Below are 137,988 nucleotides of genomic sequence, written 5' to 3'. Positions count from 1 at the left end.
TGAGGGATCGTGGAGACACCTGGCCTCTATCTTACCGAAGCCCCACACCCCAACTTTGAGTACTTGTACTTGTCGTTTTAAAATACAGAATGTCAGAACAGGTGATTGCGTGCACCTGTGCGCAGATGTCTGGAGTATTCATAAACCGGCGTGGGTGCCAGCGTCCCTAGCGTGCTTCCTCACAGGGCCTTTAGGACCTGAGCGCTGTCATCATCTCAGACGTTGGCCTTGGTCTGAGCAAAGAGACCAAGGAAACATAAAGGTGTGCCTTAGGTCCTGACGTTTACTCTTGTTCTGTGTGGACCAGTGTCTCGGGCCTGTTTTTCTTGAGGGCACCACTTCATCAAGCCCGTTCTAGAGAGGCTAGACACCACAACCATCAGAGTGTGAGGTCAGGCACAACGCAAGGACTTTGCTCATGGGCATACTCAGGTTCCCTCAGCCTGAGAAAGAAGCCAAGTTAGCTTTCCCCTCTCTGAGGCTAGGTCTCCTAGTCCGACCCCTGGGGCAGTCAGTCTCTCCTGTTGTGTATGTCTCTTCGGGTGGCCGTGTGAGGCCTTGTACACGAACGTTGGAAACGTGGAAGTGGCTGAACATGTACCGCCAGCCACCCCTGCCCATACCTTACCGTGTTCATGCCTTTATTCCCTGATAGACAGGACAATTCCTAGCCCTGGGCCAGCTTGACTATCAGCGTTTCGTGCAGGTGAAGGCGTTGTGTGACTTTTTATGGGGTGACATGAAGAGATGCCCGTTCACCCCAGATAGGGCCTAATCGCAGTCGGAAGAGGTGATCCCACCCAAATCTGGCTGGTGAGCCAATGGGTTCCTTGGGTTTATTTAGAGGAGCACGGCTCACACCCACCTCAGCACAGGTGATGGCTCAAGAAAGCTGTATCCCTGGAGCCCCTGTCACAACTTGCAGCGCCTCCTCCTCTCTAGCCATTGTTTACAGATTGCAAAACCTGGGGGAGGGGGCTTGTGAATTTGTAACTTTCTGAACTTCCTGCTTCTTATGACCCCCTTTCCTCCCTCCAAGGAGGGTTTTAAAAAAATATTTTTATGTGTTTGCTTGCATGTATGTGTGTGCAACATGTGTGTGTCTGGTACCCAAGGAGATCAGGAGAGGACAGATCCCCTAGAAGCTAAGTTACAGATGGTTGTGAACCCCTGTATGGATGCTGGAGGTCATCCTGGGTCCTCCGCAAGAGGTCGTAACCACTGAGCCAACTCTGCAGCCCCCATGAAGTGACATTATAGTTGGAAGGAAACAGTTAAAGAGGGGTTCTCTGCACCTCTTCTCCTGTGTCACGATTAGCTTTGCGTCATGTCACGAGTGCTAGTTGTACCCTCATCATTGTTGTGATGAGGTCCCAGAGAGGAACAGCTTGACGAGGGCCCTTTCAGCTCACCTGGCGGGGAAGGCATGGTGGCAGGAGCAGCCTGGTCTGGGAGAACAAGCACTTGAAGGTGCTGGCTTTCATGTCTGGGAAGCTTGGGGAACAGCTCAGACGGGACGTGGAGTAGTCATGTGCTCCTCAAAAGGCAGCTCTGGTGACCCACCTGCACCAACCATGCCTCCTTTCTTAAAAGTTTGAGAAATCCCAGAAAAGACATACGTACCATCTGAGTATTCACACGCACGAGCCTGCAGGGTATGAGGGGGAATTGCAGAAGCACCCTCTGGAGAGCCCAAAGCAGACATCATTATAGGCCCAGGAATGGGGGATGTGATCCTGACTGTCCTTATGTTTCTGCTAGTGCCCCTCCCTCAGCCATGACCCCTAAAATGTCACCTTTGGGTTCACTGATGGCCGGAGGAGCCATGCCTATTCTCTGCAGAACAGACCGTTCCGTCTGCCCCCTGCAGAGGCAACCCTCAATCTTAGCGAGTTCAAAGTCAGCCTGCTCTACACAGCATGTTCTAAGACACTCAGGGTTACATAGAGAAACCCTATCTCATCAAAACCCCAAGAGCAGTGCCCTGGAATCAAAAGACTTTGTATCAGGGATTGGAAAGATGGCTTGGTGGTTAAGAGCTCTGGCTGCTTTTCCAGAGGACCTGGGTTCAATTCCCAGGACAACCTCCTGTAACTCCAGTTCCCGGGAGATCCGGCCTCCACGGGCACTGCACACACATAGCACATACATACATACAGGCAACCCCTCTCCCCATACACATAAAATAAGAATTAAGAAGGCAGTGGTAGCTCACACCTTGAATCACAGTAGCTGGGAGGCAGAGGCAGGTAGATCTCTGTGAATTTCTGGACAGCCTTGGTGCACATAACTGCAGACAAAATATTCATACACACAAAATAAAATGAAGAGAAATAACATGGCGGCGGCGGCAAGAGAGGCTCCAAGAGGAAAGCATCGCTGAAGAGCCTCCAGAGGCCGTGGTGGGCGACAGGGCAGCTGCAGCTGGGGAAAGTCACTGTCCTTCCTCTGGGCTTCAGTACCTTGGTGATTAAGAACAAACAGCCGCAACACTTGATGCTCATGCTGTGGAACCAGCAGCAACGGAAGGAAATGTTGGCAGCTAAGACAAAAACTGAGAGAGAGAGAGAGAGAGAGAGAGAGAGAGAGAGAGAGAGAGAGAGAGAGAGAGAGAGGCTCGTGGGATAATCTCCATTAAGACCTTTAGCTAAGACCACCGTAGACACCAGTGGTGCAGAGGTGGTTTATGGTGAATCTCCAGATGACTTTGCTTCTTACTTCAACAGGCAGACATCTCCTTAGATTCTCACCACAACATCGGATAGGCCTCGTGGGACAACAGTAGGGCTCCGGGAACAGCTCCCAACACTTATACCAGATTCACATGAAAAAAGTTACCCCACAGTACATCACAAGACATTTCACAGACCTGATCGTTACTAATGGAGAGCGTGAAACACTGAATGGACTTATTTTGAGTCACTTGCCAAGTAGTCTGCCTGCTCATTTGAAAGTGAATAGTGTCCATCTTTATGGAGAAATTAAGAGACGAGGCAAAGACTCCACAGAACACGTCCTGGAGATAATTATGAATAACTTTACAACATGGCTGGCTAAGGAATGTGCCTGCTTCTTTCTTTCCTCACAATCCTAAGTTTATTGTAAGGCATTTTGCTACGGGTGACAGTTGGCAGGATTGCAGCTTCTTCAGGTCTCACAGATACATATTCAAGAGTGGCAAGAAAGTGGAAATTCAGGGACTGGGACCACATTTTACCTTAATGTCATGATCTCTTCAGAAGGGAACCTCTGACTCTAAGTATGGGAGTATGAATGGGTCCATAAGGCACAGAAAATGGATACAAGTACAAGAAAATTCCGTTATAAAATATTAGGGGAGCAGTATTAGATTTTGCTCGATAGGCTTGTTTTTAAAAGTTTATAATTTAATAAAACACCCTTTTCAAAATGGAATTTATCAATTTTACAAATCTTCTATTTGAACAAACGACCAAGTGCTATAAATTTCCCCTCCATATAATAAATATAAATAAATGTAATTTTGGTGAGGGTCTAAAAGTCCTAAGACTTGCTGTCATTTCAGATTAGCTGTGAATAATTTCATTGGAATGAAGACCCAAACAAACTTTCTAATTTGCACTCCCAAAGAACTTGTAGGCTAGAATAAATATTGTTGGTAGAGCGTGTAGCCCTGACGGTCTTGGAGGCCAGTTTACCAGGACTTGGAGCGAAGTTACCGGTCACTGAAGTTAACCTTTCATTCCTGTTCACCTGCTCTGTTCTGTCTAATTACCCTCAGCTGCCATATTCCACGCAGGCACTTGAGTTCTTGACTCTTCTAATGGAACTCTCACTTCCAGACTGGAGAAATTGCCTTCTTGGTACAACTAACTGCTAACACACTATGAATGTTTTTGTTGCAATCTTTTGTTGTTGACCACGTGAGCCCAGAGGGCAATGTTAGTGTCCTGTGTCTCTTGCCGCCTTATTTATTAAACAGGGTCTTTCATTAACATGGATCTCACCATTTTAACCCATACTGGTGGCCCACAAATGGTCTCCCCAAGTGCTGGGCATGCACAGCCATGCCCAGCTGTTTGCATAGGTGGCATGGGTCTGAACTCAGATCACAACTGCATAGCCGTCTCCCCATGCATACCTGGAATATTTAAAGTAAATCCTGTAAGTAACTACAGGATACACACTGCAAGTCTCCCAACCTTTGAACGAAGATTTGCAATTGTTCTGTAAATTCCTAGAAGCCTTGCCAGGATAAGGCATCGGGAGCCTTAAGAGTTGGTGTTGAAAAGATACTTCATTCATACCAACAACAAGGACAAAACTCTGTATGCCATTTTATTGCGTGCTACAGCCATGTGCATGTAATAGTTGAGCCTTGTGAAACAGAAATGCATGACAACTCGGTGAGGCAGATGTTAAGGACTGACAAGTGGAAGACTGTATGCTGCTATTGAGAAGCTTTTGTACAGACTTCAAATTTAATTCTCTTGACTATTCACTGGTTTGAGAAACCTGATCGGAAAGGGTGGGGGGGAAGATAAAGCATCAAACAGTTAACTTAAAAAACAAAGCAAACCGGGTGTGGTGTCACACGCCTTTAATCCCAGAACTCCGGAGGCAGAGATAGGCGGATTGCTATGAATTCAAGGCCAGCCTGGTCTACAAAAATAGTCCAGGCCAGCCAAGGCTACAGAGAGAAACCCTCTCTTGGAAAACAAACAAACAAACAAAACCAACCAACCGAACAAACAAAAAACAGGGAGTGAGCCTAAGACAAGACGATGCCCTACAGGGGCCATGTAGCCGTGGCGGGAGTAAGTCCAAGATGATCACCAGTTTGGCGCCACAGGCTGGGCAAGGAACGAGCCAGAAATGAACACTAGTTTGGAGCTGTGCAGACCCAAGTGGGGCAGACCACACCCAAGAGGACCCCTGCCTAATGCCATATTGCACAGGCACTCCTGAGTCGACCCCCAAAGACCCTGGGCACCACTAAGAGGAGCAAGGGAAAGGTGGAAGAATGGAGGGGAAAGAGAGGCAGAAGGACGTGTGCGCTCTGAAGGGAGCAGAACTGGAGACTGAGGGTAGCGAGGTGATGCGAGTAGCCGGCGACGCCACCTAGGACCATGGCAAGGTCCTGGTCCACTGCCACTGAGGGCCATGTCTGAGTCCGTGGCCCAGCAGCAGAGTGGGGCTGTTACTACCAAAAGCCAGGCAGACATCTCTGGTCTGGGCTACTGCCTGCAGCCATGTTGATCTCTGAGGCCTGTACAGAACTGGTTACCCCTTGCTTTGACAGTGTGGGCCCTGAGGGCTCTAGAGCAGGAGCCTCCTCACCAGCTGCAGTGCTCTGGAAAGAGGCCCCCACACATTACCTGGGAAGCACAGGAGGACTGGCCCTGGCTGTAGGAGTTATGGGTGAGCTGGCCCCAAGGGTGTGAGTGTGGGGGAGGTGGTCCTGCCACTCACTTTCCATGTGGTAACATGGATGAAGGACAGATGCCTTCTGTCTGCTCCCACTCCACTTCCACCCCTTGCCACCTGTGACAGGCAGGAGAGCCAGCCTCGGGGTCATGAAAGAACAGCACAGTGACCTAATGACCTGTGCTGACACACTGGTGAATGGCGGAAGCTCAAGGATTCCAAAGCTGGTGGTGATAACGCAGTGTTACAAGCCTTTGGTTAGGCCGCTGTGCTAACGGCAGAGGGTGCGGGCAAACGTCTGTGCCTGATTGATTCACAGCTGGAACACCGGTCCAGTGGGCTGTGCATGGCGGTCAGCAGCTCTCAGGGACAGCTATGGCTGCCTGGCAGCCTGTCCCAGAGATCCAAGGGCAAATCCTTCAGGGAGGAGGGGAGCCCTTCCATCTCTAGAATAAATGACGAGTCTCAGACAATCTTGGGTGAAATAGACGATGGAGGCCCCCTTTATGTCATGTAAAACTTATATACCTTGGGCAGTGGGAGGGGTTTGGGGGTGAATGTGCTTAATTTGCTGGGTCGAGGGGTGCCCAGGGATACTTCATTTACATACAGCAGCACAGCCCTATCATAAGAAGGGGAGCACAGCACTTAACTATCCTATGGCCATTGGGGCTGGGGCTGGGGGTGGGGAAGAACTCTAGGTATGGTTAGAGGTATGGGAAAAGGTCATTGGTTGAAAGCTAAGGTACCAAGACCTCACTAGCCTGGGGGAGGGTATTTCCAGTAATCCCTAGGTACACCTGAACTGGTTTCTTCTTTCTTTCTTTCTTTTCTTTCTTTCTTTCTTTCTTTTTCTTTCCTTTTTAATTGAATATCTATGATTTACATGTCATGCGCCAAAATCTCTCTCCTCTCCCCAGTAAAATAAAACAAAGAGACAAACAAAAAATCTTGTCACAGAAGCTGTAGCGTATCACGCAGTATAGCCTTTGTCCACATATGTTTACTCTCAAATGTTCATTGCTACGAGTCATGGGTGTGGTTGGAGGCCTGCACTATTGTTACCGGATCCTCCCTGGGACTGCTGTCGGATATCCCGTTGTTGCCGTGTGTCAAGGAGATTCTTGATCTTTGCATCTGCAGGTCTGGCCCTTTCATGTGTTCCAGCAGGTCATACATGGGGTAGATGTTGGGGTGAGGTCCACTCAGAGCCCTGGATCAGGGCCCACTCCCTTGTCCTCATGGCAGGGCCTGATTTCCCACTGCCGCTGAAAGAGTTTCTTACTGGGAAAGGGTTAGGCCAATAATCTCCCTGAGGGCTGTGTGACACTCCTTAGAGGATCTGGGGTTTCCCCAGATCAGACAGAGAGGAGAGAGAGCAGCTGAGGAAGGGAGTCTGTCATGTTAACACCAAGCTCAGGGGCTATCCAGAGATGCCAGACTTCGACCTTAACAGTAGGGTCCAACATCTCCCCCTAGTTTATTTTTTTGTTTTTTGTTTTGTTTGTTTGTTTGTTTTTTGACACAGGGTTTCTCTGTGTAGCCTTGGCTGTCCTGGACTCGCTTTGTAGACCAGGCTGGCCTCGAACTCACAGCGATCCGCCTGCCTCTGCCTCCCAAGTGCTGGGATTAAAGGCGTGTGCCACCATGCCTGGCTCCCTATTTTATTTTATAAAGGAGAGACATTATCACTTCAGCTTCTTTGCTGGAGACTTCTTTGTATTGAACCAGAGCCCAACTGGCAGTGACCTTGGCAATATTGCTCTTTTGCTGTTTTTAAGAATTGGATGAGGCAGGGTGCCAGGAGGAGCAGGCCTATGGGGCGGAGGAGGGAAGGAGTCAAGCTACCAAAGGGTTTGAGTACCATGGGGTAGGGGGACATGGCAAGCCCGGAGCTCTCGCTACAGATCTCTGAGCATTTCTTCATCTTGTTCCACCAGTGCAGATTCACTGACATAAAAACAGCATTCCTCCCCCAACAACATGCAGGTCTCTTCCTGTTCAGCCATCTTGTTGGTAAGTCCAGGGCTCTCTGGTTTAGGAAGGCAACCTCAGAGAGGTAATCTGGTGTTAAAGGGCCTGTCTTCAGAGTTTGCCCTGGAAGTCACTGGCCAGGAGATGTCTTTGCACAGGGGCTGCTTCCAAGTCTTCCACAGCACCCAGTGAGACAGCAGGACCTAGTCCCATGAGCACAGGGATGAAGAGCTCTCTTCGTTTTTTTTGTTTCCTCCCAATTGTAAAGCGAGTTCCTTAGGCTCCTAGAGATGAACCGGGGGAGCAATCATTACAAGAGGCGCCGAACCCTTGAAAGGAGGGATTAATGCAGGAACCTGTAGTGTCTTCACAGCGGAGAAGAGTAAAGGGGTTAGCACAAGTTGCCTTGGTAATGGTGATGTTTCTGGATGGTTTCTCAAGGAGGGCCCTACAAGGCAAAGGGGGAGGGAGGGGCAGATCAAAGAGAGGCACTGCTCTGTGGGTAAGCATCCCTGGGGCTCAGAAGGGAGATGCTAAGTGGACTGCTGCAGATAAAGCATTGGGAGAAGTTGGGGAGGGTGGTTAAGGGAAAGAGGCGAGCAGCACAGCGGATGATGTACTGCAGCCAGGGAAGGGTGGCCTGAAGCTCCTTCTGAGCTTGGTCCTCCTGTTGAAGAATATTAACGCGGGTTAAGGCATATTTGGAGGGAGGGACATGAAGGTCGGCGACAGGGGATTTGGCATAGCCATTAGGGCAGAGTTTACCCATAACTCCCAGGGACTGCTGATGGTAAGGTGAAAGTGAGTGTTAAGGTTGGTGAACGTGATGTCACTGCGACGGAAAGAGTCAATTCTGCCATGCCAGTACCTGCAGCCTCCATCTATGGAGGCTTCCCGAGGCAGTCACCCGTGTTTCAGTAACGAAAGCAGAGGAAGGGGCCAGGGACGGTGGAGGTGGACTCAGGGCGTGAGGGAATCTTAATCCCGGTCCGGCATCCTTCCAGTGGGCAGTCCTGGGGTCCGGCAATTTTGTTGCGTCCATTGTATGTCTCCCTAGCGAAGAACCTCCAGTGGTGGGTGCTGGGAGGGTTAGGGGGAGCCTGGGCAGCAGCGGAGGAGTCGGAACGAAGGATGACAAACACAGCCAGAGGAATAGAGGAAAGGGAGGTCTGTGGGCTCTGGGCTGTTGGATGGAGGGAAGAAGGGTGGTGGAGCCGGCGGCTTGTGTGGCATTTCCTCCAGGAGTCATGGGGGGGGGGGGTAAAGGTGACTAGATACTGGAGAACGCGCCAGATAGATTTTCAAAGTGGTTGTACTAGTTTGCACTCCCACCAGCAATGAAGGAGTGTTCTTTTCTCTCCACATCCTCACCAGCATGTGGTGTCACTTGAGTTTTTTGATCTTAGACATTCTGATAGGTGTAAGATGGAATCTCAAAGTCATTTTGATTTGCATTCCCTTGATGATTAAAGATGTTGAGCATTTCTTTAAGTGCTTCTCAGCCATTCGATATTCCTCTGTTGAGAATTCTCTCTTTAGTTCTGAGCCCCATTTCTCAATTGGGTTATTTGGTTTGGTGATGTTTAATTTCTTGAGTTTTTTTTTTATATATTTTGGAAATTAGACCTTTGTCACATGTAGGGTTGGTGAAGATCTTTTCCCAGTTTGTAGGCGGTCACTTTGCTTTGTTGACAGAGTCTCCTGCCTTACAGAAGCTTCTCAGCCTCATGAGGTCCCTTTTATTAATTGTTGACCTTAAGGCCTGGCTGTTGGAATTCTGTTCAGGAAGTTGTCTCCTGTGCCAATGTGTTCCAGGCTCTTCCCCACTTTTTCTTCTAACCGGTTTAGTGTCTCTGGTTTTATGTTGAGGTCTTTGATCCACTTGGACTTGAGTTTTGTGAATGCTAACAAATATGGGTCTAATTGCACTTTTTTACATGTAGACATCCAGTTAGACCAGCACCATTTGTTGAAGATGCTATCCTTTTTCCACTGAATAGATTTGGCTTCTTTGTCAAAAATCAAGTGACCATATGTATCTGGGTTCATTTCTGGGTCTTTGATTCGATTCCACCGATCAACCATCCTATTGTTGTGCCAGTACCATGCTGTTTTAATTGCTGTTGCTTTATAGTACAGCTTGAGACCAGGTATGGAGATTCCTCCAGAGGATCTCCAGCACACAAGGACATTTGCTCAACCATAGCAGCCTTATTCATAATAGCCAGAACATGGAAATAGCCTAAGTGTCCCTCAGTAGAAATATGGATAAAGAAACTGTGGTACATTTACACTGTGGAATACTACTCAGCTATTAAAAATAATTCCAGAAATTTGTGGACAAATGGATTGAACTAGAAATGATCATAATGAGTTAGTTAACCCAGAAACAGAAAGAGTCAAATGGTATATACTCATATCTGGACACTAGCCCAAGGGGCATGCCCCATGAAAGTCTTCACTTACCAGGAAAATGGGACAGAGGGGAAGACTTCCTATTGGGAGAAGCAAGGGAGAATGGGGAAATAGAAGGATCCAGAGGGTCCTAGAAACCTACAAGTAGAACATTATGATGGGTAGATCTGGGCCCAGCGGTCCTGCTCAAACTATGGCACCAGCCAAGGACAATAGGTGCAGTAAACTTCGAACCCCTACCCAGATCTAGCTAAGGGACAGGACATTCTCCACGATTGAGTGGAGAGTGGGGACTGACTTTCACATGAACTCGTGTGCCCCATATTTGACCACATCCCCTGGATGAGGAGGCCTGGTGGCACTCAGAGGAAGGATAGCAGTCTACCAAGAAAAGACTTGATACCCTATGAGCATATACAGGGGGAGGAGGTCCCCCTCAGACACAGTCATAGGGGAGGGGAGTAAGGGGAAAATGGGAGGGAGGGAGGAATGGGAGGATACAAGGGATGGGATAACACTTGAGATGTAATATGAATAAATTAATAAAATATATTAAAAAACATTAAAACATTCTACCAAAAGGGTGACTATATAGTTTTGATTTCCCATATTAATTCAGGGAGGGCTGTGAGGTCTGAGGTAGGGCCGGCTTTAAGGCCTTGATTCTCAGACTCGGCTGGCTAGGAAGAAGCAGCTTTTTCAGCAGGGCCTGTTTTAATCGGTCCTCAGCATTGGTGGACTGCTGCTACGATGGGCAGAAAATGGAGAGAGGTGTTTTCCTCCATGGCCATTTTTATTTGGGGTGAGAGAAGCGATTTGGGTCCATGAGTCAGGGTTGTAACTATTACTTGTGGCCATGCAAGGTGCTATCTGGAACACCTCCTCCCCTAAAATGAGGAGATTTAGTTTTTTGGTTGAGTTTGATGCCACGTCATTTTAAGAGGGTATGTATCTCCCTAACCAGAGGGTCTTTTCTATGTGATGAAGTTTTTTCCATCATAGATAAGGGTAGGAAGTGATGCTGGCGACAGGCAGCTTTCTTGAGGGATTGCCACGGCTCACCAGACACAAACTGCCCACAGATGTAAGAAGCTGGCAACCATCCTAATGATGTTTACATGAGCACCGAGGGTTACCAGGGCTTTTGTTTGCTTGTTTGTTTTCTGAGGGACTAAAAGGCCATTGCCCACACCCAAGTTGGGGCTATCAGGGTCCAGAAAGAGGGAAAGAGATCCTTGGCCAGCATCGGGGAGTGCCATGACTGAGGGGTGTTGGTTGCTCTGCGAACCATATCCAGTCCCAGATTGGGACTGCCTCCTTCAGAGTGTGGTCCACCACATGTGAAAGAGCTTGTGTGGCCAAGCCTGACAACCTAAACTAAGCCCTGGGACCCACATGGAGGAAGGAAGAAGTTGTCCTTTGGTCTCCTCACAGCGCATGTGCTGCATATCCCCACACACAAACTCACATAAAGCAAAATTAAATTTAAAAAATAGAACAACAGTGCCCGGCGGTGGTGGTGCACACCTTCAATCTCGGTGCTTGGGAGGCAGAGGCAGGCAGATCGCTGTGAGTTCAAGGCCAGCCTGGTCTACAAAGCGAGTCTAGGACAGCCAAGGCTACACAGAGAAACTCTGTCTCGAAAACAAACAAACAAACAAACAAAAAATGCGACAACAATTGGCTATTTCTTGCCGGGAAGATCACAGGTTCTTGGTCACCAACAAGGATTCTGGGATTGGTAAGCTGGTTGTTGAGAGATGCCCCCCCCCCCAATTAACGTGCAGAAAAACAATATAAAGACAGGAATGCTTTCTACGGAGATGTGCGTTTTGTGGGGGGTCAGAGGACATCGTCAGTTCTCTCCTCTCACCATGTGGGTCTTGGTATCAAGCTCGGGCCCTCATGCTGTTAGGCTTGGTGGCCAGCTCCCTCACCTACTGAGCCATCTCCTAAGACCCCCCGCCAAGGATCCTTGTTGGTGACCAAGTGACTGGGATCTAGCCAGCAAGAAAGATGGCTGATTCTGTTTTCCCAGGCATGCTTGCAGATAGCTCAGTGGTATACGTTGCCCCATTTTAGAAAGTAACGCGCTTGGGTGGTAAAGTGGTAGCATTCACTCACAGAGCAGTTTTGAAAGGTGAGGTGCATCTCTTGGCAGTTGTCTCTGTACTGTGGAGGAGGAGGTGGGCGGACTTTTATGGTTCTAGCTAGTTTCAATTCCTCAGTATAGACCTTTTTTTGGGAGGCATTTAGTGGTTAATGTCGCATATCCTGGCCCTGAATCCATCCGTGTTTCCTGAAAGGGTTTTCTGGTCCAAGGGCATCTTAGCAATGGGAACTAAGGAATACCACAAAGTCACTCCTTGCAACAAACCTCACACAAGAGATTTGTCGGGGAGAAACAGAATGGCGGCTGCCTCTCTGAGTGGGAACAGAGACAGCAGCAGGCTGGGCAGAGGGGGCAGACGGGCGTTGTAAGGCTTTGGAGCATGTGCAGTGAGCTAGTGGATACACGCAGAGGGGCTGGAGGCCTTGCTTGGCCATTAGCCTCGAGTCTTGGGGGTGGGGATTTCCAAGTCACAGGATCAGGGACAGGCCAGTGGCAGGGTGATTTTTTCATTGGCCAGTTACCCTACATTCCTCCCTTTTTAATTTATCTACTGTTGATAACCAATCTAGAGGTAGGAAAGGAGACAATGTCATTGTTAAACTACCTCTGGCTGTTTGGGGGTACTGAAGTCCTTGGGGGCAAGCTGGATCTTCAACATCAGGTCATAATGGGGGGGGGGCCTCCGGTTCTATAACCAGGGCCTGATAACCTTGTTATAAATACTGATTAAAGGTCTGGTTAGAAATCCTTTGAACTTGTTGTTGAAGAAAGCTAGACAAGGAGTTTATAAGTCATGCTGTAATTAGTGGGATTGAGAAAAGGGAAGAGAAAAGAAGGGTTAAGGAGGGCAATATTTGTTATATATATATATATATATATATATATATATATATATATATATATATATATATGTAAAGACAGATGATAGAATACAGGGTAGCAGGCAGATATTATGTTATACAGAGTTTAATAAGTGAGCATGGGGGGAGAAGGAAAGGGGAAGGGGTACCCCAGAGAGAGAGAGAGAGAGGAAGAGGGAGAGAAAGAGAGAGCGAGAAAGTGGAGAGAGGACGGGAGAGGGAGAGTGAGAGTAGAGAGAAAGGGGAGAGAGACAGCCACATGGAGGGTCTTTTATATGGCCCTGGGCAGGGCCACCCCCGACCCCCCCCACCCCCCCCGTGGCAGGTAGGCAGTTACACTCACTCTTCCTCTAACCTCCTCTCTCTACTTTCTCTCTCTCCCTCCCTCCCTCTCTCTCTCACCTCTTCCCCCTTTCCTTCTCCCTCCATACTTATTTAATAAACTCTGTATAACATAGTATCTGCCTGGTACCTTGTATTCTAACATTTGTCTTTACTTTTTATACATAACAAAACCTACTTTCATACTGGGCCGTCAACAATCTACTGGCCAGAGATTCCGAGCTGTTCATTATGCTGTGGGAGGTCTGTCTGGAGTTGTCAGACCCTGTCTTTTACGATAGGGTTTTCAGAAAGGGGTTTCAATAAGGAGAGAGGCGATGCACTGATGGATGAAGCCACAGTGGCGTTGGTTGTGACCGTGATATGGGAAGCAGCCAGGTAGAGTGTTACCTAGCAGCTAATGTGCAGAGGTTAAGGTCTGAAACAAGAGATGGAGAAGAGAACGCGGTGGGACCAGTGTCCTCCGAGAGGGGAGGCATTAGGAGGGGATGAGAGCTTATGATGAATGTTGGGTCACAGCTTCTATTTCTACATCTAGATGTTGGGAGAGCAGGATGTATACACCGCATCGTGCCCTCCCAGCACCTGCTCATCAGGTCACAATACAGTGTGCCAGGGACACCCTCCTCCCATCTGCTGTCCTACGGGCCTTGAAGGCAGAGGTGGAAGGAGCCTCTCGTGTGTAAAGATAAATAAGAGTGGGGAATTAGGGCGGCGCCCAGATCTGTCTCCTGGTATTTACAGTACAAACATGGGCCGCCTCTGTCCGTTTCTGGCCACTTCCTACAGTAACCTTCCTTTTGGTCACAGAGAAAACAGGCACGAGGGTAAACCGTTCACCGGGACAGTCTCCCCAGCTCATGCTTAACCTGAGTATTGCAGCCCACAGCCCGCTGCGTGGCTAGTTCTTTCCTTCTCTCTCCTGTTCCCATCTGTTCTCTTCTGCGGCTGCCTCTGTTCTGTTTTCTTCTCCCAGCATCTCTGTCTCTGTCTCTCTCTGTCTGTCTGTCTCTCTCTGTCTGTCCGTCTGTCTGTCTGTCTGTCTCTCTCTCTGTCTGTCTGTCTGTCTCTCTGTCTCTCTGTCTTTCTGTCTCTCTGTGTCTCTGTGTCTCTCTGTCTGTCTTTCTCTCTGTCTGTCTCTCTGTGTCTCTGTGTCTCTCTGTGTCTCTGTGTCTCTCTGTCTGTCTGTCTTTCTCTCTGTCTGTCTCTCTGTCTCTCTGTGTCTCTCTGTCTCTGTCTCTCTCTGTCTCTCTGTCTCTCTCTCTCTCTCTGAAGTTCTGCTCTCCTCTTCCTGTCCCAACTATTGGCCACCAGATCTTTATTATGACCAATCAGCAGGGCAACGCCTGACACATGTCTTTAGGCATAGAGGGCTGTCTGACCTTCAAGTATCTGAGCAGGTGAAGAAGGGCAAGTATTTACAAATATAAGGCAGTGATGGGCCATAGAAATGACATTACCAAGATCCTGCAGGCACTTAGCTCTCTGCCGGTACAACAGTCGACAACTGACAACACAGAGACACCCCTTCACACAACGGGAAGGAAAGTGACCCTCTTGATCACATTTGAAGTGGGAACCCAGGGGTCCTCAGGCTTTGGGAGGAAAGACCCCGGGGAAGATGCTGTGGCCAGCAGGAAGGCCTTAGCCAGCATTTGGTATTTTTGGTTTTGGACTCTTTCATCTCTCCCACGGATACATCTTGAGGGCAGCCCTATGACTGCTGCCGTGGGGTTGGGAGCCCCTCTTCTAGGCAGTAAAGTTTCACTCGAGTGTCTGGGAAACTCTGGGAGAAGAAGTTGGTCACGAGGAGCTGCTTTGTATCTGGGCTTTTAGGTCTAATTGGTATATTGTATGTTTTTGTTTTTTGTTATAGGCAGGGTGTCTCTGTGTATCCCTGACTGTCCTGGACTCATTTCTTAGACCAGGCTGACCTCAAACTCACAGTGATCTGCCTGCCTCTGCCTCCTGAGTGCTGGGATTAAAGGTGTGTGCCACCAGATTGGTATATTGTAAGGGCCTTTGTGAGGCAGTCTAGGAATTCAAGTAGGTTTTCACATTTGTCCCGGATCACCTCTTGGAGTTTTCCATTATTTACTGCTTTAGGGGTGGCCTTACAGAGACTGCCCAGGAGGCATGCTGTAAATTGAGTCCCTAGCTAGAATGCCTCCTGGAATACTGTAATCCCATTTGGGATTCCAATTGGGGACCACCTCAGCCCCACTGGGTGTTGGGTGGCACCTTTAGTTTGGTGGGTTTTGTCTGCCTGGTTCTCTACACTCCTCTGGGAAAAGGCTGTTGGTGAGAATCATATAAACGTCATGCAAGGGGGCTGGAGAGATGGCTCAGAGGTTAAGAGCACTGACTGCTCTTCCAGAGGTCCTGAGTTCAATTCCCAGCAACCGCATGGTGGCTCACAGCCATCTATAATGTGATCTGGTGCCCTCTTCTAGCATGTAGGTGTACATGCAGGCAGAGCATCATAAAAAAAAAACCAAAACAAGCAAACAACAACAACAAAAAACAAAAAACAAAACAAAACAAAAAAAGGTCATGCAAAGGGAGCTTGTAAGATTGGGTAATATATTGGAACGCTTTAATGAAGGTGGGGGAAGCTGTCTTTTCCAATAGAGAGAGTTTGCTCAATGAGAAGGGGACATGAACACTGGCCAGGCTATCCACCCCAGCAGCCTCCCATAAGGGGAGAACTGGGGCCAGGGTAGCCAGGTAGGAGGAAGCAGAGGGGGGTCTCATGACAGAGGCGGCCAGCAGCAGGAGGACCAAAGGCTGCCGGTGGGTTAAAAGTGGGCCCCAGGGAGGGGTAGTCGCATGCCCTGTCTGCTGGAGAGGGAGAAGGGAGACTGGAGGGGCCCCAAGGAAGAGAAGAAGCTGTGGGCTGAGGTGGTTAAGGGGGAGGCTCGTCAATGGGATCAAAAGCAGCGCATGAATCATCTGGTTTGGGTTACATAGCTGGGAGTTAGGTCTTAGGGTTCCTATTGCTGCAAATGAAACATCGTGACCAAAAAGCAATCTGGGTTGATTCAGCTCACACTTCCACGTTGCTGTTCATCACCAAAACAAAGTCAGGGCAGGAACCTGGAGGCAGGAGCCGAGGCAGAGGCCACGGAGGGCTGTTGCTTACTGGCTTGCTTCCCGTGGCTTGTTCAGCCTGCAGGAACCTGGAGGCAGGAGCCGAGGCAGAGGCCACGGAGGGCTGTTGCTTACTGGCTTGCTTCCCATGGCTTGTTCAGCCTGCTTTCTTATAGAATCAGGGACGGGCAGCCAGGGATGGGACCACCCACAGTGGGCTGGGCTTGCCCCTGTCAGTCACTAACTAAGGAAATGCCCTACAGCTGGAGCTTGTGGAAGCATTTTCTCAGTTAAGGTTCCCTCCTTTCAAATACCGTGTGTGTGTGTGTGTGTGTGTGTGTGTGTGTGTGTGTGTGTGTGTGTGTGTGAAATTGACATAAGACTTCCCTCCCAGCACAGGGGAGTTGGGTGAGTGTCTTAGTTATGGTTTTATTGCTGTGAGGAGACACCATGACCACAGCAACTCTTACAAAGAAAGACATTTAATTGGGGGCCTTACAGTTCCAGAGGCCACTATTATGATGGCAGGAAACATGGTGGCACTCAGGCAGACACGGTGCTGGAGAAGAAGCTGACAGTCCTACACCTTGACCAGAAATCCCAGACCTGAGACTGAGACACACTAGCCAACTTGAGCTTCTGAGACTTCAAAGTGCACCCCCAGTGACCCACTTCCTTCAATAGGCCACACCCACTCTAACAAAACCACATCTCCTAATAGTGTCACTTCCTATGGGCCTGTGGGGGCCATTTTTACTCAGGCAACCACAGCGGGGGAACAGGAAGAACAAAGAGAGGGCTTGAAGCAGAGATAGGGAAAGGCTTGTGTATAGGAAATCTCTTCCCATTTCCCCGATCACTCACAGTAATTGAAAAGATCCCTAATATTGTTGGGATTCAGAATGCTGTTAGGCAGCCATTTGGCCTGGCTATCCAAGGGATATTGAGGCCACACTTGATTGTAAAAGCCAATAAGGTCGGGTGCCAGGTGCAGGATGTGAAGTTTTTCTTTCTTTCTTTCTTTCTTTCTTTCTTTCTTTCTTTCTTTCAATATAAATGCTTTATTTAACAGTTGCAGGTCATTCCATGGGTTAAGTGGTGGATCTCCAGGACCCAGCAGCAGGGTCAGCACAACCTCCAAGCCACTCTTTCTGACTCCATAGGGTGAGCACATCACCCTCTCGAACAGGGCCTTTGACGTTTCGGATGATAGAGCGGCTGGTGTCATCCATAAATTCCACATGCACCTGGGTGCACTGTCCCTGAGAACCGGTCCTGCCCAGCACTTTGGTCACTCTAGCCAGCTTTATGGGCTACACGCGGCTCGTGTCCATGATGGCGGCGATCTGGTGGAGCGTGAAGTTTTTCTAAAAGGCGTCCCAAGGGGGAATGAGAGGCTCAGGATGATGACATCCTCATTGGAGAGAGAGGGGAGAGGGGAGGGAGAGAGAGGGAGGGAGAGAGACGGGAGATAGATACATACATACATACATACATACATACATACATACAGAGTCTTAGTTAGGGTTTCTATATCTGTGAAGAGACACTATTACTACAATTCTCTCTCTCTTTAAAAAATGTGCATTGTAGGCGCTATTTTTAAAACTCTACTTTATGGGGGTCTCTTAAAACTCTACCTCCCTTCTGACCGCTCCCAAGTCCAGGTAGGAGAGAAAGAAGGTTAGGAGAGAAAGTGGATGTAGACCTCTTAAGACTTAGTTCTGGCTGGTTCAGGTCATTGGGTTCTTTGGGGGCAACACCAATCTCAGTTGTCAGTCTATCCAGCAGTCCAGCAACAGCAAATGGCAAATGCAGAAGCAGGAAGAACCAGCAGCCTTCTGCCTCCTCCATGGTCTCCTTGAAGCCTCCTTCCTCTCTCTGGGCTCTCATACTTATACCCTCTCTGAGTCCTCAGAATTAAACTAGTTGTAGCTAGCAAAGACCACGCCCCTCTCTGAGCTGTACAAGGCAGTTATAATTGGTGGATAAACTAAAAGCAGTTCCACATCCCACACTTGGAATTAAAACAAAAACATTACATAGCATAACTGAGTTTTAAAGGAACCAAGACTTCCAGTATAGCGCATTAGTGTTTTGCCTGCACTCATGTCTGTGTGAAGGGGTCGGATCCCCCAGAACTGGAGTTACAGTTGTGAGCTGCCATGTGTGTTCTGGGAACTGAACCTGGGTCCTCTGCAGGTCAGCCAGTGCTCTTAACCACTGAGTCATCTCTCACTGGACCCAGAGTTTACTGACTGGCTAGGCTGGCTGACCAGTCAACCCCTAGATTGCTTCCACAGCACTGGGAGCACACGCCATCATCACACACGTCTTACATGGGAGTGTTTGAGATCCAGATGTCACGAGTCCTCATGCTTGGCTGGCAGGCTCTTTACTTACTGAACCCCTGGGCTCTGGTGCCTTCAGTGGGATCTGTCACAGGACTCTCCCTCATCAGTTGAGGGTGCAATCTGGGGTCGGCACCAGGTTTAGCAGCCTCCTTTACAGATCATGTCTCTTTGTTTCTTTTTCCATTTCCTTAAGACCAAGTCTCCCTACATAGCTGAGGCTGTCTGTAACTTTCTGTCTACCCAATCCGGTCTGTACCTTAACGTCCTCGGAAGTGGAAGGTTCTGGTTTCTCTGAAGACTGAGTTGCGTCACATGATGTTTCTTTAGAAGAGACCTTGTGAGAAGGCACATAATGTTCTGCTGGGAGCAGACACATGAGAGGGCACGTGATGTTTGGAAGGGTGTAAACAGAACCCCACAGACAGAGGCTACGCTTCCATGCTACATTTCCCTGGTCTTCACTTCGCTGAAGAAAACGTTCCAGAGAACGTCTCGTGGTACTCTGGCTGATTCTGGCTGCTTCCACGGACTTATGCAATTCAGCGGAACCTTGTGGTTTCTTCTGGATTGTGCCACCACTACGTATTCACGTGACGGTTTGGTGTTGGCTAACGGACAGGACTGCTGGTATCTTGACAATGCTGAGTGGAATCGGCCCAAGGAACTGCTTCTAAACAGATCCACGACCCCTTTTTCCTATTAACATTCTTTCCCCCCTTCCTCTGGTGGGTTAGAAGTGAGGTTGAAGTGTTTAAGAACCTTGGCTAAAGTAGGTGTAGACAACCGAAGCCTACAGGCCTCCTCCCGTGGCCCCTTCAGTGCTGGGGTGACAAGCATACACCACCACACCTTCTGCTTGGCCCCTTCAATCTGGGACGCCTCTATATTTGGGATATTGACATTTTGGGAAACTGGCCCCCTCCTCCTTTTAAAGTTAAAGTCTCTCCAGTCAGTCTAAGCTGCCTCTTGGCAAAGGCTTCATCATATTGTCTCTTGCAGGATGCGCAAGCGAGCTGTATTTCTCTGAACATGCCACATCTGGGCACGGCCAGTGTCCCAGCTCCTGCTGTGCACCGTTAGGTTGTGTGGGGTTGTTTGATTGCTTGTGTGAGGAAGGGAGATTTATTTTAGCTCTTGGCTTCATAGGCATTGGTCTGTGATCAGCTGACTCCATTCGTTTGGATCTGAGGTGATTCTGAACACTGTGGTCTGCGGTGGCTGGGGGTGCAGCAGAGTGTTTATCCAGCATGTATGAGGCCCTGTGTTCTGTTCTCACCACTGCATAAACAGGATGCTACGCTGCGTGCTTTTAATCCCAGCATGCCAGAGGAGGAGGCTAAAGGATCAAACTCATCCTTACAGACATAGTGAGTCTGAGGTCAACATAAGCGATGTGACCCTGTCTAAAGTATAAAAAAAGAAAAGAAAAAGAAGAGGCTGGGGAGATGGTTCAGCAGTTCAGAGAACTCACTGAGGACCGAGTTCAGATTCCAGGACCCATTGGTGGCCCAATCTCCACACACACACACACACACACACACACACACACACACACACACACTTAATCTTTTTTTATTTGTTTGTTGTGTTTTGCTGTTTTTTCAAGTTTCTCTGTGTAGCCTTGGCTGTCCGGGACTCATTTTGTAGACTAGGCTGTCCTCGAGCTCACAGAGATCTGCCTGCCTCCTCTTCCCCGAGTGCCGGGGTTACGGGCCACCGAGCCCACCTCCAAAATTAGTCTTAAAAGACAAAGGGGGCAGGGGGCGGCCAGGTGGAGCTCAGTGGAGGAGAAATACCTGGTGTGTGCCAGGTTCTGGACTGGGTTCCTACGGCCAAAGGCTAAAAGAGAACCAAGCAAGCTGGCATTATTTGAAGATGATATAATGACACGCTCATTGTCAATCGACCAGCACAAAAAGTAGGACAAATACACAGAGATCAGAGGGTCTCCAGGGACAGGAGCACCACGCAAAATCCTCATGAGGGGCAGGGACACAGCTCAGTGGGGAAGAGTGTCTGCTGCACACATGTGAGGCCTGGCTGTACACCCCAGCTGCACACATGTGAAGGCCTAACTGTACACCCCAGCTGCACACATGTGAAGGCCTAACTGTACACCCCAGCTGCACACATGTGAAGGCCTGGCTGTACACCCCAGCTGCACACATGTGAAGGCCTGACTGTACACTCCCATCTGCACACATGTGAGGCCTGGCTGTACACCCCAGCTGCACACATGTGAAGGCCTGACTGTCCACCCCCAGCTGCACACATGTGAGGCCTGGCTGTACACCCCCAGCTGCACACATGTGAAGGCCTGACTGTTTATTCCCAGCTGCACACATGTGAAGGCCTGACTGTACATCCCCAGCTGCACACATGTGAAGGCCTAACTGTACACCCCCAGCTGCACACATATGAAGGCCTGGCTGCACACCCCCAGCTGCACACATGTGAAGGCCTGAGTGTACACCCCAGCTGCACACATGTGAAGGCCTGACTGTACACACCAGCTGCACACATGTGAGGCCTGACTGTACACCCCCAGCTGCACACATGTGAGGCCTGGCTGTACACCCCCAGCTGCACACATGTGAGGCCTGGCTGTACACCCCCAGCTGCACACATGTGAGGCCTGGCTGTACACCCCCAGCTGCACACATGTGAGGCCTGGCTGTACACCCCCAGCTGCACACATGTGAGGCCTGGCTGTACACCCCCAGCTGCACACATGTGAGGCCTGGCTGTACATTCCCAGCTGCACACATGTGAGGCCTGGCTGTACACCCCAGCTGCACACATGTGAAGGCCTGACTGTACACCCCCAGCTGCACACATGTGAGGCCTGACTGTACACCCCCAGCTGCACACATGTGAAGGCCTGACTGTACATTCCCAGCTGCACACATGTGAAGGCCTGACTGTACATTCCCAGCTGCACACATGTGAGGCCTGACTGTACACCCCGAGCTGCACACATGTGAGGCCTGCCTGTACACCCCGAGCTGCACACATGTGAAGGCCTGGCTGTACACCCCGAGCTGCACACATGTGAAGGCCTGGCTGTACACCCCAGCTGCACACATGTGAAGGCCTGACTGTACATTCCCAGCTGCACACATGTGAAGGCCTGGCTGTACACCCCCAGCTGCACACATGTGAAGGCCTGACTGTACATTCCCAGCTGCACACGTGTGAAAGCCTGGCTGCACACCCCCAGCTGCACACATGTGAGGCCTGGCTGTACACCCCAGCTGCACACATGTGAGGCCTGACTGTACACCCCCAGCTGCACACATGTGAAGGCCTGACTGTACATTCCCAGCTGCACACATGTGAGGCCTGACTGTACACCCCGAGCTGCACACATGTGAAGGCCTGACTGTACATTCCCAGCTGCACACACGTGAGGCCTGGCTGTACACCCCCAGCTGCACACATGTGAGGCCTGGCTGTACACCCCAGCTGCACACATGTGAGGCCTGGCTGTACACCCCGAGCTGCACACATGTGAAGGCCTGGCTGTACACCCCCAGCTGCACACATATGAAGGCCTGACTGTACACCCCCAGCTGCACACATGTGAGGCCTGGCTGTACATTCCCAGCTGCACACATGTGAGGCCTGACTGTACACCCCCAGCTGCACACATGTGAAGGCCTGACTGTACATTCCCAGCTGCACACACGTGAGGCCTGGCTGTACACCCCCAGCTGCACACATGTGAGGCCTGGCTGTACACCCCAGCTGCACACATGTGAGGCCTGGCTGTACACCCCAGCTGCACACATGTGAGGCCTGGCTGTACACCCCGAGCTGCACACATGTGAAGGCCTGGCTGTACACCCCCAGCTGCACACATATGAAGGCCTGACTGTACACCCCCAGCTGCACACATGTGAGGCCTGGCTGTACATTCCCAGCTGCACACATGTGAGGCCTGGCTGTACACCCCCAGCATCCAATCCACATGAAAAGCTAGCATGTCGGGCACTGGAGAGATGGCTCAGAGGTTAAGAGCACTGACTGCTCTTCTGGAGGTCCTGAGTTCAATTCCCAGCCACCCACATGGTGGCTCACACCCACCTATAATGTGAACTGATGCCCTCTTCTGGCCTGCAGGTATACAGGTAGGCAGAGCACTGTACACATAATAAATAAATCTTTAAAAAAAAAAAAAAGAAAAAAAAAGAAAAGCTAGCATGTCCAGGCTGCCTGCGACCTCTGTGTTGAAGGAAGTAGAGACAAGAGGGGATCCAGGACTCACTGGCAGCCCTGAGCTAGCCCAGCCCAGAGCCAGACATCTCCAGTGACAATAAGAAATCCTGTCATGAAGGAATACAGGTGGACAGCATTACCTGTCATCTTCCTCTGGTCTCTGCATGCAGGCTCAGAAGCGCGCGCGCGCACACACACACACACACACACACACACACTTGCACATGTACGCGCACACACACAAGTTCATTAAGAAGATAGTAAAATCATTTCACTTCTTTAATTGCCAATAAGCAATTATTAAATGTTAAAGATGGCATTCGAAGTCCCAACAAGAGCAAGATTTAAAAAGGAAGAAAACACAAGATTCTTCTTAGCAAACTTGATCTGTCATAATGAACATCCTCTGCCCCACGTTGGCAGATTCTAGGAAGAGTCTCTCCCACCGAGCCTGGCCCAGCCCCTCACTGGGGGATTCTCGGTGGGAGCTCTCCCAGCAAGCCTGATTGCACACTGGGCACTTTTATCCTCTGTGGCGTCTCCCCGGTTTCCTCTTTTTGTTTTTGAGACATGGTCTCACCTTGAAGCCTGTGCGGGCTCTCAGCTTTGGTGCTTCAGAATCACCGCGCTGGATGTAAGCGTGTGCCACCCTTCCGGCTGCAGCAGATGCATTCTGAGAATGTTTTAGTTATATGGCATTCCCAGCCCCGAACCGGAACCCAGCGCTTTGTGAGCACTGGTGTCACACAGTGCAGAGGTCTTGCCCTGTCTTGAAGGGAAGGTCACAGTCTCGGCATCCTTATGAAAACTATGAAGTTACCATCAGGCTGCATGTAGAAGATGCATATGAAACATAAATGACTCTGTTCGTCTTGAGGGGACTTTTTAGGGTTTTTTGTTTTGTTTGAGACGGGGTTTCTCTGTGTAGCCCTGACTGTCCTGGAACTCATTCTGTGGACTGGGCTGGTCTCCAACTTAGAGATCCCCCTGCCTCTGCCTCCCAAGTGCTAAGATTAAAGGTGTGCGCCTCCACATCTGGCTGGTATGGGCCCTTTACTTTTAATTACGTGTATGTGTGTGGGTATGTGCACATGAGTGCGGTGTCCGATGAGGCCAGAAGACAGCATGGGAGCCCCCGGAGCTGGAGTTTCAGGTGCTTGTGAGCCACGTAACCCCCGTGCTAGGAGCTAAACCAGCTCCTTGGCAAGGAGAGCAAGCACTCTTAACAGAGGAGCCGACTCCAGCACCTCAGAGAGCCAGCTGTGTTTCAGTGCACACCTACTTTGTGCCAGGCACACATGTAGTGCTTTGCACATCTTATAGCCAGAGGAGAAGAGCCAAGACATGGCTGGAGGGTGGCTCTTCACACCCCAGAATCTAAGCTTCAGAGCCCAGCATTGAGTGTCCTACATTGAGTGTCATGTCCCTCAGTCCTGATACTGATCTTTGGGGTCACCATAACTCTTGCTCAAGTGTTTTCCTGGAACTTAATCTGCACCCAAGTTCATGAGCTGCTTCCTGCTCTATACCACCCCTGCCCTGAGCCTCAGCCTGGACTGATCAGACCGACATCAGAGATAGAGCCCCCAGCTTGATCCTGCCTCTCCAGTCCAGTGCATCATAAGGTGCGTGATGGGATCTGGGTGTGCGGGGGGGGGGGTGGGAGGGGGTGGGGGAGGGAGGATTGGAGACTCGGGGGATGAGGAGTAGGGAAGGGAAGGTAGATGTGGGTGAGGAAATCGCACAAGGTGCAGGTTTGTGACAAATGCTTATAATTCTAGTACTCAGGAAGTTGAGACAGGAGGATTGCCATCTTGAGTATGGAAGACATAGTCTAAAAAAACTCTGCATGGCCAGAGTCAGAAGGCGACACTGGCATCTTCCCTCAGATGCCTGGTTTTCACAAAGGTTCTCTTATTGTCCTGGGATTTGAGTCAGCTGGAGTGTCTGCCCAGTGAGTCCCCAGGATCCTCCTGACTCTGCCTCCCAACAATGGGATTAGAAGTATGCACCGCCAAGCCAAGGCTTTGTGTGGGCACTGAAGACTAAACTTAGGTCCCCATAACTGTGCAGCAAGCGCTTTGCCAGCCACTCCGGCTCTCCAGGCTTGGTCCCTCTTATAGCCTTCTCTCTTTCTCTCCACTTGGTGTGCTGCAGCCTGTAGTGACACAGGTAAAGACCCACCTGACCTGAAGGATAAATATGAGGCCAGGCCAGCCTTAAGTGTGCAAAGCTGTGCCACAGCTCTTTCAGACTGGAGTTGATACACATATCTGTAAATTCATGGCTTCAGATACACTACCACCATCCTGGCCCTGGGAAGTTAGCCTTAAAATACGATGTAGTCTGCACCCCCCTAAATGCTGGGATCGCAGGTGCACACCACACCTGGATGCATAAGCTTTTAAAGAAGACTCGCAGAGTTGCCCCCAATCCTCTTACTTTAGTATATTTGTTTATTTATGCTGTGCTGTCGTTGCTCTGGGGATGGAAACTCGGGCCTCACATAAGCCTCTATGGCTGAGCCACACCCAGCCCCCACTGGGGGATTCTAGGCAGGCAGTCTACCGCTGAGCCACGCCCCTGCCTTTCCGTGGGAGATCCTAGGCCCAGCAGCTCCTGACCTACGTCTCCTGCTTTGTTCTCACATCGTGCTTTGACATGGGTCCTAGGCTGGCCTGGCCTTACATTCACTCTCCTGGCCAGGTAGGTCTGTACCTGTGACTCTCCTGCCTCAGCCTCCCAAGCAGCTAGAATAACATGTCTGTGTCCTGAGACTCTACTCACTTTTCTTTCATGTTTTCTCTTCCTTTAGTTAGGTCATTTCTACTGATCTGTCTTCAAAGTCATTGATTTCATTCCCAATCTGTAAAATATAATCAATTCTAATTGTCTTTTGAGCTTTTTGAACTTTCACTTAGTTATTTTTCATCATTTCAGTATCCTACCATGATCTCTTGTGCCTTATTGCCTAGAATCTCCCAGTGAGGAGCTAGGAGTGTGGCTCAGTGGTGGAGCCCCTGCCTAGAATCCCCCAGTGAGGGGCTGGGGTGTGGCTCAGTGGTGGAGCCCCTGCCTAGAATCCCCCAGTGAGGGTCTATGGTGTGGCTCAGTGGTAGAACCCCTGCCTCAAATCCCCCAGTGAGGGGCTGGGGTATGGCTCAGTGGTGGAGCCCCTGCCTAGAATCCCCCAGTGAGGGGCTGGGGTGTGGCTCAGTGGTAGAGCCCCTGGCTAGAATCCCCCAGTGAGGGGCTGGGGTGTGACTCAGTGGTGGAGCCCCTGCCTAGAATCCCCCAGTGAGGGGATGGGATCTGGCTCAGTGGTGGAGCCCCTGCCTAGAATCCCCCAGTGAGGGTCTATGGTGGGGCTCAGTGGTAGAGCCCCTGCCTAGAATCCCCCAGTGAGGGGCTGGGGTCTGGCTCAGTGGTGGAGCCCCTGCCTAGAATCCCCCAGTGAGGGTCTATGGTGTGGCTCAGTGGTAGAGCCCCTGCCTAGAATCCCCCAGTGAGGAGCTGGAGTGTGGCTCAGTGGTAGAGCCCCTGCCTAGAATCCCCCAGTGAGGGGCTGGGGTGTGGCTCAGTGGTAGAGCACCTGCCTAGAATCCCCCAGTGAGGGGCTGGGGTGTGGCTCAGTGGTAGAGCCCACCATGCAGGCACCGCTCACCCCCACCACACACACACATACAATTTGAAGTTATTAATGATTTTTGTCTGAGGGAGTGGAGTATGGACTCTAGTGAGATGTCATAGGTGGCTTTGACATGTGATTCTTCCTCTTCTGCAAGATGGCTGACGTCAAATGCCAGCCTGTAGAGATGTGGTATCTCCGCCAGCTCACCGTCGGCGTCCTGATTGTGTCCTGTGTCGCTGGAGTCCTGGGTAATGGGCTGGTGCTGTGGATGGCCATATTCCGCATGGCCCGCACGGTCACTATGATATGGTTCATCAACCTGGCCCTGGCTGACTTTACTGTCCTCCTGTCTCTGCCCATTGCAATATATATCACGATGAATGGCTGGTGGCCATCTGCTAAGGTGGTCTGTAAACTCTACATGGCTTTTCTGGCCCTCAACTTCTTCGTCAGCATCTATCTTCTGGTCCTCATCTCTGTGGATCGCTGCATCTTGGTCTTGTACCCTGTGTGGGCCAGGAACCACAGAACGGTGCAGCGGGCTATATGGCTGTCCATCAGTGTGTGGCTCGTGGCAGCTGCTGCCTGTTCTCCATACTTAAAGTACCGAAACACCGAAAGACTAAAAGACTGTGAATATTGCTACTTCGACTTCAATTCAGAGGAAAAGACACGCCATGACTGGAGTGCCATGGTTGCTAACCGACAAATAGCAATGGCCATCACCCACTTCGTGCTTGGCTTCCTGGTACCTCTGACTATCATCAGCATCTGTACCCACTGCATCCGGGCCAAGCTCTGCAGGGAGGGCTGGGTGCACGCGAAGAGGCCCAAGAGGCTGCTTGTGGTGGTTGTAAGCGCCTTCTTCATCTTCTGGCTCCCCTTCAATGTGGTGCTCCTGGTGAAGTCTGTGCTGCTGACGTCTCTGGAGCAGCCCTTCTACCCCAAGATGCAGCTTATCTCATGGGCTGTCTTTGCTTTGGGCTGCCTCAACAGCTGCATCAACCCCTTCCTCTATGTCTTCATTGGCAGGGATTTCCAGGAACGGTTTTTCCAGTCTCTACCTTCTGCTCTGGCTAGAGTGTTTGGGGAAGAGGGTTTTATCAGTCATCCTGTCCCTGAGGCCAATACCCCAGCAGAGGGTGGAAACCTTCCAGTTCACAATGGAAGTCCACCTTCATAGTCTATGAACAAAAACATTAACTTCTGAGGCTTGTTTCTACTTCTAGGAAGTCCTTCCAGCAATCCACCATCATAAGCCTTTTAGTATAGACATCACCATCTGTATCCAACATGGTGGACTGTGAAAAAGAAAGACTGCATTACCTAGTGTCCTTTGCAACTATATATAGCCATGTGACTGAAAGCTGGCCAATAGGTTGTAAGTATGCACATTGTACATGTAGCTTCCTTCAATTGACCTTAAATGAAAGAGTTCTGTCCACCCCTCCTAAGTTTGACTAGAAATGGAATGTATCAGCCAGTTTTTGCTATTTGACAAACATCCCCTTTCAAGTTTAAAGACATTAAAAAACAAAAACAAAAACAAAAACAAAATCCATGTGGGACTGGAGAGATGGCTCAGCAGTTAAGAGTACTTGTTGCTTTTACATTTGGATCCAATTTAGATTCCCAGAACCCATATGATAATTTGCAGCTTTCCATAACTCCAGTTGCAGGGGATCTGACACCCTCTTCTGACCTCTGCCAGCACCAGGCTCAGTCATACACGCAAGCAAAAACACTCACACACGTAAAATAAGTAAATCTGAAAGCCAAAGAACCTTTTATAATTTCCGTAACTCAGCGATCTGGGCTGCGATCAGCTGAGTGCTTTTTCTCATTGCTGTTGGACTCTGCCCTGTTTTCGGTGGGTTCACCTTGTCATGTTCTGAGAGGTTGCTGGCTTTTGGGGGCGACGATCACGCCAACTAAACCATTCTTCCATATGTTCGCTTTGTGTATATGCCCCCCTCTGTGTGTGCATGTGCAAAATTACATCTGAGCTTTTTGTTTGTTTGTTTTTTGAGACAGGGTTTCTCTGTGTGGCCTTGGCTGTCCTAGACTTACTTTGTAGACTAGGCTGGCCTTGAACTCACAGCGATCCACCTGCCTCTGTCTCCCAAGTTCAGGTATTAAAGGTGTGCGCCATCACACCCGGCACATTTGAGCTTTTTAGCGTGGGCTCCAGGGATTGAACTTGGGTCTTCATGCTTTACCAGACAGCACTGCAGTGACTGAGCTCCTCCCAGGCCCAGTGGAGAGGAGTTTACAAGTGAGAGGCAAGGTGGGAGGTGGAAATTGGTGATCTGTGCTCCATGCTACTGGGTAAGGCAAGTCTCGAGATCATCCCAGAACCCTGGCAGGAGAGACAGGCCTTGCCTCTGCAAGGGAAGATCTGTAAAGTGACATTGCACAGAGGAAACAGAACAGCCAATTTGTACACTGCCACAGTAGCTGTGTAAGATGCTTCTGTGTCCCCAAGCAGCCCTGGTGATGGCCCTGAGATGCTGACACACAGGCCAAGGAAATGATTGCATACTCTAGCTTACAGATAACCCTGTCCATGCCTTAGATCAACCTCAGGAGTGTAATGTGTGTGTGTGTGTGTGTGTGTGTGTGTGTGTGTGTGTGTGTGTGTGTGTATGTGTATGTGTCTGTGTCTACATGTGTCTGTCTGCCTGTCTATCTCCCTCCCTCTCTCTCTCTTTGTGTCTATGTGTGTCTGTGTCTATGTGTCTGTCTGCCTGTCTCTCCCCCCCCTTCTCTCTGTGCGCGTGTACCCATGCACGCGTGCACACGCACATTTGCATGTACACACACTATGGCATGTATATACAAAGGTCAGAGAACAACTCCCTGGGCTGGCTCCCTCCTTCTATCATGTGGGTCTCGGGAATCTAACTCAAGGCAGCAAGCGCCTTTTCTTGGGCAGCCATCTCACTGGCCCAGGACTATGTGTAAATCGAGATATTACATGTTCCTACTGCCCGACTGGAATCAGGCTCTCCACCAACTGAAACCGAGAGCAGCCCATACATACTCCTTCCCTCTTTGTTATGGTGGCACAGCCCTGTAATTCCAGCACTAGGGAGGTTGAGGAGGGAAGGTTGTAAGTTCAAGGCCAGTCTTGAATGCCAGCTGAACCAGAGCACAGAAGGCCAAGTGAACAGAGGTGAGGGTATACCATAGACTCCTTTCCCAGGGCTCTTTCAGCCCGAAAGTCCAGACTGTCTTTGGTGGAGAATCCCAGGTCCAGTTTTCCTCATCACAGTCCTCAGCCTCCAGGGTAAGTTTCACCATGAAAACCTGTATTGAAACCTCCCGCTGCCTTGGGTCCTAAACTGGGGAACAATGGGACCCTGGTATGGGGGACTCACAGGCCAGCCTAGGGTTACATTGTAAGGACATCTCTGTCGAGAGAGAGAGAGAGAGAGAGAGAGAGAGAGAGAGAGAGAGAGCGCAAAAACTTGGGTGAGGCTCGTGAGGCCATGCCACTTCCTGAGGCCCTATAGGCAGTTAAGGATTGCTAGGGGAGATGTTTTCCTCAGTAGTATAGCCACTGCCAAGTTTCCCGTGCTGTGAGCAAGCCAAGTAAAACTCCTTGGGTCACACACAAATAGGCATGAAAGGTAGAAGGCTGTGGACCAGTCAGGGTTCCCTAGAGGAGCAGAACTGACAGAGGGAATACATGTTGGAAGGACTGATTGCATTGGTTTACACGATTGGGCTGGACCGTCCAGTGCTGGCTGTCTTCACAATGGAGAGACTTGAGAATTCGGGCCTGTTCTGTCCATGGGGCTGGGATCCCTCAAAAGAGCTTCCACCTGCTAAAGGCCTGGAGGATTCTGGGAGAGCCACTGGCCTTCAGTCTCCATGAGATCTGAGGTCAGGGAAGGATGACAGTGACCACAGAGCTGATGAACTTAACTTGCCAACAAGACACACAGGCAAGTGAACACAAAAAAGCAAGCGCTTTCCCCCAAGACCTCCTTTTATCTGGACCTCCACAAGGCACGGTGTACTTTAGGGTCGGTCTCACCGGTTCCCCTCCCAAGTATGCCTCCTAGTTGATTGCAGATGCGGTCAAATTGACAACCAAGATTAACCATAGAGGGCTGGTGTGTAGCAATTTCCTCTCAGATGAAAGACCTCCCATTTTGGAGACAAATCCCTCAATCTAGGAAGTAAACAACTCAAAGGCTTCAGAAACCTCCCGAAATTGACCTGATCCACCAGTTCCTCCCTCCTCCAGCATGCTTACTGAGAGCCACTCTCAAACTGCCTGGGAAAGACAACTTCTAAGCAGCTGAGCTGTTGGCAGGCTGTGCTGTGTGCTCTATGGGCTGGCTCATCTTTCGTGAGCTGTCACCTGGGCTGGGCTTTGGTCAAAGTCTTCCAAGTCGCGTCTGTTCCTGTATTTAACTCCTCACCTACACATACTCCTGTAAGTCACCACCCCCAATAAAACTCATTGGTTCACCAGGATGGGCTTTGGTGGCATCCGTCCCCGGGCCTGCCCTCAGTTACCTACTTATGGTGAGTGGTTGTTTATGCCGCACAACAGGGACCAGTTAGGAAAGGAAGAGGATTCAGCGGAAGTGAGGGGGGTTAAGAGAGAGAACAAAGGATGAACATGAGTAAGGATTCCATACGTGATAAGCATGAAAGAATGTGCCGTGATGAAGCCTGCTGTTGGATGCGATTAATATCTGCTGATTTAAAAACTTACACGAGGTGAGCAGTGGTGGTGCGCGCCTTTAATTCCAGCCCTAGGGAGGCAGAGGCGGGCAGATCTCTGTGAGCTCAAGGCCAGCCTGGCCTACAGAGGGATTGATTTCCAGGACAGCTAGGGCTACACAGAGAAACCCTATCTCAGAAAAAAAAAAAAAAAGAATGCAACAACAAAACAAAACAAAATCCCCAAACAAAACAAACTTTAAACAAAAAGCAAAATAATGAAGAATCGGATGAAACAATCACAAGATATTCAGTTGCAGGGAGCTTCCTGAGGTCCCAGACAGCCCGTCTAAGCGTGGGTTATGATACTTACCTGTAAGTTTTCCGGCCTCATCTTCTGAGAATAAGGGACATCTCACCTGAATAACCACAATATCACTTCCAGTGTCCACACAGGGAGGCTCACAGCTGCCTGCAACTCCGGCTTCAGGTGTTTCACCGATGTCCTCTTCTGACCTCTGTAGGCACTGTGCTCACGTGCTCACACACCTGGCACATAGATACACACCTCCTCACATAAATAAAAATCAAATAAAGGAGCTGGAGAGACAGTACAGTGGTTAAGAGTTACTGGCTGCTTTTCCATAGGACTCCAGCTCCCCAAATGGCAGCTTACAACCACCTGTAATCTAATTCCAGCGGGAGGGGGGGCCAACACCATCTTCTGGCTTCTGAGGGAACCATGAGCACACAGCGCGCAGACACGCATGCAGGCACTGTAAGTGTTAACAGCTCTGAGGGGAATGGTATCCTGGCAGTTGGGAGCCAAGGAGTACCACAAAGTCACATCGCACAACCTCCCACAGAGACTTGTTGGCAAAAACATAAAGGGGGGGCTGCCGCTGCTTGGGAGTGAAACAGCAAAGAGCTGGGCAGGAGGCAGGCTTTAGACAGGGCTTCTTAGGGATGCGCGGTTCCTGGGTGGCCTGGGATTTTATGGCCTGAACTTGGGCTTTTTACTCTGTAGGGCAAAGCGTGGCTGCCTGTATCTCCCAGGGGCTGGATCTGGCTGTTAGAGTATTTTGGGGGGCAGGGCCTGGTGGTTGGAGGCCCTACAGGTGTGGGTCCTGGCCACTTGCTCACCTTGAGAAGCTTAAAGGCAAAATACCATGCTAGCTTTTAATTTTACCCATGAACGCAAACTTATTCTGAAAGAAACAGAGAGAGAGAGAACTCTGACCTCCTTGGGCATTACAAAATGTCCTTTGAAGGAAGTCTTGTGCTCTAGGGACAGACGAACAGATGCCACACTTCACTGAGAAACAGCAGAGTCATACTGAGAAGATCTGTAGATTTAAATCTCAACTGGAAGGAGAAAACAAGGTTCAAAAGGAAATTAGCAAATAATTCAAGAAGAAGAAGAAGAATCACAGAACAAATGCAGGAAAAGTTGAAAGGAGACAGTGACAGAGGCCAAGGGCTTGTGGGAACAGAGTCCTGGTGAGGAGACGGGGCTATGGTAGGAGCAGGAACTTCTGTTCATGCTCACATGTCTTCTTCCCGCCTTCCTTAGGACAGGGTCTCCTGTAGTCCAGGCTGGCCCCTCTCACTATGTGGCTGTGGCTGGCCTTGAACCACCAATCCCCCCTCATTCTCTGAAGGGCTGGCACAGGTGGGCACCACCATGCCCCTCTGTCCCTCTTGTCTCTGTTTCTCAGTGCCTAAATCCATGCACCAAAGCTGAAAGGGAGCAGACAGAGGAGAATGTTGTTAGCTAGTGAGTCTGGGAGACCGGGGTGCTGTGGGGCAGCTCCTCAGTTCCCACTGTCCCCACTCAGTTCCCACTGTCCCCACTCAGTTCCCACTGTCCCCACTCAGTTCCCACTGTCCCCACTCAGTTCCCACTGTCCCCACTCAGTTCCCACTGTCCCCACTCAGTTCCCACTGTCCCCGCTCAGTTCCCACTGTCCCCACTCAGTTCCCACTGTCCCCACTCAGTTCCCACTGTCCCCACTCAGTTCCCACTGTCCCCACTCCCTCAGTTCCCACTGTCCCCACTCAGTTCCCACTGTCCCCACTCAGTTCCCACTGTCCCCACTCAGTTCCCACTGTCCCCACTCAGTTCCCACTGTCCCCGCTCCCTCAGTTCCCACTGTCCCCGCTCAGTTCCCACTGTCCCCACTCAGTTCCCACTGTCCCCGCTCCCTCAGTTCCCACTGTCCCCACTCAGTTCCCACTGTCCCCACTCAGTTCCCACTGTCCCCACTCAGTTCCCACTGTCCCCACTCCCTCAGTTCCCACTGTCCCCACTCAGTTCCCACTGTCCCCACTCAGTTCCCACTGTCCCCACTCAGTTCCCACTGTCCCCACTCAGTTCCCACTGTCCCCGCTCCCTCAGTTCCCACTGTCCCCGCTCAGTTCCCACTGTCCCCACTCAGTTCCCACTGTCCCCGCTCCCTCAGTTCCCACTGTCCCCGCTCAGTTCCCACTGTCCCCACTCAGTTCCCACTGTCCCCGCTCCCTCAGTTCCCACTGTCCCCACTCAGTTCCCACTGTCCCCACTCAGTTCCCACTGTCCCCACTCAGTTCCCACTGTCCCCGCTCCCTCAGTTCCCACTGTCCCCGCTCAGTTCCCACTGTCCCCACTCAGTTCCCACTGTCCCCGCTCCCTCAGTTCCCACTGTCCCCACTCAGTTCCCACTGTCCCCACTCAGTTCCCACTGTCCCCACTCAGTTCCCACTGTCCCCACTCCCTCAGTTCCCACTGTCCCCACTCAGTTCCCACTGTCCCCACTCAGTTCCCACTGTCCCCACTCAGTTCCCACTGTCCCCACTCAGTTCCCACTGTCCCCGCTCCCTCAGTTCCCACTGTCCCCGCTCAGTTCCCACTGTCCCCACTCAGTTCCCACTGTCCCCGCTCCCTCAGTTCCCACTGTCCCCACTCAGTTCCCACTGTCCCCACTCAGTTCCCACTGTCCCCACTCAGTTCCCACTGTCCCCGCTCAGTTCCCACTGTCCCCGCTCAGTTCCCACTGTCCCCACTCAGTTCCCACTGTCCCCACTCAGTTCCCACTGTCCCCACTCAGTTCCCTCTGTCCCCACTCAGTTCCCACTGTCCCCACTCAGTTCCCACTGTCCCCACTCAGTTCCCACTGTCCCCACTCAGTTCCCACTGTCCCCACTCAGTTCCCACTGTCCCCACTCAGTTCCCACTGTCCCCGCTCCCTCAGTTCCAAGGCCCTCACCCTGCCAAGTCACCTCAGTCTTGGATCTGCCTTCCTTGGGAAGGGAGAGTGGGGTCCCAAGCAGGCTTCCTGGTGATGCCTTAGCTGCTGTGGCTAAGTGCAGAAGTCACAGGGCCCTCCCTGGGCACAGCAGGCTGTCCTCTGCAGTGGGCCAGAACATCTCTAACTGCCCCCATGTCCCCATGTCCCCATGTCAGATGCTGCCGCTCACAGGAGCTCACATCATCCTAAGTCCCAGGTCCCAGACTGACATCTGTATGCGCGTGAGCTGCTGCAATGAGCCCTTGGCCTTGTCACAGATGAGGATGTGTAGCTCAGAGAAATTAAGTCGCACAGAAAGGAAGTGATGGGGTCAGGACGGACTGGACGAATGTGACTCTATTGATACATTGAATCAAGCCCATAGGGCACCTGTCAGATAAACGGGTGGACAATTAGGGGAGGGGCCAGTATCCTAGGGGTGGTACTAAAAATACCTGAGAGGGAGGGTCTGGCAACTAGACAAGGAGCTACTGTCTTAGGGAAAGGGTTAACACTGCAGGGGGCGGGGCTGGCTCACGCAGAGGGCTCAACTTTATGGAGGGTCTGTCACTGTCCTGAAGAGCCTGTGACTTCACACTTCACTGTTTCCCTTTTTGGCAAGCACTGACCTAGCACACAGTAGGTACACACGCCCACTCCCTCTGAGCTTGCGGCACAGGCACACCGCGGCTGGAAGGCAGCTCCTCACCGAGGGAGGCTTCTTCGCTCTTAATCACTCCCTGCGTGTGTCTCGGGAGGCAGAGCCCCCACTCTGGCCCGGTTTTCTCTTCCCTGCCGTAGGAGACAGTCTGTCACCCATGTTGGGAAATAGCTGTCAGAAGCTCTTCACCTCCTGACATCTCCCCGCCCAGCGTGGAACCCGCCCTGAGAACAACAGGTGCAGAGCCTGTTCTCGCGGCACCTGCGTTTTCTCCTCACGTAGGCTGTTCAGGTGGGCTGGCGGACCCACAGCCCAGGCGAGATTCAAAAGCGACACCCAGGGCGCCTGCTGCAAGTTGTCCTCCAACCCCAGGCACGGCTTCCGGTTCTTATTCTTTTTCTATTAGAAACAGTTGGAAAGAGGCTGGGACAGCTCTGGTTCCACCCGTTCAGTCATGCATTCAGGAGCTGTGTAGGGTTGATGACACAGGCCTTGAAAATGGGCTCTCTGGCTAGGACAGGGCTGTGGTTCCACTTACCTGAAAGCAGGAGGATTCTGACCTCAGGGCTATTCTGGGCAACTTAACTTATCGATGTTTGTTTGTTTGTTTTTGGTTTTTTGAGACAGGGTCTTTCTGTGTAGCCTTGGCTGTCCTTAACTCACTTTGTAGACCAGGCTGGCCTCGAACTCACATCGATCCCCTTGCCTCTGCCTCCCACGTGCTGGGATTAAAGGCATGCGCCACCATGCCCAGCCTAGCCATGTTGTTTTAAAAATACAAAACAACTGGGAATGTGGCTCAGTGATGGTGTCCCTGCCCAGAATCCCCCAGCGAGGGGGCGTGGCTCAGCAATTTACTAAGCTGGCACAAAGCTCTCCATTCCAAACCCAGTGCCACACTAAGAAGCAGAAAGGGGAGGGAACAGGGAAAGGGAAGGAAAGAGTGCCCTGTGGTCTGGGCACCATCACCATCCCTGGAGATTCAGATGGTGGGGACAAACAGCAGCCCTGAAGCCAGATGAGTCCCACGGTGAGGCTGGACCATGGACGGAGGCCGCCTCGTGGAAGGGTCATGCCGGAGGCTGGGGTTGTCCAGGGTTCTGGGGGTGAGGGCTGTGGGCAGGAGAGGACTCGCGGCAAAGGACACCTCTAGGGCCCCTGAGAAGCCAAAAGGAGGCAAAGCCGGGATCGATGGGTGGAGGGAGCAGACACAGGATGGAGAGCCCAGACTAGGAGCCTGGGTGGAGAGAGTGGGGTACTGCGGGGTGCTAGGTCAGGGTGGGGAGGTGGTTGCAGGTTCATTTCTACAGCCCTTTCTCCTTCCCTGTCTCCCTTGCCCACTTTCCACAGCAACCCCAAGACAGAGCCTGGTTAAACCTTCTACCCACTTCCTCTTCCCCAACACCACCGCCCGCCCCCACCCCCCACCACAGCCTGGCCACGCCCTCCACATGGTGCACAGACATGCAGGCAGGCAAACCACTCATGAACAGAAAACCAAATTTTAAACTTAAAAAAAAAAAAAGACATGTAATTTAAAAGCATGTAAAAGCTTGCGGCGTTTGTGTGAAGGTCAGAGGGCAACCTGTGGTTTCCCAGGGTCACACTCAGACTGTTAGGTTTTGTGACAACCATCTTTACCTCCTAAGCCATCAGAGTCTGGCCTCGAAGCCGCTGTCTAGGTAAGGATGACCTGGAACTCCTGACCCTCCTGTTGCTGCCTCCCAAGTGCTGGATTGCAGGTCTGAGCCACGGAGACCTGGGACTCAGGGCTTCCGCAGCTCAGCCAGCCCGCTTACAAATTTAAAGCTGTCTTTTCTGGCCCCAAACCCAGCATCCTCTTGTGCTGAGTCTGTAGGGGTGTGTGTGGCTACTTCTGGTTTCAGGGGGTCTTACCGGACTCTGGGGGGGGGAGCCCCTTCTTTGTACCTCAGGGCCCAAACTCTGGTTCCCTCCTCTCATCTTCCACTAAAGTTGTCTTCTGCTTTCCACTTCCTCATGTGGACCCCGAGTTCTAAGATTTATTTATTATTATGTATACACTGCTTGCGTGTACTCCTGCAAGCCAGAAGAGGGCACCATATCACATTACAGATGTTGCTGGGAATTGAACTCAGGACCTTTGGAAGAGCAGGCGGCGCTCTTAACCACTGAGACATCTCTCCAGCCCCTGGACCCTGAGTTCCAACAACCTGAAATTCCCTTTTGCCGCATGAGGGCTTGTCAGTGGCCCTCTTCCCACCTGATGCCTGAGGTTCCCTCTGCACTGCAGGAAAGCCGGCCCCAGGAACCAGCATGGGCATCCTGCCCCCCTTAATCCCAGCGCCAGCCCTGTGCGATAATCCTGTGGGGCCTCAGCCACACTCATCCACTGATGGGTTGCACAAAATCCAAAAACCACCAACCATGTGTCAGACAGATGCCTCAGATACCCCACAGATTAACCCCTCGTCTTCATTTGTTTCTGTGCTAAAATACTGAAAGGAGAAGGGGTTTGACTTGCAGTTCAAGGTGCAGTTGATTATGGTGGGTAAATTGAGGCAGCAAGAGATGAAGGTGTCCAGGGTCATGACATCCCATGAAGAAACAGAAGGAAAGAAAAAAACAAAATGCTCGCTCATTTTCTACTTTTTATTCAGTCCAGGACTTCCTGCCCAGAGTAAAGATGGCTGCCCACAGTTAAGATGGTTGCCCATAGTTAAGATGGCTCTTACCATCTCAATAGAATCAGGCTAGCCCCCCACAGGCACGTAAAATGTGGCCCTATACAGAATAGATACCTAGCCCCTTGCCCCAGCTGTGGTTGGAACTCATTCTTAGGACCCTGCATTCAAGGACAGTGACACTCTCCCAGCCCAAAGAAATGAGTAATAGCCAGAAAAGAGCTTCTCCAGAAAGTGGCACTCAGGAGGATCACTGTGAGTTCGAGGCGAGCCTGGTCTACAGATCGAGTCCAGGACAGCCAGGGCTAAAACAGAGAAACCCTGGTTCAAAAAACAAAACAAAACAGAAAACAACCAAAAAAAAAAAAGTGGCACTCAGTGAGGTTTTGAAGGTTGGATAGGAGTCTGGTGTCTGCAGTAACGAGATGAAGCCAGATATACTAGAATGACAAAACAGTAGGGACAGTGTGTGTGTGTGTGTGTGTGTGTGTGTGTGTGTGTGTGTGTCTGATTCTAGGAACTACAGTGAAGGAGGAAGGGAAGTGGTGGCCAGGAGGCTGGTGAGGTGGGTAGACTGTGAGGGCTCTGGCCCTACCTGGGGGTACCCAAGCAAACAAGCCATCCCCTTCATTCTCAGAGGATGCGGAGGCCCAGACTCCTTCTTGCTGTTTGGTCTCTTGCTTCCAGCCAGGTTTGACTCTCTCTTCTACCTGTGAGCTCGCCACATGCTCGAACTCCAGGTCCTCAAGAGAAGACCAGGCCACCAGCTACTGCTTGGGTACCCCAGAGACATCCAACACCTACTTACCGGTGAGCTCAGGGCCCGAGGGGCTGGAGGTCAGGTGGTGGTAGGACCTGAGGCTAAATCCTGAGCCGATGGCCAAGAGTCAGAGGACTAGGGCATGATGGGACAGTGCGGGTCCTGAATCCCTGTCCTGGCCTTGGTGGGGCTTTTCATCCAGACTGGCTGGGACGTGGGCTTTGAGCTTGAAGTGTCTGTGCTCTCCAGAATGGAGGGGGGTGGTGGGGATGAAGAGGAGGGGCCTGGAGAGCAAGGGTCTGACAGGAGAGGCTGGGGGGCTGGGGGGCAGGGGGAGGGGGGTAGCCAAGAAGGGGAGGGCCAGGTAGAAATTTCCCTTCCTAAACTCAGAGGCTGGGGAGCCACAGAAGGCATGAGCAGGGGAGTGTGTAGAGGTCAGCTCTGGTGTGTATCAGGACAGACTGTGGGGGTCACTGGAGAGCAGGGGGGAGGACTGAGCTGGGTCAGGGTGATAAAGGCACATCTGTCAAGATGAGAGACTTGCGGAAGGTCACAGGAACAGAGGAAGAGAGGAGGACACCAGAGGTCTGGGGACTCAGGGACCATGCCTGAGGTGCAGATATGAGAGAGGCTAGCAGAGCGTGTACGTGTGCGTGTGTGTGTGCATGTGTGTGTCTGTGTGCGCATGCGTGCGTGAGTGCTCTGTGTGTGTGTGTGTGTGTGTGTGTGTGTGTGTGTGTGCATGTGTGTGTATGTGTGCGCATGCGTGCATGAGTGCTTTGTGTGTGTGTGTGTGTGTGTGTGTGTGTGTGTGTGTGTGTGTGTGTGTGTGTTCTAATGTGGTTTTTTGGTCCCTCCAGCCCCATACAGCTCATGGAGGACCCTGTGGAGATGCCGCAGCCAGCTCCCCTGGGGACTCTGTACCTGCCCTGGGCGACTCTTTTTCTCCTCTACTCTTTGGTGGCAATTGTCTCTTACCTTCTGAACATGGCCAGCCACAGCCTGCTGGCCCAGGCTGGAGGATCTCTCCTTCCTGGCCCTCTGTCTGCAGCCTGGTTTGGCCACCAGCTCATAGCTGACATCATCTTCCTGGGACTCCTGCCGCTCAGCCTCACCTGGACCCACACCCGTTGGTCCCTGGGCCTCACCTGCCACCTGGACCCATGTCTGGCCTTCTTGACCTTCTGTGCCAGCGGCCGGCTGCTGACTCATGTCGCCGCTGACCACTGTACCTCCTTGCTCTGACCATCCTGGGCAGTGGGTCATCGGGTAGTTCGCCAAGTAGTTATCTGGGCTGGTGGGCTCTGGGTCCTTCTGCTGTGCCTGGCTGGGAGAGCCCTGGGAACTTTGAGGGGTCGAACTGGCCAGAGTGACCCTTTCAACAGGACGATGACCCTGGAGTCCCTCAGGCATGACCAAGACCTCTGGGCCTGGAGCCCCATGCTGGATCAGCTGGTATTTGGGTTCGGGGTGCCACTGGGGGTCCTGAGCGTCTTCCACAGACTGACGCAGGGGCAGCTGAAGCTGGCCAGGGTCTCAGGGAGGCCTCCGCTGCTGGGCCTGCCAGGAGCCACTGCAGCCATGCTGTTTGTCTGTTGGTTTCCCTTCCACCTTCTGCTGATGCTGAGGTTCCTGGACATGTGGGGGTCCAGACTGCAGCTGGGGGATGTGTGGGTATTGCTGAGACCACTGGGGCTCACTCTGCTGGCATCAGCTAGCTTCCTCAACCCACTGCTGTATGTGTGTGGGGACAAAAGAATCCGGAGGCGGCTGGGAAGGGCCTTGTGGTTCCCTGGAAGGGAAGGGGAAGAGGAGGCACAGGAAGCCCAGGCACTGGGGATGGAGGCCGAGGCTCTGCAGCAGCCTGAGGGAGCAGGGCACAGTCTGGGGTAGGGAGATCCTGTCTTCTGAAAATGTGGGGTGGGCTAAAATGAAGGCACAAGTGACAGGAAGTGAGGTGAAGAAGGAGAAAGAGACTTAGAAAAGAGAGACAGCAGAGACCCAGAGAAAGAAAAAGACAGAGACCCAGGCGAGGGGAGGGAGAGGTGCAGGAGGTGGTATATGGAGCACCCAGGTAGAGAGGAGCAGCTGGTCCCCTTGGTTTGGTAGCACACGGAATGTGGCAGACAGGTCCTGACAGGGAGCAGGAGTGACAGACAGGGCAGGATTACAGAGTAGAGTCAAAAACCAGGAGGTTCCAATGAAATTTGTAAATAGAACTGGTGTGAGGGAACAGGGAGAGATGGGAGGCAGGCAAACTGGAGATAAGACAGAACAGGTGTGAGGTAGCTAGCTGGCCTGGCCTGGATATAAACACAGGTACAGCATCCTGGTCGGCTGGCCACCTCTGCTGGCCCAGGGCAGCAGCTTCTGAAGCCCAAAGCCCAGTGCTGATGCTGGGACAGTCCCCATGCATTATCCACAGCCTGGATGCTGTCCCACTAGGTGGTCCGCAGAGGGACCCACCAGCTCTGGACCGCTGGAGGAACTGCTCTCTGCAGATGTCAACTATCTTCTGGGATTTTGAAAATCCCAAATCCCTACATCTCTCTTCTCGGGACGGACCCCAAGGCTTTGAGCATGCTAGGGAAGAGCCCTACTGCTGAGCCACACCCTAGCCCCTCACTGGGGGACTCAAGGCAGGGGCTGTACCAAAGAGCCAAGCTCCAACTCCTCACTGGAGGATTCTAAAAAGTGCTCTCCTCCTAAGCCACCTCTCAACCCCAAAGGTGGGCTACTCCCATCCAAGACAGGGGTTCATTTTGTAGCCCAAGCTGGCTACAAACGATGATCCTTCTGCCTCAGTCCCCCCCACCCCCACCATATTACCCCCACCCCCAATGCCCACCAGTGCTGAGATGAACCTCCCGCACCACCACCATCACATCTGGCTGCCCTGAGCCCTGACACGGTCACATGAGGCAGGCTATAAAAGAGGAGAGTTTAAGTGGGTGTGCAGGGAAGGAAGGGTACCTTCTCCACAGAGTCTGGCTGAGCCACCTGTCGAAGAGTCCCAGCCCAATCAATATTTGTGGGTCAGCAGGGCACTTTGCCATCAGGCCTGACAACCTGCGTTTAATACCCAGGACCACTGACTCCTGCGAGTTGGCCTCCACCTGAGTGCTGTGGGACACAAGCCACCTTCCATTGCAAACAAAAACAAAACAAACAACAGACGGCCTTTTTGTTCTGATGGTTGCCCTGGAAAACACAATATTCTTTCTCCATAGAGCTATTTTCAGTATGAAGGTGAAAGTAGCAAGAAACCTTGCCGAAGTCTGAAGTGTCTGTAGCCACGCTCTTTTCTTTTATAGCTGTAAACTGCGAACTTTAAAGAATTTAAAAAGCAATTTTCTGGGGAATCTCACAAACAAAACTATGAACCTTGTGTGCAAGTCAGAGCATCCCCTAGCTCTCCTGTGGACCACGGTTTCATCTTGAAAACAGTTGTCTTTTCAGATGAACCTCAGAGAACACCTTGTGGTGATCTACCAAGAAAAAGGAAAAAAATAAGTTCCTCTGAACAAAGAAATGCCAGGACATTAAAAACAAAAACAAAACAAAAAGTAAAGCAGACTGTGTGAGCAGAGCTCACTGGAGTGTGGTGCTGCTGTGAGACTCCACACCGGGTGTGTGTGGCCTCTCTCCTGAGCGGTTGTCTAAGTCACAATCTTTTCTTGGGGCCAGAGAGATGGTTCAGAAGTTATGAGCACCCAGGCAACTCACGCCCTCCTGTGGCTTAGCTCCGGGGACGGGGCCCTCTTCTCTCTTCATGGGCACTGAGCTCATGTGCATGGACACACACTTAAAAATAATCTATTAAAAACTTTTTTTTGGCTAGGTGTGATGGCATACATCTTTAATGCCAGCACGCAGGAGGCAGAGGCAGGCTGACCTCTGTGAGTTTGAGGCCAGCCTGATCTACAGAGTGAGTTAGTTCTAGGACAGACATGGCTCTGTTACAGAGATACCCTGTCTTTTAAATATATATATATATTTGTTTTGTTTTGTTTTGGGTGTTGTTGTTGTTGTTGTTGTTGTTGTTTGAGACAGGGTTTCTTTGTGTAGCCTTGACTGTCCAGCACTCACTTTTAGACCAGGCTGGCCTCGAACGCACAGTGATCCGCCTGCCTCTGTTGGGATTAAAGGCGTGCACCACCATGCCCAGCTTGATATGTCTTTAAAAAAAAAAAAGCAAAACAAACACAAATACAACACAAAAAGAAATCTGTGTTTGTGTCTGATGGGTCTGTATTCCTGTAAGACTGAAGGTCTGCATGGGACATATGCGTGAGGTCAGAGGGCAGCTTGAGGATGCTGACGCCACGAGACTGGCCCCCCAAAGGCACATATATTTAAATGCCTAGTCACCAGGGAATGGAGCTATTTGAGAAGGATCAGGAGTAGGCAGCATGGCCTTGTAGGGGGAAGTATATCACTTGGGGTCTCTCTCTGCCTGTGGCTCAGGATGTATGCTCTAGGCTGTTTCTCCAGCACCATGCTTGCACGGATGTTACCACACTCACCAGAGTGAGGACCATGGACTAACCCTATGAAACTGTGAGCAAGTCCTCAAAGAAACGCTTCGCCTTATGAGTTGCCTTGGTCACGGTGTCTTGTCACAGCAACGGAATAGTACCTTAGACAAGTGTCTGCGTGTGGTTTGCCACTGAGTGCACCACGGTAGCTACCCTTTGGGTTTCCGGTGGTTCTGTGTGTGTCCTTCATCTCGACACAGAAGTGTGAGATTACAGCCTCAAGCTTCCACACCTGGCTTCGTGTGAGTTTTGGAATGTCAGACTCGGGGCACTTTACCCAGCAAGTGCTTTCAAGCAACCTTAAAATATTTTTTTCTTTTTTCTTTTCTTTTTTCTTTTTCTTTCTTTCTTTCTTTTTTTTTTTTTTTTTTTTTTTTAGATTTACTTACTGTAAAACTTTTATGTACACGAAGGTTTTGCCTACAGGCGTGCCTGCTCACCATAGGTGTACGGTGTCACAGATGCACCGGATGCCCTGAAATTGGGAGTCACAGAAGGGTGTGAGCTGCCCTGTGGTTGCTGGGAATCCAAGCCAGGCTCTTTAGAGGAACAAGCAGAGTTCATAACCACTGGGCCATCTCTCCAGCCCTAAAATTGCTTAATTCCACCCCGGCTTCACACTGCCTCCTGAGGTTGGAGCGACGCTTGCTCGGTGGTTAAGAGGCCTTGCTGCTTTGGCAGAGGACCTGAGCTTTGAGTTGGTTTCTCAGCACCCATGTCTGGCAGGTTGCAGCTGCCTTATTGTTTCACTCTCAGGGGAGCTGACATCCTCTTCTGACTTCCATGGATAAGCTCCACCACACACGTACATGCCCCCCCCCAACAAACATATAATTTAAAATTTAAAAAAAGTGAGGGGTGATGGCTCACCCCTTTATCCTGCTAGGGAGAGTCAGACAGATCTCTGTGACTTTGAGGCCTGTCTGGTTTTATATAGTGAGTTCCAGCTAACTTGACTCAGAAATAAGTAAATTAACTAAATTGTGATCTTTAAAGCACATAGTGTAATTCTGGCACATAGTATTTACTTTTAAAAATAAGCATAGTGATAATGTGTGTGTGTGTGTGTGTGTGTGTGAGAGAGAGAGAGAGAGAGAGAGAGAGAGAGAGAGAGAGAGAGAGAGAGAGAGAGAAATATCTTTGTCTGAGTGGAGGTCCCAGAAAGAATTTCCCAAGCAGCAGAGCTACTTCTGAAAGCACTCAGCTTCCTCCCAATAATGAGCATCCTCAGAATGCCCCACTGCCCATTCATAGCACCCTGGGGAGCGTTCAGCGAAGGATCGATGCCTCACCCCATCCCAAGCTCAGGGCTGGGAATTGACAAAGCCCTCAGTGGATCTCCGCAGCGCCGGCCTGAGACACATCCATCTCCCCCGGACTGCGGTTGAGAAAATGCCAAGTTGATAGCTCCCTGAGGACCCAGAAACCTCATAAATGGTCAAGCCCTGGGGGAAGGAGGGATGTGGGGGGACACAAAGGTTGACTTGGTTATGTGGTTAAAACCGCTGGCAGCCAAGCCCACCTGGGGAGTGAGGAGAGGGGGTGAGGCAGGAAGGAAAGCTTCCGGAAAGCTAGAAGCCTTTGGTGGAGGACTTGAAAAATAGCGTTACAAGGGCACCTCAGCCTTCTGGAGTGTGAGGAAAACCACAGTATATGAAAAGCCACGGGGTGTGGCTGCTCAACCATATTTGAGTTATGACGCTAAATACGTAGCAGAGGATCCTTATGGGGGCCCAGTGAGCAGAGAGGTGCAGGGTGGTCTCGAGAGGCAGGCCACTCTACTTAACAGTTAAGTGCTACTTAACAGGCTTGGCAAGCGCCTAGGAGAGAGCCCAGGCGGGAAGCTCAGTCTCCTCTGCGAATTCAAACCCTATGGCCAATTAGAATCTGGGAAGATAGTCCGACATCGCCACCGTGCGGCAGTTTGTGGTTTTGCAGCCAAGGAATCATTGCATGTGAGGACAAAGGGTGCCGTTACCGCCTCTGATCAACAGAGGGCGGGTTCGCCAGTTCGGCTTGGTCCCAAGTGCTTGTAACCCACTAAAATTTGCACGGATCTGTGATCGGAAATGTCTAGTTCTTGTCCTGGAACCCAGCACATACCGTGTTTGGAAGCCACCACCTCAGATGCTGGGTGGAAATGAGTTTGCTTGGCCAGGTGTGCCCCTCAAGGGCATTCGCTTGGGGAGGTAGGAGAAGGTGGCAGGAAGGTGACGGCATGTTCTGCTAACAGATCCCATCTATCTGGGGTTCTGGACGCTTCTATAAGACAACAGGTATTAATGGTTGAATGGGAGTTTACTAAGACAAAGGGGAAAAGAAGAGGAAGCTATGTTAGCATTTCTTAAGATAACCAAGAGAGGGATTACATCCACCCAGGCCCTTCACACTCACACAGCCTCCTCTCACACCTTTGGTCTCCAGCAGTCCTTAGTGTGGCCTTCTGATAAGCAGATTTTCACCTTTGCCTGGCAGGGGTGCTCAGAGAGGTGACAAGCCTGAAGTCCTGAGCAAGCTTGTCTGGTGCCCGATGGAGAAGTAGTCCTCCGTGCTCTGGCACGCACAGCTGAAATGCCCTTCAGATCCCATGTGCCCCTAAAGACTCCTACTCAGTCTTCAAAGCCCAGGTCAGACGCTGGACCCTGGCCCTCCAACTGTGGAACGCAGGCTGTCACTCCTACCTCATTCCCAATACTCCTTTCTCAGAGCCAGAGGTTCAAACTCCAGCGCTCCTCCCTTAGACCAAAGAGGTTCAGATAACCCTCCTTCCCTCAGACTCAGAGGTCCAGGGCCCAGCCTCCTCCCTCAGACTCAGAAGTCCAGGGCCCAGCCTCCTCCCTCAGACTCAGAAGTCCAGGGCCCAGCCTCCTCCCTCAGACTCAGAGGCCCAGGGCCCAGCCTCCTCCCTCAGACTCAGAGGCCCAGGGCCCAGCCTCCTCCCTCAGACTCAGAGGCCCAGGGCCCAGCCTCCTCCCTCAGACTCAGAGGCCCAGGGCCCAGCCTCCTCCCTCAGACTCAGAGGTCCAGGGCCCAGCCTCCTCCCTCAGACTCAGAGGCCCAGGGCCCAGCCTCCTCCCTCAGACTCAGAGGCCCAGGGCCCAGCCTCCTCCCTCAGACTCAGAGGCCCAGGGCCCAGCCTCCTCCCTCAGACTCAGAGGTCCAGGGCCCAGCCTCCTCCCTCAGACTCAGAGGCCCAGGGCCCAGCCTCCTCCCTCAGACTCAGAAGTCCAGGGCCCAGCCTCCTCCCTCAGACTCAGAGGTCCAGGGCCCAGCCTCTTCCCTCAGACTCAGAGGTCCAGGGCCCAGCCTCCTCCCTCAGACTCAGAGGCCCAGGGCCCAACCTCCTCCATCAGATCTAGGAGGCAGGTCTCTACTTTTATTTTTCCCTGCTGAGATCCATGGCTATGTGCAGTCAGGAACCTGTGGGGGGCAAGGGTGTGGGGAGGAGGGTTAGGCACTTGGGAGCCGTGGTCTGCTGCTGTTACATTTATTAGTTCTCAGAGGCCAGAGCGATGGTGGAGTGGGCAGAGGCCAGGCTGTTGGACTGCAGAGCCGTGCCTTCTCACTGCTGAGCCTAGAGCAGAGGTAGAGGTATGGTGAAAACACATGGCAAATCAATACAGAGAAAGCCACAAGGCCAAATGAAGAGAGACTGACCCCTCCTGCCCTCCGTCTCCACCTCACCTTGTTGAAGAAGTAGATGGAAGCTAGGATGGTGAACACTGCCATGGCCAGGGTCACATTCTGGGGGAGGAGGTCAGAGGTCAGCTCCGCCCCCTCCCTGTCCCCACCCCTACCCCAGTCCCTTCACCTGTCCTCACTTCCTGCAAGTTCATAGCCATGGGTGCTAACCACACAGCCGCTTGACCTCTCTCTCTCCCAGAGGCCTCTGAGTCAGACAGGAAAGAGGCCTCAAGAATGGGAGGGGGTTGTCGGGGAGACTAGAATGGTGACCATGGTGACCAGGGAAGGGCATTTTGGGTAGGAGGCATTCACACTGAGGGATCAAGGGAAGGGGTGGGGGTGGGGGTGGGGATGTCACATGTGGTACCTAAATCCAGCATCACAAGAACTATGAGATTGGAGAGTCCAGACCTGGATCTCTATACTGGGTTCTGTTTTCTTCCCTGGAGTGTGCTGGGGAGCCTGGGGTGGGGGGATGGGGGAGGTGAGTTGTGAGCAGGGGAGGAACAGATCGGCTCTGGTATCTTGAGGCAGGAGAATGCTGAGGGGTGGAGAACAGGTCCAAAGAGCAGGCAAAATGGCGTCCGCGTGTCGGCCCCATGCAAGGGTAGGAAGGACAGGTTAGACCAGGATTTGGTCACCAGCTTGTGAGGATGGCCGGACGTTCATGACGGTGTGAAGCTTGGTGGCAGTGGCAGCTTCTGACTTCTGGACCACAGGACAGGGACCGCGAGGCACCTCGACTCTGACCACCCGGTGCTCTTTGTAGGTTCCTAACTCTTTCTGTCCTCTCTGCCTTTAGAATGACTTTCCAGGTTACAAGAGACACAGAGCAGAGGGCAGATAAATATGTGTGTGTGGAACCGCCTTCATCATCCCCCTCTCGGGGCCCCCCCCCAACAAATTGCTACCAGCTGTGCACAGAGGGATTCACCACGGGAGGCCCCAGCCTTTTGCCGTGATGCCACAGGCTGAACACTGAGGGGGGCAACAGGGTGGGAAGCCTCCCGGAGGGGTGCCTGTGGGGACTTGAATTCCAGCTCTGGCACCTGCAGGTGGGATGACCTGCAGGTGAGTCACTAAAGATGTCTGCGCCATTGTTTCTATTTGTAATATATAAGAAAACATACCCTCCCAGGAGAGGGATTAGGGAGATACAGCTCAGTGGGTAATTACCTACCATGTAGGCATGAGGTCCTGAGTTTGATTTCCCTAGCACTCCTATATAAAGCCATGTGCCTGCCGCCTCGGTGCTGGGAGGTGGAGACAGAAGGCATCCCGGGCTTGCTGGCCAAGTCAGTGAGCTCCAGGTTCATGGAGAGCAATCAGAATAGGCAAACCGTCATCAAGGAAGACCCCCGACATTGACCTCTGGACTCCATACACAGAGGGAACTGAGGTTTGTGGTGCGGATGTTTCTCTAGTGCCGGGTAGGAAGATACCTTAGGATGCTCACAAAACTCAGGACATGTTTCCAGACACACAGGTTAGAAAAGCAGTAGGTGGTTTCAGCCTTCAGAGTGCACAGAGGACTCCAGTGATGCATCTCTCTCCCTTAATCATCCATCTGTGGGACTCTGGAGCTGTGGCTGCTTTTGAGCCTTGGGCCCATTGCTGCTCTTTCTGTCTGGATTGGAGTTCAAAGTCACCTTTAGCTACGTAGTGCGTGGAGAGTTCAAGGGCAGCCTGAGACACATGAAATCCTGTTACTAAGTGAAGAAGCCAATAAACAAAATAAATGAAGGGCTGTGGGCTTGCTCGTGAGTAGCATGTTGACAAGCCTGAGGACCCAAGTTCACGTCCCAGAGCTCACACAGCAGTAGAACAGAATCGACAAGCTGCCCTCTGACCTCTGTGTCTGGACACCTCTATTTCACAAGTGTTAACACGTTTTTAATTAAGAAAAAGAATAAGCACACACATACACACAAAAAGAGAGTCAGGGGACACCAGGTGATGAGCCCAGTGGTGATGTGACAACTGCTGGCTTTGGAAATGGAATCGTGGGACACAGATCCAAGAGTTGGGGAAGGTGGTGGGGGGGAGGGGGGGTTCGTCATAGCTGGTAGAGGAAGTGTGGCCCGAGGACACCTTGATTGCCAGCCAGTCCCACAAACTGTGGACCTGGGACCCGCAAGGCAGCTTGGGTGTCATGGTCCTGTGCTGCTGTGTGGGTTGGTGGTCAATTGTCACAGCAGTGGGTACCCCAGGAGGCAGAGTATGCCACCGTCTCTGGGGACAGAATTTTGTTAACACTCATGTTTTGTGTCACCCATGGCTGCCTCATGAATTGCTTTGGGATTAACCGATTTTTCCCCCCCAGATTTTTCCCCCCCAAGACAGGGTCTCACAATGTGTACCTCTGGCTGGCCTGGAACTCACTACATAGACCAGGCTGGTCTTGAACTCACAGAGATCCTCCTAGTCTCTGTCTCCTGAGTGCTAGGATTAAAGGCATGCCAGGCTAGGATTAACAGAATTTTTGGAGCCATCGTAGGTAGCACATGACTGTTATCTGAGCATCTGGGAAGCTGACGTTAGGGTGTTGGGAGTTCTAGCCAGCCCAGGCTATAGAGTGAGTTCAAGGCCAGCCTGGACAGTGTAGTGCAATTCAGTCTACATTTAAGAAGGGGCTGGGTGCTGTGGCTAAAGATGTAGCACACAGCGCTTGCTCAGCATGTGTTCAAATGCTAGCAGTGCTAAACAAGATCCTGCTGCTGGGGGACGGCTTTTCCTGAGGACCCCAGGTTCACTTTCCAGGACTCATATAGTGGCTTCCAACCACCTGTCACTCCAGTTCCAGAGGATCCAGCACCCTCTTCTGGTCTCCATGGATACTTCATGTGCATACATACAAGCAAATAAAAGAAATAAAACCATGGCCCAATGTAGTGACACACACCTTGAGAAGCAGGGGCAGGCAGATCTCTATGGGTTTGAAGCCAACCTGGTCTACATAGTGAGTTCTAGGCCAGCCTGGTCTACATAGTGAGTTCTAGGCCAGCCTGGTCTACATAGTGAGTTCTAGGCCAGCCAGGGCTACATAGTGAGTTCTAGGCCAGACCTTGTCTCAAACCACCACCTCAACAAACAAACAAACGAATGAATAAATTCTTTAAAAAAAAATAGGTAAATTCCCTGCAAGGTAAGCCCTCCCAACTCTTGGCCCACAAAGGCCACAACAACATGAACCGCCTTAAGATGTTCAGCTTGGGGCTGGGGAGCTGGCTCATTGGCTTGCTCGCCCTACAAACACGAGGGACTGAATCCAGCTCCTTGACACCCATGGGAAAGATCTTGGCATGGTGGCTTGTAACTATAACCCTAGAGCTTGTGAGGCTGAGACAGGAGGATTCCTGGAGCTTGGTCTAGCTTGAATTGCCAAGTTCCAGGTTAAGTGAGAGAGCCTTTCTCAAAAGATAAGGCGGAGAGTATTTGAAAAAGACACCTGACATCTGGCCTCCACACATAAGCCCATAGACACACATGCATGCACTCCTACACACACACACACACACACACACACACACACACACACACACATTGCTAAACTTTAGGGCCATTTGTTAGGTGGTCATCAGTACAACTTCTTAACAGTTCCTTAAGTGCCTAATGCACTTAGAAGTCATCTGATCTGGTCTGTGAGACGAAGGCACAATACACTGGTACCATAATTTGCCTAATATCACACAGCTTGAAATGGTAAGAGCTTTGGACTTCTGGCTTGAGTATTTTGGTACAGGGCCCTGCAGGCTTTTTGTTTTGTTTTGTTTTGGTTTTTTGAGAGAGGGCTTCTCTGTGTTAGCCTTGGCTGTCCTAGACTCGCTTTGTAGACCAGGTTGGCCTCGAACTCACAGCGATCTGCCTGCCTCTGCCTCCCAAGGGCTGGGATTAAAGGTGTGCGCCACCATGCCCGCAGGCCCTGTAGGTTTTAACCAGGTGTATGTGGTAGGAAGAAAGTGAAATCTTCAAATAATCCAGGGGTGCCTCAGAGACTCCTGACATCTTAGGAAGAACGGGAAACACGGGGTAAGCTTGGGGGCCTGAGGGCTCCCTGTAACTACCTCTCAGCTTTGCCATTTCTTAGATGTTTCCTCAGGCAAGTCAGTGGTCCTAATGTGCCTCAGTTTCCCTGTCAGCACAGCAGGGATGCTGGTGGCCAACCGGACACCTCCTGGGGGGTCTGTGAAGACGAACCAGGTTAGAACCAGGTTAATCCCAGGCCTCCCCGCTGCTGGGGAGCGTGCTGGGGCCTGCGTGGCTTGCAGGGGGGCTGAGTCGGAGGCTAATGAGCAGGTGAGGCCACAGCACAGACACAGGCTGAGCTCAGCGTCTGCTCTCTGTGGAAATGGCTGAGCCCGGGTCTCAGGGCCACACTGCGGGACCCTTGCTGCTGCTACTGCTGCTGCTGCTGCTGCCATCCCAGGGCCTGCCGGAGGGGCCCCTGCTATTTGTGGCTCTGGTGCGAAGCCCCCCACCCCCCTGACTCACCCTCTACCTTCCAGGCCACCCCTGACCTGGTTCTCCAACATCCCCAGGTGTTCCGACATGGCGATCGGGCGCCACTGGCCTCCTATCCTACAGATCCGCACAAGGAAGCTGCCTCGACCTTGTGGCCTCGAGGCCTGGGCCAGCTGACAAAGGTGAGGAGAGGGGGTGAGGACGAGGGTTAGGGGCAGGTGATGCGGATCTGCTGAGGCCATCTCTGTCCCCAGGAGGGGATCCGACAGCAGCTGGAGCTGGGCCGATTTCTGAGGAGGCGGTACAAGGCCTTCCTGAGCCCGGAGTACCGGCGTGAGGAGGTACTTTGCTGACCTTTGACCCCAGAGCCCCCTTTGGTCTTCACTCCTTGCCTTTGATCTTCATCTACTTGACCTGCACTCCCACGGGCTTCTGAGTCAGTCAGGAATCCATGCTGACCTCTGCCCTTCTGTCAGACATGACAGTCTGACCACTGACTGGCCTTCAACCTCTGTCTGGATTCTCAATCACTCCATCCTGACCTTCTGACCTTTGAACCTGATTCCATCTTTGATTCTGATGTTTCTTAGGGAGTGGGGTTTCTTGGGAAGGACCCGGGCCTGCACATGCTTAGCAAGCTCTCCATCACTGGACAACACCCCCGGTTCCAAACTCCGAATCTTCATCAATTTTGACCTTCCCTTTCAGTCATCTGACATCCTTTGCCTGAGTCCTCCTGGCCTCTGATCCCTGACTCCTCTGAGTACTGAATTTTAGCTCCATGTTATTCACCACGTGTCCACCTTCTACATCCTGACCTCTTACCTCCAATCCCCTTGATCCGACCTTCCGTCTCAGCAGACCCTGGCGGCCCAACACACTGCCCAACTCTGACCTCTGACCCTCGATCCCACCTTCCAAAGTTGAAGGCCAGACACTTGAATTTTGACCCTCAATGCCTAACCTTTGACCCTCTTCCTGACCTTTCACCTAACCTACCCCACACTGAATCTGAAGCTTTTGATTTGGGACACTACTGACCCTTGGCCTGTCCACCTCCTCTGCTGCCCCCCACCCCAGGTGTACATCCGCAGCACAGACTTTGACCGGACCCTGGAGAGTGCACAGGCCAATCTGGCTGGGCTCTTCCCCGAGGCTGCCCCCGGAAGTCCTGAGGCTGACTGGAAGCCCATTCCAGTGCACACAGTGCCTGTGTCTGAGGACAAGGTCAGGGGACTGGATCTGGTGGGAGACACAGAAGACTCCTGAGTCGAGTTCTAGGTCATTCTGGGAACCTTAGTGAGACTTTCTTAAGTGAAATTTCACAAGAGGACTGGGGAGGTAGCTCAGGGGTAGACCTCCGGCACCTTAGAATCCCCCAGTGAGGAGGGGTGGGGAGTGTGGCTCAGTGGTAAGGTACCTGACTAGAATCCCCCAGTGAGGAGCTGGGGGTATACGCTTTAGGGGTAGAGGGATTGCCTAGATTGTCCAAGGTCCTGGGTTCCATAACCAGCACCACACTTACACAAAAGGGAATGGAAACAAAGCCTACCACTGAGCTGGAGAGGGGCAGAGGCAGCTCCCAGCCAGGTGCATTTATTTCTGGAAGGCCGTAGTAGCAGCTGAGATTAGCAAGATTGTCTGGTGGGGCTGTTCAGAGGGGGTACGCTGCCACCGCTGCCCAGCACAGCTGGATACAGAGGCGAGGGCTAGTGACTGGCCCCACGGCAGATTGTGAGACCCTAGGCTCGTTGCTGTCTTCCCTGAGCCTCAGTTTCCCCCAGTTGCTGAGGTTCCCCATGCGCAGCTGTCCTCGATACCATGAGCTGCTGCGGGAGTCCACAGAGGCGGCTGACTACCAGGAGGCCCTGGAGGGCTGGACGGTGAGTGCTGGGGTGGGCTGCTGGGGCTGAGAGCCAAGCAACTGGTCAGGGCTGGGGCTCAGCCAGCCCTGCATCTCCACCCAGGACTTCTTGACCCGCCTGGGCAACTTCACTGGGCTGTCCCTGGTTGGAGAGCCACTCCGCAGGGCATGGAAAGTTCTGGATACCCTGATCTGCCAGGTGAGTCCTTCCTTCCCCTCTCCCAACTGAGAATTTCAAATTTGCACTTGGACTGTTTATTAGGGCAAGTAATTTAGTCCTGTGTGCCTCTGCATGGTGGGGATAGCGACAGGCTGGTAGGATGGTGACCCAGCACACACACACACACACATATATACACACCCATTTTCCTGGTACCATTTCACTGGATCTTTCTAGAATCCCCAATGTCAGATTCCAAGGCATGTCTGGTCCCTAAGGGCTTGGTAAGGACTATGGCCAGGGTCTGGAGGGTTGGCTGTTACTAAAGTGCTTGCCATATGAACATGAGGAGTTTGCATCGCCAGCACTTACGTGAAGAAGCTGGGTGCAGCAGCTCACACCTAAATCCTTGACAGGATCCCTGGGGTTTTGCCTACTCAGTGAGTTCGAGGCCAGTGAGACTCTCAAACAAACTAGGTGGGCCAAGCTTAAGGAATAACATCTGCAGGTAGCCTCTAGCCTATGTACATGTACACACACACACACACACACACACACACACACACACATCAAATGGGGGGTGACCAGGGATTCCCTCTCTTTCTCCCCAGCGTGCCCATGGTCTCACCCTTCCATCCTGGGCCTCCCCAGATGTCCTGAGGACCCTGTCACAGATTTCAGCTTTGGATATCAGGGCACACGTGGGCCCACCCCGAGCAGCAGAAAAGGCCCAGCTGACAGGGGGTAAGATGTGGGGTCTGTGGGGGTGCTGCTCTCCAGGAGGGGAGGGGACACCTAGACACTCTGCTCCTGTCCCTCAGGGATTCTGTTGGATGCCATCCTCAGCAATTTCTCACGGGCCCAGCGCCTGGGGCTGCCTCTCAAGATGGTCATGTACTCAGCTGTGAGTCCGTGGGAAGGGTGCACATTGCTACATGGGTGACAAGAGGTGCTGGGAAGACCGAAGTCCCCATGTACAGTCCACTGCCTTGGGTGGCCCATATCTCTATGAGACTGCATCGCTAGAAATACACACAGTAAAGACAAGGAAGGTGCCCAGCCACAGTGTGCATGTCTGGACAATCGCAGACCGTCCATGGTGTGGATGGGAATGGCTTGGGATTATTTTCAAGGTGTGTGTGGGGGGGATGACAATCTGGGTGCTAGAAGCATTCTGGGGTCCTGACTTAGGTCCTCTCCTGGAATTCTCGCAGCATGACAGCACCCTGCTGGCCCTCCAGGGAGCCCTGGGCCTCTACGATGGGAACACCCCACCTTATGCTGCCTGCATGGCCTTTGAATTCCGAGGGAGCTCCAGGGAACCTGAGGAGGAAGATGGAGAGTGAGGATGGGCGATGGTTTGGCAAGCAGAGAGGGAGGGGCTTTAGGAGGGGGAACGAGCAGTACTTCTGTCCTCTCCACCTCCAGGAACGTCACCATCTCTCTCATCTACCGCAATGACACCTCCCGCCCGCCCCTGCCACTCAGGGTCCCTGGGTGCCCAGCTCCTTGTCCACTTGGGCGCTTCCAGCAGCTGACTGCTCCAGCCCGGCCTCCAGCTCATGGGGCCCCCTGCCACGGTTCCTATGATCCTGCCAGCCCCCCAGGTGACAGCCCTCTGCGCAGGGGTGGGAGTGGGGAGTTGCCAGGGCCTGGGATTCACAACCCCCATATTCTTCCCGCAGCCACGGTGCCCCTGCTGGCCGGAGCTGTGGCTGTGCTGGCCGTGCTGAGCCTGGGGCTCGGCCTGTTGGCCTGGAGGCCCAGCTGCCTGAGGGCCCTGGGAGGGGCCGTGTGAGGGGGTGGGGAATTGGACAGACACAAAAGCTCTCTCTGAGCTCACACTGGATCCCAACACGTGTGCACACCTGCTGCTCTGGCTTGTCACTTACTGCGCTTGCGCCTGTGGGAGTGAAGGCTGGGAGGGCCCTGGGCATTGTGATTGCTTGGACACTCATGTTTGTACTCAGGTGCTATACATACATAAGCAGGGCCCACAATAAGCATGTGTGCAGGTGGGAATCTATAGCCTGAGAGCTGAGGGCTGGCTCCTAGCATTGCCCAATACATAAGTTATGAGTTAAATGGGGATAGGGCTCTCCCAGGGTATTGGTTAAGGCAACCATACTCAGTCCTAAGCCCTCCCTGAAGCAGGGAAGTTCTTAAAGAACCTGTTGTTGATGAGCCTGTACCCAGGACCTCACCCTCCTACCTTGTCATTGGCATCACCCTGAGGCCCCAGCTGAGACTGGGAAAGCCAACAGGTGTTCCTGTCTTGAGAGGCGGCTAGGTTTCCCATTGGGGGTTGGAACACCAAGACCTAAGATCCTGAGGAAGCCAAGGAGCATACCTTGGAATCCTAGGACTGCCTGAACTGGAGGGCCTGGTTCACAAGAGCCAAAATAAGCCTAACCAAAAGCAGGCTGCGAGGCAGGGGCTAAGGCCAGCCGGAGGCTATGACGGCCCCACCAGCCCACCTTTCCTCACCAGAGCGCTGGAGTATCCTTTGGAGACAGGCCAGAGGTGGGCAAGTACGCCTGTGCCTCACCTGCCCTGGACCCAGCTCAGCACCCCGATCCTACCCTCGCCGGGACCAAGTCAAACAGCACACCCCACAGAGGGCAGTGAACCAGCCACTTACTAGGAACTCACGAAGGCAGAAGCTCCAGGGCTGCCCACCTCGCCCCTCCACTAAACCCAGATCTACACTGGCCAGGGGCCATGTGTGCAGCCAGGGAGACCAGTCCCAGCTGGTCGGTGCCTCAAAAGGGAAAGGGAAGGGCATGGTTAAAAGAAAGTGGGGCCAGGATCCCCAAGGCAAAATTTTTACAAAAGGAGGCTCTTTTCTCCCCAAAACCAAAGTGTCACACAAGCTCAAAATAAAATATAAAGTAAAAATGCTGCATTAGAAAAGTTTACAATGTTAAACCTTTATAGTAGGGATGCTGTCCCTAAAGTGTCAAACATCCAGTAAAAGTCCATGGAAATGTGGCCCATACCTAAAATACTATGTAAGTGTTGCATTGAAAAAGTAAAAAATTCAAGATGGCCTGTATGTAGTGCTTTGGGGCCCATGTGGAGGCAGAGGGGTGGGGTCCCTGATGTGGCCACCCACCTCAGCATGGCCTTATGCTCCAACTCAAGGGGTTTAACTCCAGGGCCATAAGCACCCTAGATTCACAGCAAATGGCCACAGTCCCACATGGACTGTGTGGCTGGGGACATGCACACCCCTTTGGGGCCACTTTACTTGGCACTAAGTGCTGGAGGGATGGGATGCGGGGAAGGTGCTTGCTAAACTGTCTCCTAGTGGCCTAGGTTGCAGGCAGCCCCTGTGCAATTCCTCTTCCCACTTTCAACCCTGGGGTGCGAGTGTCCTCTTGAAGCCAGTCTGGGGCTAGTCGTGACGCACGGGCGGCTCTTCTCCACAGGCCTGGTCGGAGTAGGGGGGCGGTGGGGGCTGCTCCTCGGCCAGCCCATAGCTGGGGTGGCCTCGGCTGCGCTTGGCTTCTTTGATGTACAGTTCCAGAAGCACCTTGGTGGGCTGCCTGTCCACCTGCTCCCGTGGCACACCGTGGCTGAGCAGCCAGCCTAGGAGGTCCTTGCGAGTTGGATTAGGGCCCAGCATGAGCTTGGTGCGGCCTGGATGGCTCTGGCGCCAGAGCAGGCCCACATCAGCAATGGTCTGGATCTCCATCACAGCCTCCAATACTGTCATGCCACGCACCAGCAGGCTGACCAGCGAGAGCCGCAGCTCAGAGGGCGCTGCTGTGAGCAGGCGCCGCTGTAGGCCCTGAGTGAAAGCCACATCCTCTGGGGCCAGGTCCACGGGGCCCTCTGGGTCAAGGTAGATCCACTCAATCATGCCCAGCTCTCGCACCAGCTGGATGCCTTCCTCCATGGTGGTCCAAGGCCTGAAGGGCAGCTCAGTGGCCTCAAAATGCAGGGAGGACTCCCAGCGCTGGCGCCAGGCCTGCAGCAACCAGCTCAGCAGCGTCTGGCAGCCACTGCCTCGCAGGGCCTTGCAGCGGTAGTTAAAGATGGCATCATGGGTGAGATCACCCAGCAGCCCCAGCTCCCCAGAATTCAGGGACAGGGCAGGGCCTCCCTGGTCATACACCCGCAGGATCCAGGTGACCATGAGCTCATTTGGGTTCTGCTTGAAACGCCGTGAGATGGCCAACAGCTCTGTGTACGTGTAGTAGCGGTCCCCCCGGCCCATCTGGGTGGGCACCAGTACCCTCTCTGCCATGGCCCTTACAGCCTCAAGGCAAAGACAGCAGGAGGGTTAGAAGCAACGGTGTTGCAGAGGCTGCAAAAAGACACAGGGCATACTGGTAGGTGACAAAGGGCCACCCTCCCACCCAGCATCCTCCTAGAGTGAAACCCCTCAGGCCCCTGGATGTCAAAGGTCCCAGGGGGCACAACGTATCATCAGGGTGGCCAGAGCCCAGTGCTACACATCACAGGGGTCCCCAAGAGTAGATGACAGATCGCCTCATAGAAACCCGGTCCAGCTTCGCCCCCAACTCTCTCGTCTGAACCGAGTTCCTGCGATCAGCACTAAGACCTCTACCCCAGACAGTCCTGCTCTTACCTGGAGGGAAGTGGGTTGTCTGCAGGAGCCACCTGTAGGCAAGGAGAGGGGAAGAGGTTGGTAAGGCACAGAAGACCATGTGTGGCACCCCTGTTCACCCCTTTGTAGTTAGGGCCCCTCAGACCCACAGGTGTCAAAGGTCCCGGGGAGCACCACATCCTCAGGGTGATCAGAGCCCAGTGCTGGACATCATAGGGGTCCCCAAGCATAGACACTGACAAGCTTTCTTACAGCACAGGGCTATCAGTGTCCTAGTAGTGTCAAGGCCCTGACCTTACCTCAGGCGGCGCTTCTGGAGGGAAGCCTGGCTGGCTGTTGGCAGGAGGGGGAGGAGAAAAGCTGGTGAGACCCATGAAGACCACAACTTCTCCAACCACTCCCTTTGTAACCAGGGCCCCTCAGACCCCAGGGTGTCAAAGGTCCCTGGGGGCACCATGTCCTCAGGATGGTCAGAGCCCAGTGCTAGACATCACAGGGGTCCTGGTAATACTAACACCCACCTTCCCTTTATCCTAGCAGACTTTAAGTCCCAAAGGGGACGGTGTAGCCCAGTGCTCAGAAATCCTGGCAAGAAAATGACACTTGGTCACTTCCCCATTTACTTACCTGTGACAGTCTATGAGGCCAAAGTTGGCTTTTACAATCCCAGCATGCCTCTGCTTCCCAAGGTAGAGGAATAGACAGCATTCTGTGGATACCTGGCATCTACCCAGGACCCCAGGGGGATCTGGTGAACTTATTTCCCTCAAATACTATTCTCTTCCTCTCCATCCAACAGTCTTGCTATGGCTCAGGCTGGCCCTGAGCTCATGCTCATCCTAGTCTGATATGCTCACAAGTGTTCACTACTATCTAGCAACCATAAGCCTCAATTCCGTGCAGAAATGAGCTGTCCAAAGATGTAGCCACGTAATTGGGAATGAAAAACTAAGCCCCAGCAACACTCACCCCATTTCTGGTGCTTATAAGCCCCGTACAACCAGTGGCTGTGGACAGCGGACACATTCCTGTCTCGCCTGTTCCATTCTGAGTGGGGCATAGACAGGCTACAGGCCTCACACCTTTGCCCAGCCCACGGAGACATCATGTGTCCAGTGCTATGCCGGACACGCCATTCCTAGCGCAAGCCCAGTATGGCCAGATATAAAACATCCATTGTTCTCCCTTTCTCAACATCCAAGAAACAAGGAGAGATTCTCCTAGAGCTGAGAACTTGTTCTTTTTCAGATAACACATTCCTGTCTTCTGATAAACCTTGTTATTTTAATAATGGTTCCCATGTAACTTCAAGGTTCTTTTTAAAAGAGTATCATTTTTATGTACACATTATTTGCTAGGACCTAAGGATTCTCAAAGGTTCACTGTATTCAGTCCACAGATCCAGTGGGCAGGTGATAACGCTGACAGCTGTTCTGTTCTCTTATTTTTCTGCACCTCACCCAGTCCTTACAGCCCCTCTTGGATACAGAGGGCGCCTGCCTTTAATGTGTCCTCTCCACTCAGCACCCAGCTGTAAGTGTGATGGCTTACTGACGAGTACGGAGCTATGAGCAGGGTCTGAGACCTTTACCAACCAGCCGACTGACCCCATTAAGTGAGTCTGAATATATAACACCTCTTATAATTGCTAGTTCAAAAAAAAAATCGCAAATTATAGGAAGTCACCCAAGAGGAAGGTACACTAGCTTAGATGCAGATAGATCAAAAAGTAAAGGCTCTCACCACGAGCTGACGATGACAGATGGCTACTTGGCTTCAAGATACACCTGTAATACAGGAAGGATTTGGTGAGGGCATGTGTGGGGACAGGCCACAGGGGCAGGACATAAACTTTAGAGCTCCTCAGACCCCCAGGTGTCAAAGGTCCTGGAGGGGCACTGTGTCCTCAAGGATGTTCGGAGCCCAGTGCTAAACATCATGGGAGCCTCCGACCTTCTGCAGCAACCAGGCTATTTGCCTTCAGGGATGGTGGCCAAGTTGACACAATATAAAGACCGATAAACACAAAATCCACTATATGCTTCAACTTCCCCAGTGTCACAGATCCACAGACTCCCTATGAACTCACAACATGATGCTCTCCCGTCTTGACTGTATCTGCCAGTAACCTTGAAAAACAAAACCCGCAAAGACACAAATCCCTCCAAAGAACCTTGTGGGAGGAACTAAGGGAACTGTTCTCTGGAGGGGACAAACAAAACCCCACTGAGATATAAGTTCTATAAACAAGGACCAGAGATCTTCCTCTTGAACCACCCTGTGAAAGACATCTGGGAAATGACTTAGCAGGATCCCAGGAGGAAAAGAATCTAACCAAGTGTGTTCATAGCACTGACCGGTGGGCAGAAAAAGGTTGTTTTACAGGCGAACAAGTGTGGCTAAAATATTTCGGGTGAAGCATGTAATTTACTTTCAAACTTCCCGAGTGGCTGGGATGACATGCTTGTACCATCAGGCCCCCAAAACAAAACCATCTTGTGGCCACTGTATTAGTATTCTCGCAGGTGGACAAAGGCCTGGCTTCCTTTCTCCTGTCCACTCCTACCTGCTGCTCCGAAGCAATCCAGTCCTCCACGTGCACTCACTTCCGCCTCGGTAACTCCGTATCGTGTATCCGCCCCTAGACCCCATCCTCCTCCAGCCCTCATGTGTTCTAGGTGGCACAAAAATGCCCAAATCCCACACGGGGGAGGGGCAGTGGTAGAGATCTCCTACGGAGAGAACCTGCAGGCAGGCAGCACGGGGGCTGTCACCGGGAGGAAAAAAATTCTATGTCACACACACACACACACACACACCCCGTCCATGTCACCTAAAGACGGATAAGATGGCGGACAAGACCCGCGACGTGAGCAGCAGAAATGGCGTAGCCCAACTAAGGCACAGACAAAGAGAGGTCCGTCCCGCCATCCCCAAGCTCCACACACCCGGCGGCGGGCAGCGCCCCTTCAGGGGACACCCCGGTTCCATCCCGAGAGCGCCCGCGGCCCCAAGCAGCGCTCTTGCGCCCGTCCGCGCGACAGGTACACGGTGACCTAGGCCACGGACACCCCGGGACACGCGCTCCCACGGCGCAAAGCACCATCACAGGCTGGAAAGCGCCGAGGCCAAGCCGGGAAAACTCACCAGGACGAACCCCACCGTCCACTCCCTCCGCACGCGCGCGCCCCACAACCGCGTGGCCCACTTTATAGCACGCGCCGCCTGTCAGCCCCGCCTACCGCGTCCACGGGGCCCCGCCTCCAGGGTCCCTTAAGCCCCGCCCCGAGGCATTCTACGATTGCGCCTGAGCCGGGAATCCCTCTTTGATGCGGGGCAGAAGGAATAAACATCGCTTGCCGCTAAAATATTTCTGATCAGGTGATAAGGTATGTCGTCTCCAGAAAGGACGAAAAGTATGATGGACGCTTCTGAGTGGTCATTCTCGTCAGGCACTTCTGAGGCAGCTCCCAAGGAGGGGGGGGGGGCAGGACGAGAAAGGCCCCCTAGAGTAGGAGGGGCCAGAACCGGAAGCCGCAGGACTTGCCAGCGCGGCAGGGGAACTAGTCCCCGGCTGCAGAGGCTGGCTTACACTTAAAGGGCCTACCTAGCGATGGTCGAAGCCGCAGCGCGGGAGGCAGGACCGTCGCAGGCTGGCCGACAGCAGTTAGGAGCAAATTTGTTCTGTGGTGGGCGCAGCCCGAGAAGGATGCTAGGACGGAAAGGCGGGATTCCCTATGCGTGAGGCAGGGTAGTTCTGGACTCCTGGGTCTGAGGGAGCAGGGCTGGAAGGCTGGACCTCTGGGTTTGAATAAGGAGGCAGGAGTCTGGACCCTCGGGTGTTAGGGGCAACGAGCAGGGTTCTGAATTCTTGGTTGGGCTGGAGCTGTGTAGACTGTCTCAACCACAAAACTGATAGAACATTTGCAAAACAAACAAAACAAAAAGCAAAAACCGAAACAAAACAACAACAAAAAAACCTGCCTGTACGTCTTACCAGTTTACACAGCACACAGTTGAGCACTTTTTTTTTCCTTTTTCTTTTTACTCTATTTAACACGTTGGGTAATGGGTTCTCTTTCTCTTCTTCAATTTGCTCTCCAAATAGTCTTTCCACGTTACATTCTTTTTTTTTTTCTTTTTGAGACAGGGTCTCTCTGTGTAGCCTTAGCTATCCTGGACTCGTTTTGTAGACCAGGCTGGCCTCGAACTCACAGTGATCCACCTGCCTCTGCCTCCCAAGTGCTGGGATTAAAGGCGTGCGCCACCACGCCCGGCCCCCACGTTACATTCTTTAAGCCATAAATGAAATACTGTAAGACCCCCGGCACGGTGGTCTTAACGTGGAGACCCCCACCAAGAACCAGCGAGACCAAGGTTTCGGTTGCAACACGCAAGAGGCTTTATTGTAGAGGGACGGGTACCCGGGCGTCTCAGTCTCCGGAGAGGCTGGCGCGCCGAGCGAGCCTTTCGGGGGTCTTTTATAGGGATTTTAGCGAGAAGTGCAGGTACAGAAGCGAGAAGCATAGTTACAGGGCTCTGATTGGTAAATTTAAATGAGGCGAGGTTATGGCCCGGTCATTAGATGGGCTCTGGGAACAGGGGAGTTTACCCATTCTCTGGGCCAGATGGCCGGCCATAAATATCTTGTTTGACAAGGACAAACTGTTTCTGTTATCTTAGCACGCTTTTATCTTTCTCCTCTGGGCCCCAGGCCTCATCTTATCCCGGGAACCTATTATTCTAGTCTTGCCTTGCAAGATAGCGTTACTGCTGCTATGCTTGCTATGTCGGGTGCACAGGGGAGGGGGTCTTACAATACTTTATGTGACCTGAGGGATCTTTGTTCAGCTGGCCTTTTCTCCCTCCCACTGAGGAGTTTTGCCTTGGAACCTAGTGGTCTGAAGTATGGGAAAAGACTATATTCTTCTCTTAGCGATGTAAATGAGTTTCCATTATGGCTGCTGGCAGTATTCTTAACAAGGCCGTTAGTGATGTTCCTCTGTGTGCACGCTGTACCTCATCTTCCTCCCTCACTTGTGGCCTTCCTGATGTCTCTAGAACCTATGGAGTCCTTCTTTGCCACAGCACCCTTAGCACGTACCGTTATCTCTGCGTTTCAAGTTACTCTGGTCCACGTGGCTCCCCCCCCCCACCTATGCTCACCTGTCATCTTAGGCAAGAATCCCCAAATTGCCCCCCTCTTTCTACCCCTATCTCCCGTGCTATATTTTTGTTTTGTTTCTTGAGACGTTTCTTGAGACAGGTCTTTCTATGTAGATGAGGCTGGCCTTGAACTCAGAGACCTTTCCTGTCTGCCTCTATGCTTGGTTTCCACTATGACGTTAATGGCTAATATGGTCAACGTGACAGAATCCAGAATCACCTAGGAAACAAGCTTCTGAGCACACTCTGTGGGCGATTATCTGGGTTAGGTTAGCCTCTGGCTATGCCTGTGCATAGATTATCTTGGTTAGGTTAACTGACCTGGGGAGGCCCACCCACTTTGGGGGACACTGTGCTATAAAGCCCAGGTATTCATGTCCCCTCTGCTTCCTGACTGCAGATGGCAATGTGACCAGCTGTCTTCTCACGCTCCTGTCACCTTGACCCCTCCCCCTTCACCATGTCATGGATTGCACTTTGACCCTTTCCCCTGAAGTGGCTTTCTCTTTCCCCATAGCATGGGTCCCCTCACCTCTCATCTCTTTCGTTATGGGTGCATATTTTGCGCTCCTCTGCACAGTATTTGGACTGTGTGTATTTGATCACGTGTTTGGGGTGTGGCTCAGTTGGTAGGGTGCAGCACGTAGGCAGTGCTGGGTCCATCCCCAGCACTAAGTAAACCAGGCCTGGTTGTGCCCACCTGTAATGCCAGCAAGAGATTCAGAGCTTAGGTCTCCTCTTGGCTACACAGTGAGTGCCCGAGCAGTCTGGAATACACGAAAAAGCACCTAAAATTTCTTTGAAATTTAAAATTTTAGATTTTTTCGAGTGTTTTGTTTGCATGTATGCCTCTGCCACAGGTGTGCCTGGTGCCCTCAAGGATCAGAAGAGAGTGTTGAAACAGGGGTTCTGGGAGGTTGTGAGTTTTAGGAATCAAACCCTGGTTTTCTGCAAAACCAAGTGCAGCTGAGTCATCTGTCCAGCCCCTTGTGGTTTTTTTTTTTTGAGTCATCTGCCCAGCCCCTTGTGATTTTTTTGATAGCTCAATGGTTCAGTTCTTTTTCTCAAATTTATTTTTATTTTCATTTGTGTGAGTATGTTGGACAGTATATGTATATGCGTGGGTGCAGTACCTGCAGAGGCCAGAAGAGGGGAGCAGATTCCCCTTTCAGCTGGAGGTATAGGCAGATGTGAGCCACCCAACCTGGATACTGAGAACGAAACTCAGTCTCCTGGGAAAGCAAGCAAGCACCCTTAAGTACTAACCTATCTCTCTGGGTCCTATGATCATGCAGTTCTTGGATGCAAACTTTGTAGATAATATTATGTGGCGATGTCACAAGGTTGGATCTGTGTAGTAGGTCCTTCCCTCGCTACAAAGAAACTGAGTCCCAAGTGGGGCAACCTTGCTATGGGTCATAGAGCTACTCAGTGACAGAATCTCTAGACCTATGAGAATGAGAAAAAGATCCCTCATTTCCCTGTGTAGGAGGTGGTGAGCTTGGGCAGTGATGGGGTTTTTACCCGCGTTTCAACCTTTCTCCATTCAGCAGATGACTCTTGGCTCCACAACTCCCTCCCAAAACCCTGCACCGAGCCGGCTGTGTTGAGAGCCTTTGGGAAGAATAGAAGGAGTGGGGTCGGGGCCACAGGAAAGGATGGAAGGTGAGTGGAAGATGTGAGCAGGATTTTTTCAGAAAAGGTGAATTGTTGATTATAAAACTGAAGGTTGGAGCTGGGGAACGGTGGCTCACTCACTGTTCTTTTAATCCTAGCACTCAGGAGATAAATGTTGGCCTGTCTCTGTGAGTTCCAGGCCAGCCTGGTCAACATAGTAAGAACCTGTTTCAAAAATAACAACAACAACAAAACCACAGCAGAAGTCAAAAGAAGTAAATGTTGAAGTCAAGATATGGGGGTAAGTCAACCCTTCAACAAGCAGTAAGCACCTTATGGCCAGGTGGTGGTGGCGCACGCCTTTAATCCCAGTGCTCTGGAGTCAGAAGCAGGCGGATCTCTGTGAGTTCAAAGCCAGCCTGGTCTACAGAGTGAATTCCAGGACAACCAAGGCTACACAGAGAAGCCCTGTCTTGAAACACCCCCTCCCCCAGTCTCCACAAAAAACAACAACAACAACAAAAAACAAAACAAAACCACCACGTGTACACCAAGGACCCTCACCCTCATATCTTTGTAGACTTTTGATGTTTTATCCCTGAGTCCCCTTTCGACGTAAGAGGACAAAGATGGACAAGGTGGGGAGGGGCAGGGGAAGAATATGGCAGTTCCACAAAGTACTTTCAGGTAAGGAAACTTTCTGGGCAAAAGATATTTTTCTTTAAAATATAAGTACTCCAGGTTGAGGGGAGTCAGAAGTTACAGGACTCATGAGGAGAGGGGTGGAGAGCAAGCTCGGGAGGCAGCTGACAGCCTGAGTGGAGCATTGGTGTCACTTCATTGTCATGTCCTAAGACCATATGGCCTGGCGTGCCAGGATGGACCAGAAGTTCATGTAGTTCAGATAGGAGAAGAGGCCTGAGAGAGAAAAAAAGGGCAGAGAACACACAAGAAGTCAGTAGGCTAGCCCACTGTGTACCCCATACTGTCCTACGCCAGCCCCTGCCCCGTCCCTAAACCCCAAATCAATTTCATCCTTATGTTGTCCCCAACCCACCCCCCAGCCTACAAGAATCCCCAGCCCTGGCTCCAAGCCCAGTCCAGCCCTCCCTGGCCCTGGGTGCAACCCCACCCCGACTCCTGTGAATCCCCACAGTGCCATGTGCACCACTGAGGCCACATGGGAGGAGCCCAGGCAGACCAATCATGGAGAAGAAGAAGACGTTGATCCAGGCCAGGTAGAAACTGCTTCCCAGCATGTAGGTCATGCCCTCCTGCAGGAACTTTCGGGCTTGCATCAGGTAGAACAGGACCCCCAGAATGATGCTGACCCCTGTGTAGCACAAAGCCCAGCCCAGGTGTGAGCCTCCCACAGGCTTAGTCACACGGCTGTGGCTTTCTCTTTAAACTCCCTACGCAGCTGAGGGTGACCTTGAACCCCTCCTGTCTTAAGACGTGCGACGCCACGCTTGGTGTGTGCAGTTTCGGGATGGCACCCAGGGTTTCATGCACTCCAGGCAGGCGCTCCACCGACTGAGCTGCGTCTCCACTCTCCTCTTTCCTCTTCCTGAACTTTCTCCCCTCTGGTCCCCTCTCTCTTCCTTCCATCTGCCCTCCATCCTTCACTTCCTACTTTCCTTTTGGGTTGTTGCCATTTTGAGATAAGAGCTTGATTTATGGCCCAGGCTAGCCCTGGACTCACTATGTAGTTCAGGCTGGCCTTGGACTTGCTGCTAACTTGCTGCTGGAGCCTCCCAAGTGGTAGGACCGCAAGCATGTGCCGCTACATTTACCCCCAGTGCCTTTGATCTTCAGACCCAAAATCTCCACCCGTGGGCCTCCTGACTGTAGCCTGATGTGAGACGTTGGGAGGTTTTGGGACTCATAAACTAGGCCTCTTACCCTGCCTCTGTCCTTTACCTTAGGGCAGTCTCTCATGTGCCTGAGCCTCAGTATTCTCATCTCTACAATGGGTATAACCACAGACCCATCTTTGAGGGCCCTCACGAGGGTGTGTGGTGATTGGGATGTGTCTTGGCAAACCTCAGAGACTCCGTCAGATTCTTATTATTGGCTCCTTAACATTGGGCTTCTGGAGCCACAGAGAGAGAATTTGATCATTTTAGGTAATTTGAATGAACAAGAATTGAAGATAATTTGTGAAAAGGGAGAAAAAGAAACTTTTTCAGATTGGACAGATCTGGACTTTTTTTTTTTTTCCCAGTCATTGGAAATAACAAAAGAAGTACTTTCTGTTCAGGTAGAAGGATCGAATTGTCTGACTGAAACCTTGGCATGCATTCTGGAGGGAAGGTTGCAGTGTGGCCTGAGGAGGAGGGGAAGCTCGGCTTGGATTGGGACTGATGGTGAGATGGGAGTTAGAGGTGAGGCTGTTTTCAGGGCCGGGTGCATCATCATGGCTGGAGAGTTGTGAGGAGGCAGGTGTGGGCTGGGCTGGACTGAGTACAGTGGGATGGAGCTGGCCTCTGCGATGGGCGCCCACGGGAAGCCTTAGTAACGTGCCTGTCATGAGGCTGCAGACGAAGAGAGAGAAGTCCATCAAGGGCAGGTTGGTGCTGGGGAAGAATATAGTGCTGATGAGACCCATACACACGCAGAAGCTCATGATGCCGGAGATGAGGAGGCAGGCCCAGGCCAGGTCCAGCAAGTCTGGGAAAAGAGGGGAGTCAAGAGCCCCATGCCTGGGCTGAGGAGATGGCTTGCTGCTCTTCCGGAGGACCCGAGCTCAGTGCCTGCACCCGCCCTGGGAGGCTTACAGCTACATGTAACGCTAATTTCAGGGAATGTGATAGCTCCTTCTGGCTTCCAGGAGCATGCGCATTAATGTACATGCCCACACACAGACACAAATAAAAAGTTTAAAGTAGATGGCCACGGTGGTGCATGCCTCTAATCACAGCTCTTGGGAAACAGGAGAAGACAGATCTCTGTGTGTTTGAGGCCAGCCTGGTCTACATGGGGAGAGTCTGTCCCCAATAAATGAATCTTTAAAAATTAAGGCGGAAAGTTGGGGAAGCGTCTGACACGAACCTCTGGCCTCCAAAGGAGCACATACACAGACAGACAGACAGACACAAACACCCCTAGAGGCCAGAGGAGGGCATCAGATTACCTGGAACCAGAGTTGCAGGTGGTCGTAAGCCACCCAGGGCTGAATTAAGAACCAGGAAAATGAAACCTTTGCTTTGCTGCGATGGAGGCCGATTCACTGAACGTGCCTTGAGCCCTTCCCTCCCCAAGCTGCTCTTGGCCCTGGTGCTTTGGATGACAGTAAATGACACCCCTCCTAAGACGCTGTCTTCTGGTCCCCACATGCACACAGGCGCACTTGCATCTGCACACTTAGGCGTGCTCGCGCACCAACACTGAGCTCTAAGGACATGGCTACTGGATGCATCGGATCTGGCGTGTGAGACACACTTTTTGGTCAGCGGCATCAGGCTCTTGGGCATGAGGATGTTGTGTGGGTGTCAAGGAGCAGCCTAAGGGGAGTACTATTTTTGAAGTTCTCTGGGACAAGGAGGGGGGGCGCTGAGTCCCTGGAGGGGCGAGGACGGGGCCGGCTGAGTCCCTGCAGGGGCGAGGACAGGGCCGGCTGAGTCCCTGGAGGGGCGAGGACGGGGCCGGCTGAGTCCCTGGAGGGGCGAGGACGGGGCCGGCTGAGTCCCTGCAGGGGCGAGGACAGGGCGGGACTTACAAGCATTTTTATCATATTCATTCATGCAGGAGATGTCGGGGCAGCGCATAAAAAAGATGGTGTCGATGGGGATGGTGTTGGGGCCGGTGGGGTCCTCTGGAGGCGTCAGAGGCACTTGGAAGTGGATCCAGGGCTGCCACAAGGCAATGAGGCTGAGCATCACCATGCCAGCCACAGTCAGCGCCAGGCTAAGGTACCTGCTGATCTTCCTGCCTTCAAGCAACAGCCTCCAGCCTATGGGGAGCAGTGACCAGCTCTTGCTGTTAGTCCTGTGACAGATGATGTGACCGTCATCAGCAGGCAGTCCATCCACCCTGCTCAGCCACCCCACTACTGGTTCTTCAAATCCCAATCTGAGAAGCCAGGCCTAGTGGCACATGCCTTTGATCTCAGCCCAGAAGTCAGAGGCAGGAGGATGTCTAAGTTCAAAACACCTGATCTCATCTGCCTTGCGTCTGCCCAGATCCTGTCCATTTTGACCCAGGGAACTGTCTAACTGCTGCTGCAACTCCAGTTCCAAATGTAGCTGTGCAGCTCCAGGCTTGAGTCCGGCTCCCCTGCGTCCTCCTCTACTCACCCTGTAGAGCCCATTGTAGAAGCAGCGCTCAGCGCCTTGGTTGTGTTGCCTTGAGTATCCTGACTAGACTGACTAGACAGAGAGTCACACGAAAATTCTTTCAAACTCTCCTTGGAGTCCCAGATCAAGGACTCAAAGCTTCCGATGCTGGCCGCCGGGCTCTGGGTTAGGGATGGGGGGACGTCCACACTGGGCCGGACGTGTGACTGGGTCACGGAATGGCGGCTTTCATTGTTGGCTTGTAAGGTCTGGATTTCTGACCGGACACTGCACAGGGTGTGAGAGCTTAGGATGCCGAATCGGCTGGTAGGGGAAAGGGAAGAGGCCTCTCTGGAATTAAGCCAGCGGTTGTAGGCAACAGATTGTATGTCCTGTGCACTGGACTGGAAACCCTGAGAAGGGCTCTCTTGAATGCTGATCCTTCGTGGGAGAATGGTGGGCAGGGAAGAAATCTGAGTGCTGAGCCTGTGAGGGAGGAAGAGAGAGGCGGGCGGTTCCTGGATGCTGACCCTTCGGATTACAGGTGTGGGTGCTGAGAGTTCCTGGTTGCTGAGTCTTTGAGTGTGGATGATGGGCACAGGGACGTTCATGTTGGTCTGGGGGTTTGAGGGGCTAGATTTTTGGCCTTCATTTTGGCTGCTGAGGGGAGCTGCTGTCTTGCTCTGGAGGCCAGAGGAGTTCTGGTCCATGTGGAAAGGCAGGATGGGGCGAGTGCCTGAATGTACTCAATTCACATCAGGCTCAGCCTCCAGGCACTATTGTGGCCTCCTGGATACCTGTAGCTCTGACTTAGGGTTATGTGTCCCTCTGTCTGTGATTCTTGTTCCCTGTCTGTCTGCCTCCAGACAGTGCTCAGGGATTTGGGCTGGGCAGCAGCTGGGGTTGGGGTGGGTTCTATGACAGTTGGAGGGGTTCCAAGAGGCTGCAGTTGGCCATGGCCTCAGACTCCACCGTAGGCCTTCGTGAGTGACCCGGGTGTTGGGGCTGGGCCAGTGGGACTGGGCGGAGTCTGGATTGGGTAGGACAGGGTGAGGCTGGGTTAGGGAAGGTCTGGGCTAGGTCTGGCTGGGATTGGGGCTAGGCAGGACTGAGAGTCAGGGCTGGGTCAGTAGCGTGCTTGAGATGAATTCTACAGTCTCTAGAAGGCCTGAGAGCTGAGCTTACAGTTCCTTCCATCTATCTGTGACTTCGCTGCAGTTCCCAGGGCTTGGTCCCAGCCAGTGTCTATCTTGGTTCCCTTTTCTGCCTCGGAGTCTCACTTCTTCCTCACCTATTTCTCATGCCCTTCACCCTCCCCTGAGGCCTCCCAGAAGACTGGGTCTGCTTCTTGTCCCTGAAGCCTTCCAATCTGGGGTTGGGAGAAGAGAAAGGCCCAGCCACAACACTAAGGCAGGCAGGCAGGCAGGCAGTGGGCAGTGGGCAGGTAGGCAGGGCAGACAGACAGGCAGGGCAGGGCAGGGCAGACAGACAGGCAGGCAGGGAGGCAGGCAGGCAGTGGGCAGACAGGCAGGCAGGCAGGCAGGCAGACAGGCAGGCAGGCAGTGGGCAGACAGGCAGGCAGTGGGCAGACAGACAGGCAGGCAGGCAGGCAGGCAGGCAGTGGGCAGACAGGCAGGCAGGCAGGCAGGCAGACAGGCATGCAGGCAGTGGGCAGGCAGGCAGGCAGACAGGCAGGCAGTGGGCAGACAGGCAGGCAGGCAGACAGGCAGGCAGGCAGTGGGCAGACAGGCAGGCAGGCAGGCAGACAGGCAGACAGGCAGGCAGGCAGGCAGGCAGGCAGGCAGACAGGCAGGCAGGCAGTGGGCAGACAGGCAGGCAGGCAGTGGGCAGACAGGCAGGCAGGCAGGCAGGCAGGCAGTGGGCAGACAGGCAGGCAGACAGGCAGGCAGGCAGTGGGCAGACAGGCAGGCAGGCAGACAGACAGGCAGACAGGCAGTGGGCAGACAGGCAGGCAGGTAGGCAGGCAGACAGGCAGGCAGTGGGCAGACAGGCAGTGGGCAGACAGGCAGGCAGGCAGGCAGACAGGCAGGCAGGCAGTGGGCAGACAGGGCAGGCAGACAGGGCAGGCAGGCAGGCAGTGGGTAGATAGGGCAGAGGCAGGCAGGCAGGCAGGCAGTGGGCAGACAGGCAAGCTGGCAGATAGGCAGGCAGGCAGGCAGTGGGCAGACAGGGCAGGGCCAGCAGGGCAGACAGGGCAGGCAGGTCAGGAAGGCAGGCAGGCAGGGCAGACAGGGCAGGAAGGCAGATAGGCAGGGCAGGCAGGCAGTGGGCAGACAGGGCAGGCAGCCAGGCGGGCAGGCAGGCAGGCATCCCAAACAGGGGGAGGGACTATTGAAATCCTCCCTCCTAGGTGGGTATGATGGTGCATGCCTGCAGTCTCAGCACTCAGAGGCAGGAGGCTGGCATTGAGTTTAAGCCCATCATGGGCTACAGAGAGGCTGTCTCAAAATAATAACAACAAAAGCAACAATGGAAAACATTCTGCTCTTTCCCCATGATTTCTTTTGATGAACTTTAAAGGAAAACTACTAGTAAAATTTTATGTTTATTATATAAATACCCACATTATTAGATTTTATTTTATTTTTTACATTTATTTGTTTTTAAGATTTATTTATTTATAGTTTCTTTTTCTAAAAAGTTGTTTATTTTATGTACATTGGTGTTTTGCTTGTATGCATGTCTGTGTAAGGGTCTCAGATCCCCTGGAACTGGAGTTGCAGATAGTTGTGAGATGCCACATGGGACCTCTGAAAGAGCAGCCACTGCTCTTTTTTTTTTTTTTAAATTTTTTTATTATTTATACAGTGGTCTTATGTACATCTGCAGGCCAGAAGAGGGCATCAGGTTACAATATAGACAGTGGTAAGCCACCATGTGGTTGCTGGGAATTGAACTCAGGACCTCTGGAAGAGTAGTCAGTGCTCTTAACCTCTGAGCCATCTCTCCAACCCCCAGCCACTGCTCTTAACTGCTGAGCCATCTCTCCAGCCTCTGTTTATATTTTCTTATGTATATGTGTGAGTGCTTGCATGTCTATATGTACCCCGTGTGCATGCAGTGCCTATAGAGGCTCCGGATTCTCTGGAGCTGGGCTCATAGTCAGGTGTGAGCCTCCCAACCGTGAATGCTGGGAGCAGAACCCTGGCCCTTTGCAAGATCAGGAAGTGCTCTTAACTGTGGAGCCGACTCTGCAGCTCCGACATTTATTTTGTATCCGCGCGTGCGCGTGCGTGTGGTGGGGTGAGGGTGAGAACCACAGGGAGTGTGTGGAAGGCAGAGGATAACTTCTGAGAGCTGATTTTCTCCTTCCACCATGGGGGCTGTAGGGGCTGAGCCCAGGTTGTTAGCCTCCACGGCAAGAGCCTCTACCCCGTAAGCCCTATCTTGTTGGCCGTTTATCTATCTATCATCTGTCTGTCTGTCTGTCTGTCTGTCTGTCTGTCTGTCTATCTATCTATCTATCTATCTGATCTATCTTCTTGCTATCTGGGCCTGGCTAGCCCTAAACTCACTACGTAGCCCAGGCTGGCCCCAAATTCACGACAGTCCTTCTGCATCAGCTTCGCAAGTGCTGACGTCACAGACAGATGTTGTCCTGCCAAGCTTGTCAGAGTTCAGTGATTATGCAATACCGAGAATCCACGTGTTGTTCTTTTGTTTTGAGGCAGGGTCTCTCTACGTAGTTGTGCCTGGCCTGGAACTTACTATGTAGACCAAGCTGGTCTGCCTCTGCCTCCCAAGTGCTGAAATTAAAGGCATGTATCATTACACCTGGACTTAGTAAATGTTATTATTATTATTTTTTATTTTTAAAGGTCAAAGGTGTTTTTTTGAGATGTTCCTGGTATTATTATGTATTCTAGTTTTAAAGGTGTTAAAACTACATCTTAGATGTAGGCATGATAGTGCCTGGCACTCTGGAGGCAGAAGCAGGCAGATGTCTGTGAGCTCAAAGCCAGTCTGATATACACAGTGAGTTCTAGGTAGGTTAAAGTTACTCGGGGAGACCCTGTCTCAACACCAAAATTTAAGAGAAAGCTGTATTCTAAAACGGAGCGAAATGTGGTATACACCATTGTTGAGATACTTGTTTGGCCACTGGAGCCAAGTTTCAAAAATAAATCATAGTGGTTTAAGTCGTAAACAGTTGCTGGACTAGATGGTGTGCCCCTGTAATACCAGGATTAACTATGCTGAGGCAGGAAGATCACCAGGATGCTGAAGTCAGCCTGCTCTACCTAGTGAGTTCCAGGCCAATGTTGAAATCTTATCTAAACAAACAAACACACAACAAAAACTAAGCAGAACCCGTCAGTAAGATAGCTCAGCAGGTAAAGGCGCTTGCTGCCCAGCCTGAGGGCTGAGTGTGATTGATGTGAGGAAGCCGCATGGTGGATGGAGAGAACTGACTCCCTAGGATTGTCCCCGACCTCTACATGTGTCCTGTGGCACTCATGCTGACCACAAGACAAACAAACAAACACATGTAAAAACAAATAAGCAGCCGGGTGTGGTGGCGCAAGCCTTTAATCCCAGCACTTGGGAGGCAGAGGCAGGTGGATCGATGTGAATTTGAGGCCAGCCTGGTCTACAGAGTGAGTCCAGGATAGCCAGGATAGCCAAGGCAACACAGAGAAACCGTGTCTCAGAAAACCAAAAACCAAAACAAAACAAAAAAACAACAACAAAAACAAAACAAAAAAACCACCACCAACAAAAACAAAAGACAAAACCAAATAAGCAGACCCTCAAACCAGAACCACAAAACAAAGGCTGGGCTGTAGCTTGGTAGAGTGTTCATCTGGCATGCACCAAGCCCTGGATTCCATCCCCAGCCCCTGTAAAGTGCAGGCAGAGTGAGCATGCCTGTCATCCCTGCACTGGGCAGGTGGAGGAGGAAAGTCAGAAGTATAAGGTGATCCTAAGATCCTAAGATCCTATGGCTAGCCCAGCCTGGGCTTATGTGAGGCCCTTTCTCAAGAAACAGCAACCAGAAAATGCTACCCCCGCCCCAGGAGCACCATTAAGGGTTTATCTTGGGAGCTGAATATGGTGCTGCACACCATTGATCCCAGAACTTAAGAGGCAGAGGCAGAGGCAGGTGGATCTCTGTGAGTCCCGGGTTAGACTGGTCTACAGAGTGAGTTCAGGCCAGTCAGACCTACCTAGGAAGACTCTATCTAAAAAATAAATAAAAGATAAATAAAAAATCAGGAGTTCAGCCTGGGTTCTGTTGGAGAAAAGAAAGACTACATAGCCTTGGCCACGCACTCACTGTGCCTGTTGCATCCTGTCCTGTTGGATATCTAGAATATGCCAACTGGCATGGCACTTGGCACATTTGATCTGGACGTGTGCGTGTGTGTACTGCAAGCTCCAAGAAGGCCAGGGCAGCCTGAATCCAAGCTAGCTGAGGAGCTGGTGATGGGATGGCCACCAAGCTCTTCTCTGAGTCCTAGGCTTCTGTGCCCAAGTTCTTCTGAAAACTATGCTATTCTTTGCTATAAAGGTAGGGAAAGGAGTCGTTTCTGGTGCCATCAATGCCCACATCTGTTTATGCATGCATCCGCCAGTTCATCCGTTCATGAGTCCATTTGTGAACCCATCTGTGCATCCGTTCATCCACTCATTTATTACTTCTTTCATTTAATAAGCACTACAAACACAGCCTCTCTGCAAAGTGATGGGAGCACGCTGGAGATCCAAACAGATTTGTTTCCTACCCTCATGAAACACAGTTGCAGAGGATTGGTGAGGGGAAAACAACTAGCAAGCAGTTCATTGTACATTTGTGACTTGCCAGTGAAGGAGACCCACACCCTGTAGGCTGACTGAGCAGTGGCTGAGAGCGGTGGGCTGAGCTCAGGGAGGGGGGTGGGAAGAAAAGAAACTGAAGGCCAATGGTTCTGAAAGGCCAGGCAAAAGCGAGCAGTGAGGGCTGGGACAATGGCTCCATCCCCAGTACCACCGAAGCCCACAGGGTTGGTGCACAGCTCTTATCCCAGCGCTCGGGTGGTGGAGGAAGGAGAGGGTTAGGAGCTCAGGGTCATCCTTGGCTCTGCAGTGAGTTAGAAGCCAGCTGGGCTACATGAAACTTTGTCTCAGAACAAAAGCAAAACCCAAATCCAAGCCGGTTAGAGTGTCCCAAGAAGAGGCACACTGCACTGAGCCCCCAAGGTAGGGCAGCTCTTAGAGGTAGGAGGAGCCCCCTGGAGACACAGGAGGAACAGGACTTCAGATGAGACTTGGTGGATGTGTGGTGGCCCAGCACTGAGTTGCGGTTAGCAGCTGGGCGGTGATAGCTTTGGAGTTGGAGATAGGCGGACTGTGTCAGAAGAGGCCGGAAGGTGTGCTGGCCGCCGCCGCCGCTCCCCACAGGACGAGGGTGGAGGCTGGTATGCTGTGAGGTGGTGGAGAACGGCCCAGGCCTCCAGAACTTTCTCCCTCCCCAGCTAACCTGCTCTGTTCCTGGGAAGAGGACCGGAAGTTTGTCCTGCGTGGCTGGTCCCTCGTCTTCATCCTCCTGGCAACCTTGTTGGCGTTCAGCGTGCTGGATGGTCGCATGGCCTATGTGTATGGTCCGTACACTGGCTTCATCGGCCTCTGGACTGACTGCAAGAGATATAAGTGTGCCAACGTGGGTCAAGTCACTGGTCAGTGCCTGTATAGTCTGTGGGTCCTGCTAATGGGCGCTAGAGGTGACTGTGGGGGTGAGCCAGTGGCACTGTCCCAGGAGTCTCTCTAAGGGAGTAGCTTCGAGCTTACATTGGGGGCCCCGTGGCTTTTGGAGGGTAACTCTGTGAGTGGCAATAGAATTATTTTGCAATTTCTAGGAAGGGATTTTGGTGATGTGAGTGGAGGTGATTTTTTTTTTTTGAAGCTAGAACCCAGTGCCTTACACACATCCTTAGGGGGTCCACCACTGAGGCACGCCCCCAGCCCCTCATTGGAGAACTGTAGAGGTGCTGAGCTACAGTCCCATCCTCTGCCTTGTTTGAGACAGGGTCTCATGTAGCCCAGGCTGGCCTCCAGCTCAGTGTGTAGCTGTGGATAACCCTGAATTCCTGGCCTTCCCCCTACTCCCTCACCCCACCCCCACTGCTGGGATTCCAGGCATGCGTCACTATATTAGGCTTATGCCAGCGCTAGGGGTGGAAGGCAGGCCTTCTTCGCACATGCTAGGCAAGCATTCTACCAAGGACGCCACATTCCCGGGAGCCCCAGACTCTTTTAATTTGTATTTTGAGACAGATAGGATCTAGGTCCCACTAATTGCTCAGGCAGGCCTTGAGATGGCACTCCTCCCCAGCCGCTGGAGTAACTCATGGTGTGAGGGGGAGGGGAGGGTGTGTGTGGGTGCAGGGGGAGGGGAGGGTGTGTGTGGGTGTGGGGGGGAGGGGAGGGTGTGGGGGGGGAGGGTGTGTGTGAGGGTGTGTGTGTGGGTGTGGGAGAGGGGAGGGTGTGTGTGGGTGCAGGGGGAGGGGAGGGTGTGTGTGGGTGCGGGGGGAGGGGAGGGTGTGTGGGTACAGGGGAGGGGAGGGTGTGTGTGGGTGCAGGGGGAGGGGAGGGTGTGTGGGTACAGGGGAGGGGAGGGTGTGTGGGTACAGGGGAGGGAAGGGTGTGGGGGGGGAGGGTGTGTGTGGGTACAGGGGAGGGGAGGGTGTGTGTGGGTACAGGGGAGGGGAGGGTGTGTGTGGGTACAGGGGAGGGGAGGGTGTGTGTGGGTACAGGGGAGGGGAGGGTGTGTGTGGGTGCAGGGGGAGGGGAGGGTGTGTGTGGGTGCAGGGGGAGGGGAGGGTGTGTGTGGGTGCAGGGGGAGGGGAGGGTGTGTGGGTACAGGGGAGGGAAGGGTGTGGGGGGGGAGGGGAGGGTGTGGGGGGGGAGGGTGTGTGTGGGTGCGGGGGCAACTGTCCTTGTCTCCCCAACTCTCCTCAGTTTACATGCACATGAGCAAGGGCTTCACATTTCTGGCCCTGGCACTATGCGTCGCCCTCCTGCTCGCCATGTTCCTCTCCTTCCAACAAGTCTGCCGCCGTCTGAACAAGATTGACTTCATCTTCAGTTTCCTCAGCATTGGCATCGGTAAGTGTTGGCAAGGAAAGGGGTGCCTGGGGAGCCCCTCCTCCACCCCAGAGCCTCTTCCTACCCAGAGATGTGGCTAGACTTGCAATTCTGCTGCTTTGGGCGACAGGGATGTCGCTGGGACTAGCCTGGGTTTCTCTGTAGCTCAGGCTGGCTGTGATCTCACTCTGTGGTCCGTGCTGGCCTTGTAGCTAGGATTAAAGGCCTGTGCCCACCAGTCCTGGCTGATGGCTTAGTCTATTTTCCTGCTTTCCTTTCCCCTCCCCTCTGAGTATGTTTTAATTTGTCTGGTGTGTGTGTGTGTGTGTGTGTGTGTGTGAACGTTTGTCTACTTGTTGTGGCAGGTCAGGGAGGTTGTCTCTGTCTCCTTTTCCTGGAGTGCGTGTGGGGTTCCCCTGTCTAGCCTCCTGTCCTTCTCTGGCCCCACCCCAGTGCAGGGCTCCTGATTCTCCTCAGCCAGACGCTCTTTGTCGTCAACTGCAGTAGGCTGCGCCCGAGGCCACAGGTATCCTACCAGCTGGCCTTCTACCTGTGCTGGTGCGCCAGCGTCTTGATGCTGTGGGCCGGTGAGGGCGGGGCCTCAGATGGAAGGGCGGGGCCTGGGCAGGGCAGGGGCGGAGCCCAGAAAAGGGAAACAGCCTATAGGGCAGGGGTGGGGCTTGGGGTGGAGCTCTGAGTCCAGTGCCCACCGGATCCCTTCCTACAGGAACTTTGTCCTTCCTCAACCAAGTGCGGATGTGGAGCCACAGTACTCCTTTCATGGAGCGGAGGATCAGCTACTACCGTTGGGCCTCGCGACACCACTTGCTGCAGCACCCCAATTCGGACAGGAGCTCAGAGCCCACCCAGTCTGCTTCAAGCAGCTTTGTGAACAACCCTGGGGCTCCTCATCGGAGGGACTTTCCAACTTCTCAGGACACTGACGAGTCCCCACGGCCAGATGCCTCTACCTCTGTCCCCGAGGCTCCGTCTCAATCAGACCTCCCTTGAGGTCCCATACTACCCCTGAGAGCAGGAAGCACCCTCGGGAGACAGGTGGCAAGCCCCGCCCCCCGCGCTAGGGCCCACCCCTTGATGACTGAGTCTTGGCAGCGACCCTACTCTGGAAGTCCTCCAGGACTCTCAGCTGCGGCTGTGGTCCTCTGAGAGGACACTGGTCCATGGTCCCAAACAGCTAGCTGGAGCAATGTGGTGCATTCCTAGGCCGGGCGATGCTCCGGCCCATAGGCCACGCCCCTAAGCCACCTAAGATGTCTCTCCAGGGGCCCCAGGCAGACACTCTGCAGCCTAGCCTCGGAGGCAGTCCCCGCCCTTCTGTGGACAGACCCTTCCGCAGGAAATCAAGGCTTGATATAACATCCCGCCCCCCTTACTGGCTTCCCCGACTCAATAAAATCAGGTTGGCAGTCCAAATTCTCAGTGTCTGACGTCATGTCATTCCTTCTGCTTCCACTGTAAGGTCGGGCACTAACTGGAGCCGACCTTCCTGATGTCTCTAACTTTGCCTTTGAGATCTGAGCCTTCTCTTTGCCAGAGCCTACTTATTGTGGCATCCCTGACTTGGTGTGAGCATTTTGTCTGCGTTTGTGTCAGCCGCATCCCTTTAGCCACCTGAACATGTACACCCGTCCCTGAAGTCCTGACCTCAGCTCGGTGAACCTTGAACTCGAATGACCCCGGAAGGCCAGAGAATGTCAGAACTTGAGCTCATTTGCTGCATGGTGGGTTTTATTGGGAGCAGGGGACAGTATAACACTCAGGAGTTTTTCTCTATAACTTCTCGTACCCAGGCGTTGAACTTATAAAGGTAGGTGTAGATGGCCGGCTTTTTGGGTACACCGCACGGAGTGTAGCCCCATGACGTAACACCTTGAAGAACGCCATCACAGATCAGCGGGCCCCCTGAATCACCCTGGAAACAGGAGAGGGGCAGAGTGAGGACGGTCCTGGCGGTTGAGTTCTACTTGACAACCTAGGACTGTCCCAGGGGAAGGAAGGCAGGGACTCTCAGAGGCAGCTCTGCTTCAGTAGGTGAGGGAATCCAGCTCTCGGGAGGCCAGCTCTTTACAGGGACGTGGGGGTGGGGTGTGGGGTGTGGGGGTGGTGGGCAGACAGGACAGTCCTTGAAGTCAAGCCAAAGAGGAGAAATAATGCCAGCTACAGCACTCTGCCCTCCCAGAGCGCATCACTTCCACAGGGAAGGACAAAATGCCTGAATGGGCCATGGAAGTGGGGGGGGGGGGTCAAGAACTTAAGTTCCCTCTATTCAGCCCCTCACCACACTGCAGGGAGGGGCTGGCTCACCGCACACGTGTCTTTGCCTCCTTCCATCACTCCCGCGCACAGCATGACATCTGTCACCTTTTGGATGTGGGCTTTGGCACACTCCTCATTAGGCAGAAGGTCGATGGTCACACATTGGAGACTGTCTGGGTATTCGACTGCAGACCAGAGGACAAGAGGCTGGTGAGCAGACCCCAGCCCTGCCCCCTCTGCTCCCCCCTCAGGCCCCGGTGTCCCTCTCCAGGCTGGGTGCTTTGGCCCAGACTTACGATCCACGGGCTTAATGCTACCCCAGCCGGAGGCAAGGCAGCTGCTCCCCAGCTTGGGTGCCTCAGTGGGCAGGCTGGCGACCTTCACAGAGTCTGTGATGTCAGCAGGCTGGGTGAGACGTAGCAGCATCAGGTCATTGCTGTAGTCGTCTCCAGCTACTGGCTTGTCACTCTGCAGGAGGCTCAGGTTGAAGCCAGGGTGAAGGAAACTTTTGCTGACAAACCTGTGCTGAGCTGAGGGTTCGTTGGCATTAAGATTGTGGCGGCCCAGCCAAAGCTGGAGCTTGCTGTGGGTGGGGGAAAGAGATAGAGGGGGTGAGAGGAGCTTGGGTAGAGTGCAGGGGTGGGGTGGGGTGGGGAGGGGAGGAGGGAGGGAGGGAGGAAGAGAGACAGGGACAGAAACACAGCTAGAGAGACACAGACAGAGAGAACACAGGGCAGGGAGAAGGGGGAGGGGCCTGAGAGCTGCTCAGCTGCAGCTGGGACCTGGCTGAGCTTCCCCAGCGGGTAAGGCCTGGCCTACAGCCCAAGGTCGGAGCTCTCTTTCCACCCTAGGACCCTGATCTGCCTCTGTACTCACTCAGTTGCCTCACCCGGCTCTAGCTCGGGACCAGCCCTTCTCCGTGCATCCTCAGAATGGACAGAGGGTCCTAAGGGCCAAGATGGTCCTTGGAGAATGAGGACTTGTCTCACAGGGAGACTCCCTCTCTCAGGAACATCACTTTCTATCCTCAGGGAGCCCCCATAGGTCTGCTGCTGTCCAGTATGGTCAGTGGTGACAAAGAGGACAACTCAGACCCAGACCCAGAGAGGTCTGGGCAGAGACCTGGACAAGGAGACACACAGTGACAGCTAGAGATACTCAGATGTAAATACAGACAGGAGACACACAGACAGTGAGACAGAAAAAAAAAAAAAAAAGAAAAAAGAAACAGGAATCAAACACAAGCCTGGAGGGAGAAGCATAGCGAGACCCAGGAGGTCTTGGACAGACCATAGGTCCAGCCCAGTTCTGCCTCTTGCCTTTCAGCCTTTGGCCAGTTCCATCTTCCTGCCCAGCCTGGCCTGGAGTCATGTTCCTTAGCTGCCACCCTGTTTCCCTGTGCCCCTGCCTTACTCACTCGGTGTGGCAGTGGGCAGCCGTGAGCACCCAGCTGGGGTCCACCAGGATGCCCCCGCAGAGGTATCTGGTGTAGTGGTACAGAGCCGCCTGCCAGGGTTGGGAATTCTTTTCACATTCAGATCCTCCGACAATCCGAGACTGGACGGGAGGTGCGGCACCTGCAATGGGATTGGCTCAGAGAGGGAGGTGTGTGCTGTCGGGGACACAGTGGAGCAGGGGACATGGCCAGGGGATGTGGAGAAGGAACCCATACGTGGCTGGTCCTGGATAGGGAGATCTCAGCTGTCGGGGTAGAAATAACTCCTGAAAAAGGGATCAGGTATAGTGTAGGTCGCTTAGAGCTCTGGGCTGAGGGATGGTAGGGCAGTGGTAGGGAAGGGAGGTTCCAGAATTCAGTAGTTCTTAGTCCAGTGAGAGTGGAGTCAGAGGCCAAAAAGATTTGGCATTTAGAGTCTCCAAGACTTGAGAAGAAGTCAGGGCCAGGGCTGGCTTTTGGGAGTTCTGAAAAGGGTGAGACCTCAGAGAATTAAGATTTGAATGAAAAATGAACCCAGGAAAGGAGTTTGCAGATGATTTAGGAGTTCTTGGATTGGACATGAAGTGGCCAGCTGGTCTGGGAGAAAGGAAGGGATTTCCAGGTTAAAGGGGGCTAAGGCTAGGGGTGGGCTCCTCATAGGGCTTGTGGTGGAGATGGTGTCTAAGAGAGCCGGGACTCCCTGAGAACAGAGTTAGAGATGAGAGCTGTAGTGGGAGGGTGTGCGGGTAAGAAGGCTCTGCTTCCTGTGGAGGTTGGGCGGGCGGTCTGCTGGTAACGGAGAGGTTCAGGGTTTTCTTGAAGGCAGCCTCAGGACAAGAGTGGGAACGAAGTTAAAGCAGATCGGGAGGCGGGCACTTGCTGTGGGGTACTAGGTTTAGGTATTGGGGTCTTTGGGAAGTCCTGGACAGAGTGGGAAGTAGAGCTGTGCAGCGGAGCTCAGGCGGGACAGGGCTGGAGCTGGTGAAGGGGAAAAGGACAGCAAGGAGCCTTTGGTTAGGACTGGGAGGTGTGCATGGGAAGAAAGATCCGGCCAAAGCATGGCGTTTGGAAACAAGAAGGAGGCAAGCCAGGCAGCCGCTCTTATCTGTGATCCCAGTACACAGAAGGCTGAGGCAGGCCAGGCGTGGTGACGCACGCCTTGGTTCCCAGCACTCGAGAGGCAGAGGCAGGTGGATCACTGTCGGTTCAAGGCCAGCCTAGTCTATAAGGTGAGTCCAGGAAAGCCAAGGCTACACAGAGAAACCCTGTCTTGAACTCCTTCCACTCCCCCCACCCCCCCGCCTCCAAAGAAAGCTGAGGCAGAAGGATTACCGTGGGCTTGAGACAAGCCTGGGATGCAGAATGAGACCATGTCTCAAAGCTTATTCCCAAGAGCTGGGAAAGTGGCTCACTTGCTGCAGTACTGGCCACGTAAGCATTCGGACCTCAACTCAACCCCCCCAGAACCCAGGTGAAAGGCCAGGTGTGGTGATATGTGCTTAGAACCCCAGAGCTGGGGAGGTGGAGACAGTAGGCTCTCCCGAGGCTTACTGGCCAGCCAGGCTAGCCAAATGCGGAGGTTACGGGGGGTGGGGTCTCCATCCCGGGAGAGACCCTGCCTCAAAATTAAGGTGGCAAGTGAAGACACTTGAATTCCATCTCTGGCTTCTACCATCAGATTTCTCCTCCTCAAGCCAGACGGACATGGCCTGATCCCTCACACCAGAAAAGGGGGATCCATCTGATGTCACAAGCCATTTTGGAAAGTGAGACTGTGGGTAGAAAGTGAGGAACTTGAGAGGACAGGGGAGGGGCAACCAGTTGTCAGAGTCTAGAGGACACAGCTGAAGGCTGACAGCTGCTACACAGCCTAAGTCTCTAGTGTGGGATTTGGGCAAGCCCCTGACTCCGGAGCTGGCCTATTGGGCCCTAGAAAAATAACAAGCTGGAAAGATAGCCAAGGTCCCAAGGCTGGTAAGGGGTTGGGTTCCTTGGAAAGACTGGAGAAGCCCCGAGATGGTCCAGTGGTCAAGGAAGGGAAGAAAGTTCTGGGAAATGGGAGGGAGCAGGGGCCTAATACAGGAGCGAGGACCACAGCATTTGGTAGTGTACAGGGGTGCAGGGAAGAGGTGCAAGTGTGCTTTAGGATGCAGCCGGGGTGAGGGGAGTGGGCAAGGGATTTCCAAGGCTAAAGGCAGCATCAGAGTCAGGGCTCTGATCCCTCCCGCTCTTCCCACTGTCTCACCAGTCCCTCCCAAGGATAAGGCGAGGAACAGGATCAGGAACCACATGGTGACAGGTGTCCAGGAGCAGCAGCTGGTGGTGAGCTTGGAGCTGAGGAGTCTTCTTGGGGGAGCCTTTAAAAACCCTCATTCTCACCGCCCCCACCAGCCCCGCCTCTGCCCTGTTGGCACCCAGATGCTGGCCAAGGCCTGCCCCTGCTGACGGAGGTGGACTCTCTGCTCCCACCCTCACAGTTGTGGGAGGGGAGGGACCCATTGCACCTGCTGTCTGCCAGGCCCTAGGTCACCCTGGACACCTTCCAAGGGTTGAGATTGGGTGGGGCAGGGCCTGCTGTTCCTGGAGCCCTGCGTGCTCTGGGAGGCACAGACAGAATGGCAAGGTTGGAGGGGTAGTGAGGGGGTGCAGTGGGAGGGTGGAGGAGCAAGGGACCACCATCACACAGCTTTAAGGAAGACCAAGCGTGTCCTCAGAAACCAGCAACAAATCCTTTGCACCTGTGGTAGCCAAGAGGGCTACAAGCTCCCTGCAAGTGCAAATCTTGCTCTTGAGAGTGCCAGTGACCAAGGTGGCACACACCTTTAATCCCAGCACTTGGGGAGGCCGAGGCAGGCAGATCTCTGTGAGTTAAGGCCAGCCTGGTCTACAGAATGAGTTCCAGGACAGCCAGGGCGATACAGAGAAACCTTGTCTTGAAAAACAAACAAACATAACCCCCCAAAATAAATAAATAAATAAGCTGGGCCTGGTGGTGCATGCCTGTAATCCCAGCACTCGGGAGGCAGAGGCAGGTGGATCTCTGTGAGTTCAAGGCCAGCCTGGTCTACAAAGTGAGTCTAGGACAGCCAAGGCTACACAGAGAAACCTTGTCTTGGGAAAAAAGAAAAGAAGGGCTGGAGAGATGGCTCAGTGGTTAAGGGCACTGCCTGCTGTCCCAGAGGTCCTGAGTTCAATTCCCAGCAACCACATGGTGCCTCACAGACATCTATAATGTGACAATAAATAAAATAAGTAAATCTTAAAAAAAAAAAAAGAAAGGAATAGAATAGAATAGAATGCCAACTTTTTAATCTTCTTAGCCTTGGAATCTGGGTCACTGATTTTATTGTTCCTGTTAGAAGTTTGGGAGCTGGGCATGGTGGCACACACCTTTAATCACAGCAGAGGCAGGTGGGTCTGTAAGTTTGAGGCCAACATGCTCTACATAGTGAGTTCCAAGACAGCCAGGGCTATATAAATAGCTGTCTCTAAAATGAAATAAATTAAATTAAAATAAAAAATAATAGAATTTAGGGTGCACATTACCATAGGGTGATCACCTTTAGATTAAAGAATCTATCTATTATCTGTTTATCTATCTATCTATCTATCTATCTATCCCCCAGGGGAGTGTCACCCACCCTGAACAATGTTAGGGTCACAATGACCTTTTATTCCTTGTTTCCTAAATAAGAGTCCTGAAGGTCATGTCCTTCAACTGCTTTCCCTGGTCATGATTATCACTACAGAGCCAGGCCTGGTGGCGACACCTGTGGTCTCAGAACTTGGGAAGTGGAGGCAGGGGGATCAGGAGTTCAAGGTCAGCTCAGCTACACACCAGGTTTTAGGTCAGTCTGGACCACATGAGACCATGCCTTCCAAAAGAAGTGTGGGTGGGAACTGGGAAAGCAGGTCACGTGTGGAGTGATTGTCCACATAGATCTCACTACCTCATCTATAATGAGAGCTGATGCCCTCTTCTGGCCGGCAGGTGTACATGCAGACAGAGCACTGTATACATAATAAATAAATAAATAAACTCTTTTTTAGAAAGTATTCTGAGGCTGGTGAGACGGTTTTTAAATTCAGTCCCAGGCATCTACATGGTAGAAGAAGGAGGCCAACTCTCAAAATACGTCATCTGACTGTCACACACAATAAATATGTGTAGTAAAAATAACATTATCAGAAGTTGCAATGACAATCCCTCCCTGTGTCTAATCTGTAGATTTCAGTGACCAGAATCAAGGGCTTTAACGTTCAGTGAGCCTAAAAAAAAAAACAAAAACAAAAACAAAAAACAAAACACATTTTGGGAGTCTCTGAAGAGAATCAGAAACCAGACTCTTATATCCTTAATGGTGAAGCCACAGGATTCAAACCTCAGATCTGGATCCAATCAGCAAGGCAGCCCATGGCATCCAAGCTTGGACTGTACGTCATCAATGTGGCCAAGGAAAAGAGTGTGCCTTATTGCCTTGGTTACCAGGAAGCCTAGAAACAATGGTGGATCTTGGAAGTCTTGTATGTACTGGGTCTTCTCATTGGGATGTACAGCTCACGATTGTGGACAAAGTGCCAGACACAGTTCGGATCTGTTAAGATGCACGACTCATTTAATCTTCACAGACACCCTTGGAGACAAGTGTTATGGTGACCCCATTTCACAGATGGGAAAACCAAGGTTGATCTGACATCATACACCTGGTTCAAATGATGAAAGCCATGTCCCCTCACCCACGGAGGGGGAACTCTGGGTGACTTGCAACAGTGTGGACTTTGTATCCTGGTCCCCCACCCATTTCCCATTGAACCCTAAAGGAAAAAAGTCACACCCCTACAGAGCAAGTTGAATTAACACAGAGTTTTCCTGTGTACCCCTGGTTGGCATGGAACTCATTCGGTAGCCCAGTCTGGCCTCAACCACAGACATCTACCTGCCTCTACCTCCTGAGTACTGAGTTCAAAGTTGGGTGCTACCACAGCCCTGCCAGCACTGTTTTCTTGGTGTTAAGCAGGTGACCTCAGGAGGGGAGGGGCCCCTGGCTGACCATGTATGTCCACATGCTGAGGGGCTCAGCTCTGTCTCAGGTACGAATGCGGCTGCTGGCTAGCTATGGGGAATTCTTGGTCAAGGTCTCAGGTGGTCAGTGAGAGACCGAGGGGGTAGGCCAACGAGTCAGTTCCTTTTCATGTTTTTCCGGATCCACTCCAAGTAGCTGCAGACTTTGGTGTAGACGCCAGGCTTGGTGGTAGTGTCACAGGGGACATCGCCCCAGGATACAATGCCCTGCAGGGCACCCCTACAGACCAAGGGTCCTCCAGAGTCACCCTGTGGGGATAAAGAGGGATTTTCCTTAATGTTTCATTCCATCTAGAGAGAGGATGAACACCTGATCCTCCTGCCTCAACCTCCCAAGTGCTGGGACAACAGGTGCGTACCTCTATGCTTGCTTTACACCGTGCTGCTGGAGATGGGGTCCAGGCTTTGTGCACGCTATGCCATTACTCTACCCACTGAGTCACATCCTCAACTCATTGTCACCCTTGCGCTAGCAAACCACTACTGTTCATCTCAATGAAAGCCCAAGGCAACCCCACCCTAAGAAACTCCAACTTTTCCCTCGAACCAATCCAAGCCTGCTCTGTTCGACACAACCCAGGACAACACACTCCCCTGGGGTCAGCTCTGCCTCACACTACCCAGCCCCACTAAATTCAAGTCAGGTCGCCTTCAACCCACACATCTTCCTCATTCAAAATCAAACTGAACCTGTGCTCACCAAATGCAACCCAGTTCCAACTTTTGCGTCTTCCTCACCCCTCCCCCACACCCAGGCCATCCCATGCTGAGGACCACATACTTCCCACCCCCAGGGCAAACAAAACCTCACTTCCCTTCTTAGCCCCACTCCATGTTTCTCCAGACCATATAATATACCCTACGTCCACATCTCTGAGCCCACTTCTAATCTCACTGTGATTCTAACTGATCCTAAAGCTTCATCCCATACTTAAATGTAGTATTATCAAACTGGGTGTGGTGGCACACGCCTTGAATCCCAGCACTCGGGAAGCAGAGGCAGGAAGATCACTGTGAGTTCCAGCCCAGCCTGGGCTACAAAGTGAGTCCAGGACAGCCAAGGCTACACAGAGAAACCCTGTTTCAAAAAACCAAAAAACAAACAAACAAACAAAAAACCAACCAACCAACAAAACAAACAAACAAACAAACAAACAAAAAAGGAGCATTGTCTCTAGCCCAAAGCAAAGAAAATTCAAGTAACCCTATGTGTCCTATTCTGTCTTAATTAATTCAGCTGCCAGCTTGAAACAGCCTAGGATCATCCGAGGAGCCTCAGTTGTGAGAACATGTCTTGATTGTTGGTCAGTGTGGAGGGATCCAGTCCACCGTGAGTGGCACCATCCCTAGGCAAACGGGCCTTGGCTGCGTAAGAAGCCAGTTAAGAGCACCGGCTGCCCTTGCATAGAACCCAGGATTGATTCTCAGCGCCCACAAGGCAGTTCACAACTGTCTGTAATTTCAATCACAAGGTCCTCTTGTGGCCTTCATGGGCACTGCACACATGTAGTGCACAGACATATTTGCAGGCAAAACACTCATACACATTAAAAAGCAAGAATGAAAGCAAGCAAGCAGGCAAGCTAGCTGAACAGGAGCCGGGTGAGCAAGCCAGCAAGCAGCATGCCTCCATGGTTTCTGCTTTAGGCTCACACTTAAGTTCATGGCCTGACTTCCCTCCTTGACAGGCTTTAAGCTGTAAGCTAAGTAAACTCTTTCCTCCCCAAGTTACTTTTAGTCAAAGTATTTTTATCACAGCAACAGAAAATAAAGCCAGGGCACATCCCATTTCTCCCCTTTCACTCAAGGTCCACTCTTGTCTCTGACCTCGCAGGAGTCCGTGCCACCGCCTTCGACGCCGGCGCACACCATGGTGGGCAATACTCGGCCTGGGTAGTCCTTGTGGCAAGATGCGTCAGAGATAATGCTGATGTTGGCACAATGCAACGTATCCGGGAGTATCACTGAGGAGGGCAGATGGCTTGGAATATATTCACTGCTTTTGGTCTTTGTCCCCTCCACCCAAGAATCCTGGAGGACACCATTGCTGGAATTCCTACATCCGGCTCCATCCGTCCACGCACCTTGTGATTTCTGACTCCCTGTGGCTCCAGGCTTGTTGTCTGATAACAGGCCCCAGCCTGACACCACGCAGTCCTCGCCGGTAAGGGGGCAACGCGTGGGCAGAGGCACAGGACGCACCTGGGGTGACAGCCGGGCAGGCAGGAGAAGCCGCAACAACATGATGTCGTGCCGATGGGTGCGAGCCTCATAGCCAGGATGTGGGATCATGCGAGAGACGGACCGCAGCTGCTCTGGGCCGTCGAGCTTTCGAAGGTTGTGCTCGCCGAGATGCACTCTCATGAAGCTGAGCGAGCGAGTAGTTACCGGGGAAACAGACAAAGGGGTCAAAGAGTGCATAACCTGGGATCTTCTGACGGGGGGAGGGGGGGAACCTTTTCCTTCTCTCAAGTCCTTGGAGCCAAGGGTTCCAGCCATGACCTTCCCAGAACCCAGGAACTGCAGGGTGTGGTGGGACACACCTTTAACCCCAATCTTTGGGAGGCAGAGGCTGGTAGATTTCTGCAAATTCTGGACCAGCCTGATCTACACAGTAAGTTCTAGAGTAATCTGGGCTATACAGTGAGACTGTCTTAAAAAAAAAAAAAAAAAAGAAAGAAAGAAAGAAAAAGAAAAGAAAAAAGGAAAGAAAGAAAACCAGAAGTCCTAAATCAGATACGCATGTGGAACTCAATCTCCAGCTTTGAGTCCTTTCCTTCTTCAGAATAGAAAATTGTCACCTCTAGACCCCTCTCCCACAGGGCCTCAGAAGACGGGACATTTAAAGCCTTCGGGACCTACAGCACAGAATCTGTACCCTTTCTCACCCACAGCCCTCACCCCTACCCTTCCTACCCCTCAGAAACCAAGAACTTGGGTTACTTCCCCACTCAAGCCCAACAGTCCATGCACCCCAAACCTAGAAGCTCCCAGTTGCAGCCACGCCCCACAAGACACTCCCCCCACCCCCACCCACCGCCCTTCCTTTATACCGGGTTTGGCAGTGCGCAGCGGTCAACACCCAGTGCGGGGAGATGAGAAAGGCACCACAGTTGAAGCGGCCACGTTCGAAGAGGGCCACTTGCCAAGGCTGCGAGTGGGGCACACACTCCTCACCTTCTAGTACCTTCTCACCGTCCTGAGCTGTGGGGCAGAAGACACGGGTGGAAGATCTCTCCCTGAACCCCACTTTTCAGTATTGCTACCTCCTCCTCACCAAGTCCTCACGAGGCATCATCCCCCCCTCTGCTCAGGCAGAAACCCTTGCTTAGGTTTGGGGATGGAACCCTGGATAAGGTGTTTGCCACATGAAGACCCCAACTTTGGGTCCCCGGCACCCACATAAAAAGCCAAGTGTGGCAGGATATGCCTGTAACCTCAGTGCTGGGGTGTCTGGGAGGGGAGACAGTCTGCTCCCAGGGGCTTGCTTACCAGGCAGTGTAATTGTGAGGTCTGTGATAGACTCTGTCTCAAACAAACAAACAAACAAACAAACAATAAAAAAAAAGAAAGAAAGAAAAGGAAAAAGAAAAGATGGAAGTGTGCAGAGATGGCTCAGTGACTGAGAGTTTGTGTTGCTTTTGTAGAGTTCAGCCCCCAACCAACATGGCAGCTCACAGCTACCTGTAACTCCAGCTCCAGGGAGGGGATTTGACACCTTCTTCTGGCTTCCAGGGACACACACACACACACACACACACACACACACACACACACACACACAAACACACACACAGAGACCGAGTCAGAGACAGACAGACAGACACAGAGACACAGAGACACAGAGACACAGAGAGAATGACAGTTGAGGCCACAGTTCCTTACACTGTGCTTGCCTCCCTCCTCCAAGGTCAAGATCATGGCAGGCACCCACTCCTAGGCTGGACTGTTACAACCAAGCCAAATGTCCACACTGTATCCTCCAAGGTCATAGGAATAGGGCCAAAGGGCCTGGGAGGCTGCAGGAACGCGGATGTGGCAGATGAGGGGCTTAACAGAGGAAGGGTGAGGTTGCCCTGTGGAGGAGGGCACTGGCTGAACAGCTGGGCATCGGGCTGCACCCGACCAGTCCCAGCTGGAGAAAGGCGGAGGCTCTGACTGGGTGCAGCAGACAGCAGGGGCAGAGCACAGAAAGAGCCTAAGGGGAGCCTTGCCTGCCACTGGGGAGGGTTGAGAGCCCCAGGCAGAGATCACGTGGGGAGTGGGGGGGGTGATCATTAATGGACACCCCCTCCAATTTTCTCCAGGGCAAGAAGCATCAGGTTACATTGAAAATTTCCACAGATGCGGTAGAGGTTGGTCTGGAGTTGGCCTGTCATCCAGGGTGACCTTGGTTCGGTGGCCATCCCCGGTCCCAAGCTGCTCCTAGGACCTAGAGGCCATAGTGGATCTCCTTCCACTGCGTGGGTCAACTACTCAGGACTCACAGCAAGCACCTTTACCCTCTGTGCCATCTCGCTGGTCCCAACCTTATTTTTTTAAGGAGGGGGGGGCAGGGTTTTTTTTTTTTACTGAACATAGAGCTTACAGATTGACTGGGCTGGTTGGCTAGCAAGCCCGAGGGACTCCCCTGTCTCCACATGCCAGCGCTGGGATTTTATAGGTAGAGTACTGGTTTGTCACGTGGGGACTGGCCAGCTCTTCAGGTTTTCACAGGGCCATATAGCACTTCGTCCACTGGGCCATTTCCTAAGTGCTGAGCCTCACATGGTTGTTATATACCCGGCCTGGAGTGTCCAAATCATTCCACTGTGCTCACACACCTCACGGAGCACCACACTGAAATCTTATGGAGGACGTGGCCTCCATCCTGTGGGTGGGAAAGCCGACTTGCAGAGCTGGGGAAACTGGCAGCCACAGGACTCAAACCTAGATCTTGTGTTCTTGGTGTCTCAACCATCCCGATTGCAGTGTCCTGTGTATTACCTACATGACTGTCACAGGAAGAAAGCACTCGAGGCCCAGAGAGGTGAAAGAGTTTTCCCAAGGGGAGCTGAAGAGATGGCTCAGTGGTTAAGAGCAGGCTGTTCAACCGGAGGTCTTGAGTTTAATTCCCAGCAACCACATGGTGGCTCACAACCGTCTGTAATGAGATCTGGCCATCCTCTTTTGTCTGATGCTTCCTTCTGTTGTGCAGTCATACATGCAAATAGAGTGCTTAAATACACATCTTTTAAAAAAAAGGAACAGGGGGCTGGAGAGATGGCTCAGCGGTTAAGAGCACTGTCTGCTCTTCCAGAGGTCCTGAGTTCAATTCCCAGCAACCACATGGTGGCTCACAACCATTTATGATGTGATCTGATGCCCTCTTCTGGCCTACAGGTGCATGTGCAGACAGAGCTTTGTATACATAATAAATAAATAAATCTTTTAAAAAACAACCAAAAAAACAAACAAAACAAACAAACAAACAAACAAAAAAACCCAAAAAACCCAGCCTTGGCACTCAGGTTCAAGGATTCAGATGACCCAGCACACCCAGAACTTCTGACGACTCGGGATTGTGGATTCAGGGACATTTAGCCAGTGGCTCAGGTGGAAATAGGACTAGGACTATAAAGGGGTCTCTGGGTGAAGCACAGGCTAGCAGGTCCCAGGTTGCAGACACTCTGGAGAAAAGGGCACCCTATGCCATTAGACCAACACCCAACTTTGGTGCTCCTCACCTGCAGACACCAGCAAGACGGAAGCAAGGAGAAGCCACATTGTAGACAAAGGTCCAGGGCTTGGAGATCTGGGAGGCAGGGATGACAAAAACTGGGGTAAACCTGCATCCATCTGTCCCAGCACCATCCTGTGTGTGACTTCCTCCCTCCCTCCCTCCCTCCCTCTCTCTCTCTCTCTCTCTCTCTCTCTCTCTCTCTCTCTCTCTCTCTCTCTCTCTCTCATCAAGACAGGGTTTCTCTGTGTAGCCTTGGCTGTCCTGGACTTGGATTTGTAGACCAGGCTGGCCTCGAACTCACAGTGATCCACCTGCCTCTGCCTCCCAAGTGCTGGGATTAAAGGAGTGCGCCACCATGCCTGGCTTGTTGTTGTTTGTTTTTGTTTTTGTTTTGTGACAGTGTTTTCCTATATGTCCCAAGCTGGCCTCAAACTCACAGCCCTCCAGCCTCAGCCTCAGACTGTTGAGATGCCAGGTGTATGACGTGATGCTAGATTAAGAAATCTACTTTCACCGCCCCGCCTTCCATCTCCTGCAGCCTCCACCCGTGTTCCCTCCTGGTCCTTATCTCTGGAGGGTCTTCTGTTCTTTTCAACACTGGCAGACCCCAGAATGATTCAATAGCCCCATGGGTGGCCCAGGGACAGGACTCTACCCAGCTTCCATGGGTCCTCTTAAGTCTAGCACTCCTGTAGTCTGTCCTGTATGAGAGCTAACCTCCCCCCTCCTCCCTCCCTCCCTCTGTCCCTTCCCTCCCTCCCTCGTTTCCTCCCTCCCTTCCCCCTCCCTCCCTCCCTTCCTTCCTTCGTTCTTTCCTCTCTCCTTCCTCTTGGGTACCAGGGCCTGACCTATGCACCGAGCTACACTTCTTTCCCCTCATTGGTGGATTCTAGGCAGGTGCTCTACCAGTAAGCTACATCCCCAACCCTGTTTTTACTGTTCATTTTGAGACGGAGGTTCACTAACTTTCCCAGGTTAGCCTTGAACTCTCCGTCTTCATGCCTTAGCCTCTCAAACGCTGACTGACAGGCCGTCACCAGCACACGGGGCTCCTACGGGATCTTTCTACACCAGAGCTGAGGACTCCTCTCTCCTGATCACAGCCTCTCATGGACTTCTGATGGCCCCTAAGTAACGTGCCATGCTCTTAGCAGTACTCAGAAGGATGGAAGAGCCTCCTTTCCTTCCAGTCTGCCCGGCTGGCTCTCTGTGACTTTGTCCTAGGCATATCCAGTGCCAGACTTTAGTCCTGACATTTCACACCCGGACTTTGCTCTGTCTTTCTCTCCTCTTGACATTCGTGGACATTCCCCACCCTCCAACTCTCTGTGGTGTCTCATTCGACTCCTGAGCAGACCCCACCTGACTGACCCTAGATCCCCAAGTACCATCCAGTGTAGGGTCTGGCCCATGGAGAGACCTCAGGAAGCTAGGGAGAGTGAATTGAGGTCCTTTTCATCTTCCGCCTTGCTTTTTGCTTTTTCTGTTCAGCCTGACTCTTCTAGAGGGGCTGTCATTAAGACCCTATGTCATCCACCCTGCCCCTGCACAGTAGCACTGACTGCAGACCCTGAGACCTGGCTGTGCCCACTCCTCATCCTAGAGGAAGATGGAGTTCAGGTCAGACCCTCCTGCCTCCACATCTGCTCAGCCTGGGACCTGGCACTGGGGACACTTCAGGGAGTTTGTTCTGAGTTGACTTGACCCGTGATAACTGCTGACTGTGTCCTTGGCTCTGTTACAAGTGTTTTCAGGGACATCTTCTCAGATCACTCCATTCCCTCCTCCCACCTTAGCCCAGGCTCTTTCTAGAAGCTTCAAGACATTTTCTTGGTTCAGATTCAACTTGAAGCCACCAGAAAAGAACACAGAAGACCCAATGCCCTTGGCAATTGGTCCTTCAGGGTAGTCAGTGCTTCCTGGGGCCCAAAGCGTTTTTCAGGGTCCCCTCTCTGCCCCCACCCACTTTCCAAAGTTCTCTGTCAAAGATCTCACCCCGTCCGGGTCCTCCAGGGATATCCAGGGCAGCTGGCATGCCAGAAGGGGAGCAGACACCCGAAAGCCTGCATTTATAAGCTCCTAGCCCAGCCCGGGTCTAGGGGTGGGGCTGGGTAGTGTGGAGTGAGAGGCAGTGGAGGGTCAGGTTTACAGGCTGGACGCCATGGTGGCAGGTGCCCTGTGAGCCTAGGTTGGTCTAATGAGCGTTTATTAGTCTGAAGCCATTGTCTGAGTCTGTGAGGAGGAATTCCATCCAGGGGCAGTTCCCTCAAGGGGAGGGAACAGGAGGGCGACAACAGAAAACTGGAAGGCAGTGAAATGCTGAGCCTGAAATTCTGGGTACAGTCGTGGAAGCTGGACTCCAAAAGTCACGCTTCTTGGGCCTGGGCAGAGTTCTGGAGCACTGATTCTGTTCCGTTGTTTTGAGACTGGGTTTTGCTAAGTGGCTCGGGCTGATGTGAGCTTAGACTCGAGATACTTCTGCCTCAGCCTCCCAAAGGCTGTGATGGATGGCAGATGTGTGCTCCCATGCCACCTTGGATCTGGGTTTATGTTAGCATACGGTCTTGGACTTGGTTATCATGACCTGAAGTCTAAGTCTGGAGTGTGAGGTTTAATAACTTTGTTTTGTTTTTCTTTTTCTTTTTAAAAAAGATTTATTCATTTATTACATATACAATGTTCTGCTTACATGTACACCTGCACACCAGAAGAGGGCACTAGATCTCATTATAGATGGTTCTGAGCCACCATGTGGTTGCTGGGAATTGAACTCAGGACCTTTGGAAGAGCAGACTGTGCTCTTAACTGCTGAGCCAACTCGCCAGCCTTTGTTTTGTTTTTCTAAGCGGGGTTTCGCTGTGTAGCCCTGGCTACTCTGGAACTCTCTCTGTAGACAAGGCTGGGCTCAAACTCAGAGATCCCTCTGCCTCTGCATCCTGAGTACCATGACTAAAGGTGTGCTAATAAATTTTATTTTTATTTATTAAAATGTATTAAATTTAGCCGGATGTGGTGGCACACACCTTTAAGCCCAGCACTCAGGGAGGCAGAAGCAAGTGGATTGCTGTGAGTTAGAGGCCAGTCTGGTCTACAAAGTAAGCTTCAGGGTAGCCAGGGCTACACAGAGAAACCCTGCCTCAAAAAATATGTGCATATATACACATATATATTGCATACGCGTGCACACATGCATGTGGAGGTTAGATATCAACTGTGAGTGTTTCCTGAAGTCGCTGTTCACCTTGTTTATTTTTGTTTTTTATTATGTGCATGCTTGCATGTGTGAACTTGTACACCAGTGAGGTGCCCACGGAGACCAGAGGCATCGGATCCCCAGTTGTGTTGGTTGCTGGCTGACATGGATGCTGGGAACCAGACTTGGCTTCTCTGGGGGAGCAGACTGTATTCTTAGCTGTTGAGCTGTCTCTCCAGCTCCTCTATCTTGATTTTTGTTTTGTTATTTTTTATTTTTATTTATTTTTTTTTAGCAGTGGGGCTTGGAGCTCTCTGACAGACCTAGGCTGGTTGGGCAGCTCTAGTGAGCCACCTCCCCCCATTCCCCCAGCACTGGATTACAAGCTCAGTTGGATTTGACTATAGGTTCTGAGTACTGAACTCAGGTCCTCCAGCTTGCTTGACAAGCACTTTGTTAGTTGAGCCATGCCCTTACCCTAGAGAGTTTACTTTCAAAACCTGAGGTCCAGTGCTTGGGGTTGTCTGTGTCCTGTGGGTGTCCTGGTTTGGAACTGTGAGTAACTTTCAAAGTTCCAGGCTTGTGTTCTGCATCTTTTTCTTCTTCCAGTGCCATCTCCAGTTCACCTTCCTCTTCCTCCTCCTCTTCCTCGTGCCCTTAATTCCATCCCTAGAACCACACAAACCAGACATGATAGCGAAGGCCTAAAATCCCAGCCCTTGGGGGCGCTGAGGCAGGGGAATCAGGAGTTCAGGATATGTTCACCCTGCCCAGGTGAGCTTGAGGCTAGCCTAGAATACCTGAGAATTGCCTCAAACAACAACAGCAACAGAAACAACACAACAACAACAACAGCAACAACAACAAAACAACCACAACAACAACCAGCACTGAGCCAGGCCCAGCGCCACAAGTCTGTATTCTGTAATCCCAGCACTTAGGAAGTAGAGACAGGAAGATGTAAAGTTTTAGGCCAGCCTGGGCCATCAGCCTGAGGTATGGTGAAATACTATCTCAACAAATGAACAAAAGAAGTCTGGACTCAAGACAGCTTGGCTCCTGATTCTGGGTTGCTACAGAGTTGGTGTGGAGCATGCGCTCAGCACTAGGCTACAGGGTCTCGGTTTTGGGTTCTGAGGTGTAGAATCCATGGATCTGGAGCCTCCAGACACTGCGTTTGCAGGCTGGGAGTCATCAGAGGGATGACCCAAGGCTTCTGGTATTTGTGGCTGGCTCCTGGTGTCTCAGAATCCCCAGAGGTCCTTGAACCTCAATAATGAGAAGGTCCCCCAAGCAGGAGGCACTGAGCTGAGGTCCCTCAGCCAAGCACAGCGTCGGTTACAAGCTCCGTCCCTCCCTAGGTCTGGGAAGCTGTTGACTTTATGGGACAAACCTGCAAGGCTGGCTCAGTCCCCCTGGAGCTACAGGACACAGATATCTTTAGAACACCAGCTTTCAGATCCTAGGACGCTTTGTCTACCTCTGTCCTCAGAAACCCCAGAACCTGAGGCATTAGAATCACAGGCACGTTGGAACCCTGGAGCTTCAGATCCCCTCAAACTCCCAGTTCATGTCTCCACCCTAGACCTGCAGACACCGTGGACCCCCAAGGCGAAGCCGTGTCTGTCTAGCCTCGTGCCTAGGCGAGCGTCCGAGCGGGCCACTCTTCTCTGGGACTCAGGCTGCTACCCACTGCTGTCCCCAGATCATTGTGCCCTCTGTGTGGTCCTGCGAGATGGTTTCTGGGCTTCCTTCCTTAATAGAGAGAAACTGTAGGTCGGATACGGGCGAAAGGTCTGTACGCAGAAGGCCAAGGGGAGGGCAGCGTGGTGTTGCCACCCCCAGCTGCCAGCCGTCTCTGGTCTTGGCGCACCCTGGTGGCCAGGGCAAGGGGAGCCACTGGGGTTACACTGAGGGCCCCTGGGGGGTGGGTGGGGGTTTGAACTAAGCTTTCCAGTACGACACATGCTACCGTGAGCCTGCCCAGGCAGGTACTGACCTTGCCTCTAAGTCACACAAAGGGGCATCCTCGGAGTTCTCACATGCACACACCCTGCCAAGCGCAGTCTGGGGTGTGGGTTTGGGGAGTGTATCTGCCCCGCCCCCTAGCGGTGATTTCATCTGCATGTCCCGTCTGCCCCAGGCTGGTTGCAACCATACTCTTGGGTACTTTGGCCAACTCATAAGTCCTTGAGCCTAAGGCAGGGTGCGTTCTTCCTCCTTCCCTGGCCCCGCCCTGCACGCCGCCCCACCCCACCTCCTGCATCTTCTAGTCTTCTTTATATTTCTCTTATTCCCCCCATCTCTTCCTCCTCTCTGTCCTTCCCTTCATCTTCCTTTCCCTCCTCCCCTTCTCTTTCTCTTCCCCCCTCCCCTTCTCACTCCCCCTTTTGTGCCCGTTTCCTCCTCATCTTTTCTTTCCCTTTTACCTCTTGCGGAGTCTTTCTTTGATCAACTGCCATGGCTTAGTTATGAAAAGCTGAGGTCTTCCATCTAACCCTGACCTTCAGCCTCCTGCAGGCACCTGCTCCCTGGTATCTGTGCCCCAGTGCCCCTCCCCCCGCCCCTCCCCCCACCCCCCCACCCCCGCGCCCGTGGCCGTGTCTCCAGGACCCTGACCCATTTATCTCCCTGAAATTCTCTCTTAATTTGCTCTGCCTTCCGCTGGCTGTGGTGTTTATTAACATATCAAAGCCAACGCTGGCTGCCAGGTTCTCCCAGGATCTCTCAGTTCCTACCTGTTACAGGGTCCTCCTGGCTGGCACATCCTGCCCCTACTCTAAACTTCTCCCTCCCCTCCCCCCTCCCCCACCTCCCATCCTCCCCACCCTCCTACCCTCCCCCCTTCCTCATTTAATTGCAGGGTCTCATGTAGCCCAGGCTGGACTTGAACTTGCTACATCGTTGAGGATGACCTTTAACTTCTTTCTCATCCTCGGGCTGCCAACCTCCCAAATGCTGGGCTTACAGGCATGTGTCACCATGCCTGATTTATGTAAACCATGCCTGGTTTATGCTGAGCTGGGGGATGGGAACCAGGCCTTTGTGCATGGTAGGCGAGACTCTACTGACGAGGCTGCACCCGTGACTTTTGTTTATTAGTCGCTAATTTGGAGACCTTGGTGCATCTTCTTCTCGTCGTTTTTAAGACACGTTAATCAGAACAATGCTTCTGCTAGCTCTCACATGAAGTTTTTCTCTGAAATACCAAATTAAAATTTCAAGTTCGAATAATAAGTCACGGTGGTTAGATTCATCACGCACGCTGGCCCAGTCTCTGGGTTATCCATATTAATGGCTAAGATTCTGGTTCCAAGGTCCTGTTGCTTCTTGGATGTGAAGTAGTCCTGCTTGAGTGTCAGGAAGTCGTGGGCTGGGGTGATGGGAAGGTCTGGGGCCTTCCTGGGGTTGAGGGTGGTAACGCCTGTGGAGCACATGTGCAAACCATAAAATCAGGCTAATGCTTACAAAGCAGCTAACGTGGGTGATCCAGGCATGGGCTCTGGAGCGAGGTGGACTGAGTTCAGACACACAGTGCTGTGTGCCCTTGGGCACCTCGCTTAGCCTTTCTGTGCCATTTTCTTATCTATGAGCAGTGTCGGTGACTGAAGTCCCTGCTGGCTGGGAGCCAGTGTTGAGTTGCAGTCGCTGGGCACAGAGCTCAGGGAAACAGATGGGGTCAACGGGCGAAGAGATTTTGTTTTTGATTTTTTTCTTTCTTTTTCCCCCCAATTAATTACTTTTCTTTACATCCTGATTGGAGCTTCCCTCCCTTCGTCTCCTCTCAGTCCCTCCCTCTTACCTCCCTCCCTCAATCCCTCCCTCCCTTTCTCCTGAGGTGAGGGGAGGCCTCCCATGGGTATCACCCCACCTTGGCATACCAAGTTGTAGTAGAACTAGGCACATCTTCTATTGAGGCCTGACAAGGCATCCCAGTTAGGGGAAAGGGACCCAAATGCAGGCAACAAAAGCAGAGGCAGCCACCGCTCCTCCTGTTAGAGGTCCCACATGAGGACCCAGCTGTGCATCTGTAACTTATGTGTAGGGGGCCTAGGTCAGTCCCATGCATGCTCTCTGGTGTGTGGTTCGGTCTCTGTGAGCCCCTGTGGGCCCTGGTTAGTTGATTCTGTAGATTTTCTTGTGCTGTCCTTGACCTTTCCTGCTCTTTCAAGCCTTCCTCCCCCTTCTGTAAGATTCTCTGAACTCCACCTACTGTTTGGCTGTGGATCTCTGTGGATCTGTTTTTATCAGCTGCCGGTGGAGGGATTGGGGGTGGGGGTGGGGAGCCACTCAGATGAGTTACGCTAGCCCCCTGTCAGCACGTATAGCAGATTATCATTAGTAGTGCGAGGGGTGGGCTCTCTTTCAGGCATGGTCTCAGTTTAGGCCAGCCATTGGTTGGCCTTCCCTCACTTCCTGCTCCCTCTGTATTCCCTACAGCTCCTATAGGCAGAAAAAAAAATGTGGGTTGAAGGCTTTGTGACTGGGCTGGTGTCTCTATCCTGCCACTGAAAGTCTTGTCTGGTTACAGGAGGTGACCGTTTCATGCCCCATACTCCCCATTGCTAGGAGTCTTAGCCAGGGTCACCCTCAGAGAGTCCTGGGTGTTTCCACTGTCCTAGGTTTCTAGTTTGTCCCAGAGATAACTCCCAACTGATTGCAGGTCTCTCTCTCACCATTCTCCTCATACCTGATCTCTGGTGTTCCCCTTCCCACCCCCTTTCCCACCAGTTCCTTCCCTCCATCCACCACGGATCTCTATTTTTCCTTCTCAGTGAGATTCAAGCATCCTTCCTTGGCCCTGCTTGTTACTTAGCTTCTTTGGGTCTGTGGATTGTAACATGGTTATCCTGGACTTTATGGCTAATCTGCACTTATAAGTGAGTACATACCGTGTGTGTCTTTCTGGGTCTGGATTACCTCACTCAGGATGATCTTTTCTAGTTCCATCTCTTTGGAAATTGCAGTATGTCATTGTTTTAATAGCTGAGTGAGTAATACTCCATTGTGTAAATGTACCATTTATCCATTCTTTAGCTGAGGGATGTCTAGGTTGTTTCAAGTTTCTGGCTATTACAAAGAAAGCTGTTGTGAACATAGTTGAGCAAGTTTCCTTGTGGAATGGTGAAGCATCTTTTGTCTATATACCGAGGAATAGTGTTGATGGGTCTTGATGTAGAACTATTATTACTTTTCTAAGAAACAGACAAAGGTTTCCAAAGTGGTTGTACAAGTTTGCACTCCCCCCAGCAATGGAGGAGTGCCCCCCTTTCTCCACATCCTCACCAGCAAGAGCTGTCCCTTGAGGTTTTTATCTTAGTCATTCTGACTAGTGTAAGATAGAATCTCAAATTAGTTTTGATTTGCATTTCTCTGATGACTAAGGATGTTGAACACTTCTTTAACTGCTTCTTTGCTATTAAAGGTCCCTCTGCTTAACTCTGTCCCCCAATTTTTAGTTGGGTTGTTTTGATTTGTTGCTGTCTAATTTCTTGGGTTCTTTATATATTTTGGATATCAGTCCTCTGTCAGATGTAGGGTTGGAGAATATCTTTCCGCATTCTATTGACTGCAGTTTTGTCTTTTTGATGGTGTACTTTGCCTTATAGGAGCTTTTCAGTTTCATGAGGTCCTATTTATTAATTGTTGATTTTAGTATCTGAGCTGTTGGTGTTCTGTTCAGGAAGTTGTCTCCTGTGCCAAAGCACTCAAGGATATTCCCCACATTTTCTTCCATCAAATTTAATGTATCTGGTCTTATGTTGAGGTCTTTGATCCAACTTGGACTTGAGTTTTGTGCAGAGTGATAGATATGTGTTCATTTGCAGGCATCCAGTTAGACCAGCACCATTTGTTGAAGATGCTTTCCTTGTTTCATTGTATAGTTTTGGCTTCTTTGTCAAAAATCAAGTGCCCATAGCTGTGTGGGATTTTGATTCAATTACATTGATTAAAAAAAATCTGTTTTTAATGCCAATACCATGCTGTTTTTATTACTATTGCTCTGTAGTACAATTTGAGATCAGGGACGATGATACCTCCAGAAATTCATTTATTGTACAGGATTATTTTAGCTATCCTTTCCCCTGACACATGAAGTTGAAAACTGCTCTTTCAAGGTCTATAAAGAATTGTGCTTGACTTTTGATGGGAATTGCATTGAATCTGTAGATTGCTTTTGGTAAGATGGCCATTTTTGCTATGTTAATCCTACTGATCCATGAGCATGGGAAATCTTTGCATCTTCTGAAATCTTCTTCAGCTTTTTTCTTCAAAGACTTGAAGTTCTTGTCATACAGGTCTTTGACTTGCTTGGTTAGAGCTACACCAAGATATTTTATATTATTTGTGGCTATTGTGAAGGATCTTGTTTCCCTAGTTTCTTCTTCAGCCCTTTTATTATATGTATAAAGGAGGGTAAGTGACTTTTTTGAATTAATTTTCTATCCAGCTATTTTGCTGAAGGTGTTTATCAACTGTAGGAGTCCTCTGATAGGATTTTGGGGTTACTTATGTATACTATCATATTACCTGTAAATAGCGATATTTTGACTTCTTTTTTTCCAACTTATATCCCTTTGATTTCCTTTAGTTGTCTTATTGCTTTAGCTAAAACTTCAGGTACAATGTTGAATAGATATGGAAAAAAGGGACAATCTTTTCTTGTCCCTGATTTTAGTGGAATTGCTTTAAGTTTCTCTCCACTTAACTTGATGTTGCCTATTGGCTTACTGTAAATTGCCTTTATTGTGTTTAGGTTTGTCCTTTGTGTCCCTGAGCTCTTTTTATCATGAAGGAGTGTGGATTTTGTCAAAGGTGTTTTCAGTGTCTAATGAGATATTTATATGTTTTTTTTCTAGTTTATTTATATGGTGGATGACATTGACGTATTTTCATAAGTTGAGCCATCCCTCTATCCCTGGGATGAAGCCTACTCAATCATGGTAGATGATGTTTTTAATGTACTCTTGGATTCGAGTTGTGAGTATTTTATTGAGGTTTTTTTTTTTTTTGCATCAATGTTAATAAGGGAAATTGGTCTGAAATTCTCTTTCTTTGTTGAGTTTTTGTGTGATTTGAGCATTCGAGTGACTGTGGCCTCATAGAATGAGTTCAGCAATGTTCCTTCTGTTTCTGTTTTGTGGAATAGTTTGAGGAGGATTGGTATTAGCTCTTTGAAATTCTGGTAGAGTTCTGTTCTAAAACCATCTGCTCCTGGGCTTTTTTTTTTTGGTTAGAAGGCTTCTAATGACTGCTTCTTTTTTCTTAGGGTTTATAGGTCTATTTAAATTGTTTACCTGATCTTGACTTAACTTTAGTAAGTGGTATCTATCAAGAAAACTGTCTATTTTGTTTAGATTTTTTCCAATTGTATGGCATACAGGTTTTTGAAGTAAGACCTAATGGATTTCCTTGGTGTTTGCTGTTATGCCCCCCTTTTCATTTCTGATTTTGGTAGTTTGAATACTGTCTATTTGCTTGCTTTTTTTTAGTTAGGCTAAGGGTTTATCTATTTCCTCAAAGAACAAGCTCTTAGTTCCACTGACTCTTTGTATTGTTCTCCTTAGTTCTAATTTATTTATTTCATCCCCGAGTTTAACTATTTCTGCCTTCTACTCCTCTTGGTTGTGTTTGCTTCCTTTTGCTCTAGGTGAGCTGTTAAGTTGCTAGTGCAGGAGCTCTCCAATTTTTTATGAAGGCACTTAGTGCTCTAACTTTCCTCTTAGCAGTGCTTTTACTGTTTCTCATAATTTGGGTTTGTAGTGTATTCATTTTCATTGAATTCTAGAAAGTCTTTAATTTCTTTCTTTACTTTTTCCTTGATCCAGTGGTCATTGAGTAGAGAGTTTCTCAGTTTCCATGAGTTTGGAGGCTTCCTGTTGTTTTTGTTGTTGTTGAAGTCTAGCTTTAATCCATGGTGGTCTGACAAGATACAGTTTCCACCCAATTTTCTTGCATCTGTTGAGTCTTGTTTTGTGGCTGAGTTTATGTTCAGTTTTGAAGAAGGTTCTGTGAGGTGCTGAGAAGAAAGTATATTCTTTTTTGTTTGAGTGAAATGTTTGTAAATTATCTGATAAGTCCATTTGATTCATAAGGTCTGTTAGTTTCATTATTTCTCTCTTTAGTTTCTGTTTTGATCACTTGTTCATTGGTGAGAATGAGGTGTTGAAATCGCCCACTATTAACTTGTGGTTAGATGTGTGATTTAAGCTTTAATAATGTTTCTTTTATGAATGTGAATGACTTTACATTTGGGGCATAGATATTCAGAAATGAGATGATATCTTGGTGGATTTTTTCCTTTAATGAATATGATGTGTCTTCCCCATCTCTTTTGATTAATTTTGGTAGAAACTCTATTAGATATTAGAATGGCTACTCCAGCTTGTTTCTTGGGTCCATTTGCTTGGAAAATTTTATTCTAGCCCTTTACTCTGAGGTAATGTCTATCTTTGTTGATGAGGTTATGTTTCTTTCTTTCTTTCTTTTTTTTTTTAAGATTTATTTATTTATTATGTATACAGTGTTCTGCCTGCATGTACACCTGCAGGCCAGAAGAGGGCACCAGATCTCATTATAGATGGATTGTGAGCCACCATGTGGGTGCTGGGAGTTGAACTCAGGACCTTTGGAAGAACAGCCAGTGCTCTTAACCACTAAGCCAAATCTCCAGCCCGAGGTTATGTTTCTTGTATGCAGCAGAATGATGGATTCTGTTTTTATATTCATTCCGCTTGTCTTTTTAATGGGGAATTGAGTCCATTGATGGTGAGAGATATTTAATGGCCAATGATTATTAATTCCTGTCATTTTGATGTTGGTGGTGGTAGTGCCTGTGTGTTTCCCTTGTTTTGGTTTTGCTGGATGTAGCTAACCCCTTGTGTTGGTGTTTTCATTCTAGGGCTATATTTTTGGAAAGATATTGTTAAAACTTGGTTTTGGTTTGTTTTCTCCATCTACGGTGATTGAAAGTTTTGCTGGGTATAGTAGTCTGGGCTGACATATAGTAGTCTGGCTTTTAAATTCTCTGTTGAGAAGTCTGGTGTAATTTTAATAGGCCTGACTTTATATGTTACTTGGCATTTTCTCCTTCCAGTTTTTAATATTCTTTCTTTGTTCTGTTCACTTAGTGTTTTGATTATTATGTAGCAGGAGGATTTCCTTTTTGGGTCCAATCTATTTGGAGTTACGTAAGATTCTTGTATGTTTATAGGCATCTCTTTCGTTAGGTTAGGGAAATTTTCTTCTATGCTTTTGTTGAAAATATTTTCTGGGCCTTTGAGCTGGGAGTCTTCTCCTTCTGTTCCTATTCTTAAGTTTGGCCTTTTCATAGTGTACACATTTCCTGGATGTTTTGTGTTAGAAACTTTTTAGATTTAATATTTTCTTTGACCAATGTATCAATTTCTTCTATTGTATCTTCTACACCGGAGGTTTTCTCTCCCATGTCTTGTATTCTGTGGAGGATGCTTGTGTCTGTAGTTTCTGTTCTCTTGCCTAGAATTCCCTCAGTTTCTGTTTTCTTTATTGCTTCTATTTCAAATTTCAAGTAGGGAACAGTTTTACTCTTTACTTCACCTGTTTGATTGCATTTTCCTGGATTTCTTTAAAGGATCTATTCATTTCCTCTTTAAAAGCCTCTATTAGCTTCATAAGATTGCACTTAAGGTCATTTTCTTGTGCTCTAGCTGCATCATGGTGTCCAGGCCTTGCTGTAGTAGGATAGCTGGGCTCTGGTGCTGCCATATTGCCCTGACTCTTGTTGATTGTGTTTTCCACTGACCTTTAGCCGTCTGATTGTTCCTGGTGTTTTCAGGTCTCTGGTGGTCCCTCATGGCAGGAGGCCTCCAGGAATGTGGGTAGAGCTGTGGGCTGGTGGCCTCTGATGGCACAGACCTTTGGGAATGCAGACAGAGCTTGGGATGAGACATGGAGTGTACAGGGGACAGGGCGGAACTCACTGCTACTGGCTTACCTGGGGGCCAATTCTTACTCTCTTATTGTTATTTTGTTTTTGTTTTTGAGATAGGGTTTCTCTATGTAGCCCTGGCTGTCCTGGATCTCAGTCTGTAGACCAGGCTGGCTTGAACTCAGATATCTACTCGCCTCTGCCTCCTTAGTGCTGGGATTAAAGATATGCACCACCATTTCTGGCTGTTTCTTTCCATCTTTCTTTCTTTCTCTTTTCTTTCTTTTCTTATAAAAGATTTATTTGTTTATTATACGGACAGTGTTTTTTTTACCTGCCTGTTCCCCTGCAAGCCAGAAGAGGGCACCAGACCTCATCCTAGATGGTTGTGAGCCATCATGTGGTTGCTGGGAATTGAACTCAGGACCTCTGGAAGAGCAGACAGTGCTCTTAAGCTCTGTGCCATCTCCCAAGGCCCTCTGGATGTTTCTTTTTAATCTCACAGGTATGACATCTTTTTTCTGTATCCCTAAAATATGTTGACCACCGCCCTGTTTACAGTTGAGGAAACTGAGGCATGGGGAGACATGGTTGAGTGTGAGAAACCCCAGTGTGAGGCTGTACCACAGAGTGAAAAACACAAAGGACTGAGTCCAAGTTTCCCAAGTCTTCATTGCCTAGGTTGTGCTGTGGAAATGGGAAGAAAAGGCTGCTTTGTACGTAGAGGAACAAGCCACCAGGTGGCACCAGCGTGTATCCACAGGTCATTCTTTCCCTCTGTCTGTGTGAGGATGGAGCCACCTTGATCCTTGTGTCTGAGAGACAAGAGCCAGAAAATGTCTTGTGTCTGACTGAGGGCAGAGGCTGAAGTGCGGACCCACGGTTCTAGGAAGGAGGGCTTGGGTCTAGGCCCCTGGGTCTGAGGGGTGTGGATGCCGGGGACTGAGGGAGAGGATCCAGGGTCTGAGTGATAAGGACTGGGGTCTGGACTCATTTGCCTAAAGGAGGAGAACTGCAGTCTACACTCCAGTGCTGCTGAAAGAGCAATCTTGGGCACAAACATGAAGAGCATTTGAGGGTCTGGGTCTTCCCCAGGATCTAGGGATGTGGGCTTCCTTAGCAGCGAGGACTTCCTGGTCCCAGTTAGAGTGCCAGTGTGGATGATACTGTCAGCTGGACCTCACAGTAACCACAACATGAATGCTTATATGCATAAATTAATATGCAAGATTGTGACATGGGTCAACACAAATGTAATGTCAGATCTAATTCAGTCTCCAGTATAACTGTGCATAGCTCGTGTCCCATATGCAAATATTTATAATAGGGACTGAATGTGCAAGGAGGAAGCCTCAAAATGTTTACACAGGGCTGGGGCATGGATATTGACTTGTACTGAGGTCCTAACTCTATGTCTGGGAGTTGCTTAGAGTCTGATCTAATGTGTTCTTATTAGCTCTCTAGGGCTGTGTCTGCAACTCCAAATCTCAACCAAAGGGCATTGTGGGTCCAAGGAGCATTGTGGGTGGATGGCAGGACTACTCACACTTAGTGTGTGAATCTGTTGCCCATCAAATATATGCCCTGTCCAAACCCCTGGCATCCAACACACCATTTCTGATTCTTTGAAGAATTTATTTGACCACACTGTTCTTCTGCTTGATCTGTGGAATGCCTGATGTCCTAAGGGCACAGGGAAGCTCTGTGTTTGTGTGTGCATGATAATGCCTGAAAGATAGGACCACTGGGGTGGCTTTTCTATTCACCCACTCTAGCTCCCAAATAACAAGATAGAGACCTGTTAGATTTACTAGAAGCTTTAGGCTCTATAATTGGGCAGATATTGATCCGTTCCAACCCCCTATGCTAGTCTGGCTTCTCCCCAGCCACACACCCTGAATTACTTGCCATATTGGTCCTGCCTGGGCTGCTTCTGCCCCATTAGGTCAGTTCTAATGGCCACCTCCTCTCTTCATCTCTTCTCTCTTCTCCTTCTCTCTCCTCTACCCTGTGGTCCCTACACAAGACCCCCTCACTGGATCGGAAGTCCAGCCTTTCTATCTCTTCTGCCCAGTTATTGGCTGCTTAGCTTCTTTATTAACCAATCAGAGATATTTGGGGAGCAAAGTTTTCACAGCATTGACCAAGGAATGTGACACCGCCCATGTCCAAACTGAAACTAGATGCTGGGGGCACAGAATTCAGCATCTGGATACACAGCGTGCCCACCCCCACCCCCCACCCCCACCGCAAACCTCTTTATAAATGGTGATTATTTTCATCAAGGGCACATGCTACATTTATAAGAGATTCATAGTATCAGTCACCTTGTGTAGATAAATATATCTAAGGTCAGACAAGTTCACAGAACTAGATAAAGATAGTCAAAGGTCATACTGTCATCCACCCAAAAAGTTTATTTGTGGTGATGCAGACTTGCAGACCCAGACACTGGAGACCCAGCACTCACACATCAGCTTGCTAGATCAGATCCCAGACTCAGAGCTGAAGGTGAAAGTTGCTGAAGATGCAGGGAGAATACAGGCAAGAAGCAGGTGGAGGCTGAGACTCACAGAACTGAATCCTGGAGACTGTGGCACAGGGAAACCTTGGGTGGTGGGTGGTGGTGGAGGCAAGGCACCAGGCAGAGAGGACCAGAGAGAGTGTTAGTCTGTGTTCTGTGAGATCCTGGAAGGACCAGCACAGATGCCATGATGCTTATGCTCAATGGAGATGCCTTCCTGTATCCCTGTGTCTCCGGACACCTGTATGGCCGCTCGGCTTGTATTATCTCCTTTCCCTCTGCCTCTGCCTCTCTCTGTGTTTCTGCTGCTCATTCTTGGATGGTTCATAATTCTGGTTTTCCACGCATTGTCCTCATTGGTGTGAAGATCCCCACCACCACCTCTGACTATGTTGTTCTCATGTGATAAAGGTTCTGGAAGATTCCAGTTTGCTGAAGGTATGGCCCTTGTCACAGGGATTTTCATGAGAGCATGTGTTTCTGTTGAGTGTAGACCTGTAATGGATGCTGACAGCCCATGCCCAGGCCGTGTAACACCAAGTATTTTCCAGCTTACACATGGTGTCAGCTCACACATGGTGCCAGCTCACACATGATACCAGCTCACACATGGTGCCAGCTTACACATGGTGCCAGCTTACACATGGTTATAGCTCACACATGATACCAGCTTACACATGGTGCCAGCTCACACACAGTGCCAGCTCACACATGATACCAGCTTACACATGGTGCCAGCTCACACATGGTACCAGCTTACACATGGTGCCAGCTTACACATGGTTATAGCTCACACATGATACCAGCTTACACATGGTGCCAGCTTACACATGATACCAGCTCACACATGGTACCAGCTCACACATGATACCAGTTCACACATGATGCCAGCTCACACATGGTGCCAGCTCACACATGGTGCCAGCTCACACATGGTGCCAGCTCACACATGATACCAGCTCACACATGGTGCCAGCTCACACATAATACCAGGTCACACATGATACCAGCTTACACATGATACCAGCTCACACATGGTGCCAGCTCACACATGGTGCCATCTCACACATGGTGCCAGCTCACACATGGTGCCAGCTCACACATGGTGCCAGCTCACACATGGTGCCAGCTCACACATGATACCAGCTCACACATGATACCAGCTCACACATGGTTCCAGCTCACACATGGTACCAGCTCAGACATGATGCCAGCTCACACATGGTGCCAGCTCACACATGGTGCCAGCTCACACATGATACCAGCTCACACATGATACCAGCTCAGACATGATGTCAGCTCACACATGGTGCCAGCTCACACATGGTGCCAGTTCACACATGATACCAGCTCACACATGGTGCCAGCTCACACATGGTGCCAGCTCACACATGGTGCCAGCTCACACATGGTGCCAGCTCACACATGGAGCACCTTGAAGAACCTTCTGGTCTGAAGTCAGACACTTGACATTCCTCCCAGTACATTGCAAATAACTAATCATGTGGTATTTTCCCCCTTTCTTCTTTTCTGCCGCTTCCACCTCCTCTTCCTCTTCTCCCTCCTCCTTTTCACTTGCTTCCTTCTCCTCTTTCTCCCCCTCTTCTTTCTTTTTGGGACAAAGTCTCTCACTGATTCAGCTAGACTTGTTGGCTAGCCTGCTCCAGGATTCTGTCTGTCTCCTCTCCCCAGCAAATAAACATCGCCCTGACTGGCTTTCATGTGGGTGCTGGGGATCTGAACCTAGGTCTTCACACTTGCACAATGAGCAAAGCCCAAATCCTTACATTTTGAAAGTTTTCTTTTTCAATTATAAAAATTTTCCTACCTAGCATTTTTTTCTGACCTTGCTTTATGTTTTCATGGTCAATGTTGTTAATATCTTGTCTTATTTCCTTTGGTGTGTTTATTAGGACATTCTTTTTTTCGTTTTTTAAGAGTTATTTATTTATTATTACGTACACAGTGCTCTGCCTGCACATACACCTGCAGGCCAGAAGAGGGCATCAGATCCCATTATAGATGGTTGTGAGTCACCATGTGGTTGTTGGGAATTTAACTCAGGACCTCTGGCTCTTAACCTCTGAGCCATCTCTCCAGCCCTATTAGGACGTTCTTAACTTAACCTGGAGTCCAACACACACACACACACACACACACACACACACACACACACACAGAGAGAGAGAGAGAGACAGAGACAGAGACAGAGACAGAGACAGAGACAGAGACAGAGACACAGAGAGAGAGACAGAGAGAGAGACAGAGAGACAGAGACAGAGAGACAGAGAGACAGAGAGAGATTTTGTTTTTTGTTTTGTTTTTTTTGTTTTTTGAGATAGGGTTTCTCTATGTAGCCCTGGCTGTCCTGGACTTTCTTTGTAGATCAGGCTGGCTTTGAACTCACAGAAACCAACCTGGCTCTGCCTTCCAAGTGCTGAGATTAAAGACATGTGCCACCATGCCCAGCAACTTAGATATTTTTGGTAATAAATGGCCCTTCACACACCTGTGGCGCAGCCACCAGGACCTCATGCTGGATTCCCTGTGGCTCCCCAGTCCCTGTGATCTTCACTGAAGGGAACTCATCTGAGGTGCACAGAGCTTTGTGTAGAAGATGAGAGAGTTTACTGCAGAGAGAGGCACTCCAGGGTGAGCACGGACAATGTCCTGACCTACCCTTTAGGCAGACTCCACCCTATTTCTAAAACCTCTATAACAGGGAGCGTTTCCTGGGGGGACATGTCTTGTCCGTGTGATTAACAGGCTCAGTAGGAAGGGGCAGCTTAGCATCCATGTTCTTTCTCAGCCTCCTATTAGGATATAATCTCACAGGAGTCAGCTCCTGGAATAGGTCAGGACATCCCATCCCATCCAGGGCCAGATGTGACTCAGGCCCTGTCCTACTTTCCTGCAGCCCATGCACTGGCTTTCATAGGCCGATGACTGTGGGGGAGGGGTCCCGCCCCACCCAGTGTCCTCCAAACAACTCATATCAAAATGGCCTCCTAACAGTGTGCGCTGAGCTGGGACTCAACAGCAGCCTCTGCCCTCAAAGTCTGTCACCAGGAGACCTTAGAGACCTCGGGTCCCACCCAATGGGAAGCTTCCACCCTAGCTGCTTTTTCCATCGGACGAACCACCAGCATCACAAGCTCCTCACGTCCTGCCAGCCTTCAAGGATATTGATACTATAATTCGAGTCTCCCCAGGGGAACCAGAGTTCACTAACCCATGTCACTCCTTAGCCTGGCTCCCTGAGTACCCCTTGTCATCCTGATCCTGCTGCATGCAGTCCTGTGTGGTCCTGTATTCTACCCCAGCCATGCTCTGCTTCCTGGGCCGTGGCGCACACACTCCGGTCTCCCATGTGTAGCATGGAATGCAGGGTGCCCCTCTACCCCATGGACTTAGGGAGAGGTTTCTTCTTGTACAAGGGTGTGAAGAAGAAGCAGCAGCAATGGAATCATCGTCGTGTTCTGAGTAAGTTCAGGGCTGTTCGCACTCCGCCCCCCACTGCCCCCACACCTGCGCTTTCCCTGGGCATCCTCCCACAGGATGGCACCAGGCTTGCTGTCTTCCTCATCACTCCCTTTCCTCTCCTTCCTCATCTTCCCTTTCTCTTTTTCCATCTTCTTCTTCCTCCCCCTCTTCTCTCCCTCTCCTCTCCTTCCTCAGTCTGTCTTCCCTCACCCTTTGAATGGTAGAAGTTCTCCAGGAGGCCTGGGCATGCAACCATGAGAGAACCCTAACGTGAGTCCCTCCTGGGGACTTCCCTGCCTGAGAGGTCCCAGGACACGGGAGCCTTGAATATCAGTAGCGCATTGTGCTGACAGCATGGCTGCGGATGTGAAGCTGGATTTGGGTATCTGGGGTCCTGAGCTATGTCCTGCACACACTGGAGATGGACAGCATATCAGTCATTCGACAGCCTCCCCCCCCCCAGTACCGAGCCCAGTGAGCGCCCCGCATGCCAGGCTTGGTCAGTGGCTGTGGCTGGGAACACTTCAGACGTGTCCTCACACACCGCTGACCGTAGGAGCCACCGGGCAGGCGATGGTCGGGTCTAGCTCTTCACTCCGCAGCCCACGTGGGAGCGTGTCTCTAGATCTCTATCTGCTCCGTGTCATGGTCTTCACCCATGACACACCTTAGCTCCACGTAGCCTGTGACTGAGAGTCCCTGCTGCTAATTGTGGCTTGTGGTCGCCAACGCCCACACGTTGAATAAGCTTCCCCACTCTGAGGTTCCCCCTCCATTGCTCCAGCCCTGTAACATGGGGTGACCTCCTTCCTCTTTTCAGAATTGTCCTTAGGCAGCCTGGTGCCTCCAGAAAAATGAGGGTGACATTTTGGCATCACTCCACTATGTCCCCAGTTCCCTGGGCCTCGGATCTTGCTCAGGGGCTCCGTGGACTTGTCATCATGTACTCTGTCCTGTCTCTTGGGTGACCCCCTTCTTCCGTCACACGCATGCCAGGGACACCACCACCTCCTTCTGCTTGAGCAGTTTCTAGACCTGTCGTGCTCTCGAGGCGGGAGAGGCACACGGGACCCGTCTGAGACCTGCCGGTTCCCACATATCTCAGCTCCGTTCTTACTGCTGAGGCCCTGTCTTCATGCCTGGCACCTGCGTTTGGAGACTCAAAGGCTTTGGGTTCTGTCAGCTGAGTTCTGGACCCCCAGGTGCCTAGAGCCCAGAAAAGGGAAACAGTGCAGAAGATGATACGGTGGCTGTCAGTTTACTAGGGAAGGCACAGGGATCTCCTCACAGGTTGTTCTTCATGGTGGTCTTGAGCCACTCTATGTATGGTGTCAGCTTGGTGAACGTGCTAGGCCGACTGGGCTGGGCACAAGGGTCACTACCCGCTGACACAATACCTTGGAGCATCCCATCACAAATAAGGGGGCCTCCGGAGTCACCCTAAGGGGGAAAGGCACAGTGTAGAGTGAGAGGGGACAGCCTACTTTCTGTCTGGCCTGCCCCATCTCTCATACTTGACCACCACCAGATTACTGATTGCAACCTCCTAGCTACGCCTTCCAGAAGAAGGCAGGATAGCTCCCCAAAGAGGCCATAGCCTGGAACCCTCAGAAAGGAGGAAGGGAAACAGGTGCAGCTCCTGTCCTGAAGGCAGGGTCCTACGTCAGCAGCAGGCTGCTGGGGGTGTCATCTCAAGGACCCCTCCCCACGAACTTTTCCTAGGATAGGCACCCCATGGACAAGACACCAAGGGATGCGAACAGGGGCTGGAAAAGGCTGGCTCTGACGTTACAGCTCTGACACTGCTTGGAGACCATGCAGTAAGAGAGACCAAGTGAAGATTTGGAGTCTCCCTGAGACAAGCCCTCCTCCTTCAGCCCTTCCTCACGGACAGCAGAGGGAGCTCGTGAGCAGAGTCAGCTCAGCACCATCCCCGGCTTCCAGGACACCGCAGGGGGAAAGGCATCCCATGTGGCCCAGCTGAGGCTCTGCAGAAAGCGACCTCCTGTCTGTCTGTCCACTCTCTGTCTGCTGATGCTTACCTAGTCACAAGCCCCTTAGCTGTCCCTCAAACTCTCCAGCCCCTCTCCGCTGAGGACCTGGCACCTGTTTTCCCTTCTGCTTCTCCCAATGGTACCTTTCCCCCACCCCCAACCCCACCCAGTGTCTGATGTTGCCCCTTCTCCCTTGCACACAACATGCCCTCCTCCCGCAGGCAGCCCTCCCAGCCTCCCAGGTCTCTTGCCTGCCCCATGGCTCCACCACCTTATGGCATTCCACTCCCATTGTGTCTGCACTGTACTTCCTGCTTATGGCTGCCCCTCTTTGTGGAGCCATGTTTGCCACATCAAAGCCTCCTTTCCTGGAGTGAGCCAGGGGATTCAGGAGGGTGACACTCTTCATTGAAACTGCTTGACGCTGTGCGGGGGGACTCCAGAGGGGTAACTTTGCACAGCTGTCACTTGTGTTGTGACAGGCTTTTTGGTGATGCAGTTGCCGTGTTCCCGAGGCTAGCTCCCATAACTCATGAGCTTACCAGGATGCATGAATATAGTATAGTGTCTTCTCTTGTCTGTGATGAGTAGAAATTGTTGCCCCAGGAAGAGCAAAGCAACATTCCCACCCCCATCATGGTGCTCTGTGTTCCCTGTTGGCTGCCCAGGGCCTAGGATGGTCACGGGCACCTAGGAGATACCTAAGGAACTGTTCACAGGCGGAGAAGCCTGCACGTGGGAGAGTGAGACAGACAACACCTTGGGGAGAAGGGGACAGGACTGGGGTAGAGGGGGCTTTGCCACACTGGAGACGCTGATGGGCTACAGTTTCTAAGCAGCTGAGGAGATGCTGGCTGGGGATGTCTCAGCCAGCATCTTGTCCTGTCAGGGTCCTAGGGGTTGGGGCTGCTCACCGTGCAGGTATCTTTGCCACCTCCCTGGTGGCCAGCACACAGCATGAATTCTGTCACCTTCTGCAAATAAACCGTCTTACAGACGTCATTGGACATGAGGTTGAGGTCCACACACTGCAGGGTCCTTGCCTCTGTAGCTGTAGGCCAAGAGAACACAAGTGTGGCAGGTATACAGAAGCCGAGCAGCCCAGCCTTTTCATCTAGAACTGTGCCTTCTGCTCCAGGCTATAGGGTAATGGCCCAGGCATACACTCATCTGGCTTGACGCTGCCCCAGCCAGATGCCAGGCATTGGCTCCCCAGTTTAGGCTCCTCAGTGGGCAGGCTCAGCACGCTCACAGCCTCTGTGATGTTGGCTGGCTCACTCAGCAGAAGCAGCATCAGGTCGTGGCTGTTGTCATCACCGGGGCTGGGAATGCTGGACTCTTGGAGACTCATGTTGTAGAGTGGGTGTGGGATGGAGCGGTTGACAGCCACATACTGACCAGTGTCTTCATCAGAACTCAGGCTGTGTTGACCTAGTCCCACCTTCATGTTTCTAGGGAGGAAGCAAGGATGAAGGGGAAGGGGGGGGCAGGGAATCGGGCAAAAGGGGGAACGAGATGAGGAAAGGATGGGGGAAAGAGAAGGTGGGAAAGCAGCAAAGCAGAGACAGCAAGAACATTCTGGAAGGGGAAGGGTGATGGGCAGACACAGAATGGAAAAGACAGAGCCACCAGGCTGTGGAGATGGCTCTGTGGGTCTGTGCTTGCCGTTCTAGTGTGAGCACCTGACCTTGGACCTTCAGAGCCTACGTGCAAATCAGGTTGAGTGGCACATGCTTACAGTCCCCGTGGCAGAGGACACAGACAGGATGGTCCCTAGAGCTGCCTGGCATCCAGCTATGCCAAATATTTGAGCTCCTATTTCAAAAAACAGGGGCGGGAGATAGCTCAGTGGTGGCTCAGTGGTTAAGAGACGTGTTTGGTTCCCAGCACAGACCTGATGGATCACAACTGCCTGTAACTCCAGCTCCAGCCCCCTTCAGGTCGCCAGGCACCAGGTACACACACGATACGCAGACATACAATTAGGCAAAACACTCACATCCAGATTTTATTATTATTAATTATTATTATTATGATGATGGTGATGATGATGATGATGATGATGATGATGATGGCAGGACCAGAGAAACAGCTTAGTGGGTAGGGGCACTTGTAGTTGAGCCACATGAGCTGAGTTCAGTCCCAGGACCCACATGATGGAGGGAGGGTACTGACTCCTGCAGGCTGTCTCGTGACCTCCACTTGTGTGCAATGGCACGCATGCTCACACATGCACACACTCACACACACAAAACAAATACATACGATAAAAAAAGTTAAAAAACATAAGCTGGAGAGCAATGGAGGCCGACAGCTGACACCTGTTTCTGGCCTCCAGACGCACACGCACACTCACGCACACACAACAACAGTACACACACATACACCACACACACATGATCAAAACAAGAGAGCTACAAAGGTGAAGAAGGAAAAGAGCGGAGAGGAGCACCAGGGAGCAGCGTGTGCACGGGAGGAGGAGCTGGGGACAGACAAAAGGCAGAGAAAAGCATTCAACACGGATGAGGGAGGCAGGAAATAAAGGGAGAGAGAGAAAAATGGAGAGAGAAGGCGAGGGCCTGAGAGCCACTCCGGGGCAGTGGGGCTGGCCTAAGCTTCCCTGGCCCACAGTGTGGCCACAGTCCAGGGTCTGAGCCCACTTTCCCTCAGCACCCTGCCCTCACTCTGTACTCACCCAGTTGCCCTCACCCAGCTCTAGGCCAGTTCAGTCTCTCTCTGAATGTCCCCAGAATGGACATGGCCCTACAGTGCCAGAGTAGTCTGGGGAAACTGAGGGCTTCTCTCACACATGCATATGGGGGACGGTCCTTCCTGTCCTACTAGGTTGGACCTAAGCTACACTCTTCAGTGTGAACAGTGGTGATGGAGGAGGAAGAGTGAGACCCAGACCTCCAGACAGGGTTGGGCAGAGATCTAAAGGGAGAGACACGGAGGGACAGATGGTCACCAAGACACCTAGAGGAGGACAGAGATGGGTGAGACACACACCCATGGATACGGGGTAAGGAGGAGAGACCAAACACAGTCCCACATTGTCACACACAGGGCAGGATGCCAAGAGACAGTGAGACAGGAGCATGGGGAGACATGAGGAGAGACCCAGGTGGCCATGGATAGGTGGTGGTTCAGCCCCAGCTCTGCCTCCCCCCTTTCCCCCCCCACCCCTGTCCTTCTGGACCAACATCATCCTTCATCCCTCCAACCCATAGGTCCCACGGGGTCATCCAAGGAGGAGAGGGGCATGTTCTTCCTTGGAAAATAAAATCCTCCCTCAACCCGCAATTGCCCGTCTCCTACTAAAGTGCTCGGGGGGGGGGGGGGGTGGATGCCAGGGCCTCTAGCATGCCAGGCAAGGGCTTTGATCACGAGCCACATCCCAGCCCATCCTACCGGCTGATGCAGTGGGCGGCTGTGAGGACCCACTGGGGGTGCACCAGGATGCCCCCACACACGACTCTGTCATAATGATACACAGCCGCCTGCCACGGTTGGGAATGTCTGTCACACTCCCAGCCTCCGATGATCCTGGTCACGAGGAGGGGCAGGGCACCTGTAGAAAGGAGTGCTGAGCTCAGGGTTGGCAAGGAGAAGGGATCTGGAGGGGAACCTGTGCTGTGGACGTGAGGGGACCCAGACTGAGGGTGTGGGGTCCTGTTGAAGAATGTTAGAATAGACTGAATTTCAGGACTGTCACTTGGCGTGGCAAGTGCTGGCTTGCCCCAACTAGGCAGACATTATGCTCTGAGCAGAAAGCTGACCCCAGGCGGCAGACTGGGACACAGCAGATGAGTCAGTGTCTGGGGCTGCATGGGTCTGGGGATTTGGGGTGAGCAGGGGCATGACGCAAGGGATGGGGGAGGGGGAGGGGGGATGGAGGGTGGGGAAGGGAAAGGGGGGTTGGGGGATGGGGAATAGTGGATGGGTGGGGGTGGGGGGTGGGAGATGGAGGGTGGGGGAGGGGGAGAGGGGTTGGGGGAGGGGGGTTGGGGGAGGGGGAGGGGTTTGGGGGAGGGGGTATGATGGATGAGGGGTGGGGTGGGGGATGGGAGATGGGGATGGGGATGAGGGTTGGGGGATGGTGGTAGTGCCTGGAGGGTGGGGGTGGAGGATGAGGGATGGGGGAAGAAGCTGCAGGTTCTCAGGAACAGAGAGTTTCTGAAACGCAGATGGGCCCCCATGGATGAGGTCTGTGTAGGGTTGAGGGAACAGAGTGGGAAAGCGTGGGGACAGAGACTAGATTAGAAATTTGAAAGCACATGGACCCGGGAAGCAGTTCTAGAGGAGCCCTGGTTTTGCCCTGCCCGGAGGAAAGTCCAGGCAGTGTCAGAATAAAGAGAAAATTCCAAAACCCCAATTCCAGATTGCAGGGGTGGGAGGGGGCTATTTATAGTCTCTGATAAAACAGGGTGTGTGTCCCCGCAACAGGACGGGAGTGGGGTGGCGGGGGGGCGGGGGGAAGGGGCACAGAAGTCAAGATTGAGAGCAGAGAGTGGCAGCAATAGCTGGTGGAGGACAGTAATGTCTTGGTTGGGCTCCGAGGTTTGGGAGGCAGAGTGATGTCTCAAGTGGAGGATTCTGAATCCCACTGTGACACACAGAGCTGACCCAGTGTCTGCCCCTGAGGAAAAGCGGCTGGAGGCAGAGAGTAGGCTAGGAGAAGAGACGTTCCCAGACTTCAGGGTAGAAAGGATGGAGCACAGAGGCCTGTGCAGCATGGAGGGCTGAGGTGGGGTATCAGTGTGGGACCACAAGGGACAGGAGGATGTGGGTGGGATGCTGGGGTGAGAGGAAGCACTTATGGGGGGTGAGGATAGGAGGAGTCTGGTCCCTTTTTCCTCCTATGGATCCCTCGACTTCTCACCATATTTCTCCAGAGACAGCGTAAGGCACAGGAGCAGGAACCACATGGTGGCAGGCATCCAGGACGGGTGCTGAGCTTGGAGCTGAGAGGTCTCTCTGCAAGGCCTTATGAAGCCTTAAGCTCCTCCACACTCTCACCCCGCCCTGCTGGCACACAGAGGATGCTTCAGCCACACCTCTAGGGCTGTGAGCTGGACACTTGCACCAAGGACCATGGCTGAGCACGACAATCCATACCTTCCTGTTCCGTTGACACTGGGTCTAACTGGATGGATTCCTGCGGGCTGAGACCTGAGTGTAAGAAGACCCATTAGCAGGGAAGCTTGCTCAAAGAGGATAAAATTTCGGCAAAGTGTAAAAAGAACTGGGGTATGACTGGCCCTCTGCACACAGTCTCCTTACCTAAACCCTAATTAAATCCATTGTCCCAAGTCTCAAAGGCTAGTGCCATTTATGACAGTGATGCCTGTGCTGCTCTGGGCCCAGAGACTGACTTTCCAGCACCTCTATGAACATGTATTTATTGCTTATATTATTGTGTGAATGTGTCTGCTGATACATGCATCTGTGTATGGACATGGAGGCCAGGAGAGGACCAGATGTCCCTCTCTCTCACTGTCCACCTTATTCCCTTGCGGCAAGGTCTCTAAGTGAACCAGGAGCTTGGCTGGTGGTCAGCAAGCCCCAGTGGACCTCCTGTATCCACCCCCAACATCGATGAGGGGTTTGGATGTGTGCAACAGTGCCATTTTAAAAACGAGTTCTAGGGATTAGAACTCAGTTCTCCATGCTTGCATGCCAAGCACTTTACTTCGAGCCTCAGTCTCCAGCTTCTCAGAACTCAGATTTCCACACTCACATGTGTGGAATCTCCCTCCCTCGTCCCAAGGCTCCTGCTCATGATTCATAGACACTCCTGCCCAGCGCCCTCCACTCAGGAAACAGGAGTCTCTGGGACTGAACCAAGGAGGTGAGGAACACAGCTGACAGAGTATTTCACGGCACACTGGGGGGTGCCCTGCAGATGGCAGAGGCCTGAGCAGTGCTGGTGAGACAGGAGTATGCTGTCTCTTCCTGCCCCTTCCCAGGCTGCCCTTCAAGGATGTGTGTCCAGCAGGCAGCCCTGTGAGATAGCATCTCTGCAGATCAGCTTTGTTTGCTGTCCTGGTAATAAATGTGCTGTCCCTCTTGTAACCAACTTCTTTACTGCTTAGGACAATAAACATAAAGTCTCTGGCGGTGGATTTGCTTTCAGCCTAGGCTAATAAAGATAGCATGTCTACAGAAACCAAGACTGACTGTCCTTCCTCATGGCTCCTTATGTACTCAGGAGTGTGTGTGTGTGTGTGTGTGTTTATTTATTTTTGCAGGAGTAGGGATTGAATCTAGGAATTTTCATGTGTTATAGAAGCATTCTATCCCTCAGTCACACACTCAGCCCCCCACTGGGGGATTCTTGGCAGGTACTTTTCTCCTAAGCCACACCCCAGGTCCTCACTGAGGGATTCTAGGCAAGAGCTCTACCACTGAACCACACCCCAGCTCTCTACCCTGTTTTTTGTTTTTTGTTTTGTTTTTTTTTTTTGATACAGGATCTCTCACAGAAATCTCCAGATTTTTACATGAGTTGTGGGGATCATAACTTGGGTATTTGTGGTTGTAAGACAGGCACTTTACCAACTAAATATCTCCCCTGCCCTGTGCTGGCGTTTGCTACTTCGTGGGTTCCTTTCTCTTTCTTCCACCCTTATCCATCCTTAACAAACCCCTAACACTAGGTAGGAGAGAAAAAAGGATAGAGGGGGAATGGGGCAGCACTATCATTAGACCATTTCCTGCTGATGAGGGGCGTTGAGTTCCGTGGGGCAAGTTTGGTCTTCGCTGTCTTGATAATCTAATTTCTTCTTCTCATCTCTTTGTTTCTTCTTTACACATGTTTAACAAACCACAACCCACGGCATCCAACCACCAACCGGTCAACAACAGTGGTACCCACTCACTGGGACTCTAGCATTTACATACTCTCTGAAAACTTGCCAGAACTCCAAATGTCATACACTTGCAGAAACTATCTGCAGCTGGCAAAATCAGGCCCCTGCCAGAGCATGAGGCAAATCATAGTCGCCTGCTGTGAAGAAGCCTCTTTCTTGTTTACACACCGGGGATTAAAACAAACACATATTCCCGTAACATTTCTGTTTTTAAAAGAAACCAAAATTACAGAATTCCCACTAGAGTGTGTAAGTCTACAGACACACACACACACACACACACACACACACACACACCACGGGCATTTTTTTTGTAATCCTTGACAGTCCCACTCATACTTGAAGAAAGAACGATAGACCTGACCTTAACACACTGTCTCTGACAAGGAGAACAGAGTTTCTGTGCCTGTGTGTGCATACTCAGGAGATTGGGTTGCTAGCTATATTTCTGTCCTTGTGTTTGTCTGAGATCTGCAGTCCCTGACGCTATGACCATGTGCAACGTTTCTGATACCAGATGTGTAAGGCTCACTTCCCTACATGCTAAGCAACCGTCCATTACACACGAGCTGAGTGTCTTCAAATTCAAGACAGTGATGACTCTGTGTGTCAGGAGTTAGTGTCAGAAATTACAGATTGTGGTCCCCAAGACTTAATGCAGCTTGCTTCAGATGTCAGTCACTACCCTCAGATGTGTCCTGGGCTTCTGAGAGACTTCCGTGAAGTTCTGTGACTGCCTACTCAAGTGTCACTAATATGTCGCAGCAGCTCAGAGAGCTTGGGGACACTCTTGTCACTGTCACAAGTTCAGTGACGACACTTGTAATGCAGGACACTGATGAACAGGCAGACAGAGGCACAGAGGATGCTGTCTAGAATGGTGCTGGGTATCCTCCTCCCCCACCAAAGATGCTGCTCCCACACCAACACGTTTCAACTGGTTTGATATGGGGTCCAAAGACACAGGGACCAGATAAAAATTCAACTGCGAACCTCCTCCTATGTTTGAGCTTCTGGTTTCTTCTCACTCTGGCTCCTCCCCTTGGTCACTTGGTCCCCCTTATTATCCCCATATTTATGCTTTTGCCCTGTATTTCAAATGTTTTCCTTATCACTTTCACTCTATATCAAAACAGAACGTCCCGTGCAAGCTCTCCCCATGGCTCTTGTCCTACAATAGTTTCCCTTTGTTCCTGATACATCTGTAACAAGGCTATTTAGGCACTGTGAAGAAATTCTGACTGCGAGGGACCCTTGTGTCTTTTTACCTCAGGCCAGTTACAATTCTTTAAATGAGTCCTCTGGTGCTCTGTGGAGCTCTTTTGTTTCTGCTAGTTCACTCTGGCGTATCACTCCTGGTAGTTAGTGGGACTAGTCAGTCACTCGGAATCAACTCTACAGTCACTTCCTCTTACCGGTCCACTCTGTCTCTCCTACCTTCCTGGGCAGTTTCTCAGTTCTATTACGTAACCAAGCCATCTGCCTACAGCCCTCTGACAATTATTTTTCAAAAGTCTCTCCAGGAATGCGTGATGGTCATCGTATGATCCGTCATTACTGATCAAGTTAAAATTCTCCTGCCCAGAGGACCCCCCCCTCTTCAGCAGACCCTGAAATACCCCCTCCTGATGGTCCTCCTTAGTAGGAAACAGCAAAGATCTACACCCCTACTCTCTATTTTATACCCTTTTAGGGCTTTCAGTTTTTAAAAAATTAATTACCTAACTAGCTTTATATTGGGACTGCAGTTTCCCCTCCCTCGTCTCCTCCCAGCCTTCCTCCTGCCTCCCCTCCTCTTCCTTGGATACCAACCAGCAGTGGCATATCAAGTTGCCATAAGACCAGGCTCATCTCCTACTGAGGCTAAAAGAGGCAGCTCAGTATGGGGGAAGGGTTCCAAAGTCAAGCAACAGAGTCAGAGACAGTTCCTGCTCCCACTGTGAGGAGTCCCATATAAAAAACAAACTACGCTAACTGCTACATATATACAGAGAGCCCAGGTCAGTCCCATGCATGTTCTCTGGCTGGTGGTTTAGTCTCTGTGAGTCCTTATGGGCCCTTGTTAGTTGATCCCTATAGCGGGACTTTTACTACTTGTGAGTTCTTTTTTCTTCCACCCTTTTCCACCCTTTTAACCCTCTAACAGTAGATAGAGAAAAAAAAACGATAGAGAGGAAATGGATGTCATTATTATTTGACTATTTTCTGTTAACTAGGGTTTAGAGTTCCTGGGGGGCAAATTTGACCTTCACTGCCAGGATATCTAATTTCTTCTTTGCACACAACTACTTAGCAAACCGCAACCAACCGCAACCAACAGTATCCAACCAGCAACCCGCAACCCATCCGTCGGGGCTCTAGCATTTATATAGACTCTGAAAAGTTCCCAGAATTCCAAACATCACACACAGATAGTTTTATCTGCAGCTGGCAAAAATCACACCCCTGCTAGAGCACAAGACAAATCATAATCATCTGCAGCCCCATGGCCCCACACCTGGGATTAAAATAAAAACGTCATTCCCATAATATTTCACTACAGGTTCTGTAGGTTTTCTTGTGACTTCCTTGACCTCTATGGCTCTCACAGTCCTTCCTCCCCCTCTTCCAAAGGATTTCCCAAGCTCTGCCTAATGGTTGGCTGTGGGCTTCTGCATCAGTTTCCAGCCATTGCTGGGTGAAGCCTCTCTGATGATGGTTATGCTAAACTCTGTCTGCAGAGTGTCATTAACAGTGTCAGGAGTGGGCTCCCTCTCATGGCATGGGCCTTAAGCTGGACCAGTCATGGGTTGGCCATTCCCTCAACTCCTGCTCCATCTTCATCCCTGCACGTCTTGTAGACATGACAAATTGTAGATTGATGGTTTTATGGCAGGGTTGGTGCCCTGATCCCTCCATTGGAAGTCCTGCCTGGTTATGGGACATGGCTGGTTCAGGCTCCAAATCTCTTGTTCCTAGGAGTCTTACTAAGCTGGGGCCACCCTTAGAGATTCCTAGGAGTTCTATGGCGTGGGTTCCTAGCTCATCCCAGACATGCTCCCATTCCAGGTGCTCTCGCAGCGCTCGCTCCCTCCCTCCTCCTCCCACTTGATCCACTGTTCCTATTCCCACCCCTCATCCAGCTCCCTCCTCCCTCCCTCCCTCCCACCTACAAAGGTTGCTCTATTTCCTCTTTTCTGTGGTTCACTTGTAAGCCCCCACAGCCCCCTTGAGCCTTCACTGTTACTTAGCTTCTCTGGGTCTGTGGATTGTGGCATGGTTACTCTTTACTTTGTGGTTAATAGTCACTTATATGTCCTCTTTGGGCTTATGAGGTATAAAGTGACCTTGCTAGGTCATCCTGGAAGGGAATGACTATTGGAACAGCCTGTCTCACCTTGGGCAAACAACTTCAGGAGGGAGAGACGGCTGGTCTACCCGTTGTAACAGTATCCTCATTCCTAAACCTTTTACTCCACGCATACAAAAGTGAGACAGCCAGCGTTCCCCTAGGTAGACCCCCTCAGTTTCTCATGGGAAAGAGGCTGCTCCTTGCTGTGTTTGCTAATAAACACAATCCCATGGTTGAAGATCACACTCCTGTCTCTTTTCTGCCTCAGATCTAAGGTATGGACAGACACAGAGTCTGAAAATATAGTAACCCAGCGTCCTAAGTATGCATGCACGGGCAAGCCGACTACGTCTTCAGTGTCGTCGGGGACAGTGTGTTAAGATGAGGTCTATCTGCAGGTACCTGAGCGGGATATTGAAGAGCCACAAAAGGGGTACTCGTGTGTGTGTGTGTGTGTGTGTGTGTGTGTGTGTGTGTGTGTGTGTGTATGAGTGATAAAGGCAGGGAGATGCTCAGCTGGTAAAGCACCTGAGGTGAAACCCCTCACCCCGAAGACCTGAGTTTCCATGCCCAGAATCCCGGCTGAGCACCAAATTCAGTGAGAGACCCTGCCCCCAAAATAACATAGAGGGCTGAAAAAACTGTTCAGCATAAAAACATTTGTCAGTCGGGCATGGTGGCACACGCCTTTAATCTCAGCATTCAGAGAGGCAGAGGCAGGAGGATCTCTTTGATTTCCAGGCCAGCCTGGTCTACAAAGTGAGTACAAGACAGCTAGGGTTACACAGAGAAACCCTGTCTGGGATATGGGGAGACCATCTGTCTAATATTCCCCATGGAGAGGTAGGGGTGTGACTTATGGGAAAAGTACTGGCCTAGAATCCCCCAGTGAGGGGCTGAGTGTGTGGCTCAAGGGTAGCATGCTTCCATACCACATGAAAAATCCTAGATTCAATCTCTACCCCTGCAAAAGTAAACACACACACACACACACACACACACACACACACACACACACACACTCCTGAGTACATAAGGAGCCCTGAGGAAGGACAGCCAGTCTTGGTTTCTGTAGACATGCTATCTTTATTAGCCTAGGCTGAAAGCAAATCCACCGCCAGAGACTTTATGTTTATTGTCCTAAGCAATAAAGAAGTTGGTTACAAGAGGGACAGCACATTTATTACCAGGACAGCAAGCAAAGCTGATCTGCAGAGATGCTATCTCACAGGGCTGCCTGCTGGACACACATCCTTGAAGGGCAGCCTGGGAAGGGGCAGGAAGAGACAGCATACTCCTGTCTCACCAGCACTGCTCAGGCCTCTGCCATCTGCAGGGCACCCCCCAGTGTGCCGTGAAATACTCTGTCAGCTGTGTTCCTCACCTCCTTGGTTCAGTCACAGAGACTCCTGTTTCCTGAGTGGAGGGCGCTGGGCAGGAGTGTCTACCAACCATGAGAAGGAGCCTTGGGACGAGGGAGGGAGATTCCACACATGTGAGTGTGGGAGTCTGAGTTCTGAGAAGCTGGAGACTGAGGCTCGAAGTAAAGTGCTTGGCATGCAAGCATGGAGAACTGAGTTCTAATCCCGAGAACCCCTTTAAAAAACGACACTGTCACACACATTTAAACCCCTCATCGATGTTGGGGGTGGATACAGGAGGTCCACTGGGGCTTGCTGACCACCAGGCAAGCTCCTGGTTCACTGAGAGACCTTGCCGCAAGGGAGTAAGGTGGACAGTGAGAGAGAGAGAGGGACATCTGGTCCTCTCCTGGCCTCCATGTCCATACACAGATGCATGTATCGACAGACACATTCACACAATAATATAAGCAATAAATACATGTTCAGAGGTCCTGGAGAGTCAGTCTCTGGGCCCAGAGCAGCACAGGGGTGGGCCATGGAGGGTGCTTTCCAAAAGGCCAATCTCATGGGGGCATTTTCTTGATTGAGGCTCTTTCCTCAGATGACTTTAACTTATGCCAAGTTAATTAAAACACACACACACACACACACACACACACACACACACACACAAACAAACAAGTAGCTGGTACAAGGACAGTGTGTGCTTGTAAGGCACCTGTGACCGGAGGGGGGGGGGCGTGGCGGAAGTGGTGGAGCTGCAGAATTAGACGGAAGGTGAGTAGGAGCTCAGTCCTCAGGAGAGGACACACAGGGTTTCTAGAAACACAGGGAGACAGCGAGTTGTGTTGTGTTAAGCAACCAGAGAGCAGAGCCTTGAGTGAGCAAGGCTAGGTGGCGAGTGAGCCCCAGGGAGCCATTTCTTTCTAGCTCCCCAGTCTCCTCAACACGATGTTCCAGGCAGGGTTTTACAGGCATGTGCCCTCCCCGCCCACCCCCTCTCTGTCTCTCTGTCTCTGTCTGTCTCTCTCTCTCTCTTCCTCCCTCCCTCCCCCTCTCTCTCCCCTCTCTCTCTGCAGAGGTTTCAGGGCTCAAACACGGGTAGGTCCTCATGCTCACCCAGCAAGCTCTTTGGTTGCTGAACGGTATCTACAGGCAGAAGTCCTGCACCTTATAAAAAGGAAGGTTACTAGCCAGTCTTCCTAGGCGTCGTCTCTGATGATATGGCAGTCAGGGCTCCTCTTCAGGGACCCACTGTACTTATTGTTAAATACAAACAGTGTTAAACAGGACAAGCCTGGGGCCACAGACTGTCTAGCATACTGAAAAGTCACTCTGGAAGACATATGCCTTATAAGCTACTTGCTGAGAGTTCTACACCTTGATCCGAGGCAGGGGAGACTGGCTTTGTAGGAAGCCCCGCCCCCGGGGGGTGGGGATCTGATTCCACACTGGGCGGAGCTTGATCTTAGGGCATAGGATACCTCAAAACCTGCCTACACGCTGACCTACTTCCTCCAACAAGGCCACGCCTCCTAGTAGTTCCTTAAGGCCAAGCACTGAAACCTATGAATCTATGGGGACCAAACCTATTCAAACCACCACGGAGAGCTTCACAAATCTGTGACTTACAAGGGCAGTTTGGCATTATTCTACTTAGCAAAATGATAGTTATAGGTTTACCTGGGGCTTTTTAGCTCCTCAATTGCTGGTTCTTGGCCACATTTACAGTACCAAGCATCATGTATTACTTCTTGTGGAGATCTAGTCCAACGGTCCACTTTTTCCTCTTCTTTCCCTCCTCCCCTCCTCCCCTTCCTCCTCCACTTCTTCTCCTCCTCCTCCCGCCCCCCGCCCCCAACCCCGCCTTTTTAAAGCCAGGCTCTCACTTTGTACCTCTGGACTTGGGACTCACTGTGTAGACCAGGCTGGCTTCGATTTTATAGAGATTCTCCTATCTCTACCTCCCAAGGGTCGCCATGCCCTGCCTGGTCCAACATTCTTAAGAGATATGTCAGACGGAGAATATCTTTAAAAAAATTGTTTTCCCCTCCGAAGACATACAGACACAAGATAGCACGCAGCATTGCTTTCTGAAACAGCAGTGTGTACACTTCATTCTTCCCTCCAAGACAAGCTCACACTCTCTTCCTCATGTCCATCTTTCATCGCATCTGTGTTCCCCCACCTTCACTCAGGTCCAGGTCCCAGGGAGGATGAGAGGGCGTGAGGATTTGCCGCATTGCCAGGGAACTTATGTGTGTGTGGCTTTGTTTCTGCGGAGACAAATCAATGTATCACAACGGAAAGGGTCATGACACTTGGGTTCTGCACTCCCTGTTTGGCATTTTCGCATGATGAAATTCTCTCTCTCTCTCTCTCTCTCTCTCTCTCTCTCTCTCATTCTCTTCCTCTGTGTTCATCATCTCCCACCAAATATAAGCCATGTCTCTATATGTCGAGTAACTGTCTACTTTCGGTACATGGCTTTCTGGCAGATTTAGAGATAAGCATATTTTCTGTCCTGGCTCTTTGTATCTTCAACAACTTTCTCTTTCCAATTCTGTCTTGGGTTTGCCTGAAATCTGGTCTACTGCATTGATCTATGAATGTCTAGAGTCTGGGTTTGTAATTGTGAATCTCTTCTTAAGGGCTTTCTGGATAGGTGATGATATAACCCTTGGCTATCTTTATTTAGTTCTGTGAATATGTCTGATTTAAATTATTTACTTTAGATAAGATCTTTTGGTATTATCTCTACAATATATATATCTGTACACATTTTGAATAAATAATTCATATGCTCTTGTTTAAAATAATTAACTTTTTAATTAAATTTTTTACATATACATTTATATTATTACACATATATACAAAACACTACAGCAAGAATCATGACAAACCCAAGAATTATGTAAATATTACATTCTTAGTGTTTTTGCTATTTGTGTTTGGCAATCTTGAAGAGAACATCTTTTCTATCTTGGTATGTCTAAAATTTTGAATGTAGCTGGGCGTGGTGGTGCACGCCTTTAATCCCAGCACTCGAGAGGCAGAGGCAGGTGGATCACTGTGAGTTTGAGGCTGGCCTGGTCTCCAAAGTGAGTCCAGGACAGCCAAGGCTACACAGAGAAACTCTGTCTCGGGAAAAAAAATTCTGAATGTAAATCAGTATCTTTCATATCTCATCTCTATCAACTTAAAACATCTATCTAGACCTAAAAAAAAAAAAATTAACTCCCTAAACAACTAAGCTTAATTGTAAAACTAAACTATCTGGTCTTCAACTCCATCCCATCAGAGACTTGAGAAGGAATAAAGTTGATTACCTGAGTATACCAGGAGTGCAGGTTAGCAGCTTCCCAATTGAGAGCATGACAGAGGCAGTTTGCTGCCTGAACAGTCACCTGTAACTCTCTATAATGTTGGAGCATCATCTTCAGCCTTTTGGCCCGATATATGCGACAGACATATTTGGGAGGCAGGAACTATTGAGGCCTTGCTTACCCTGTCTTGGCAGAGTTTGGCCATCAGCTCTGCCTGCATCCAAGCTTGCCCTTTTTTGAGCACGATTCTGTGTGTGATAGAAACAAGGACATAAAATAGCTAACTTTCATTAAGAACTTATTATATGGCCCCTTCTTGTTTAACGTTTAAAACAATCCCCATTTCACAGATTAAGAAAATGGAAGCACAGGTTAAGTGAATAAATTCTTCAATGACCCTGAGAAGGGCTGGGGCCTCAGATGCTGGGTCTAGGGAGAGAGTCTGGAAAGAGGGATGGTGTGTTTGTCGCCTGTGCTGAGGTTAAGAGAGGGCTGCTGAAGAAAGAGAGGAAAGAAAGGGCGGTGGGAGAGAACAGACCTCCCCGCCACACACAGGTGGAGGCAGGAGGAGCCAGTTTCTAGCCACAGGAGGTGACTCATAACCATCAGTCACTCCAGTTCTGGGAGATCTGACTTTCTCTTCTGGCTTCTGTAGGTACCTCTGCAAACATGTGACACACACACACAGACATACACACACATACACACACAAACACGTACACACACACATACACACCACACACATACACACCACACATACACATACACACATGCACATACACACACACTACATATACACACACATCACACACACACACACACACACCCCACACACGTACACACCACACACACACACACACACACCACATACACACACACCACATATATACACACATACACATATATACACATACACACACTACACATACACATCACACACATACACACCACATATACACACACATCACACATCCATACACATACACACACACACACATCACACACACACACACACACACACACACACACACACACACACGTCATGCATGAGGGCGATGGGAGTCAGGGGAGAGGGAGGGAGAAGACATGAGGAGATGCAGAGGAACAAGATCCAGAGACAAGGAGAGGTGGGGAGAGACAGACAGGTGGAGAGAGGCACAGAGACACAGAAAGACACAAAAGATGGGGAGACAAGGAAAGAGGACAGGAAGATAGAAAGGAGAGACAGAGAGAGAGGGAGGAGAGGGAGAGGAGAGGGGAAGGGGAGAGGTAGTGAGGGAAAGGGAGAGAGGATGAGAGAAGGAGAAAGAGGGAGGGGGAGGGGGAGGGGGAGGCGTGTGTGTCAGGGGAGCGAATGGCTCCTGGGAGTCAGACTACGAAGGTTTTTGCCGTGATTTCCACGTTGCCCTTCATCGCTCTGGCCCCCTTGTCCCTCCATGCGTCCTAGGGCCCTGCAGTCAGGAGCAGCCACAAGAAGGACTTCCACCCAGCACTTCCCACTGTGACCCTGACCCTGAAGCCACCTCTTTAAAGGCTTCTCAGTCCCCGGTGTGGTCACCTCTAGTTGGCAGGGCCCTGTAGAATGCTTTACAGCAGTTCTGGGTCTGCCCACTAGGTGGCAGCATCTCCCGCCAAGCTGGGACAATTGGCGATGCCTGAGCCGGTCCTCCACTGTGCCTGGGGGAGGCAGACAGAGACACCTGTGACAAGAAGAGGTGCGACCCCGGGACTGGAACGGAGGCGTGGAGCTCGAGCGACAGTGACAGCCAGAGACAGCAAGGCTGGGAGAGGGTCTGAACAGGAACTAGGCATAGTGGGTTAGTGACAGGCCTGAGCGAAGGTGTGTCCCTGCACTTCAAGGGGCTCCTAGAGAGAACTGCTCCGGGGAAAGCTTCAAGGCTTTGGCTCCTGCTGAGGCTTGAGGTTCCAGCAGCAACTTTGGTGGAACTGCTGGTCTGCTCCAATCCTGCTGCCTACGCCAGGAGAATCACTCCTCGGAAGTGATATCCTTCAGGCTTCATTATAGTGGTCTTTAATATCCTTTTCCGATTGTTTGGGTTGGTCGAGTTGTTAGGGAGGTAGGCTCGTTTAATAAGTTCATAATAAAATATAGTTGATAAAAAAAATTGAGCCTACAGATCTGAACAAAGGTGTGTGTGGCCAACACATTCAGGCCTCTGCCTGGTTTTATTCTGAGCACTTGGTCATCTCATTGCCACATTTTAACAACTACCACACCTGGCAGGTCTTATTCATACCTGCATTTCATGAAGAGGGAAACAGAAGTGCAGAGAGACCGATTAACTTATCTGAGCTAGGACATGTGACATGAAGACCTCACTTAGGGTCTGGGGAGACAGCCCATCCAATCAAGTGCTTGCTGTGCAGCCACGAGGACCCGAGATGATCCCCATCACCATGTAAAAGGCTGGGCATAGGGGACTGGAGAGAGAGCTCAGCACTTGCTGCTCTTACAAAGTTTGGTTCCCAGTGTCTACACTGGGCTAACCCAGCTCCAGGATCCAATGCCTCCTCTGGTCTTTGTGGGCACCGGCACCCACACTCCCAAGTCAGACTGACAAGTCCATGTTCATATCCACACATGATTAAAAATAAAAATAAATCTTTCTTTAAAATTAAGAAGTCACGTAAGGTAAAATTCACTTGGAGGGTGCGTTCCAGTCCTGCAAATTTTAATGTGTATAATCTTGGGTGTGGAGGTCAAAGGATAACCTCAGGTCCTGTGTCTGTCTGTCTGTCTGTCTTTCTCTCACTCTTTCTCTCTCTCTGTGTATGTGTGTGTGTGCGTGTGTTTAGGTTCAATGTTGGGAATCATTTTTAATTGTTCTTCCACCCTATTCACTGCAACAAGTCTCTGTCCCCACCTTCTGAGGCTGCGATTACAGCTGGCCTCCACATCCTCTACTGACTGAACCATCTCCCCAGTCTTACAACCACTGCCACCACCATAATCTGGAACCTTCTATCATCCCCCAAACTCTTACACATCTCCTTTCAGGTCAGTTAAGTTCCCAGAAAGTACTGGCTTATGCTTCTTGGCCCTAAAGTCAGGTTTTTTTGGTTTTTCTTGTTTTTGTTTTTTTAAAAATCTGCTTTTGTTTAGAGAGAGGCTCTCACTCTATAGCCAGAGCTGACTTCAAACTTGACGTTCTCCTGCTCCACTCTCCGCAGTTCTGGGATTTTAGCCCTGTCCACCACATCCCACTCTGCTCTCTTGATCTCTATCTGTATGTTTCCCAAACCAGGGTCTGGATTAGCCCAGGCTGGCACTTCCGCTATGTAGCGGAAGCTGGCCTTGTGTTCCTGATTCCCCTGCCTGGAGCCTCTGGAGTTTTGGGGTTCCATGTCTGGGCCACCACATCGGCTGCTCTTCCCCTTTTATATGGAACAGGATTTTCTTGTCTGGACGGACCAGGTTAAGGGACACTTCTCGTTCTTTGGCCACTAAAAATTGCCCTCGCTCCTGACCTCCCCTGCCCTTTAGCTTAGTGTAGGGACTGACATTAATAAGTGAAATCTGACTGACACGTCCACCTGCAGCTTATCCAACAGCTGGTTTTCTTAGGTTTGCGTTTAACATGGAGCATCATTGAGGGTCAGTGTTTTCCCTTGGCTTATCCAACGCCCCCAGGATCCTGCTGCTTTCATAACAGGCACTTGAGATGTATCTGTGGAATGAGTGAAAATGGCTTAATGTTGTCCAAAATGAGCCACCGTGATACTGTCCAGTTGTGTCCTTCAGTCTGAGCCTCCCTGTCAAGACACCTGTCCGGATATGTCTTTAGTTTCTCGGTCTCCTTTCTTCTCCTTCCCTTTCCTCACTCTCCCCTTCTTTTCTCCTCTCCTCTTCCTCCCACTTCCCCTCATCTCTTCACGCCCTCCCTCCACTCTTCCCTCTTGCCTGTCTCCCGCCTTGCCTCCCTTCTCTCCCTACACTGACCTGTGGTTCTACCTGTCTGGACATGTCTGGGGTCCCTCATGGAGTCCACGGTCTGATGCCAACAGTGAGCAGAGCTGAGGTCTGAACTCTGATGTCACACACCCCCCCCCCCGCCGCACCCCCAAGTCTGGTCTCCTCTGCACCTCAGGTCTGGGGTTGAGATCGTCAGGGCTGTGGCATCCAGACTAGAGGTTGGCAAACACTCACAGTTAAGGTCCAGAAAGTAATGATTTTAGGTTTTGTGGGCTAGACAGTTTCTGCCACAATGACTCATTCCTGCTGTCCTGGCATAAAAATAGCTCCCCCAGGGCAGGTGAGGGGGACAGGTGACTCTCTGCTTTCCCTTTCTTTCTTTCTTTCTTTCTTTCTTTCTTTCTTTCTTTCTTTCTTTCCCTCCCTGCTTCTTTCTATCTTTCCTTCCTGGGTCTCATGTAGCCCAGGCTAGCCTGAAAATCACCTGTAGCTGATGATGACCTTAAATATATGATCCTCCTGCCTCCACTTCCTAGGTGCTAAAATCACGGGTGTGCACTACTATGCCCGCCTTTCCGCCCTTCTCCCTCTTTCCCTCCCTCTTTTTTCTCCCTTCCTCCCTTCCTCTCTCCTCACAAGAGAGAGCAGACCCTTGAGCCTCTTGCCTTAACCTCCTGCTTGCCAGGATTACAGTCACATGAGCCATGCCCAGGCCCAGACTCAAAGGTCAATTATGAATTTTTTGTTTGTCTTTTTAACAGTTTCATGAAATCCACACTGGTTTCCTACTTGCTATCTAACTGAGAGTGGCCTTGAACGCTGGATCCTCCTGCCTCCGGTTGCATGGTTGGCTTTCACAAATCTTACTTACACAAACAGGTGGTAGCCGGCCCTGGTGTGCAAGTGTGGTCTGTCAGTGTCAGAAAGTGTGCAGCATCAGAAAGGAAACAGGGTTCCGGGATTCACAGAGTGTAGTAGGTGGCTTCTCCTCCCACCTTCAGGTACCCAAATAACGACCATGAGACTCATTAAATATACAAATACCTAGGTCATATAGCTAGGCTCTTCTCTAAGTTAGCTCATAACTTAAAATGACCCATTTATTCTACACTCTGCCATGTGGCTGGTACCTGGACTCAGGCACCATGCCTCCATCTTTCTCACATCTTGGAGGCTGAATCTTGCATACCTGGCTCTATCCCAGAATCCCTTCTGCCTACTGAACGCCCCACCTTTTCCCGCCTCAGTCATAGTTTTTTTTAATTGACAGGTGTTGCATCCATATAATACACAAGATAGGGTACTCTGAAGTTCAGAGCTTGGGGCTCACAGTCTGATCTGGGCATGAGAAGCCTAGAGGCCACAGTCTGACTTTGTGGCTGTATCTTGACCTTGGAGCTAAGAGGCAGGGCCCTAGGACTTAACATTGCTTCTGTGGCAAGTGTCAAGTTGATGTGAATAGATGTCAAGGTTAAAAGGAAATGACCATCAACCCTGCGGCTGACAAATAAAAGGACTTGCACCTGAGTGTGAGCTGGCTGGTGAGAAGGCCCAAGTACTGGGAAGTCAAAGCCGGTCTCAGCAGGCTCAGGGTGGCTTTCCTGAAAGCCCTGCGTTCATGAGGAGCACACACAGGGCACTATTTGTACCTGCAGCTAATTGTAACAAACTAATGGTAAGAATGGTTCCTAATGAGGAGCTTCCATTTATTCCAGCAAAGAGGCCACACTGTAGACAAGAAGTAGAGATGAAGTGACCAAGAAAGACAGCAGTTATGTCTTGGTGGCTTGGTCTTCACTAGAGGTGGCAACTCACAAAAGCTGCATCCTTGAAGCTCCCTGCAGGCCTTACAGGTAGTTGGGCTGGTCAGATCTCTTCTGTCCTCATCAATTGTCACTGTGTGTGTAATTTGGAGGAGGGCACTTGTGAATCCTGTAAATTGTAGGGGCATCTTAAGACTTGTAAGTTGTATCTACTTCCTGAGTCTCATGAGCTCCACCTCCTCCTCCAAGTTGGCACAGCTTGATTCAGAGAAAATAACTATATGACAGGAGGGACCATTGAAACCTACGACCTTAATAGAGATGCATTGTCTTTCCTTCCCCAACCTGGGCTCCATGCTGGTCCTTAGGGTTGAACACTGACATCCAGCTCTCTGAGGTCTGCCATTGTTCTGTGGGGATGAACAGACCATGTTATCTTTTCTTCAGAGCAAGATGTGCCAAGCCTTCATACATGGTAGGCTGCAGAGAAAGTTCAGTGGGGGGGGGGGGAAGAACACTTGTTACCTAAGCAGGAGGACCCGAGTTCGAATCCGCAGCACCCATGTTAAAAGCCAGGGTGGTTGCCTGTATCCTGAGAACTGTGGAGGACAAAGACAGGAGGATCTCTAGGGTTCACCGGCCGCCAGCCTAGCTCCAGCTTCAGCAAAGGCCCTGTCTCTAGAGATATTAGAAGTCCTCCTGTGGCCTCTGTACATGTGAGTGTCACACACACACACATACACACACACACACACACACACACACACACACACACACACACACACACGACTTTATACATGAGCCTAAAGGCACCAATCATCGTCATCATAATTAAATTCAGAAGCCTCATGGCCGACTGGAGGTGGTACCTGCATGTTATCCCAGCACTCGGGAGACAGAGGCAGATGGATCTCTATGAGTTCGAGGCCAGCATGGTCTACAAAGTGAGTCCAGGACAGCCAGGGCTACACAGAGAAACCTTGTCTTGAAAAAAAAATTCAGAAGCCTCGTGAGTGGTCACTCTCCACTTTCCCTTATTTCAGCTCCTGCATCTATTTCTGTGGATACTTCATGACAATCTAATTATAAAATATGTGAAATTTTGTGGCTGAAATTTTTGAAATATTTATTTTATGGTGTGTGTGTGTGTGTGTGTGTGTGTGTGTGTGTGTGTGTGTGTGTGTGTGTGCAGGTATCTGCAGAGATCAGAAGAGGGCATCATATCCCCTGGAGCCGGGGTGATAAGAAGTAGTAAGCTATCATGCAGGTGTTGGAAATTGAACCCAGGATTGAACTCAGTGCTCTTCACCACTTAGCCATTTCTCCAGCCTCTTTAATATTTTTTTCCTTTTTCTAAGATTTATTTGGTTTGCTGCCATTCTTCTGAAGATGATTGACTTAGTTATTATTTCTCAGCTTTTTTTTTGTCCGTGTGCTGATGGCTATGTAGCAGGCACACATTTCTTTTTTATTGTTGTTGGGTTTTTTGTTTGCATTTTGAGACAGGGTTTCTCTGGGTCACCCTGGCTGTCTTGGAACCTACTCTGTAGACCAGGCTGACCTTGAACTCAGAGATCCACCTGCCTCTGCCTCCCAAGTGCTGGGATTAAAGGCGGGTGCCACCACCACTCTGCACACACATTTATTTGCCATTTATTTAAAAATAAATTCTACTCTCCTGGCAATGGGCAAAGAGACATCTTGTTGGTGGTGTTGTTCTTGTATCAGTCAGGGGCAGAGCAGATGGCAGTCCTTTGTCCATCTTAGCTTGATGGCTGGCTTGGTAGCCAAAGCTGTCTTCTGGCTAGGACTCATAAAAATCAAATCAAATTAAATCAAATGCAGGCTTCACAGTACGGGAGTCCTGTGGACCACCACGCCACCCCTACACCTTCCCTCCAGTGCATGGCACAGGCAGGCCACAGATACCTGCTTGCCACCATGCCATGCAGTGCTGGTGGAGGATGTCACCCATGGGCTCGCCAGCCACGTGGCCAGCCTGCAGTGGGAGCCACCACAATGTGTGAGTATGTGGTGGTTAGATGGGAGAGAAAGAGAAGTGTAGCAGTTGAGCATTATGAGGAGAGATGGAACTGGACACTCGAGGATAGAGAGGAGTAGCCTGTCGTGAGTGGCCAGTCCTGCCACCTGGGGCCCTGATGAGGTTCTAGTCTGAGCTGCCACTGAGGGTCGGCCGTGTTGGTATCTGTGGCTATGCAGTAGCAAAGGTTGGTGTCGATGTCTGTAGCTCATATTACCACTAGAGAATATGAGGATGTTCCTGGTTGGGGGCAGCCACTGGGGCCTATGTGGATGTCCAGGGGGTGGCCCTGCCCCCCACTGGATGCTGAACTCTGGAGATCTGGCCCCAAGTCTCACTGGCAAATGAACTCAGGAAAGCAGGCCCCATGCCTCATTCAGGCAGCACAGTGGAGCTGGACCTGGTGGTGTGTGTGTGGGAGAGTAGAGCCCGTCACTCATCTGGCACTGGGTGGCATGGGCACAGAGGTGATTACATCCCCCCACCCCCATCACTGCTGCCACCTTCAGCAGTTGGGAAAGCTGCCCACAGGGCCATGAGCTCGGGAAAACTAGCCTTACCCCTCACCAGCTCTAGCACTCCGGATAACGGGCCATGCACCTCTCCTGGAAAGCACAGCAGAGCTGACCGTGGTAGCAGGGTTACAGGTGAGCCAGCCCTGAGGGTTGAGAGCAGGTGAGAGCTGGCCTCACCACTCCTCTGCTATGAGATGGCATGGGCATGGGGGTGATGCCCCTACCTCATGTCACCCGTGGCAGCTGGGAGAACTGGCTGGGGATGGGGGATGGGAGTGTGGAGTGAGTTACCTCTGTCCATTGCCGGCTACAACACTCAGAAGTAAAGGCCCTGCATCTTCTCTGGGCAGCACAGTGGTGCTGGCCCTGGTTGAGGGGCAGTGGGTGAGCCAGCCCCATGGACAGAGTGAAGGAGAGCTGGCCCCACCACCCATCTGCCGTGAGGTGATATGGGTGTGGGCGTGAGGCCCCCCAATGCCCCCCTCACCACCTGTGGCAGTCCAGAGAACTGGCCCTGAGGCCATGAGAGTGGGTGAGTGCGCTCTGCTCCTTGCCAGCTGCAGCACTTGGGAGGGTGGCCTGGCACCTCGTCTGGGCAACACAGTAGAGCTGGCTCTGATGGCTAAGGTGTGGGTAGGCCATCTCTGAGGGTGTGAGAGCAGGAGAGCTGGCCCAGCCCTTCACAGGCTGCAGTGCTTGGGAGCGTGGGCCCCTACTCCTTGCCTGGGAAGCACAGCCTCTGGAGGTGTGGGTACAGGTAAGCTGACCCTGAGGGCATGAGAGCCAGAGAGAGCTGTCCCTGCCTTCTGCCGATGCCGGCACTGGGTGGCCTAACCAGAGCAGTGCTGGAAAGCTTGCCCTGGTGGTGTGGATAAGGGAGATCCAGTGGGCTGAACAGCTCAGCTACCACCAAGGACCAGATCCAGGGCTCTGAATTGGCCCACCCCAAAATCTATATCATCTGGGAACAGTTGGGACATGTGAAAGGGTCAGTCCATCTGATCGAAAGCTGCAGGATCTCCATGACATAGGGCAGAAACAGGATAACCCAGAGGAGTCCCAGTGAGATTTCAATATTGATGGTGACACAGAAACCAGACATCTTGAACTAGACCAGTGACTCATTGCAACAACGAACATTTACAAGTGAAGATGTGTGGACAGAGGGACAGACTGTGGGGCACACTGTGACACACCACAGCTGCCATGATGAGATGTGGACAGAGGGACAGACTGTGGGGCACACTGTGACACACCACAGCTGCCATGATGAGATGTGGACAGAGGGACAGACTGTGGGACACTCTGTGACACACCACAGCTGCCATGATGAGATGTGGACAGAGGGACAGACTGTGGGACACACTGTGACACACCACAGCTGCCATGATGAGATGTGGACAGAGGGACAGACTGTGGGACACACTGTGACACACCACAGCTGCCATGATGAGATGTGGACAGAGGGACAGACTGTGGGACACACTGTGACACACCACAGCTGCCATGATGAGATGTGGACAGAGGGACACACTGTGACACACCACAGCTGCCATGATGAGATGTTTTCTATGCTTTCTTTTGTTGTTGTTTGTTTGTATTTTGCTTTGGGGCAGAAGTTGCAAGGGTGAAGGGCAGATATGAGGGAACAGGCATGAGCAGGACTCGGGGTACATAATGTGAAACTCACAAAGAATCAGTTAAAAGTTTAAAAAGTCCAATATGTGTCTTGCTAGAGCTATGGTTCCTTAGATTCCCCCCTGCCCAGTCACAAACATGTGATTTTTCTGGTAATCACTTTGTCATGATTTCTATTGTAATTACTCTGAGGCCAGACAATGAACTATGTATATTATACAGTGGACTTTGTTGAGATTTATTCTGTGGTGTATCTTGGTATTTGGTGCATTCTGGTAAATACTGTGTGTGGTTTTTTAAATTGAGGGATCATTTTTTTTTATGGAGGAATACTCAGTGTAGTGCTCAGATTTCAGGTGAAGAGTGTAACAAGCCTTGACAAATGCCTACATCTACGAAACGCTCACTCCTGTAGAGTTACAGGGCATTCTCACCAGCTCTGCATGCTCTCCTGCGCTCCCTCCTAGAGTGTCTTGATGCTTTCTGTTGAGATGATCAACTACCCTGATAAAAAGCTATGTAATGTAAGAGAGGGCTTACTTGGCTGGCAATTCAAAGTCACAGTCCTCCATTTTAGGGAAGTCAAGGCAAGAACTCAAGCAGTTAGTCACATCACATCAATAGTCAAGAGCAAACAATGAATGCTTCCTGGCTTGCTTGCTCTCAGCCAGCTTCCTCCTCTCTTACCCAGGAGCCCCTGCCTAAGGAGTGGTGCCACCTACGCG

The 137,988-nt window shown here is 51.2% G+C and overlaps 8 protein-coding genes, 1 long non-coding RNA gene and 2 pseudogenes across 24 annotated transcripts; 5 read left to right on the top strand and 6 right to left on the bottom strand.

Annotated features, from left to right (window-relative positions):
* Positions 1-1,243: 1,243 nt before the first annotated feature.
* LOC311609904 (ribosome production factor 1-like) lies at positions 1,244-3,349 on the top strand (annotated as a pseudogene). Its single transcript has 2 exons — positions 1,244-1,248; positions 2,460-3,349. The product of its transcript is annotated as a ribosome production factor 1-like (transcript).
* A 20,924-nt stretch (positions 3,350-24,273) lies between these two features.
* Positions 24,274-28,453, top strand: LOC311590156 (putative G-protein coupled receptor 32). The gene is made up of 2 exons (XM_084769040.1): positions 24,274-24,397; positions 26,558-28,453. The coding sequence occupies exon 2, from the start codon at positions 26,558-26,560 to the stop codon at positions 27,584-27,586; it is 1,029 nt and encodes a 342-aa protein (XP_084625166.1). The 5' UTR covers positions 24,274-24,397; the 3' UTR covers positions 27,587-28,453.
* A 9,871-nt stretch (positions 28,454-38,324) lies between these two features.
* On the top strand, positions 38,325-40,803 carry LOC311586370 (formyl peptide receptor-related sequence 4-like; annotated as a pseudogene). The gene is made up of 2 exons (XR_014783596.1): positions 38,325-38,483; positions 39,294-40,803. The product of XR_014783596.1 is annotated as a formyl peptide receptor-related sequence 4-like (transcript).
* Positions 40,804-46,347: 5,544 nt separating this feature from the next.
* On the bottom strand, positions 46,348-46,903 carry LOC311592074. Its single transcript, XR_014777282.1, has 3 exons — positions 46,793-46,903; positions 46,656-46,715; positions 46,348-46,545 (listed from the first exon to the last, which is right to left on the bottom strand). It is a non-coding gene; the product is annotated as an uncharacterized lncRNA (long non-coding RNA).
* A 351-nt stretch (positions 46,904-47,254) lies between these two features.
* On the top strand, positions 47,255-55,022 carry ACP4 (acid phosphatase 4; the record flags this gene model as incomplete). The annotated part of the gene is made up of 11 exons (XM_084803351.1): positions 47,255-47,262; positions 47,375-47,420; positions 51,194-51,298; positions 51,371-51,457; positions 52,197-52,343; positions 52,901-52,999; positions 53,084-53,179; positions 53,752-53,884; positions 53,962-54,044; positions 54,355-54,482; positions 54,569-55,022. 11 exons carry the CDS (start codon positions 47,255-47,257, stop codon positions 54,936-54,938), a joined length of 1,302 nt encoding a protein of 433 aa, XP_084659477.1. The 3' UTR covers positions 54,939-55,022.
* A 1,028-nt stretch (positions 55,023-56,050) lies between these two features.
* Positions 56,051-60,971, bottom strand: LOC311591435 (uncharacterized protein). Of its 8 annotated transcripts, none has more exons than XM_084771019.1 (6): positions 60,864-60,968; positions 60,283-60,483; positions 59,460-59,503; positions 58,016-58,049; positions 57,738-57,769; positions 56,051-57,452 (listed from the first exon to the last, which is right to left on the bottom strand). In XM_084771019.1, the coding sequence occupies exon 6, from the start codon at positions 57,390-57,392 to the stop codon at positions 56,538-56,540; it is 855 nt and encodes a 284-aa protein (XP_084627145.1). In that variant the 5' UTR covers positions 57,393-57,452; positions 57,738-57,769; positions 58,016-58,049; positions 59,460-59,503; positions 60,283-60,483; positions 60,864-60,968; the 3' UTR covers positions 56,051-56,537. The 8 variants fall into 8 exon arrangements, with proteins under 8 accessions (XP_084627145.1, XP_084627146.1, XP_084627144.1 ...); XM_084771020.1 differs by having other exon boundaries at positions 60,283-60,461; positions 60,864-60,960; XM_084771018.1 differs by lacking the exon at positions 60,283-60,483 and having other exon boundaries at positions 60,864-60,971.
* Positions 60,972-61,243: 272 nt separating this feature from the next.
* LOC311592975 (uncharacterized protein) lies at positions 61,244-78,282 on the top strand. Of its 4 annotated transcripts, none has more exons than XM_084773923.1 (5): positions 61,244-61,382; positions 75,250-75,450; positions 76,733-76,879; positions 77,317-77,445; positions 77,586-78,282. In XM_084773923.1, the coding sequence occupies exons 2-5, from the start codon at positions 75,360-75,362 to the stop codon at positions 77,867-77,869; spliced, it is 651 nt and encodes a 216-aa protein (XP_084630049.1). In that variant the 5' UTR covers positions 61,244-61,382; positions 75,250-75,359; the 3' UTR covers positions 77,870-78,282. The 4 variants fall into 4 exon arrangements, with proteins under 4 accessions (XP_084630049.1, XP_084630047.1, XP_084630046.1 ...); XM_084773921.1 differs by lacking the exon at positions 61,244-61,382 and adding an exon at positions 69,188-69,317; XM_084773920.1 differs by lacking the exon at positions 61,244-61,382 and adding an exon at positions 69,687-69,756.
* LOC311592974 (uncharacterized protein) lies at positions 65,196-69,483 on the bottom strand (the record flags this gene model as incomplete). 3 transcript variants are annotated; one of them, XM_084773918.1, is made up of 5 exons in its annotated part: positions 65,200-65,417; positions 65,701-65,832; positions 67,023-67,169; positions 68,218-68,486; positions 68,795-69,483. In XM_084773918.1, the coding sequence occupies 5 exons, from the start codon at positions 69,481-69,483 to the stop codon at positions 65,350-65,352; spliced, it is 1,305 nt and encodes a 434-aa protein (XP_084630044.1). In that variant the 3' UTR covers positions 65,200-65,349. The 3 variants fall into 3 exon arrangements, with proteins under 3 accessions (XP_084630045.1, XP_084630044.1, XP_084630043.1); XM_084773919.1 differs by lacking the exon at positions 65,701-65,832 and having other exon boundaries at positions 65,196-65,417; XM_084773917.1 differs by lacking the exons at positions 65,200-65,417; positions 65,701-65,832 and having other exon boundaries at positions 66,706-67,169.
* A 304-nt stretch (positions 78,283-78,586) lies between the features above and the next one.
* LOC311592619 (kallikrein 1-related peptidase b3-like) lies at positions 78,587-82,941 on the bottom strand. The gene is made up of 5 exons (XM_084773261.1): positions 82,816-82,941; positions 80,553-80,712; positions 79,432-79,718; positions 79,184-79,320; positions 78,587-78,791 (listed from the first exon to the last, which is right to left on the bottom strand). The coding sequence occupies exons 1-5, from the start codon at positions 82,859-82,861 to the stop codon at positions 78,636-78,638; spliced, it is 786 nt and encodes a 261-aa protein (XP_084629387.1). The 5' UTR covers positions 82,862-82,941; the 3' UTR covers positions 78,587-78,635.
* Positions 82,942-85,173: 2,232 nt separating this feature from the next.
* Positions 85,174-93,455, bottom strand: KLK15 (kallikrein related peptidase 15). 2 transcript variants are annotated; one of them, XM_084773245.1, is made up of 7 exons: positions 93,371-93,455; positions 91,380-91,447; positions 89,146-89,178; positions 88,707-88,857; positions 87,738-88,021; positions 87,481-87,617; positions 85,174-85,902 (listed from the first exon to the last, which is right to left on the bottom strand). In XM_084773245.1, exons 1-7 carry the CDS (start codon positions 93,442-93,444, stop codon positions 85,750-85,752), a joined length of 900 nt encoding a protein of 299 aa, XP_084629371.1. In that variant the 5' UTR covers positions 93,445-93,455; the 3' UTR covers positions 85,174-85,749. The 2 variants fall into 2 exon arrangements, with proteins under 2 accessions (XP_084629371.1, XP_084629372.1); XM_084773246.1 differs by lacking the exon at positions 89,146-89,178.
* An 18,314-nt stretch (positions 93,456-111,769) lies between these two features.
* On the bottom strand, positions 111,770-116,340 carry LOC311609890 (prostate-specific antigen-like; the record flags this gene model as incomplete). The annotated part of the gene is made up of 5 exons (XM_084803343.1): positions 111,770-111,925; positions 113,394-113,530; positions 113,644-113,930; positions 115,891-116,050; positions 116,259-116,340. 5 exons carry the CDS (start codon positions 116,338-116,340, stop codon positions 111,770-111,772), a joined length of 822 nt encoding a protein of 273 aa, XP_084659469.1.
* Between the last annotated feature and the right edge of the window lie 21,648 nt (positions 116,341-137,988).

Source organism: Acomys minous (genome assembly GCF_964271855.1).
Source record: "Acomys minous genome assembly, chromosome: 2".
NCBI classification, from domain to species: domain Eukaryota; kingdom Metazoa; phylum Chordata; class Mammalia; order Rodentia; family Muridae; genus Acomys; species Acomys minous.
The sequence above is the reverse complement of the archived record's forward strand: the minus strand, read 5'-3'. Positions and strand labels throughout refer to the sequence as shown.

Excerpts from the sequence above, each read along its gene's own strand:
- LOC311590156 (XM_084769040.1), top strand. The coding sequence starts at position 26,558 with ATGGCTGACGTCAAATGCCAGCCTGTAGAGATGTGGTATCTCCGCCAG.
- LOC311591435 (XM_084771018.1), bottom strand. The coding sequence starts at position 57,392 with ATGGCAGAGAGGGTACTGGTGCCCACCCAGATGGGCCGGGGGGACCGC.
- LOC311592975 (XM_084773920.1), top strand. The coding sequence starts at position 69,729 with ATGGCCTCAGACTCCACCGTAGGCCTTC. Across the intron at positions 75,451-76,732 it reads CAACGTGGGTCAAGTCACTG|TTTACATGCACATGAGCAAG; the intron begins GTCAGTGCCTGT and ends AACTCTCCTCAG. Across the intron at positions 76,880-77,316 it reads TTTCCTCAGCATTGGCATCG|GGCTCCTGATTCTCCTCAGC; the intron begins GTAAGTGTTGGC and ends ACCCCAGTGCAG.
- LOC311592619 (XM_084773261.1), bottom strand. The coding sequence starts at position 82,861 with ATGTGGTTCCTGATCCTGTTCCTCGCCTTATCCTTGGGAGGGACTG. Across the intron at positions 80,713-82,815 it reads CTTATCCTTGGGAGGGACTG|GTGCCGCACCTCCCGTCCAG; the intron begins GTGAGACAGTGG and ends ATCCCATTGCAG. Across the intron at positions 79,321-79,431 it reads TAGCATTAAGCCCGTGGATC|TCGAATACCCAGACAGTCTC; the intron begins GTAAGTCTGGGC and ends TCTGGTCTGCAG.
- KLK15 (XM_084773245.1), bottom strand. The coding sequence starts at position 93,444 with ATGCAGGCTTTCGGGTGTCTGCTCCCCTTCTGGCATGCCAGCTGCCCT. Across the intron at positions 88,022-88,706 it reads GCTGCGCACTGCCAAACCCG|CTTCATGAGAGTGCATCTCG; the intron begins GTATAAAGGAAG and ends TCGCTCGCTCAG. Across the intron at positions 87,618-87,737 it reads AGGGAGTCAGAAATCACAAG|TGATACTCCCGGATACGTTG; the intron begins GTGCGTGGACGG and ends TGCCCTCCTCAG.